Here is a 113,764-nt window from a genome sequence, read left to right as displayed (position 1 = left end):
TAAAGTATATTATTATTGAGATGATCCAAACCAATAACAATGTGTCAGATATAATGATCTAATCTTTATTGAGAGAGAAGTTTAAGTCATATAGAAGACAAACAGGTTTGATGAAGCTTCCTATATGAATCGGGAAGAGAAGAATTGTTAGGTTTAATCCCTTCTTTTTTTAACAGAACCCATATAAACTAAGGAAAAAAAAAAGGGCAAAGGTTTAAAAAGCCTATTAAGTCATATGTGTGACTAAGTATAAAAGGCCAACTTTGATTTTTTTTTTTTTTTATTGTGCGCCAACATATACAAGTGAAAAAGAAGAGGGAGAACTTTTGTCCAGAAAGAGAGAGGACGAAGAAAAAGTGTGTTCTTCATCTTTGTGCCTTAATCGGATAATGATTTGTTACCTGATTAAGACAAGATTTTGAAATGTTATTCCTAGCATCAAGCTCTTCAACTTGGATGGTGTTGATTGTTTAGAAGCTTTAACCTTTAGGTATCTCTATAAGACATAATTGGTGAGATCTAATCATTTTTCTTTGTTATTATTCATATAATCCATTCTTATGATGATGAATTAGATGAATTGATTTATATTCTCTATTTAAGCGAGGATATAACTTTGTAATCTTGTTATTTGAATTGGTGAAAGAGTTAAAGTGAACTACGATTCTGTAATTTTTCCCATACCAAGATTTTCCACTTAAAAATCTCAAGTATTGTGTGTTTATTCAACTTCATATTTTATTTTTGTTTATTGGTTAATACTATTTTAATTGCCGAAAGAGGGAAAAAATTTTGGAACTTGTGACATATGAATTATGAATTCGGTTAGATTGATATCTTTTTCCCAACAAAATTTAATTAACAATAAACTATATGCTATTAGTAAATTGAGATTCTCTCTGTCTCTCTATCTCATAGGTTAATTATTTTTTATTGTATTTTACTTATGATGTTACATAAAATGGTTAAAAAATTAGAGACATAGAAACTTGCTAAATTCTCGCAAAATAATAATAACAAAGCAGTTATAATTATAAGCTGGTATTAAAAAATTATCTTAGTTTAATAATTTAAATTATCAGATAAGATCCTAAAAATAATTTTATATTAATTGAACTCCCATTTGGATTTTATTATATATATGAACAGCTGCAAAAATTATGCTAGTACTGTGCATATATAAATATTTTACTTTGAAGTTATTTTTGCATCAACTTACATATTAATTAAAACAAAATATTTTTCTCAACAATTTTTAAAAACACACCCTTATATTATTATCTTGATATATTAAAAAATAAAATTTCATAAATACCAATAAAGTTTCTATTAATTTTTTTTATAAAAAAAAAGTAACAAAACTTAAACTGACCGTATCACCAACTCCTGGATTTGCTAGTGATATATATTTATCCTTCAATGAAAAACAAAAAACCGATAGGAAGAGAATGTGTTGTTTGCGCTGGGGGAGATAATCATAAATTCACCCCCTCTATCTCATCAATATTTTTATTTGAGTTCATATACTTTAATTTTTTTTATTTAAGTGTTTTTGAACATTTAAAAACAATCAAATGAATCGATTACATATATCACAAAAACAAGGTCATGAAAATGTCTCTATAAGAAGCTCAAATAGAAATTATTAGCCTGTTGACCGTGTTGTCTCGCAGGTTGTAATAAAAAAGATTTAACCGCAAAAAAATATTTATGAATTGATAGCTTGTTTTTATTTAATTAAATTTTAACCATAAATTGAATGGTATTGAGATAGAAAAACACTTGATCTATTTGGGTTAAATTAGGCTACCATGTAAAACTTGTGATGATAATTTTAAAAAAAAATTAGAAAGCTCAATTTTAGATTAATTTAATGTTGTTGGACAAAACCAACATAAAAAAATTAATTAAAAAAACAAAATAAACTCGAGTCAACCAAGCAAACTCGTGGAGAAAGTAATGCATATCATCAAATTCAGTAAATTGTTAATCCAAGAGATTATTTTTCATTTAATTACACAACAATAAGGCGTATGATAATTTTTTTTATATTAAACATATTTTTAAAAGTAAAAAAAATCATGATAATTAAGTTTAACTTAAATAAAAAAAAACTATTGAAAATGCATTCTTTTAGGTTTGAGTTATAAAAAAAAGAAAAAAATATCGATAACTAATAGTGAAATTATATTTTTTTCAAAAATTAAGGGACAAAAAAAGCATAAAATAAAAAGAAAAAAAACAAATAACAATTTAGACATCATGGATTAAACCGTTAAACTCGCGACTCGATTAATGAACTCAATTGGATTCAATAATTTATTTTATCAAATTTTTTAAATCAAATATAAAATAGCAAAAAAAAAAGCCACGTAGGCCTAGGCATTAAAGAAAATAGCCCAGGCATGCAAACCTTTCATCCCAACACGTGCACTTAAACCTTCAAAACACCTAAAAAAAACCTTAAGTACGTTGATAAACTCATTTATAGCCCCTAAAGGTCAAAAAACATATCGGAAAAATAAAATCAACTCGAACCCAAAGTCATTCTCGTGGTCAAATCTACTTTTCTAGAAAAAGAGAAGGAAAAAACACTTAAATGAAACTTCTCTTATTAAATGCAATCTATTAACACCAGAATTGATCATTTTGATGGTTAGCATCGTCGTCAACAACATTTTTCTTTTCCTATACTAGAATCTAACAATTTTCCTTTTCTTTTCTTAAAAAAAAACTAGAAAATAAGGAAAATAAACTTTGATATTAAAATTAAATTTTTGAAAATTAAAAAAACTAGTTACCTAATAGCTAAAAAAAATAAGGGGTAAAATAAATTTTTAACACAAAATTTAAAACCGCCACCTATTTTACTTAATATTTTTTAACTTTAATCATATTTTTTTCATTTCAGCCCTTCCTTATGGAAAAAAACATACAATTGAATACTAATTTGTACATAAAATAGCCCAATCATACAAGAAAAGAGGATCAATTTAGAAATTTAAACCATAAAAAATGCTGCAATATTTAACCTCTATGCTTTAGTTTTTGTTAATTAATTGACGGGGTAGAGATACCAAAATTGTGTGTAGGAAGATATCAAATTTGTTAATTAATATTAAGGACGCATCATCAGACGGAGTGACACTGTCCATAGAAGGACTTTCCAAAGGTGTTAAAATAATCGCATGAAAGAGGAGAGGGAGGGAGGGAGGGAGGGAGCCCCCACAACTGGCTGTCCCCGCTGCTGGACAAAACTGCAACCTCCAATAATGCCATTGGGACCTTTCAAACCAGACAACTGATCTCCATTCCCTTCTTCTCTCTATCTACCTGCTAAACCCTCACCAACTCTCAACTCTTTTCACTCACTACTCTAATTTACATCTTTCAAGCTAACTTGGGTGGGTCTCTCTCTCTCTCTCTCTAACCCTTCGTTTGATTTTTAAGTTTTACCCATCTTGAACAATCCTTCCTGGGCTCCATTTCTAATTACTAATACTACTACTAGCTAGGTTAGTTACTCTCTCTCTCTCTCTATCTCTCTCTCTCTCTCTCTCTTTCTGTAGAGTTAGTTCTTCAAAGCATTTAATGTTATTATTCTATATAAGAGGATCACCAGCTGCAGAACACAAAGGAATATATTAATTTTTGTGGTGGTGTACATGGGGTCTCTTCTGCTTCTTGGGGGTTACATTTATTACTATTGTTTTGCTAGCACCACAACGGAATGTTGGTGAGGAAGTGAGAAAGAGAGAGAAATTAATTTAACGCTCTCGCTCTTGCAACTAGCTGCTACTGCTCATCGATGGAGAGGCTCCAAGGACCTATCACCTCTTGTGTATGTTACTGCTATTCATTTTAGTACTTCCCTCTCTTTCCTTGAGTACCTTAACTAGAATCAAAGAAATGGACTTGCATTTACTTGTCCGAAGGCTTGCATTCAATGCATTGCATTATTTTTCTAGAAATGCTAACGTTTCCTGTACTGTTTCTTCCACTTTAACATTCTATTTTCGTTCTTCTTTTGTTTCACTTTCTCTATTGAAACTGAAACACCTATCAAATCCATGACAGTTAATTTTTCTCTATAATTCCTCAGAAGGTTAGGTGTAAAACCCCAACCAAGAACCTCCCTCGTTACCTTTCTTTTGTTTAAGATTCTTTTTTAATGAGTCTTAGTTTTCCTTTTGCAGTTCTTAGAGGAGCATAGCTTGGATTTGGGGTGCTTAGACCAAGTATTTATCAACACAGAAAGCTTAAGATTTGGAGAAGAAGAACCACACATTTCAAGTCCAAGTTTTGAAGACAAAATGCCTTTTCTTCAAATGCTTCAAACAGTAGAAACCCCGCCATTTTTTCCCTACGAAGAACCCAGCTTTCAGACACTACTAAAACTCCAACACCTCCAAAAACCATGGAATATGAACACTTTTTACATGCCTGAAACAGATACCCAAGTTCAACCACTAGAGCTTGAAAGTTGTGTCACCCATGACATAGTTGATTTACACTCGCCAGTCAAATCTGAAACCAAAGAGCACCCCAACCCACATTCAAATTCCTGCCTCGAAGGTGAAAGTCCTGATGAGCCCGCAGAACCCAATTCAGACTCTTCAATTCCATGGAGGGCTCAACCCCAAACCGTGCCTAATATGACAACCCATTTCTCCGAATCCTCTACATTAATAATCACAAGAGAAAGAAGAAAGAGAAAACGTACAAGGGCAACCAAGAACAAAGAAGAAGTAGAGAGCCAACGCATGAACCACATTGCTGTTGAACGCAACCGCCGTCGCCTAATGAACGACCATCTTAACTCTCTCCGCTCTCTCATGACACCATCTTATATTCAAAAGGTAGTCATATAATTACTATCTAAATTCTCAGCTGCGTTATTTTCTTCTATTTCTTTCAAGAATTCAATTTTAGACTTTCGAATTCAAAACCCCTTAATTATTTCTTTTTCCACTATTTTCCTCGAGAACTCAGTTTTATATATTGTGGGCTAAAACTTCGTGTCTTTCTTTCTTGTATTTTTTTTTTGTTGGATAAAAAAGGGTGATCAAGCATCGATCATAGGAGGTGCAATAGACTTTGTGAAGGAACTAGAGCAGCTTGTTCAATCTCTTGAGGCACAAAAAAAAATTAGAGAAATAGAAACAGCCTCCACCGCGGGCATTTCTCCCAACCAGTACTCTACTTCGCAGCCACAATGTGACCTTCTGTTGGAGGAGGGAGGCACTTGTGAAGAGGAAAGAACAGTGAAGAAGAAATCGGAGGCAACAGAGATAGAGGTGGCTGCAGTACAAAACCATGTAAATTTGAAGATAAAGTGTCAAAGAATTCCTGGGCAATTGTTGAGAGCTATTGTTGCATTGGAGGACCTTGGGCTTACGGTTTTGCACCTTAATATCACTTCTTCTCAAGCAACAGTTCTTTACTCTTTCAATCTTAAGGTACCACTCCTCGTGTTCCCTAAGCTATTTTCATTGTTTCTTTGTTTTGGTCAACTATTCTGACTAGCCAGCTAAGCTAGGTTCTTGCCCGAATCCAAAAGACCAAAACACCATTATCATGCCAGCTCTTTATTTTTATGGGTTTTATTGTGGTGCTGTCGTGACAGTTAGAGGATAACTGTAAGCTGGGATCAACGGATGAGGTAGCAGCAGCAGCTCATCAAATATTCAGCAGTATCAACGGTTAGCTGATGGGTCTATATATGATAGGACTTAGGAGTTCTGCTAGGCAAGGGAGCCATCAAATTTACAGCTGAATTTATAGGATTACTAATATTACTGTACTCTGCCCTTTCTATGGAAAACAAGAAAATGTAATTTTGGCTTTATGGGGATGGTAGACGAGGAGCAGACTATGCAGAAGGGCAACACCATTGTCTCCATTCTGAGCTCTTACTTTTTAGTGAGAGGGTTGCTAGCAGTGCACAGGGGCAGATGATGCTTTGCTTACTGCTTAACTTGCTAAAAGAGATTGCGTTGCTTATTTATTAGCCTTACTGAGTATGACGGTGCTTTTAAAAAACATTTTTTTGATTGAAAATAAATCTTAATAATATTTTTAATCTTTTTTATTTTTTATACTAGAAAATCAAGTCATTAAAAAAGAAAACGAAACGAAATGCCAAATTGGACTGAGACTTTAAAATACGGGTGTGTTTTTGGAGATTGGGGTTTGGGTTCTTTTTTATTTTATTTTTATTTTTATTCTTGGTGTGGGGATTGAGTTAAAAAAAAAAAAAAAAAAAAACCTGCTTGGTTGCAGGGTACAGTCGGTGGTCCAAGCTGGGAGTTGGGGCAAATACCATAGAATAATAATAATAATAATAATAATCTAATATCTCTCTCATTATGACAATTGCAAATGATGTTTCTCTTTTCATATTGACTTTGGGATGTCCGTATGCATGGACTTAGATGTTTCATCATTATACAACATCCTATGCACCTGCTCCTTTTCGTCCTCTCCTTTTCGGCTTGGCTGGCTTTAGGTTTTGTGTCCATATTGGATTTTAATTCGTGGATATTCAAGTTTAACTCGCTAATAACCTATAGTTCTATGTTGGAAAATTGCATTAACATGATATACAGATTATATTGACCAAATTTAAACATTGATTCTCAAATTCATGATCTGGAATATTGCTTAAGAGCCAAAAAAAACAAAAAAAATTGGAACAATAAAGTTGGGACCTGAAGGTTAACAGATTATATTGACTAAATTTAAACATTGATTCCCGTTTATATAGCTAGCCTTTTATTCCATATTTGGAAATGAAACTTGGAACGGCAAGAAAAATGTTGGGACCTGAAGGTTAACACAGTATTTGCAATGAAAACACGTGAATCGATCAACCCAGTACACTCTAAAATTGATGTTGCAAGAAAGGAGTTAGAACATGATGTGTCTTTGCTTCATGAATTTCTGAGTTGAGATTTGAAGGCGTTTTCATAGCTTTTTCTTATAAACAAAAAATTAAATAACAATAAAGCGCCAACAGACAAGCGAAGAAGAAGACAAATTTGCATAAACCCGGGTTTTGAAGAATTGTCAAATAAAAGATAACATCAAGACCAGGGAACCACAGAGCAAAACAAACAACAAAGGATGCAGCTGAGCTCCACGCAACCATATTCTGAACAAAACTCAAGCAGTACTTCTGAGCAACTAACAATAACAGCATCGGTGGCATAAATCAAGACAATAAAGAGAAAGACTGGGATCCATACTGGCAGGGTTTCATGGAGTAAAATAACTAGCAGACCAACCAAGAACAACCCAAGCTATACAGAGAAAGCATAACCCCTAGATCCAGCCACTGTAAAACACTTTCAGGGATATCAACACCAACTGCATCATTAAGATATATAAGAATCCGCCAGAGATATGAGATAAAGACACAAAACCCATGTAATCATAATTTATAGAGACACCTTGTTTGGCATGACCATATATTGCGATTAGCTTCATGCAAGATGTGAGATAAAGACACAAAACCCATATTGTAAGAAGAAAAATGAGTAATTAACTAGGATGAAGAGTTGCCCATGGCCTAATAGATGGTTTATGCATCCGGTTAATCACATTAGAAGAGTCAGATTCTACAATAATTTTCACTTCAGACAGATCCTTCTCTGGAAAGGGATAATTCTAGAGCTTTAACCATAACTAATAGGTTTTTGATCCCTGCAGGGATAGTGAAAAGTCCCAGCACCATTACTTTATGATAACGTAGAACCCCACCTATACCAACAAAACCAGGCTTGCCAAAATAAGATTCATCCATATTCCATTGTAACATAAAGGGCAGACCATACCAACAGTATTTTGTTTAGATGAAACATGGACCTCTCTTACCTTCTTTTTTTTTTAATAGTAACGGCAGCTACGCGAGAGGTTATCTTATTCCTATTAGCTTAAGCTTAACCTCGTGGATTCATTCGTCTTCAAATAAATTAGAAAAAAAATTTGTAATTAGTAAACTTCATACTTGAACCACACCATTTTACGACAGTGGAGTCTATACAGCGAAGCAGATATTAGTGACGTGGTTGAAGGATTGATCGCAAAGGGCAAAGAGTTTTGAAGGATGGAAAAGGGGTAAAGTCAAAGTGTGAGGAAAGGAGAAACCCCATGTTCCAAGTTTCTGCACATTGTCATAGGGGTCAGATAGAGAGATGCACACTGTACAGCAGCTATAATAGCACATATCCCCATGTCCGAAAGCATCCCCGACGTCTGGTCAGAGACATATCTCCATTTTCCAGCCCAGTCCTAGTCAGTTTGGTCTTTCGAGTCTCTTCTTTTAACAGCTTTTTTGCCCCTTTTTTTTTCCCGTCCTCTTTCTCCAAGGTCAGTCTCAGTCTCGAATCATATATTTTAACGAACTTTTTTGTTCTTAAAAAAAGAAGGAAAACCACTGCATTTTACCAGCTTATAATATCCATAATATTACCGTTTGTTACCACTTTACTTGAAGTGGTTTAATAAGATAAAGGAAAAAAATATTTTGAATAATTGTATCTGATTGGACTGTTTAATGCTGAATTTGTGTGTATAATTACACAAACCGAATTAGGTTCATACAAAATCTACATGGATGTGTCAATACATAATAGTCATCAAAATTGCATAACTACACTAAGTGTGTTTTTGATGCAGTGGAAGCTAAAAACAACAATAAATAAATAATACAAAAAAACTTGTAAATATAAATCCTAAATTTACAGGTTTATTTTCTTTAAAAAAATAATAATAACATTTATCTTCTTATAAGATTTACAAAGTCTTAAATAGATGAAAATTCATATCTCAACTAGTAAAACAAAAACTTTAAAATGACAAGGAAACAATCACATAATTTGAAATAAAACATGAAATCTAAAATTAATAAGAAAAATAATAAAATTGTCAAAATCAGGATCTCAGAGCAAGATTTTTGATATCTAAAGATTCAACGGTTTGAGTAAATACTTTTAGGAAAATGATCTCTAGAAATTCCTATAAAAATTGAAGCACGATTCAACAATTAGATTAAAAATTAAGATTCTTTTTAGCTATTATTCTAATTTAATGTGACTAAACCTCCTCTTGTGCCTAGACATGTCACATTAATCCAAAAATATATTTGTTAAGCTATCCATGTAATCTATCCGAGACAAATACTCATCCAATTATAACAGAATTACACTTGATTGTTCAGAATCATATGTTATCACAAGCCCGACTACCTAAATACATTTTTTATTCATGATATTAATGTTTATATAAAGTATTTTTCCAAATCCTCGCTCATTTTTGAAACAGCTGAAGGTTATCTCAGTAGTTCTTAGATTGTAGAGGCCATATGCATGGTTGAGCTTTTTTAATGATGGATTACTAGACATGATTATCAAATGGTATATTGCTCATCCCGATTTATATTTTATTAAAGTTAAGCCAGTCACTAACCTTGGGCAACTTCCACCTTGATAACAATGGATCCAAAAGGAACATTGGTCTCAGATATTGGAATAGGAGACTGTTTTATTTGGAAAGCCGAGCCAGCATATTCAAAAATTAATCTCGTTTTCATGTTATCATTGGCATTATATCATATTAATCTCGAATTTCCATATTATCATTATCTTATTGTTGCTTCTTCGAGTACATTAGCATATATTATTGAAAAGGTTTCTGGTTGCTGTGAGAGAAGTTGAAAGTCTCAAAATGGTAGATTACCAAAGATATCGCCGTCAGGTTTGAAAACAACAATGACGAAAAATTCAAGGGGAAAGGACAAAAATAAAATAAATAAACAAAAAGAAAGGGAGTCATTACAAGTCATATTCTTTCCTTGAAAATCAGCTTTTTCCATTGTTTTTTCTTCTGTTTTCTTCCACAGCATCTTCCCCGACTTTCCTATGCCTAGTAACTTGGTAATAATGTCTTGTGTTTCTTGTGGCTGATGCATGCAATATTCGATTTATGTTCCTCTTCCATTTGCTAGTATGAATACCTTATGTACTAGTGAAAATAATGTAATTATGTCCTAAAAATTTTGCATCATTAATCTAAGTATAATCACTTTAATCAATAAAGAATCAATGGTGACCCAGATTTATTGTGAACATTATTTGACCATTCGAACATGATTTAAATTAATATTTTTATCTTTTATTAATTAATATAATTTAATATGAATATAAATTGGGTTGATTTATCATAGATGTGCTTCTTTTAGCTAAAAAGCTATTCAATTGTAGAAACAACAATTGCTGAAATGTTATTGTGGAATTATTTTTTCCGTGTGCGTGTTTATTAATTTTTTATTTATGTTTTTCATTAATAAAGATTTGATTTGACATGCAAATTATGGGGTATGGCATCATGGGTGTTTTGTTCCTTTCCTTGCTAATTATGGGGTATGGCATCATGGGTGTAGGTTAATAATCCATTCAACATAGGAAAGGAACAAGAAAAAAGCAAGAAAACTAACCCTTCAAATCAATCTTCAAATTCCAAAGAAATGGATGGAAATTCACGTACAAATTGTACAAAAGTGCATCTTATTGCTACCAATACCTGCCTCTTACACTACAAATTCCAAAGACAACCTGTCTCCCATCTGCCTAGTGTATTTTGGCCTCTCTATTAGCACCATTTCCAAATGTTAAACTACACAGCTCATCCTAATTATTACCCAAACAAATAGTCTTCTTTCTCGGTTGAGTATGAACATGGGTAACCTTGTAAAGGCTGACGTCTATTATTTTTCTGGTGATTCTCTAGTACATCACCAGAGATTCCCCATCTTAGCTAGACCATCCCCTATCCTAGCTAACATAGTGAGGCCCCCCCTGTATAGACTCCATGTAATTTTGTTAATCCTGGATTTAATTTTGTTTCTTGTAAATCAATAATTTTATGCGTGAATTGGGTTTCGATATTAAAAAATTTATGTTTTAAATTACGTAAATTATAACTTTTTGGGGCAGAATATTAATGGTAAAAGAAATTATCTCAAGATGGGTCAATATAATATCTATGACTTGAGTGTCTATTTGACATGTATAATTCTTAAGTTACAAATAAAAAATATAATTATTGAGTTATAAATTATATTTGCAACTTTCATGTCACATGTATTATCTGCAATTCAATTAAATATGTTAAATTCCTAAATAATTTTTCATACCTGCTACTTCACTAGAATTTATTTTTTAAAAAAAATTATGCTAAATTCCCAAAATACTCCTCCATGTAATAACAAATATATATAAAAAAAGGAACCATCTAGGTGGTGGCGTAGTGGTAAGAGCTTGGGACTAAGGGGTTTGCTCCCTCTTAGGTCTCAGGTTCAAACCCTATGGCTGCTCATATGATGGCCACTGGAGGCTTACATGGTCGTTAACTTCAAGGCCCGTGAGATTAGTCGAGGTGCGCGCAAGCTGGCTCGGACACCCACGATAATCAAAAAAATATATATATATATATATAAAAGAAAGGTATTTTAACCCAAATTGATTCTTGAAAGTACTCTTCTTGGGCTCTATTTCGCAGTAATTTAATCATGTTTTTAGAGGGAAAAAATAGCTTTTAATTATATTTTTAGATCATTTTAATATAATGGTTTTAAAATTTAATTTTTTAAAAATATTATTTTAAAATAAAAAATAATATACATCACACTCTCTCCCTTGAGCCCCTTTTATCCACCGTGCGGAGAATTAAAATCATTTTTCTGATTATTTTGACCAACGACTCAAAAAGAAATCATATATATCATCACCTGCAGCTGAAGTGCATGATTTTCTGTTTTTTGGTTGGTTACTCCAAGCGCAGGCAGTCTTCTCTTGGATTCTTTCCTTTTCTCTAAAATCCAAGTCAATTAAAAAATGTCAAAGCGTCAAAAGGTTTGATTTTTGGTGTTTGTATGGTCAACCACGCTTTCACCATGCCTAGCGCGCGTGTGGCACGTCTGTCGCCCTTTTTGTTGATGCTGGTGCATGCTTTCGCACTGGTTGCGGTGCTTTTTATTAAAAAAAAAAAAGATAATTTTTATATACTTATATCAAAAATTAATTTTAAATAATAAAAAATATATTATTTTAATATATTTATAAACAAAAAAATATTTTAAAAAATAACCTCAAACACATCTGCAAACACTGTATATATATAAAATCTTGGAAAGGCTTTTGGTTTATGTTAGCTTTCGGCGTGTGATAGTCCTAAGCTACGGCTTTCCCATTTAAATAATAATAATAATGGTTACCTCAAAAGACCAATTTAGAAAGTTGCTTTTGCACTGCAATCAGTCAACCATTATAATGGTTACCTCCAGAGTTACGAAATAATACAACTATAAGAGCATCTCCAGGAGAAGCTAAAGCTAAATGGATAGTCAAAAATTAAAAACTAATATTTTAGCTTTTTTTTTGCTTGTTTTGCACACTTCAAGGGGAGAGCTAAATAAAATGCTAAAATGGTTTTTCTCTTCCACAAAAACTATTCCTACATATCTCTTCAAAGAGCCAAAACCAACAAAGTAGGGCCACTAAAAAAATAAACCAATTAAATGTAGCCATGTGGAAAAAAAATAACATCAAATTTATTAAGAAATAATAAGATACTTGTTTCTTTTACTCTAATATAAATGACTCTTCAAATGGCTTTTTTTCATTGGAATAGATATAGTAAAAAAAGCTATATTTACACTATTCAAAATGCTATTTTATCAATTTAGCTTTTCAAAATAGCTTTTTGCATTGGAGATACTCTAAGACCCATAAACAGTACTGGAAGGGATTTATTAACTACAAAACGCAAGTTAATTCGCGTTCTGAATGGGTAAAAATAGATGGTGAGATTCGTGAAACGTGGATATTAATAAAGATTAACAGAGGTTTGTTGAAAACTACAAATAAGTATATACTCAATTACAATTCCTAAATATGTAGCATATAACTATTATATTAATATCCGCTATCTCTTGAAAAATAAATAAAAGAAAATATTGTTTTTCTTCAAACTCTAAAAAAAAATCGTTTCTTCAAATCTATTTTTGGTTTTGGGGAAACAAAAATTGTCGAGAGTAATTATTCATGGGTTTAAAAAATTATTTCCCCAAACTGTTTTTGGGTTCGAGGGAAACGAAATATATGAACTTTTTTTAGAGGTAGTTAATAATGGGTTTGTGAGGAACCAATTTTTTTTAGATAATTATTTGTGGGTTTAATTATCTAAAAATCTATACTTGGCCAGTTAATAAAAGTTTAAAATCTATAGAGAGGTAAGTTTTTTCTGAGATTGTTTTATTTAAGTAATCTTTCAATTTAGAATTTAGGGATAAGTCATGGCAGATGAAGTTTAGCTTTTCGTGGCTCTTAAAACTGAACGATAACCTTGAGAGATGTCTTCAAAAGGAAAAAACTAGTATACCGTGAATTTTCAATTTTATTTCAGTCTTGTTTATCTGCTAGAAAATATATTTTTTTTAGAAAATGAATTTTAAAAAAGTAAGTTATTTATGTTTGATAATGTAATAAAAAATAAATTAAAAAATATTTTCCGATTATATCATGAAAAATGAGCTGGAAAATAACTTATTAATATTTTATTTTTTTAAGTTTATTAAAATAATGATAAACAAATTTTACAAATTAAAAGGTTGAATGGGAATGAAATTGAAAAAAATATAATTTCATAAATTATCTTTAATAAAATAAATAATAATCAAATTAAAAAAGATCAAATCTAAAAAATAAAAAAATTGAATGATGAATAAATTAAAATAATAATAATTAACATTTCATAAATTATTTCAAATAAAATAAATAACAATCAAAAGAATAAGAACCAAATTTGATATATAAAAAATTTTAATTAAAAAATTATAAGAAAAAAACAAATAACAAGTATACAGATAAGGACCGAAATTAATATAAAAATTAAATTCTAAGGAATGAAATTGAAAAACAAATATTCATATATATATATATATATATATATATATAACAATCAAAAGTTTGAGGACCAAATTTGATATAATCAGCAAATAATATGACATTTCTAATTTTTTCACAATTTCTGGAAAGTATTTTCCGTCCAAAATAAAAAAAAAATATTTTCCTAGAAACTAAACCAATTTATTTTTTTCTAGAAAGTGTTTTTCGTTGACCAGAAAATATTTTTCGTTAATTAATTTTTCTAATAATAAATAAACACAAAAAAAAAATTAAATTTTTTTTTCAGAAACAAGTTTTTAAAAAACAAACACAACAAAATCCTACTAAACACGTCACGAAAAGATCAGTCAACCAAGATTTAGCTTTACTCATTGTTAATAGTTTTTAAAAATGATTTTATATTAATTTAAATAGATTGCATGTGTGGAACAGGCTAGTAAGTCTCATTCAAAAACAACTTTATAAAATCTCTTGTCGTTGTAATTGAACACTTGGATGGGTCGTCTTTAACAGTTCATAATTTTTTTTATTAATATGAATTTTCAAGACTATGAAAGTAACAAGTACAAAACCAAGCAACCGTGAACAAAGACCTTTCTCCTATGACCAGCCATCTTCCTTTTCAGTTAGAATTCAACTTGAAATGATGTCCCATGTCCTTCAATACCATACTCTTTTCTTTTGCCTGGCTATTGGATTTTATCTTTTTACCGTTGTTTGTATTTTTATTTATTTATTAAAATCTCATTGCGAGCTTGGTCAGCACCGGTGTTTTCCCCCCTCGAAAAATGAAAAGTTGTCGCCTATTGAGGGGGGATTGAATAGACAATAGAGAGTTTTTTAAGAGTAAAACTAGATGGATTTGTAAGTGGATAATTTTCCATATTTATGCAGGATTCAAATCTTAAGAAATTATATATATATATATATATATATATATATAAGAAAGTACTGATGCGATAGCATAATTTGTTCAAGTCATGATTAAAATCTTTATATGATAAAGTTGATAGGAAAATACCTATAACGACCACCAGTTTTTTTTTTTTTCCCTCCAAGAGGAGACTCGTGGATGGTGGTAGTGGCGACTTGGTGAACCTCAAGAACCATAATGCTGGGAAAGACTTGGCGACTTGAGGTATGTTTTTTTTTTTTTTCATTTTTAACTACAAACTAAGATTTTATTTTATAAATATAATCTTTAATTTAATGTCAAAATATTCTTTGGCATTCCGTACATTGCAAAGAAAAAAATTTGACATAAAATTATGCTAATATAACTTAAAAAGGTGAGACTGCAAAGAAATAAAGTTGAATAACCAAAATAAAAAAAAAATGTTCTTATAAGTAATGCAGTCCATGGTAAAAACTGTAGTAGTAAAATTACTTGGAGGGTGTTTGTTTTTGTGTTATAACCTAATTTTTAAAGTATTTTTTTTAAGTTAGTGTGATCTATTTTTTAAAAAATTAATTGTTTATTATTATTGTCAATTCCATTCTGTCATCTAATTAAAATAAAAACAATCTATTATTCATGGTGAAGTATATAATTCTACTCATTTGTTTTATTTTTTATTTATTTAAAACATGCGTCTTTTTCTTTGAGAAAAATACAGAACCACAGCATAGCATTGGCCCAAATACAGTGATATCTAAGAATGCACATACAAGGCCCGATGCTTTTTTCTTGTGTTAGAAACACAACATAGCGCCAATTACATAACCATTATTATAAAAAAACAATTCATAACTGATAATTAAACAATGAATATTTAATTATTTGATAGTGTGGTTGCAAGCTGGAAAAACAAAGGGGGACAGGTGTCGAGATGAGTCATCAATGGATTCAGGCTCAAAGAGGCCAGATCAAGCCTCTCTCTGCAAAAGGCACCCTAGAGGGAGTAAATGATGACACCTGTGTATTTTTTTTTCCCACCAGAAATTAAAAATGTTTTGGCCAACAAAAAGGTACGGATTGTCGGCTAATATCAGGGATGATTTTTTTATTTAATTTGGTTTTTATTAAAAAAATAATTAAATTAACTTAAAAAAATGAACCAGAATCAGTTCAAATCAATCAATTTTAATTTATTTTTTATGAAAAAAATTAGTTCAAACTGGTGTGACTTAATTTTTTTATTTTGGCTTTGTTTTTTTGTTTGACTCGGTTTTTTTCCGGGTTTTTTTTGTTTGGGTTTGGTTTGATTTTTTCGGTTTCAAACTTATAAAATCGAATTTTTTAAAAATTTTAATCGGTTTAATCAGTTTTTTTTTCACGGTTTGATTTTTTTAGTTATATTTTTTAAATTTTCTCGATTTAATTAATTTTTCAGTTTTTTTCCTCAGGTCTGGCCCAGATCTTGCATTTCTTGATCTATAATTAATTGGTTTTCACCATACAAGAATTATTATGATTCAAATCTATATAAACACGTGTAATAAGCTAGCAGTTAGAATATCTAATCGTTTTTATTATTATTTTTTTATTATTATTGGGAAGATAATCTAATGTAATAAAATGGTTTACATTTGTAATACAAAATGAACAATTTGAACAACAATTATCTTATAGTTAAGTACATATTTGATCATGTAGACCTTTCAGCTTATAGATATCACAGACGAGGATATTCTCCAAATTCATAAAGAAAAAGAGCCCGGTTATGCACTAGGTAATAATACATAGCGATGCCATGAGACTGTTTTTAAAAACTAATTTTATTTATTTAGTTAAATTAAATCTTCAAAGAAATTCCAATAATTCAAATTCTAAAGGAAAACATATATTTTATTTGTCAAGAAGATCCTTTCCTTATTTATGTATTTCTTTTTTGTTTTGACATAATATATCTTTTTTATCAACAACATGGTTTTTTTCTAACAAAACTCAAGGTACTTAAAATAAATATTTATAAGAATTTTAATAATTTAAATCAAGGAAAAATAATTGTATTTCTTGAGCTAGAAAAACCCATTTCCATTATTCATTTATAAAAATTGCAGATTCGCCCATATACAATAATTTCTAATATTAACATAGAAACCTCAAATATTAAAAATAATAGCATAAATTTATGATTTTTTTAAATATTATTGTACTTATTTTTTAAAAAATTATTTTAAGGTATAAAAAATGATTAAAAAAAAAGAAGAAAAAGATGAAGGGCCAAGTGGATGATGCCCAAGCACACCTGCACTTGCAATGCTAGGCCCACATACTTGGCCTTTAAAAACCAAACTTAGGCGCACTGACAATTTCTCATCTCTCTTAATTACTAAAGAATAAATATAAAAAAAATAAAGTTTTATGTCTAAAATAAAAATATTTAAAACTTCAAAGATCAAAGTGTAGTACGACGCCTCTTTTAAATAATGCAAATGAAAAAACAGTTCTCTATGTTTTTTTTTTTTGTTAATGATGATTTTTTTTTAACTATAGCCTATAATTCTATTTCATAATAATGATATTTAATCTAATTTAAGAATAATCCATATTAAAACACATTTATGAGAGCATCCACATCGAAAGATATCTCGGGTAAAACTATAACAATATAACTTTTAAGTATCGAGATACAAAAAAAAAAAATAAACATAATGATCGAAGCAGATAATTTGAAAAACTTGAGGGATTAAAATGAAGAAAAAACTCCTTAAGTAAATGGATGAATAGTAAACATGAACTGCTATATTTTTTTTTAAAAAAAATTATTTCTTTATCCCAAAATAATGAAATTTTAAAGAAAACAGGTTACAAATACAATGATTTTAGTTTACTTGATTATTATATAATAATGAACGGCAATCATCATGCATTTACTAACGTTATGGATGGAGAATTGCATGCTCCACTATCACTTATATATTATAGAAAATGGCAATAATGGGTTATCTGACAAGTAATTTTTGGGTGAAAAGTTAGGGGGTGATTGTGAGTATGGTTATTATTTTTAAAATGTTTTTTTATTGGAAAATATATTAAATAATATTTTTTTATTTTTTAAAATTATTTTTAATATCAACATATTAAAACGATTTAAAAATATAAAAAAATAATTTTTAAAAAATTGATTACAATTTTTTCTACCTATGCATGTGTCCCCACTTTACTTCAAAATTTAGAATTCGTCTATTTTTTCATTTCAAAAATATTTTTATAAAAAAATAAATATTTTTTGTTTGTAAAATTTTTTTTGGATGTTTTTCAATTTATCAAAAAAAAATTTAATTTTTTTTTTAATATATTCTCAAATAAAAACTATTTGAAAAACTACCTTACAAAACTCTCCACCACCCTTATAAATTAGGCATAGATATTAAAGTAGACATAGATATTTTTGGCCCTATTTATGGGAAGGAAAAAGAAGAAGAGAAGATAACAGAATAAAGTTGTAAGCACAGCAGGGCTCCAACCTGGAGGAAGAAATCCAATCAAACACCATAGACTGGCTATCCAAACAGCCATGTCAGCATCCTATCTAGATGAAAAGAATGTGTGGTGCTCTAGCTTCAAACTTGGAAGAAGATCCATCTCCACATTTCAATCAAGAAAATTATCTAACACATCAACTAAACCCACAAAATAAATAAATAAATAAAAATTAACAAATAAATTAACTTGACCATATTGGAACCATTTCCGCGTTTGCTCTCCCTGGTAGAATTCTCGCGGGACAAACAGTACAGGGACCTCAAGGGATTCGCTACTGCAGTCATGGCTTCAACTTCCTCCACACCCCTATCAATCTCCTCATCATCAAGCCTCATTGATGCCAAAGCTTCTCGCCAATCAGCAGCTGCATCACCACAGTGTGTGAGCCTCCCTACACTCCCCCCTCCTCCTGTCCAGCCCCAAAACCGCCCCTGGAAAGCCACTGCTTACTGTGAGTCTCAAATGACATATACACATATATACATGTAGACACATAGTATTACATACCAGACATACAAGTGTGCTATTTTATTCACAGTGATTCTTGTTTTTAATCTCAGGTCGAAAGATGGCTCGCAATGTTATGACTATGGCCACAGGAGAGGCTCCAGCAGAAGTTGCTTCAACTGAGCTTCCAGAGATTTTCAAGACAGTTCAAGAGGCTGTAAGAATTCTTCCTTTGATGAAATGTGCTTTAATGGGATTGGTGGGAATTCTTAATGAATTTGTTATTGGTGGACAGTGGGATAAAGTTGAAGACAAGTATGCAGTGAGTTCACTTGTGGTAGCTGGTGGAGTTGCCCTCTGGGGTTCGACTGGGTTGATCTCGGTGAGCTGCTTCTCTAAGTGGACCTCTTTTATTTTTTATCTTTTAATGTTATTTCTTTTAGTCCTCTTGTCTTTGGCACTAATTTTACTCCTGTTAAATAAAATTTAAGAGATAGAAGTGTTTCTGTGCCAGGCAATCGACAGGCTTCCTTTGATTCCTGGGGTTCTTGAGCTTGTTGGAATTGGGTACAGTGGAGTAAGTACTATTCACTCAATATTGCTGTTTTGTTTTATATAAAAACATCAAATATATTCAGTAGATTTTAGTTTCCTTGTTAAATCTGAATGCTTTGGTATCATCAACATCGGATTATTAAAGTAAAACTCTACAATGCTCGTGTTTTTTTTTACTGTGCAAGGATCTATTATTCATCCTTTTACACAGTATTGTACATATGCTATGAAATTTTTTTTTTAATTTTATCCTCAAATTTTTTCCGGTGGTTTAATTTTAATTAAAAACTAATTAATTTTGATTTTTTATGAAAATATAAGATTGAAAAAAAAGACTAGAATGAAGAAAATGCTAAACTTGGGTGATGTATTATAAGTTTTGTAAAAGATACGCTTTGGTCCTTAAACTTTAAAAATCACATAAATTATATCTTCCATTATTTTAACATGGAATCCAATGAGAGGATTATTGTTTGTGCGTATTTTTAGTTTTTTTTTTATTAATGTTTAAAATTGATGTATTCTAATTAAGGATACGAATTATCAAGGGTCTAATAAGAATATTTAATGACAGAAATGTCGGAAAATCAGATGATATGTCATCAGTTCTATTTTTTAAATTTATGTTTAAATTAGTACCTTTCCTTTATTTCATTTTGTTTGGAGAGTATTTTTTAAATGAAAATTATTTTTTTAGTTATGCATTTAAATTTGAAGAGCTTTGCTGATTTTGTATATTTTTTTAATCTTTTATATGGATGAACTTTATTTTTGAAAATAAAAAAATATTTTCAGATAATATTTCTAATATGTACAGCCTTGCATGATGTTATTTTTTCTTTTATTTTATTTGATTAATTTAATTTGTTTTTATTTATATCATCGTTTGCTTGAATAAAAAAATTATTTTAATAAATAAATATATTAAATACAACCGAGTAAATATCTTGTTTTTTAAGATTAAATATCTTGATCTATACTTATATCTTGATTTTTAAGTTTTATTTTTATGTATTATTAATAACTTTTTATTTATTTATTCGCACATATAATTTTTAATTTATTTAATTATATATATGCATAAATTTTTTATTTAATCTTAAATTTTTTAAACTATAAAAATACATAAAAATATCTGACTCGCACTAGTCATAACCGGTGAAATACTGTACGATATAGAGGAGCTTGTTGGAATTTCAACACATTATCTTAATAATCGAGAAATTTATTTTATTTTATTTTTTTCCGTCACATGTGAAAATTTAAAACTTGTTTTTTATATAGTGTGGCGGACAACACAAGAATGTTTTTTTTTTTGGGGTTCTAATGAGCTATCATGCGGTTCTTGTTTTTCCTTGCAGTGGTTTGCATACAAGAACCTGGTTTTCAAACCTGACAGGTAACTTACATACTTGCTACACATCCTCGTAGAGATTGGTGCAAAAACGCATCATGTTTGGCCCACTAATATCATGTTTATACACATGGGGCAAATTGCAGGGAAGCTTTGATCGCGAAAATAAAAGACACATACAAGGAAGTAATCGGCAGCAGCTAAAGAAAGCCAATTGAAAGACTGCTGCAATGAGGTGAACTTTCTGTTTTCACAAAAACAAAAAAACAAAAAAAACCATGCAGCATTGTGCATGAACATGTTGCCTTGCTTCATTTTCTTTTCTAAGTTTCTAACCAGAGTAAATCCGTGTAATGTACCTTTATCTTAAAGATACATGTAATTAAATATTTTGCTTCCTCGCCCTTAGAACTATATATGCCCGTAATCACCTTCTTCATGGAAGGTCTAGAGCAGCTAAATTTAGAAGATTACCTTGCACCACCTATGTTTTGGCGACTAGCAAGTTCAGGAAATCATGGTTTTCATAAATCCGAGGCCCGAATTAGATAAGCAATGACATAAGCTAGTTACCCTAGAAATTCAGTGCATCAAAGATCCCCGTAGTAATGTCAAGTGTGTTGAAAACCAGAGAAGATACATTTGGAATCTGTGATGCTATTAAAACAAGCTAGAACGGTTCTGTCAAACAGCATCTTCCAATTATGCTAGTTTGTAGTTTCACAACATCCATGCACCACCAAGTCTTTTCGTACCATGTTCAAACAAATTCACCCAGTTTATCATGACACTACTATTAAACACCATTTTCCAGCTCTGCTAGGAAACCTTACATCAAACAACTTCGTTTCTCATCTAGGACGAGTAACTAACAAGGGCTCATATGAGCTTACTACTTTTAAACTGGGATAGCTGCAATCCTAAAAAGGCAAGGATATCATCTACTTCAAGAACTCCATAACCGAATAGTGATAAACATATGATACATGACTGATACCTTTAAATCCAGCACTGATTGCCAAATTGAAAAGGTGACCTTGCATCCGTTCCTTTTTCCTGGGGTTTGAGTCAGTGAAACCATATCAAGTTGAGATTTGTCTTTGGAAACAGCAGTAATCTCTGCAAAAGTTGGAAGAATTTGCTCCACGACGATTATCTTTCCATCAACTGGAACAGACATGTAGCAGTTCTTTAACAATTTCAAGCAGTGTTCATCATCCCAGTCACGGAGTATCCACTGCAAGATATCCATAATCTCCTTAGATTTCATCAAAAGCATTATCGATTGAGAACAATCCAAACCAGAGAGCATGTATCAAGATGACAACTTAAAAAACAATATAGTCGGAAACATAATGATTATGTATCGCTTATTACTGATAATAATAACAGAGCAACCTCAGTTGAATGGAAAGTTAAGAAGAATAGTCATTATCCATGACATATATCAGTGTTTCTAGTATTTTGCTAGGCTGCAGTAAAACATAACTACCTTGATTGAACGGGGCCTTGTCAATTAGGGAAAACAGTCAGCAAAATTTTAACTCACCTTCAGTATAATAGCATCTTCCTTTGGAACACTTTTGAACATATCTCCCTCCACATGCTTTACACCTGCACCATAGATGTTCTCTTTCAGTTGCTACTTTGTTAACATTTCACGATAGGGCCACCTTGGTTCCTTCTATTCAATTTCAGATCAAGAATTTATAGATAGTATATGAGTTGAGTTGATGGGACCTCTATTGTCTGTCATAGCTAATAACAATTCTAACTCAGTAGAATTGATTCAGCTGCGGATAAAGGCATTGAATGGATAAATAGCACTAGCTTCTTGGCATGCAATAGTGCATTACATTTTAAAGGATCACGAATCACAAAACCTCAACTTAAACAACTTAAATAAAGACAATGGGTGCAGAGTATTTCGAACCAATATATCATCAATTTCTATCACAAATGACTGATAGTGATATAGTTATTTGGCAAACTTAGACATAAGGATTAAACAACAAGAATAGAGATGAGACTAACAGCTCAATTATGTTATGACAACATGCTTTTGTATAAACCATGGTATGCAGGGCACCTTGGGCCAATCATTAATCATATGAGTTTTATATCCCCGTAAAATAATTCATCTCCTTACATATGTATGCCCGAATAAAGGAGACGATAAATTTGCAATATCACAAGGAAAAAGAAAGGTTTGTATGGGAAGAGATATCATACCAGGAAATGGAGGGGCGTGCTGGATAACATGAGGTAAGTCAAAGTTAATAGCATTGATAAAAGGGTATTTGAAAGTGATCAAGCTAAGGGCTACTCCGATTCCACCACCAACATCAACCACCTGCTTGAGGTTCTCAAAACCACTGTAGGACTCCAGTATCTTCTTAAAGACTAGAGTGGTGTGGTTGAACATTGCTGTGTTGTAAACTTGACTAAACCTGGCATCTCTAGCAGAGTACTCAAACAAATGTGTCCCGTGGGCCCTGTTAAATGGAGTTCCTCCCTCAAGAATTGCATCCTTCAGATGTGACCTGTAAGCCGAGAGATAGCTGCATATTCTAGTTATGGGAAAAACTAGATGGGTCAAGGTCACTGTGCCTACTATAAGTCCTCGCGAAGTAGAAACAGAATCACATAAAACAGAAATATAGAATATAAGGCATATACATGAAGTTCAGAATATTCGAAGACAGAAACAAAATAGTTCTTCCCAGTTGGCTTTAATATCATTTTTGAACACCATGGGCTCACAACAAACGGTTTAAATTAGCTGAAGCTGTTTTCGGAGTCGCTAGGTTTGTAATTCAATACTAAGAAAAAAAAGTTCCCATTTGATAAATTTAAAAAACACTAGATTAATAAAACAAACAACGAAAGGCAAACCAGGTTTCCAAGTAGACTTTGTCGTGAGCCAGGGTCATCAAAGGGGCCAAAGAAACCCCATTTTCATCACGCACAAAGTATTTACCCACACGACCCAAGCGGTACTTCATTGGGGCCTCGTAAAAAAGTTCAGAACTGCAATAAACAACACCCTCGTTCATCAGCAGCCTGAGGATTCGCTCCAGCATTCCAGGGGCCTCCGGATTCCGGGTAGGAATCCTCTCGGCAATCTCTGCAGCAGTGAGCCCAACATCAGGGTCCGCCATGGATAAAACATCAAGGACACCAAGGACACCAAGATCGACGACGGTTTTTAAAGCCAGGGGAAGGACTGAGGCATTCACGAGTAGCATGGCACAAGTAAAGCTCTCTCGTTCTTCTTCTACGGTTTGGTTTTGGTTGTCATTTTGAGTAGTTTCTTCTTCTGTAACAGAGGCGGCCATTGGCATTGATCGACTCACTCCGTGCTTTTGGTTCTTTTGCTTGTTTTTATTTCTGGCCTTGCTTTGCAGAAAGAGTAAAACCAAGCAAAAATATAGACACCGCAGAAGGACAATGATGGTAGCACAGTTTTTTTTTTTTTTTTTTTTTCAAAACTACCTTTGTAAATTTTACTTTTTTTTCATATTAAACTGGTTAAAACTTTCAGATTTTTCAAAATTATCTTTATTAATTTTATTTTTTAAAATTAAACTGATTAAAAATTTTGCTTTGTAATTTTTTTCTTTTAAAATATTATAGATTGCAACGATATTTTTTCACATAATTTTTCTATTTTATTTTTTTATTTTTCAAAATTATATTTATCGATTTTATTTTTTTAATATCGAGCTGATTGAGAATTTAGTTTTTATTATTCACACACACTCAATATACTATGGATTATAACAGTAATTCATGGTGCATTCTTTTTTTTTCACTAATTCCTTTTTTTCCTTTTTTTTCACTGTTTTGTTTTTTTACCTTTTCTTTTGCACTTTTTCTTTCTTTTCTCTTTTTTTGTTTCTTTTCTAAAATTATCTTTGTCAATTTTACTTTTTTAGATAAATATTATAATTACAATAAAACTAAATCATATTGGAAAAACGTTGTTGTTTTCCTCATAAAACACTGTAAATTGCTACAATATTTATCTAAAATGTTTTTTTTTATGATTCTTTGTAAAATTATCTTTGTCGATTGTATTGGGAAAAACACTATAGTTTTCCTCACAAAACATTGTCAATTGCTACAACGTTTTTTCTCGTGAGTTTTTTTCCTTCCAAAATTATCTTTGTCGATTTTTTTTTAATATTAAATTGGTAGAGAATTTAGCTTTATAATTTTTTTTGTTTTTTATTAACAGAAAAGTTAAATCATGTGGCGAAAGCACTGTATTTTTCATCATAAAACACTGTGGATTGCTACAAATAATTTTGTTCAGTCTCTAAGTTTTTTATCACTAACACAACTTTTTTTTTCCATCATGAAATAGTGATTGCATCATATATTTAGTTTTTATTACTTATCTAGTGCTGATTCACAATTATAACACCATCAAGTATATTTGTTTTATAAGCTCGCAGCATCGCGCGGGAATGCCATCACGTAATTATTATAAAATGTAAATATACTCGGATCAAAATTTAGAATCAACATTTTTTTTAAATGCATGAGGTCAAGCGAAGTGATGTGTTTTTAAAATCATATAAAAACATTTAATCTCATTTAATATATAGACTCATTTAAAAAGATTTTTAGGAATTAAATAAAAAACTTTAATATAGCTATTATAATCAATGTCAAACAAAAACTTTTGAATGGACTAACTTTTGGTAATCAATGTATAATATATTAGTTGTTGTTTACGTTTCACTACAGGCTGAATAATTTTTTTCAATGCAAATTAAAAAGAATGTGTGAGTGTACAATGTTTTAAAAAAAAATTATCATTTTTTATTCTTTTTAATTTATTTTTATTTGTTTGAACAGTAATTCATGGTGCATTCTTTTTTTTTCACTAATTCCTTTTTTTCCTTTTTTTTCACTTTTTTGTTTTTTTACCTTTTCTTTTACACTTTTTCTTTCTTTTCCCTTTTTTTGTTTCTTTTCTAAAATTATCTTTGTCAATTTTACTTTTTTAGATAAATATTATAATTACAATAAAACTAAATCATATTGGAAAAACGTTGTTGTTTTCCTCATAAAACACTGTAAATTGCTACAATATTTATCTAAAATGTTTTTTTTATGATTCTTTGTAAAATTATCTTTGTCGATTGTATTGGGAAAAACACTATAGTTTTCCTCACAAAACATTGTCAATTGCTACAACGTTTTTTCTCGTGAGTTTTTTTCCTTCCAAAATTATCTTTGTCGATTTTTTTTTAATATTAAATTGGTAGAGAATTTAGCTTTATAATTTTTTTTGTTTTTTATTAACAGAAAAGTTAAATCATGTGGCGAAAGCACTGTATTTTTCATCATAAAACACTGTGGATTGCTACAAATAATTTTGTTCAGTCTCTAAGTTTTTTATCACTAACACAACTTTTTTTTTCCATCATGAAATAGTAATTGCATCATATATTTAGTTTTTATTACTTATCTAGTGCTGATTCACAATTATAACACCATCAAGTATATTTGTTTTATAAGCTCGCAGCATCGCGCGGGCATGCCATCACGTAATTATTATAAAATGTAAATATACTCGGATCAAAATTTAGAATCAACATTTTTTTTAAATGCATGAGGTCAAGCGAAGTGATGTGTTTTTAAAATCATATAAAAACATTTAATCTCATTTAATATATAGACTCATTTAAAAAGATTTTTAGGAATTAAATAAAAAACTTTAATATAGCTATTATAATCAATGTCAAACAAAAACTTTTGAATGGACTAACTTTTGGTAATCAATGTATAATATATTAGTTGTTGTTTACGTTTCACTACAGGCTGAAAATAACAATCATCAATTTTAATTATCAAAAGAATTTCACTAGAGGTCCAAAAACTTCATCTTTTTCACGGGAGTTTAACTTTCTTTAAATTGCTTCTTTCCGCATTTTTCAATCATTTCAACATTTTTCGACTGAACTTTTTCTTTTTTTCTCCTCTCTTTCTCTTTTTTCTCCTTTAAAGGCCCAACAACTTGTTTGATTTGCCCGAAGCTGTGCTGTAAGGTTAGGCCGAATCCCAGCCAGCTGACAAGCCCAACTAGGCAGCTTCGGCCTAATAAAAAAGTGGTTGGGCCCATACGAGAAAAGAAACAAAGTGAGAAAGAGCTAGATTAGAGCTCAAAATATGACTAGATTAGCATACAAGTCGCTCTGTTTTACTACAGTGTCACCCACTATGGATATTCATGTAAATTCAGTGGAGCCAAAAAAAAAAAAGTCGGAATGCAATCCATTGATATATTCTAATGATTTTATTTGCACCACACAGTCAATGGTTAGCTTAGATGTAATGGGGCTGGAGATATGCGCAGGGATGGAACAACAACATGCCTGCGGGGGGTTTAAGCTTCTTTTGGTCTTGAAATTTTTAGCTTTTTGGAATATGCTCTTGAATTGTGCCGAGTGTGTCTAGTAGCTCTTATCAAAATTTTCAAAAAAATGATTTCCATTGTTTACATTTGCCACTTCCCTTGAGCTTGATCATTTGTCTTCTGTTTGTGTTTCAGTTCTTTGAACACGAAAAGGCAACGGATTGTATCCCGAGTCCAGCTTACCAAACCATCCAAGGTTCCTTTTTCAAAACTCACAGCAACAAATCAGCATATGGCTTTGCTGTTGCACCCGATTCATTTTAAATTGTGCATAGAAATGGCATAAATGGTCCTGGATTGAACCTTTTTTAACTTGATCTTCCTCTAGCCAAATGTAATCTTCATTTTAGATGCTACTTGAAAAACCAGACTGTTATTTTAAACAGCATTCCATTCATCAGTAGGCTAGCTGTTCTCCAATACTTCTTTTCCCCCCACATCTCTTGCACACCTTATTTTCAGTTGCCGATAAAAAGAACAGCGCTTTTTATCTGCCTGCTGCGGGGAGCAGGGACATTTATCCCTTTTACAGGGAAAGAAAAACAAGGACATCTATCCCAGTCATAATCGCACATCATACATTCGATCTTTCAATCTGACCACGACGGATGGTTTGTTGTTTTTGAACAGGAGATTCACTGAATAGGATCCTTGCCTACACAACAAAGGTTCCGTTTGGACTGTAGTGGATGATGATCAACCAGTAGTACTGGTGTTTTTTTTTTTTTTTTTTTTTCATACGTTAATTTACTTTTGTGCATTAAGGTAACTAGATTTACGATTTATTAGTTTTCGCCCCAAAATGTTAGCTGGTTTGCAGTTACTTTTTAAAAACAAAATCTTGAAACCAATTTATAGAATTTTTTTTTTCTCTTTAGCATCCATAATTTATTTTTACCTTTTTCTTTTTTTTTTGGCAGAAGAAAGGTAATTTGATGACCACTTATTAGTTTTGGTTTCAAGATGTTAGTGCTGTACACCAATCAATAAAAGTTTTTAATCTTTTTAAGACAAAATCTTATAATGAAATTATAGAACATGAAGATCTGTTTAGAAGAGCGATATAAATTATGTTTTAAAGTGTTTAAATATATTAAAATAATATTTATTTTTTATTTTTTAAAATTTATTTTTGATATTGACACAATTCAAAAATATTTAAAAAAAATTAAATAAAGAAAAAAAATTAAATTTTAAGTAAATGATGTTATTATTGTATTGTAATCTTCATTCAGTTTATCATAAAGTTTGAAAAACTTGTAGGCTATACGTACAATGGAGAATCGGAGATAGCTTCCATTATATTACATCACAATAAAGAGAACGTCATTGATAATTGAATTTGAAATAAAGTAATTAACACGCAATTATTTGATTCAGTCTCCACGTGTTTCTTGCTATATGATTTAATGATCAATTATTTTTTTCTATGATTTTGCGTCCTCAAGCACACAAAATAAAACCTTACTTTTCGCAATTTAACTGTAGGTGAAAACCGATTAATCAGAAGAAACTTGTATTTCACCAAACAAGAACAACTTTACCACTACACTGGCAGTGCCATGAATTTTAATGAACATGACTTTTAGTAACACTACTCTAATCTATGGTAAAACAAGTCTTGATGAACATGAATTTTTATAGTGTCTTGAATCTTGATGAACAAGACTTTTACTAACACTGAATTTACAGTGGAATAAGTTTGGATGAACAGGACTTTTCCAAGATTTAGCTCCATGTATAATATAAGATAGTTATTCAATTTATTTTAAAAAAGATTAATTGAAAAATTAATTGATAAAAGTCACGCCATATAGGAAATTGTGTATCTAAACACCCTATCCTTGCGAAAAGAGAAGAAGGATAAAACTTGTAAAGTTGTTGCCTTCGTTCGTCAAGAGTTTTGTCAGTGCAAGGATAGTTTCAGTTATATGAGGTAAGCCCTTACGCAATTGGTTTGGCAAAGACTTCGTCACCCACTTCCTGAAGTAGCAAATTGCATAAATCTAATTGGTAATTTTGATTTTAAACCTTTATTGGTGATTACGAAAAAAAAATGATATCGTTGAAGGTTTTGCTTCAGATATGGCCTCCCAGATGCACCCCTGATGCTGGACCGTATACTATAGTATCCTCGGTACATTTAACGCAAAAAAATAAAATGTTGGCTCGGCCTCGTACCTGGCAGCATGCCCCATTGCCCCGGTACTTTTCAAGCTACCCACAGTTCTGTACTTTTATAGAACCTTTTTGATTACTTACGTCACTTTTTTAAATTTTAGGATGTTTGTTTTTTTTGTTGTAAAAATATTTTCAAAAAATTAATTTTTAATTTTTTAAAATTATTTTAATATGCTATATCAAAAATAATATTAAAAAAATAAAATAATATTATTTTAATTTAATTTTAACTACAAAAATATTATTTAGTTACATTATAAATATTCGTTTAAATTGGTGGCCTAGTCTCTTCTTCGGTTGTACCTCGGTTATAAATACTCTCACAGGTGGCCACAGTAGGAGGTCCCATTCCAGCTCATTAAAAAGATTTTCCACCCATTTAATTCAATATTTTTCCACTATAAATAACGGGAATGGTGGGAGTCCAATATGCGTCCAGTTTCTATCTAAAAATCAACCAACCTCCTCCAAGAACAAACATGGGATCTTTTATAGAAAGTCACATTGGCCAAGTTGATGAAGCAAAAGATGAAAACTTTGGATATGCCATGCAACTAGCGTTGAGCTCAGTGCTACCCATGACCATGTATTCTGCAATTCAGCTTGGCATTTTTGAGATAATAGCCAAAGCAGGTCCAGATGCCAAACTCTCTGCTTCAGATGTTGCTGCCCAGTTGCCCACAAAGAACCCAGATGCACCCATGATGCTGGACCGTATACTAAGGCTCTTGGCTAGCCACGATGTGCTTGTTTGCTCTGTCGATGGCTCGGAGAGGCTCTACAGTCTGGCTCCTGTGTCCAAGCACTACGTGCGTAACAAAGATGGTGTTTCTTTGGGCCCCTTCATGGCCTTGATTCAAGACAACGTTTTCTTGCAGAGTTGGTTTGTCACTCAATTCCTATGGTCGCATTTTTTTATATCCAGTTTTTTTAACTTCAATTTGTTATAATGGTATATCGTAAATATATATTGTACCTCTACTTTCCTTTTGTTTCCAAGGGCAGCTAGCTAATTTCAATGTATAACGATTCACTGTTAGGTCTCAACTAAAAGACGCAGTTCTTGAAGGAGGAGTTGCATTTGACAGGGTCCATGGAGCACACGCCTTTGAGTACCCTGGCTTGGACCCTAGGTTCAACCAGGTTTTCAACACAGCAATGTACAACCAAACTACTGTAGTCCTAGAAAATATGGTTGAGGCATACACTGGTTTTAAGAACCTGAAACAGCTGGTTGAAATTGGCGGTGGCATGGGACACACTATAAAGGCAATAATCTCTAAGTATCCCCAAATTAAGGGTATCAATTTCGACTTGCCACATGTTATAGAGCATGCGCCATCCTGTCCTGGTATGTCTTGTTCTTCCTCCCTTGAATGTAATTTATGGTGGTTGTTAAATTTTAAGCTCTGCTTAAACTAATACTTGGAACTAATTAAATTGAAAAATTGGGACAATTTAGGCGAGCCTGATAAGATGCTCCGTACGTGTTCATTAATCTGCCTGAAACTTCAAACCTCATTTCACCAAAATCTAAAAGTTGAGCTGCCACGGTCGAAAACTCGAGAAGCCATAAAAAGAAGTTTGCGTATATAAACCCCCGGAAAAACAAGGAAATAAATTAGATAAGAAGTTTGCAAAGCATCACGGGCATTACAGAACAGGGAAAAAAACAAGACATTGAAATTAAAGCCCTACTAAATCTTAATAGAAGTGGTTGGTTTCTGATTCAGGTGTGGAACACGTGGGCGGAGATATGTTTGAAAGTGTTCCAAAAGGAGATGCTATTTTTTTGAAGGTATCAGAATTTGATCGGCTTCTAATCTTTTTTTGCTCATTTTTAGACCCCAAATTAAATCACTAACGACGACTAATATGGACATTTTATAGTGGATACTTCATGACTGGAGTGATGATCATTGCCTGAAGTTGTTGAAGAACTGCTACAAAGCTATTCCAGATAATGGGAAGGTGATTGTTATGGAATCAGTTCTTTCAATCACAGCCAAGACAAGCCCTGCTGCGAGAGCGATCTCTCAACTTGATGTGCTGATGATGACTCAAAACCCAGGAGGGAAAGAACGGACCGAACATGAATTCATGGCCCTGGCCACTGGGGCTGGATTCCGTGGAATCAAATACGAAGCCTTTGTTTGTAATTTTTGGGTGATGGAGTTCTTCAAGTAGATTATTGCTTATATATTGCATTTGTGGAAATTGATGGATGTATCCTCGCTTTCTAGCTATCAGGCTTGAAGCTCTGTGCCGCCCGTGTGGATCGAAATATATGAACCAAATAAATAGCTGCTGTTCATCAGCCTCTAGCATTTCCAAGGTTGCAGTTTGACGAGCTACATACTTTACAAATAGATATTGTATTTTTGCTGCAACAATGCATTCCTAACCCTGTATGAAATCAAATAGCTCTCCTATTAATTAATTTCTACAACAAGATTAATCAACAAACGAGAAATGCTAGAATTCCATACAAATTAATATGCTGAATAACAAGTGGTGATCCTGTATCCATAAAATGGAGTATACAATATGTAGTTAATTAGGTCATGGGATTGCAGTACCAAAATAAACGCAATCCTCTTGAGCGTTATTATTACATGGGTTTGCCCTAGAGTTGGTAGAATGATGTAAAATGAAGTAACTGTTCATGTTGGTTATATGCTCGTATTTGAGAATGCTATCCTACCTTGTCTACGTACGAGGAACCTGTTCCAACTATTTTGAAAAATTCTAGATTAGCCGTGTGAAGACAAGGGACACTTGTTTTTTTATTTAATTTGTTGAACAATTAAAGTATGCTGACAGGATCAAGGAAGGAGATTTTTCTTGGAGCCCATCATGCAAAAGTTTATATATTGAAGAGATAAAATGATTAGTCAATGGTTAAGAATTTAAAATAATCCCATCCCATAAAATTAACGTGACAGAATAATAGTTCATAATAATAATGCATAATAAAAAAATAACTTTAGGGTAGCCCGCTATTATATAGTAAAATAATAATAGTTTATAATAATAATAATGCTGATGATAATAATAAATAAATAAAAGCTTTAGGATAGCCCAATATAATATAGCAAAATCAGATCTCTGTTCATTATCTGTGTTTATCAGACCTTTTCTTCTCTTTATATATATAAAGAGAATTTATGCACATGTTTAGAGTGTTATAACATTTAATTGTCATGCACATGTTTAGAGTGTTATTTTAATTTAAAATAATTCTCCTCGGCAGTCGACACAAATCTGAACTCAACTCGTCACTCTGTCACGTTAATTTTTCGGTTTAATACGTTAATACGTTAAATATATCTTTGAAAAATACATTAATAAACATTAAAAGTAAAACTTCAAATAAAGACACACATTTTTCGGTTTTACAAATTTCACAAGATGGTAATAGGGCTTGAAGCCCAATATATTGAAACAATAAAAAATCTCAAATAAAGCCCATCTAAGCTAGATTTGATAAGATCAAAGCCTCAGGACTTTGTACAGAAACACGAAAGCCTGCAATTCATGATAATTATAATTTTTTTAAAATTTTATCCTTATTTTTTCCCCAATTTAATGATTATTATTTTTTAAAAAATTTATTATAGAAAGATAAAATTCAATAAAAGAGGACTAATATGTAAAACAAAGAGAAATCATATGTTCGATCACAAATTCACACAAAAAATTCATACTTAACAGCTATGGTAAATGCATTTAATTTGCTCCGCATTACCTATCCAAACTCCAAGGTAGATGACAAACATGCATAAGCATGGATGAAGTTACATTGGAAAGGAAAATTCAGTTCTTAAACATGCCCAGACAGGTCTCAGTTGCAAGCCCATGGTTCCAGAACTTCTGGCAGTACTCACTGTAAGCAAAGTTCCTATACAGAGCAGGGTGATCATCATCAATTAGCGATGGGGCTGGTCCAAAAACTGCATCATGTGATGGGCAGTAGAATGTAGGGATAGAGATCCTCTCCCTGTCGCGGTCCACCACAGCCCGATGGAGCACACTCCTGTAACGATCATTGCTAATGACCTTCGAAGACAGAAACTTGGATGGATCATAAGCAACAGTTTACTGGTTAGCAAGGCAAAACAAGATAACTATCTAACAAATATTTTCTAAGTTTCTAGATTAACAAATACTCTATGATTTGAAATGGCAGCCTAACTCGCCCGCAAATGGTTTACCTTAACAGTTGACTGGGTTTGAATCAATGGCGGTCCAACTTTTTTTTGTTCCTGTCCTTTACAAACACAGATATTTTTATATCAATTTACAAAGTAAATTTCTTTTTTGGATCATCCAAATTAATACACATTCTACGCACTTCGACTTGATGGTGTTGTCTTCGTTGTCTTATTGTACAAAGATGCCATTACCTAGTCCGTCGTCCCTTGAAACCATGGAGTTGTTTTCATTTTTGGATGATGTGTCCTCCACCGATTTCTTCTACTGTATCATCCTCCTTGGGTCAAAACGCATCCTCTAGGGACCCGTGTGAGGCTTGCCTTTGTTTCATTTTTTTCTCCAATACTTTTCTCTGTTTTATTTTTTCCATCTGATTCAATTTATATATTTTTCTTCATTTTATTTTCTAAGAATTTGTTATAGATATATATATATATATATGTTTCTCTTTCTTTTTCCAAGCGCTTTAAATCTTTCCCTTCCCTCTTGCATTTCTTAAAAGACAGCAATGTCAAAATAGTTAGCGAGTATATTGTTTTTTATTTGAAAATACCTCTTCCCTTACTTGCCTTTTTTATATTTTATATTTTATATTTTTTAAGAATGCACTTAATTAGAAAAATAATTTAATATGTTTTCCTTTTATGAATTAATCAAACACACGCACGATTTCTTGAAAAATTTAACAAACATATACCATAATATATATATATATATATATATATTACAAATCAATCCATTATAATATCCAACAACCATTTTTTTTATATTTATGTGAAATATTGTACCATTTTTTTCAAGTTGAGTTGGACGTGGGTATGTATATTAGACACACATCTTTTGTATTAATTAGATCCTGAGTATCATTCTGTTTAAAAGTGTAGTTGCAGTTGTTTTTTAAATTACTTTTCACTTAAAAATATATTAAAATAATATATTTTTTTATTTTTTAAAAATTATTTTTAATATTAGTGCATCAAAATAATATAAAAACATCAAAAACATATTAATTTAAAGTAAATAAAAAAATAAAAAAAATTAAAATTTTTTAAAACATAAAAATAAATAAGATGATGTTCAAATAATAATAGAGATGGACGGGGGTTTGGGAAATGGCTCGTGGGGTCGCCCAAACCTAGAGAAAAAAAAGTTCATACGACCAAAAGGTAATTGAACCATTACTACTGCAGCACTGCAGGTATGGATCATGGGCTGATCATCTAGAGTTGTGTGTGGAACAAGGAAAAGAAAAAATCCTATTTATGGGAGAAAGGCAAATCAGGCACTCCTAATCCTTTCCTTACCTGTATCTGATCCCCAATGTTGACAATAAACGTATATGGAATCCGGTTTATAGCAACCCATTTGTCATTTTGGAGCACCTGCAAGCCCGGCACATCATCCTGCAGAAGTATGGTGATGGCATTAGGATCAGCATGGGCAGGCAATCCATACGTGAGCTCTGGTTGTGGACAGGGAGGATAGTAATTAACAGCCATATGTTGCCCATGCTTGCTCAATGCCTTACTGATGTAATCTGTTTCAAGACATAAGCTTTCTGATATTGCTTCAAGCAGTCTGAGTGATAATTCTCTAGCATTCCTGCAATACTCGGCAACATCCTCTCTGCACACCACAAAGTTCTGTTAACCATGAAAGCAAAGACAGGAAAATCTCAAAATACATACAAAAATGCAATCAATTAGAGAGAATTTCGTTCTCCATATAGGTATGGGGTACGTGCCTGAAAGATGGAGGGTTGCTCGGCCATTCATGAATGTAGTCTTCCAGTGGGTAGCAGTGAAGTCTTAGGAAATCCCTCCAGCTGGATACAGTTTCAGTTTTCACATTGAAGCTAGTGGAGAGCCTTGTTGTCTTCGTTGGATCATCAGAGTAATTCTTCAGCCTCTCTCTCTCAGTTAGATGGAAAAATTCCTTGGAAACGCTTAACGTGCCATCAATCACCTTGTTCGGAATTCCATGGTTTTTAACCTTCAGAAAATAAAAAATTTAAATGAAATGATCACCATAATATAATTTACAATGTCTCATCAAATCTAAACTAAATTTTCGAATGAAGCAAAAAGGCAAATATATGTGCCTGAAAGAAACCATGGGTTTGGCAAGCTTGGCCTATCTCTCCGACAATGCTAGAGCGGTTAGGACCTTCAAGGCCTTGGAGATCAATTAGAGGAATAGAACCATCCGAGGACAGAACTTCACTAAGTTTTGGTCGGGCAGATACAGGTCTGATGTAATTTGAGGGAACATAGCTTGCAATAGACACAAGATCAGATAAGAGTACTGGCTTTCCAGTAGCCATTGCATGCAGTCACCTAATTGATCCTGCCTTCTGAAGATTTTCAGGCTGTGTGCTGGTACGTGAGGGGGGTGAGCTAGGTCATATATGTATATAGACCGGGGCCTTTTTATTTTATTAATTTTTTTTTGTAACAGGCCTGTAAACGTCAGTGTAACGTACAGTTCGTAGGAATCTCATCACCCCCTTGAATTCACGTGGGCCTCCTTTGTACTATGCATAGGATTTACTGATAGGCATAGGCATGAGAGAAGGAATCCGCCAGTTTTCTGCAAAAGTTAAAACTGCAAATTTGGTAGCGCTCAGGATTATCGATTATCCACGAAAGAGACTAAGACCTGCTTCTTATAATTAAAAAATACGCTTCCGAGATCTAATAATTTTCATGTTTCAAATATTCACATTCTTTAAAAAAAAATGTAAATATTTGAAACATAAAAACTATTATTTTTAAAGTATTAATTATTTTTATTATGTTTATTGCGAGGTTAAAGCAATTTACTTTCATGATATAGCAAATTTTAAAACTTATAAACAATAATTTTTATATGTTTTTTAAAAATTTCATTTTTTTATTTTAATAAACATAAATAAAGAGTTTGTAGAGAAAAAAAATAGAAAGAGAAAAAGATTGTTTTGTAATTGATTTTTGTCAATATCAAACTAATATTTATAAGAAAAATAATATCCTTTAAAATCAATATATATGTAGAAATTTAAAAGCACACCTTTACAGAATATCTATAAAACTTAGTGTGTGTTTGGGTGGGAGATGTGATGACTTTTCTCTAATGAAAAACATGTTTTTTTTTGCTTTTATAAGGTGTGATTTGTGCTTTTAAAATAATTATATCTTTGAAAAAAAAAAGTCATCACACTCCTACCAAAATAGACCAATATATCTATAGAATTCAAAATATAAATTTTCATTCAAATTAAAAAAATAACTTGATAATATTTATCAAGCATAATTAATTAATTAATTAAATTAAATTAAATCCAAGAGTAAAAATTATTTATTTTTTATAATGACAAGTGCATATGCATTATGAAAAATAATTTTCTTCCAAATTTTTTTATTCAATATCAAAATCTATTGATTTGATATCTTTCACTTTATAAAGTAAAATAAAAACATTTTTTTATTTTCAATACGGGATAGAATTATTTTTATTTCCTTATATTCAAACTATTATAACATTTTTTGTGTGGAAGAATAACATATCACAATCGTCATTACTCATCGTTGAATGTTTTGGAAAAATAAATTAAAAGATTAAGCCGTCTTGGGACGCTAGCCATCTTTCAGAGGAGGCAGTAAAATTGTTAGGCTATTGGCTTTGGACTTCACCTTTCTAACAAAAAAGGAGTCTACTTCAGTTGTTGGCAACACAACATACAGGCAGGAAAGTTGGTCTACTGAGCTCAGTTGCGAGTTTGGGTTTTAATTGTTCTCCTCAGAAGTTGCATGCACGTAGCTAGGAACTCCTTTTTCTTTCTTCATCTTGAATTACGCAAATACGTTATATAACAAAACTCGAGATCTGTCGTCGATGCATGTATTTTTATGGACTTAAAAAGACACCACGAGCATGGTTTGATTAATTAATTTCATCAATTAGTGTTGGGTTTTAGCTTTCATGTATGCCAAATTGATATTTTCTTATTCATTCATCTTCACATCGATCCTCGACTATCTACATCTATATTTTGGTTGGATCTGCAGAAGTTGGACAGAGCTACTAATCCAAAGATGGAGTGTGTCTAACTGGTTGGAAGATGCATGCCTAATATATATTGGTTCTGTCAAACTTAATACAAATGGTGCGATCGATGAGATTTTCCATAGAAAGAGCAACTACAGGTGGGCTTCTCAGGGACTGCACAAGATATTTCTCTTACAATATAGGTATTTGTTCAATTCCTAGAGCTGAATTATGAGGCATACTTATTGGTTCACACCTCACATGGGAGAAAGACTTCAGGACTGTTATGGTGGATTCAGATTCTGCAGTTGCAGGACTACATCTCATTCAAGGTACTCAAACCAGTAATAATTCTAATATCCAAATCATCAACTCTATCCAAGAACTCCTTACACGACCATGACAGGTTTAAATTCATGATGTTTATAGGGAGGCTAGTCGCCGTACGAATTGGATGGAAAATCATGCTCTCTCTCTTGAGTTAGGTATTCACTCTTTTGCTTCTTGCTTTTCTAGGTGTTTTATTGCTCTTCTGAAACACATGTATGGGACTGTGTTTCTTAAAATTATGTTCCTTGTAATTCTTTTATTTTAGGCTTTAAGCCATCCTTTCAATCCAAAAATAAAATCAAGAACAAAGAAAATTCAAGTGGTTCATATTTTAAACTTTGCAGACTTGATCTGGTGCACAGAAAAGCAACCATCTCCCAATTGTTTTCGAAAAAAGAAACCCGAATTCATCTGTCTAGTTACACCATCGGCCCAGTTATTGGCCCAGCTCACAAAAGCAGGGCTGCCCTATTGCCTCCACCTTCTAGATTTTTTACCAAACACGCTACTTCCAGATTCACCAAGAAATAAGAAACGTTTAACGGGCAAGATGGTCACGAACTTCCATCCCCTTGATCACGCCGTCCATTACCAAACAACCCCATAGTCAAAGATAACGGCACTGGACGAACCTCACGAGCATTCACTGGAGTAGAAAACATGTGCCCTTCTCCGCTTTTTCTTCATAAACCGCCACGTAGCGGTATTATTCTCCACGCTGGCATAAAACTGTCCACTATTTCCAGTTTACCCTTGCGTACATAAACGCTACCGTATAGAACCGATCCTTCGCAAAGAGCCACGTCACCAAAGGACCCCACACGCGATATTGGCTTTTACGGACTTAACCTTGGGAGCTAGGAGTTTGTGGTGGAGATTTGAAGATGGAGTGAGGAGAGCCAAAATGGGGAAAAAGTGCAGGGGTGTGCTATAGACTAATCCGCCACTAAATAATTGCCACATGGCATTATCTCTCCCATCTCTCCCTCATATCAACTTCAATAGCAGCCTCAAATAATAAAAATTAATAAAAACAAAAATAAACCCACAAAAAATTATAGTGGCTGAGATTGTTCCTTGGTGTAGTTTCTGGTGTTAAAGGTCTCACCGAAACTTGGTGTTCGCTTCTCTCTGCTTTTACTTCTGCTTCTTCTTCTTCTTCTTCTCTTCAGTTCTCTCTCGACACAGAGTTTGCCTTTTTCTTTCCCCCCCTAATTTCCGATCCACCATTGCCTGAAACAGCGAGTTCTCCATTGAGCTGCCTGAAACAGCGAGTTCTCCATTGAGCTCAGTGCGTGCATGATCGCGAACTCTATCAGTACTTCTACAGCTTTACTTCACCATGGCTTTCTCTCAAGGTACCTTCTCTCATATCTAGGTATTATTTCCTTTCACTTTCCGTTTGGTTGCCGAGAAAATTCAACCAGATTTTTTTCCCTCAAAATTCACCCAGATTGTTAAATCAGTGAAAATTTTCGATTTTTTACTTAAATTTTCCTCGGATATAATGTACTGTTGAATTTATCGGAAGCTGTTTTTAGTTACTGATTTGGATTTCACTGTTTTTTTTTTCTCTTGGGAAGGAATTGGAGTCTATGCGGTCGTTTTGGTGAGGATTCTGAATAAAGGAATTTTCTTTTAAGTTGTAGCGGAGAAGCGTGTCTCTCTCTATCTGTTCTGGTGGATTCTTTTATGTTCTTGAATGATTTATCATACATGCATTCTACGTTTATACTATTATTAATATTATAAGTATATGTATACATATACGTAGAAGTATAACTACATACATACGGATTAAACAGAGAGACGGATCTCTATCGATTGTTGTTTTTGTGTCTGTGTGTTTGCAGTAGTATTGAATAATCTGATTTTGTGGAGTTGAAATAAAACGACGGCTTTATTTGTAGTATTGAGTGTTGCAAGAAATGAAGGGAGGTTTCTTTTTTATCCGTTGCTCGTTAGAGAGGATTTGAAGCAGCGTTGGCTGCCTAAGGTCCACTAATGGAAATATTATCTTCTGGGGAAGACTTGGTTATTAAGGTAAAAAAAAAATCTATAGATTTTTATTAATCTTTAACATATTTCTTTCAAGTTGAAATAGTATTAGTTTTAAGTGCTAATTTAATTTTATCTGAATTATTAAGTTGTGTTAATGATAGACAAGGAAACCATATACAATTACCAAGCAACGAGAAAGATGGACAGAGGAGGAGCATAGCAGGTTCCTAGAGGCCTTGAAGCTCTATGGACGAGCTTGGCAGCGAATTGAAGGTCTAATTTTCATATATCTTTTAATTTTCTTTTTAATTTTTATTGAAGTGGGCTGATTTATTGTAATTTATGGAGTGTTTGTAAAATTAAACTAGGGGAATGATATGGATATTCCTTATAGGAATGCATGAAATACTGTTCTTGTGTATTTTACTCTTAATTGGAGATCGGTCTCTTATCTCTGTGTTTTAATCGTGGTGGTGTGCAGAACATATTGGTACAAAGACTGTCGTTCAGATCAGAAGTCATGCACAGAAGTTCTTTTCAAAGGTCAGTATCCATCTGCCTCTATATCAATTGTATATTTTTCTGCTTCTATATTTTTTGATTTGGTGTATCATTGTTAATCCTTCAGTTGCATGCCTTTTTAATTGTAGAATATTTTCTATTTTAATATCATTTGCCTCAAGGTTATTTTGTCATCATATATGTAATTTGAATTTCTGGTCATTTATCTAGAAGCAAACTGTTTCTTGTGCTTGGGAGTGATTAGAGTGTATATGTTGCTCTCACACATGCTCATTGCACAACACCCTCACAGCTTATCGATTTTTTTGTGAGATTGACTGCAGGAGACTATTTGCTTGGGACTTATTTGAACTTATAATTGACTACATCCATGCATAAGAGTTAATAATTTTTAACTTGCCTTTTTTGAGGAAGAGGAGAGATGGATATTGAGGTTTGTTTGCTACTCCCGCCTTCTATCCTTCATCTTTCAGAACATCCTCCCATAAATTATTTCTCTCTATAGATGCTTGGTCATTAAGTAGTCAGGGAAAGTTAGAGAAAAGAATAGGGTGTTTGAAACAGTTTTTTTTCCCTGAAATAGAACTAGTAGTTACACAATGTGCTTAGAAGCCCAAGGAAAATTGCCACTTAAGGTTTTTAAGTAGTTTACACACCACCAGTCAATATCTTTGATTAAGAATCCATTAGTGAGATAACTACTGGGGAAATTTTGCTTTTTGTATATTGTTTTCCCTTTTACTGTCTCTGCAGTCATGTAGGTGGTACCTTTGTCTGTTACAATAGGCAAACTTCATATTGACCTTTCTAGGTAAGCTGAGAATTGGGAAACTTAATTTGACATATGCTGTGGAGAATATAGGCTCATGTCAGCCAACATTTTCTACTTTGGACAAATTCGGTACTATTCCAAAATCAAACCCATGATCGTTATAGGTTTGAAATGGGCATGGAGATTTTTGTGCTGACAAAATCTGCTTCCAATAATACATGAGGGTTGGAAGTTTCATTTTGGGCTGTTTAGTATACCTGGACTGGAGTATCTGAAATTCCCTGATGCTTTCTTTCTATTATGACCAAATTCCACTTTTGAATGTCATCCAGATCACTGTACTAGCTTGTCGATGTAGCTACTTGGATTTGATCTTATATCATCAGGTGGAAGTTCATCGTAATCCACGATGCTGTTAATTTTTTTGTGCTGACATATGGTGGTGCTGATGACTAATTAGTTTTCTTTTCTTACCACTTTTTAATAGGAATCTGTGTACTTTGTGCTGTTATGAAGATTATATCTGAACCATGTGTTGTTCTATACCAAGCCATTAAAACTTCAGTCAACACCTTTGTTTGATAACATACACTACATCGAAAGTCACTAACTTCTAAGAAAGGGTCCTACTGGAGTTCAGAAGGATCTAGCATACTTTCATGTGGTTATACTGTGTTTAGTCAGTTCCATAGAATAATGAACAACACATTGGAGATTGATGATCATTTTGGCAGTGGCACTTGGGAAATCTGGATCTTTGATTATTGACAACAGTGAACTTGCTAATCAATTATGTTAACATTCATTCATGAAATAAAGTTATATGACTTCGTTCAAATAGCCACTTCAGTAGATCTTGGCTGTTTTTTGTAGCCCTTTTGTGGATTATGGCAGTAGAACCTGGGCTAGGAATATTTGAGAAAGTTAATGGGAGAGGGGCATGCTTGCTCTAGTAATCAACAGGCTTGTCCGGTCTTATTTGGACGGGTAACCCCAATTTTTGTTCAAAAAATTGCTTCTTCCCGTTTTCTGACTGTCATATCCACCCTTCTTCCTTGAAGAGCAGAGTACCATGATGGTGTGAATGAAGTCCAGGATTTTTTTGTTATCAACCTTGGGTTGTTTTCCACAGGTAGATTTCCCTTCTTTTAAAAGACTAAAGGTAGCATTGATTTTTGCTAAAAAGAGTAAAATAACTAATTTCAAGATTTTAGTCAATATATTAGTTTCAAATGAAGTCGCCATGTGAACAGAGATGGGTATCCCAAGCTAGTAATGTGTGAAGATATACAGTCTCCTTGATATTACTTATTGTTCAGTAAGAAATTGGAACAAACATGCTCTTATCGTTTATTTTCCTACATAATCTGTCAAGATTCTGAATTTGTTCAGTCAGAATTACACAAAAATGTGCCTATGAAAAATCTCATGGTCCATTTCTGTCTGTCCCAACTTGATCACCATGTGTATTTTTCTGTCCTGACAATAAGTGGGGATGATTTGGCCAATTAGTCAAGGTGACTGCTTGGCCAAACCAGTCCCCTTTTTTTTTAAACATGAACAGTAGTGAGTGTATGCACAAATGTACTCTTTATAAATGTTCAATCAAACTAACTTTACAGCATATTCAACTGATTAGGAGAGACTAGGGAACTAAACTACTTTAGCTTCTGATTTGAAAGAGTGCCACACGAGTGAAGGTGGACACTTTTGTGAGGACTGCAAGTTTCGGAGTTCAAGGAGTTAAGTGGGAAGGCTTTATTTTTTAAAAATGAAAGGAACGAGTATCGCTAAGAAACCCCATATTCCAGACGAAACTTTTCATAAATGTTACAAGTAAATGTCTACTTAGGATGAGGTGGGGGGGGTCACTAGGCCATTGCAGAGAATCTGCATGAGAGTGCCAAATGAGCAAGCGAAGGAGGATACTATCTGAGTAGCATATTTCCTTTTCCTTTGGTGCATGAGTGCATTTTTTTTTAGAGGACCTTATGGAAACTCTTGAAAGTTGGGTGTTTTAATTTCTCATATTGAGGAGGTTGATGCATCGGATTATTCCTTTTTTGTGTGTGCGCGCGTGCCAATTAGTACAGCAGGCATTGGATGTTTAGCATGAAGATTTGGACCTAGGAACAACACTGAATGCTGTATACACACTGAATGCTGTATACAGGGGCATGGAGGTAATGTCATCTCATAAAATTCTCATCTTGTCCAGCAACATTTTAGGCGATGGGTTCTGGGATAGAGTGGCATGATTGGATTATTGAGGTAGCAAAAATTTCTGCTCAGGCTTAATGCATCTGATCTGACAATATATATCAACCTAAATTTATTCTCCTTTTTGTGTTCCTGTTTTGATACTGGAAAGTTTTTTGATATGTTACTATATTTGGTTTATGGCCTATTCTTCTCAATCAAAATAACATGCTTTGTCAGAGTTCATAGAATAGAGTTTCACACTATATATTAGAAGTTTTAGAGAAACATTTGTCCCATAATAGAATATTTTCCCGCCAAGGTGTTACCCATGATTGTGGACTTCTGCCAAATTGCGGAGCAGATCTTTTTCTTGTATTTTTCTTCTTTGTTGAGGATGCTAACAAATATTTCCCTTGCAGTTGGAGAAGGAGGCTATTGTTAAAGGTGTTCCAATAGGACAAGCACTTGACATTGACATTCCACCACCACGTCCCAAAAGGAAACCAAGCAATCCTTATCCTCGAAAGATAGGCGTGGGTCCTCCCGCATCACAGGTGGGAGCAAAGGATGGAAAGCTTTTAACTTCAGCTTCTTTTCCGTGTTGTAAGCAAGTTTTAGGCTTGGAGAAAGAACCACTTCCTGAGGTGAACTGTCACTGTCATTTTCTTTTGTCCCTCTTCATTCATTTAGCTGTTCCTTCCCCTTTAATACCTTCTTTATATTGTACATTCTTCAGAAACTTAATGGAAATGAGAGGCCAACCGATGCTAAGGAAAATCAGGATGACAATTGCTCAGAAGTATTTTCCCTTCTCCAAGAACCTCACTGTTCTTCTGTACCTTCAGTCAACAAGAATTCTGTACCAACACTAGATATTCTCAAAAAGGCTAGCCCTTTCAGGGAGTTCGTATCCTCACCGAAGGAGGGAAATCATGATGCAAGTAATCAATCCTCTGTCACCATTGATCTTGGAGCAAATCAAAAGTTGGACAACTCTGATGTCAAACAGGATAACAGCACTAGTGAGTTTTCAAAATCAGAAAACTTTTGCTCTTTTTCTGAGAAATTGTTTCAGCAAAAGAAATCAGATGATTTTATTGGAGCATTGCGAACAGATGGGATGCAAGCCATGCAGAACTATCCAAGGCATGTCCCTGTGCATGTTCTAGATGGGAGCCTGGGAACATGTATGCAAACTCCTCCCTCAGATTTTTCGTTTCAGGAATCCATATTTCATCCAATAGGAGAAATTCCAGCATGCCCTAATTTATATTCACATCCTGCTGCATCCAAAACCACTGATCATCCAAATATTTCACCGAGATCCTCTATGCATCAATCATTTCCAAGTTTTCCTCCTCCCTTTACCCCAACTCATCATAATCAAGATGACTACAGATCTTTCCTCCACATGTCCTCCACATTTTCAAGCCTCGTTGTATCTTCTCTGCTACAAAACCCGGCAGCCCATGCTGCAGCAAGCTTTGCATCTACCTTTTGGCCCTATGGAAATGTGGAGAGTTCTGCGGATTCTCCAGCATGTGCCCAAGGAGGTTTCCAATCCAGGCAATTGAACTCTGCTCCTAGTATGGCAGCTATTGTTGCTGCTACAGTGGCAGCAGCAACCGCATGGTGGACAGCACATGGACTACTTCCCATGTGTGCCCCTCTTCATACCTCGTTTGCCTGCCCTCCTGCATCTGCAACTGCAATTCAGTCTGTGGATACTGGTCAAGTTTCTGCAACCAAGACAGAAAGGAAGGAAACAGCTGAAAATCCTTCTTTGCAGGGACAAATACAGGACCAAGAGCACACTGAAGCATTGCACGCTCAAAACTCAGCATCTAAATCACCAAAGATAACATCGTCAGACTCTGAAGAGAGCGGAGGCCCACAGCTAAATACTGGACCAGAAGTTATTGATCATGAGTTGACTACAAAACCTCACGAGGTCCAGGATTCAAGCAAAACAAAGAGCAGAAAACTGATTGACCGTTCTTCATGTGGTTCAAACACACCTTCTAGCAGTGAAATAGAGACAGATGCATTAGAGAAGGCTGAGAAAGGCACGGAAGAGCCAAAAGAAGATGACGCAAATCATCCAGCTTCCGAGTCTAGCTCTCGCCACAGCAGAAGCAGTAGCAGTATGAATGATTCATGGAAAGAGGTCTCCGAAGAGGTGAGTACATAGATATATTTCTCTGTTGATAAAATATATAATGGCATTCCTGTGACCCAGAAGAGTCGCTTATGATTGTATTTTTTATTTTGCATTTATCTCCACTCTTCTTATGTTACAACTTTTATCAGGGGCGGCTGGCATTTCAAGCACTCTTCGCTAGAGAGGTATTGCCCCAGAGCTTCTCACCTCCACATGATCTGAAGAGTAAGATGCACCAGAATGAAGATGCTGGAGAAAAGAAAGATGCAGATGAGAAAGATGGAGATGCATCACTGATAAATCTCAACACTAAAACGTGGGAGTGCTGCTCTGGTCATCAAGAAGGGGAGAAAAATGCTTTGTCTAGATGTGAAAACTATGGGGAGGAGGGGCTGCTGACGATTGGGCTTGGACATGGAAAGCTTAAGGTTCGTCGAACCGGATTTAAACCTTACAAAAGGTGTTCACTGGAGGCCAAAGAAAGCAGGACCGGAACCGGCAGCGGCCAGGGCGAGGAGAAAGGCCCCAAGAGGTTACGTTTGGAAGGAGAAGCTTCAGTTTGATACTTGATATTGCTTGCTTGAACAAGGGAAAACCTTTGTTTTTGCATGTAATTTATAATATCCTCGCTTGTCTATCATTCCTTTCATGTTTAAATTAGAGTATCTGCAACCCACAAGACTTGTCGTGTAAGTGTGTGTACTATATGTCGACATTGGCTTATTTACTTTCTTGAACCCATTACAGCAGTTAAGAACTCCGTTAAATAGACGTAGATAAGAACTTAAGAACCATTAGAACCATTAAGTATTGAATTGGCCTTCCACGGCCCTTTTCCTCCAAAGTTCATAATTATTTTCTAACATCTATATCTACTGTTCTATTCTTCCTCGTCACATTATGGCTGTGAGAAGAAAGGATGTGCTTCTGCTGGCGAGTTGCCCCTTGCCACGGAAGTGAGAAAGAAAATGGAACTTGCGTTGAGAAATCTTCTGGCACATGGTTGCCAAATGGGCAACAATTCTGTAACCTTTGTGCTATCGTGGCTCTTCTAGGATGTCTAGGTGTTGGACATTTTAGAGAAGGGTACTTCGGCTTTTCTATTGGGTAGTCCATACCTTCAGTTTATTATGATTTGAAATGTTGTTTTCAGGGAGGTTCTCTGTTGACTAAACATGGAAGATTTTTAAAAAGTTCAGGCCCGCAAATTCTATACACCATTTTCTTTGATTCTCAGAATTCATCCATGGACTCATTTATTCTCTAGCTTGCTTGTATGAGTCATCTTCACATCATGGACATGCTACATCCTTTCTAGATCATTTCCTGTATATATTTTTTGTAGGTTACATGTTGAGATATATAATCACTTATTTTTTTTATTTTTTTATAATTTGAAATGCTATCATGAGCAAGATTTTTATGGGTTGACCTATTATAACATAATGACCTTTGCTATTATGGGCATACATTCATCTGAAATTTTTGCATCTACTTGTTCTATTAGTTCTTTTAACTACAGTTTATTTTATTAGGTAGAAGAAGAATAATTCAGTTTTTCATTAGAGTTATTTTTATTTTTTATTTTATTTTAACTTTTGTTTTTCTAGTTATTTTTGGTCAGTTTGACGTTAGAACATGCCTTTATACTTCTTGAGATATGTCACCTTTACTTTCATGAGTATGTTTGGGAACGCGGTTCAATGCGTGTTCTCAAAAAATTTAAATTTTTTTTGTTAAAATTTAATATGATTTGTATGTTTTGAATTGTTTTGATGTGCTGATGTCAAAAATGATTTTTAAAAAATAAAAAAACATCATTAGCATGTATTTTGGCATGAAAAATTATTTGAAAAACATCCGCAACCACACTATTAAACAAGCTCTATATAGTTTTTTTTATATATACAATTACTCTTGTAAAAAAACAAAATTTCTTCTGGCACAGGTTGGATTTGCCTTTTCCATTTAAATTGCATCATGTATCAACGATGACGGATAAAGAACTAACATTTGTCAACAGTCCATGTCCGCGGACTGTAGATGATAAACCCCACAGTTTGGGCAGGCTTCCGAATAAAACCGACGACATGGCAAGCAAGCTTGCTTCTCCCCTGGGGAGGTCAGGGGTTCGTGTCTGAGGCTTTGCGTCCAACAAGACCATTAGATGGCTGATCGAACAATCGAATAACGTATGGGTTAGGCTCGTAATTTTGCCTCCAAATACTAGCATGTTCTATTTGTCATCCTTGTTCTTGAAAGTGGGAATCTGCTATTCACCTCATCATATTAGACCTTGAATACAACTGATTTGAGGTAACAACGATGAACTTAAAACTTGAAGTAAGCAAGCACTCATATTCACAATTCTTTCCAGGAAAAAAAATATGAAGAATCTGTCTTATTTACACAACTCAAACACAGGCTATTGCTTTTCCAGGATGACGAGTCTGCTGTATGTTCTGTACATCATACATGCATCAAAGTGCTTCTTAAGTCATGTTAGCATATTACTGTGCGCATCCATTTTACAAAACATGCAAACTTAAAATTGCATGCCACATCTGACCTTAATTTCCAGGTGATGTGTTGGTGATCTGCAGCATAGGAAAGTTTCTAAAAGTAGCTGTACACGAGTTGCATTTTACTTGGTAAGAGAATCCGAGGATTGTTCAGGAAATGGCTGCAACATTGAAAAGCGAGACCTACGACACTGCAAGTTCAAAATGTAGCTTTTGATTCGCTTCCTACTAGCAGGAGTTAATGAAAATGGAGGGTTCAATGGGAGAGATGTTGCTTCTTCCATTATAAAATGTAGCAGAAGCATTGCTTTGGAATATGAGTTATCAGCACCACCCTTGTTCTCCATATACTCATCTACCTGAAGGAAGACAAGAACTGCCCAGCATTAATGTATTTGTAAAAGGAACAGGAAAATTGACGCATGCAGCACAGATGTTGGTCACTTACAGCACCACTTGTCCCAACAGCAAGTGCTTTTTGGAATATCAGCTCCATGGCATCAGGCATCTCAGCAGCAGCTACAGCATATTTGACAGATGAGGAAATTGCAAATGCAGTAACACGGGGGGAAAAAAATACATGCATAAGGACAGCACATTGATATAAGCCATACCATCCATGTCTCGGAGGCTATTTGACAACTTCTCTGCATGATCAAATGCAAGAATGAACCCTTTTTCTGCCCACTTGCAGGCTGATGAAGGCTCAATAAAATCCAATTTACCAATTGCAGGTGGAGTTAAATTTGTGCCTCCATAAACAAGGGCAGATTCATTGGCTGAACTGCTTTCATGTAATTTGCTCCCTCCAGTAGAGGCCACCCAGTGTTTGCAAATTTCGAGAGCTCTCTTCCATATAGCCAAAACAACAAGCTCAACTGAAAATGATTCTAGAAACATTCCTGCATCATACTGCAAGCAACAGTAAAACTTTACATCAAAAACAGAAAGGGACCATTTCTCCAGGAAATTAAACAGTAACTAATATACAAGATCTGTTCAAGAGCAATTGGGCATGTGCAAGTATGTTTAGCAGTGGTATTATATATGTGTATCCTTTCTACTCTTCAGCTGCTTGGTGATAGCACATGAAATTTTCTGCATACATCATTGTGGTTTAGCTCAAGAATTCATGTGAAATACTAAAAGTGGTTCTTGTAAGAAATAAGGTTTGTGATAATGATGCCTGGTGCCTTGATGATCAATGATGTAGGAAACAGGAATCATGTAAACACCTTAAGAACTCAAACATCACAACAAATAAAATACTATGAAAAACAATGAGCATATAACATCTGCCATCTGCTGCAAGCTCCTTGCTTTGGGGGAAAAAATGCCAGCTCCCTTGAGTTAGTGTTTTGAACATGCTGCTCATGAAGAACATAAGAGCAAAGCAAAAAAAAAACCTCTGTTCATGTAATTTTGCAACTGTATAGTACATCTGCCTAAACAGGCATCATCTGGATTTATAATTCATTTCGTCTTTGTGCGAACCAAAGAATATGCCTGATGAGTGATGACTCTGAATTTTAACTTCCATTACATGACCCATCCAAAATTGACGGATTAATCAACAAAAGTTAGACAAGAGCTCAGCATAACATACCTAAAAACTCACCTTTTCTTGGGCTAGTTCTGCAATTTCCTGTGCATACTGATTTAAGAATTGAAGCTTAATCGAGGGATGTAGTATGGGTAGTCGTTGTGCTTCCCTTAAGATAGTTGGCACACATGACACACTTAATGGTTCTGATCCATGAACCTCAGGATTGTTTGCACTGCCAACAGAACTATCAGTAAACTCCTTTGTTTGTGTAGCAACTGCTGTATCCTGGTTTTTCTTCTGAGGTAGGTATACGGAAGCTTTGCTGGTGGAGCTATCATGCAGGGATGTCTCAAGGTAATAAGAGAAATTTTCCATTGACGCAAAATGATGATTTACAATAACGTAATCCTTCTCTATGGACTCCATTAAATCAGCAACTGAATAGAAAAGAGACAATCATTGCTTGCCAAAAAAAAAAACACACGAGCTTAAACTGTAACATCTAAGAAAACAAACAGGATAAAATATAATAAAAACAGACCTCGAAGCTGATCCGACAAAGATTGGCTGCCGTCAGCAGATTTCCCCATCCTATCATGGACACTATTTGGCAAAGACCCATGAACACTTTCATTTCTGTCACAGACCTTTTCCAGCACTGTTAAGTTGTCATGCTCCAGTTGAGACCTTGTATCAGAAGCAGACGCATCAAACTGCCCAGCCACTGATTTCACTTGTGGAAGTGGAGAAGATTTGGCACTCACCAATAGCCTACAAAATTTTGTGCTAGTAAACATATGTAAGTAGCTTCGATATGCCAAACTGCTAATGAGCCAAAGCAGAAAGTGTCAGCATACATGAAATGCACCAATAAGAATGCATAATAAAAATGGAGGTTCAGAATTCAGAACATTACCTTGGCTCCCCAAGGAACTTGTGATTGAAGAACTCTTTGAATGTTAACCTCTCAACTGCAAATGAAAGTTTTGAAACATTTACATGAAAATTTTGTGGGTAAGTTATAGCACTGACTATGCAGTGACCCTTGTATATTTTTAACTTGGCTTGTATAGTTCCACCACTAAACCACCCGACCAACACGCAAAGGCATGCACCTAGTATGTGCACATATACAAGCACAAAAATCCACCATAGTAATCAGTACCTGGGTTTCGGCGTAAAAGGCCTCTGCATAGATCAACACAATCTGGATGCAGCTCCTCCAATGCACCTTCTGGAAACCTCAGCTCTGGAGATGTCAAAATATTCTGGAAAAGCTGTGTACAGAAATAGCAGTGAGAATTAGCCTTGAGCTGCATAATGTATGGAAAAACCTAATGTTTCTCATTATGTTTGGTTTGCATATAATTCTTTTGAAACCTGATATTGGCTATTGCCATCAAATGGTGGCTTCCCAGTTACCAGCTGGAATAAAATTGCGCCAACACTCCATAAGTCAGCCTGCATATATGAGAAATTATGTTAATGGTAATACTTGAAAATTAGCTTCGACTGCTCTCAATTTCATGTACACTCAATGTTACATCACCTTTGCATCATACTTTTTATTCTGAATAATCTCTGGAGCCATGTATAATGGTGAGCCGCATAGTGTATCAGCCAACTCTGATGATGCCAAGGACCTGGAATATTAGAAATTCAGAGAGATGACTGAGTGTAAGAGAGTATCTCATGAACATTACGTGGCAACTTAGTATTTTAGGTTTTTTCTGTTTAGATCAATAACAGAATTTTGTCACGTTTAGCTGCTGAATGAAGTTGCTTTCACAATTTTCCCAGTGAACTAGACTTTTCTACATACTAGTTATTATGTATAGTTAACAAATACATTAGCAAAGCTACTAAAAAATTATGTTTGCACAGAGGTCTGACAATAGAAACCAGCAATAGCCCTTCCATGACCACTCCCTAGACCAAGAGCTGAACATAAATCTGCACTCAGCAGCATGTGTTGTTATTGAAATGATTTAAGAGGTCTCATATGGAATTGGAACACATTATTGAAATTGTCTCTTTGAAGGACAAAAACAAAATTAGGATGTGGCTTATGAAATATATAGGGGCTAGATACACCACGATGAAACTTCGAAGGCAAGCCAGATAAATGGAAATTGGGCAGCTTCAACTTGGTTGAGTATGCTAAAAACAAATGACATTTCTATTCTTGGGGGAAATTACCAGGATTGAAAAGTAGTAGCACTTCCCGGGGAAAAAATCATAAACATCAAAGCATGCTTACCTTGCAAAGCCAAAATCACCTATCTTCAATTGCGGAGTTAAATCATTTGATGACAAAAGTAGGTTCTGCAAGTACGATTACTTCTCAGTTTAAAATCACATTAGGAAGAGAGAAGCTAAATTAGCTGCTAATAACCAGGGCAAACAAACTGGAAAGGAACATAAGAGTACTGTGTGAGTAGATGAGAAATAATACGTGCAGATGCACAGGCCCTAACAAAAAGGATGCTGTTTCCAGAATAAGATTATTCACAGCAACTGCAGCAATAAGATAATCTCACTAAATGTTGCCAGAATAGAACTACGAAAATAATCAAGTACCTGTGGTTTCAAGTCCCTATGAATAAGATGTTTTTCTTGAAGCACTTGCAACCCCACAGCTGTATCCAAAAAAAGAAAATAGAGTATGTTTGTTTAGTTCCCTCGTGAACAGCAGTAAAAGGAGGGATAAATATACTCCCAACAAATTGTTTTGTGAAAAACCTCCCAGCTTTCCGATTATGAAAAAACCTTGAATTAAATATCCTCTTTCCCCATTCAATTTATATTTATCATCCTTAAAACAAACTGCAAGCCATCTTAAACTTAAACAGACACCCAAATAGGTCACTATAATCAATATAACACTAATTAAACAGCCAGGAAAAAAAGAATTGTTACATTGGCAAGTACCCAGTTGCAGAAAACACTAAAAGCGTGAGTTGAACACCCAAAACAGTATCTTTCCATGTTCAAACGTTAAGAAATTATTTTAAAAATTCATAAAACAGAACCACCGGAAAATTTTATAAAAGCAAGATTGATAGTATAAAATTGATCGTGCACAATACCCAATTGCCTCATAAAGTGCCTTGCAACAGCCTCAGTCACTTTCCCATGGCGTTGAATATAAAAAGCAAGATCACCTCCCTCACAGTATTCCAGTACAAGAAATATCCTGTCCTCAGTCTAGAAAAAACGATATCGTTACAAAAAAAAATCAAATAACTGCAAGAACATAAGATCGTAGTAAAAAAAGGAGGGGGGGGGGGAGCATAGTTACCTCGATAGACTCAAAAAAGCGAATAATGTTGGGGTGATTTATAGTGCTAAGAATAGAAATTTCTTTAAGCAAATTCTCACTAACTTTTGGAGTAAGCAGTTTTTTGTCAATTTCTTTAACCGCAACTTGAAAACCGGAAAAACGGTGTATAGACCTCCAAACAACGGCAAAAGAACCCCGCCCGATTCTGGAGCCAAGTATATAATCACCGACCAAACGAGTCTGATTAGGTTCCATCGCAAAATAAGAAACAAGTGAAGTAAGGAAAAAAAAAAGTAGTAGTAAAAAAACTGGGTGTTGGTGTTGGTGGAGGTGTGATTAAAGAGTGACAAAATATTTATAATGTTGCTGCTGCTGCAGCAGTTTCATGTAGTTCTGTCTTGTCTTGGTGTTGCTGATCTTTATGCGTGTGGTGCGGTGTTGTGTAATGCGGGGAAAAGACGCCGTTAGCCTATAGATGGATGGAATGAATTAATGCCAGGACAGAGGGGATCGGAGAACGCAAAGGCGACTGACAAATTATGCTCCTTTTCTTCTATTATTTGTTTTATTTATTGGTTTTCGGTGTTTCTGTTTGCACTGTATAAATTCTTTTTTGGGATATATATATATAACGTGGGATTAAATTTTGGGTTCCTTTTGGTTATGGATTATAATTCCTTGTGCGTGTATACATCTTAATTTAGGTGAGCATTCCCAGTAAAATTCTTATTATTATTATTATTATTATTATTATTATTTGTTTCGGTTTGATGGCTCTTTTATTTTATATGTGATAATTACGGCTGGAAAAGAGGAACATTAATTAAGTACATGCTAATCACTTAGGTAGCTTTTCATTACATTGGTGGAATACAAGGCACAGAAACAGTGACGATACAAATGTACGTGGTGGTTAAAGATATATATAAAAATAAATTTCTTTTTTGGATCATTTTTAAGAGAATTTATATATTTTTAAAATAAAAGTTGCAAGGAGAACATGTCACCAAATACAATATTTATTTTTATTTTTATAATATATCTGTAAAAATCTTTCAATTTTTTAAAAAATATATAATAATAAAAATAATTATTATCATAGTTTTAACACTCAATTCGGAAATTAATATGAGGTAAAGCCCATGTTATTGGTCGAGAGTCAGGTCATAAGCTTGGTTGATCTAAGTCAATGTAAAAATAAAAATGATTATTATTATATTTTTAAAAGTTAACTCAGGGCTTGACTCGAGACAAGGTTCAAGTCACATGTCAAAATGATCAATCCAAAAACAAATTTAAAATATAATTGAGGCAACCTTGTTATGAAAAAAAAAGAGTCAACTAGTTTTTTACTTGTGTTTCATTCTAGGTTTTTAATCGGGTTGGGTCGAGTTAATCATTCCTCTATTTTTTTAAACTCGAACTATTACAAGCCCTGGGCTGGCCCAACTCCAAGTCATGTTGCTAGGTTAGTTCTAGTTTTATAATTGAATTTATTATAATATTATTAATTTTAATATTTAATATAAACTAAAATAAAAAAAAAATCTAATTATTTTTAAAAACATATAAGTTTTATAGTAATACATGTTAATGATAAAATAGATTTTTTTGTTTTATATTGTCCATTATAACCAAACGAAGATTAAAAAACAATTATTTTATCTTATATATCACTAACAAACACAAATATATATTCTTATTTTCTTTTTATCTTATCTCTCCTATTTTCATCTCTCATATCTTAGAATATAACAAAATATTGATGGATGACTTATGATTGTTTGAGAGTGTGATAATAATTATTTTTTAAAATATTTTTTGTTTTAAAAATATACAACAACAATAAAATTTTATTTTTAAAATCAACACATAAAAAATTTAAAAATACAATAAAATATTTTTAAAAAAAAAATAAAAAAAATCAATTCTTATACAACTCTGTTTGAACTACAGTAACAAACGGGGGCTAATATAGGCAGTTGTCGGTTTCGGGGGATGGGGAAAAAGTGATATTCGGATTTTGAGATTTGACTTGAATATTTTAAAACTTTGCCCTCGAGATGAAGATGGGCCCCCAGATAACCTATCTAATAAGCCTTAATAGACAGGAGGCATCAGCCCAAAAAAGGGGACGGGCCTTGTGTCTTGGACAATGTTGAGTCCATCAAGCTAAGAGGACAGAATCACCATCGTATACATGTTCATTTAGGACGGTTAGCGGCCACTGTACCGCGCTCCGGATCAAACTAAAACTTTTATTTTAATATAAAAAAAATCTGACGATAATAAAAAATCCAACCATGTGGATTGATTATATAAAATTTTAAGATGTTTTTTTTTATATATATATAATATTAATATATTAGACCAACCTAAATCAATATCAATTAATTATTATCTATATGCTTATAATCCAACTATCATTTTAATGACTGGAAAATCAGGGAAATAACTATTTTCCAACCTATTTTTATTTATAAAAATATTAAAGAAACATAGTCAAACCCTTTTTAAACCATCTAATAACTCTAAAAATCTAAAAATGAGTTAAAAAATCAAAATTCAACCCAAATTAAATTTTTTTTTTCAAGCTTAGATATACTATCTCATAAAAATTTGAAGACAAAAATCTTCACATCAAATTCCTATAGGTTTTTTTAATTTTTTTTTAAATTGATTTTTTTAATCATATTATTCAATTAATCAAGATTATTAAAGGTATTCATTCAAGTCAATGATGTAACTCTCAGATCCCATATTTCTTTTTCTCCTTTAAAATCATTATAAACTCCTAAATATTTTTTTAAAATATAAAAAAAATATCTAAGAGATTATAACGGTTTTATATTAAAATAAAAATTAACCCGACCAGGATATAGTAAAACATGCCACTTATCTACTATTTAACTAACTAGTAACAGCCTTAACTAGCAGTTCCACGTGTCAAATTGATGGTACCCCGCGACAAATTCTTGCTAACCACCCTAACTGTTATGTTGCTTCCAATCTGCTATTACTTCTTCTGCTTCTGCAACACATTTCTTTCCATTAAAGGCTTCTTCTGCATTCAAGGTTTATTCTTCTAGTTTCTCGTTCGTAACATCACTCTTTCCTGTTGAATGTTTATTGTCACGCTGTAAAATAGCATTGATCTTCCGTAAATTTAACATAAAATGGCAGCACAACAAGCGCGTCAAAGAGGGAGGGAGGGAGGGAGGCTTCTAGCCGATAAGAAAGCATCTCAAAATGACTGATTTTTTGAAGAGGGAATAAGGCACAGATGCGGATGTCCCCTCTTTTACACTTCCTATCAGGAAAATGCACAAAACTCAGCCTCAAATCGAGGAATAAACTAAGGCCTCGCTGAGTGACACTCACAGCCCACTAAGACCCTACTATGGACAGAAGGGGGGTTTTCACTTTTCACTCGATGAGACGTGCAGCCAGCTGGAAATGTGTTGGAGAAATTGGACCAGCAGGTAGGAAGGCAGGTCAAGACTTTCCTAGCTGTTTTTTTTTTTGAAGCCTTGAACACGAAGGAGGAATATGTTCTTAGAGCCTAACACTACATGTTGTTTGTAAATGTGATGTAAATTATATTTTGTTTTTATTTTTTATATATATTTTTAGATATTTTAATATGTTATATTAAAAATAATTTTTTTAAAATAAAAAATATTATTTTAATAAATTTTTAAGTTAAAAATATTTTGAATCACAACCGCTATCACAATTCTAAATAAGCTATATGTCGCCAATAAAAAACCAGCCGATATTTCAGGACATTCTTTTAGGTTCTCATAATCTTCATAGTAACATCAACAATAATAATAAAATAGCTAAAATCTAACCTTGATGGGTATAGCTTAAATGGTTACATTCTAGGTTTGTTTCATAAAGATTACTAGTTCGAGTCCCGCAAGCTTTAAAACCACTGAAAATTTACATGATCATTAATTTTAGAGCTCGTGAAATTAATTAAGATATATACAAACTGATCCGAATATTCATATTAATTAAAAAACTAAATTATGCTAGATGAATCTAAATCAAAATCTTGCATGTAACTATGGCCAAGGAGTTACATTATTCGATGCATGATATATGACACTTATGATTCAAAATCTCTAATATAAAGAACAGCAACCCATAATATATATAAAAGTATATATATTTTTTTAATATTTATCTATTAAATAGATAGTCTAATGATAAAAACTTATAATTAAAAATTTGTTTTTCATATGATTTCATGTTCGATTCCTGTGGCTGCTAATATTGATAGCCATTAAAAGATTACCTGGTTGTTAACTTCAGAAGTCGTGGGGTTAGTCGAGATACGTGTAAACTGATTCGAATACCCCCACATAAATTAAAAATAATATATATATATATATATATATATATATATATATATATATATATATATATATATATATATATATATATATTTGCCCTGAACGCGCAAACAATCCCTAATGAAACAAAATAAAGCGACTTAATATTTGTTAAATTCTAAAATCGGGGCCCCAAACTTTAATCCCTCTAAACTAATAAAACTGATTTTTTATTCAAAGCTAGGTATGAAATAAAATATTTATTTGACCCATTGATATCAACGAATTAAATAAGGACAAAAATATTTTTGTAAAAAAACAAAATTATCATGGAATACTCCACAGTGATTTTCTCTCCAAGTGTACAGCGATTTTCCTACAAGGTTTTTTTTTTTTTTTGTAATTTGTAATGTGTAATTTATAGTATTTTTCTTTTCTGTGAGCTCCCAGGTCTCAAATTTCAAAAGAATTTAATTGGAGATGAGTGATTGGAATCGAAAAAAAAAAAAAAAAACAGTACAAGTTCTCACCTACCGATTGCAATTGTCAATCTCCTGTGGTGGTTGGATTGGATCGACAAGGTCTTCTCCCCACCTTTTTTGTTTGTTTTTTTTTTTTTTGAAATGGCCATGGACAAGGTCAATTTTAACCAGCATCAAAATAATACCAGACGATGAGTACTTTGCGTTTCTTTATCAGTCCTTTGACATTAAAACTCATTTTTCATCGCACACGATGACAACACAAACAATCTTTTAAGGATTTTGAGCTCAAAATAGCTGTAGGAGGTTTCAAGCTACCTTCTCTCCTCTTCAGACACGACGATTTGACCAACCCTTGTTTCTCTCCCTCTTCCTTCCATAAATACCATAGAATACAACATATATCTCGCTTATATACTGCACACCCTTCTCGCAAGGTTAGGATCATTTCCCTGCCCCTACTCTCTTTTCAATATTTCTGTGCCTTCTTCATCGACCAAGGTATGTTCTTTTTTCTTCCTTCCTCACAAAGAAGGTTTCTTTTCTTTATTTTTTCATTTCCCTTTTTCTGATTCTTTGCAAATACTCACCGATCAAACTTTTTGATACTCTTTGTTTTTGTAGATATCACCGTGCATTTCATAATGTTATGTCTTTTCCTGGGTTCTTGTGCACAGGCACAAATCCCAATTCTTTTTTTCTTCTTTTCTGGGTGGGAGAAACTTCGGTTCTAACTTTTGCTTAGATACTAAGAATTTTGAGCTAAGGTCAAGATCAGATATATATTCATCTTGAGCTCCACTGAAGAGAAAAGTTGTTTAATTAAATTTGTGGTCCTGAATTCCTGAGAATGATACAATAATTGGAGATCCATTTAAATGCAAACACAAACTAATCTTCACGATAAATCACCTCCGCGCCATTGAAGTTGATGATATTGATTCATTGTATTAGGTCTTAGTAACTTGGCACTGCAAGAACTGGTTTGGATTGTCAATCTCCTGTGTGGATGTTATTGACAAGTCTTTGATGGCACTAGATCAGTGTCTAGTCATTTAGCTATTTATACCAACGAAATGTAAATGAATCCTAAATTGTATGAATAATATTGATCCATGGTCTGCATTCTCTTGGTCCCTCCTGGGCTGTATGTTTATACCATATTTAGACTTGCCTTGAATTGAGCTTTATCTAGCTGAGAATAATTTCCTGCAAGTTCAACAATCATCATCAGACATTGAAATAACTTCTTCTTCTGGTTACAGATGAGTGATGAAACGAAAACACAAGAAAATGAAGTTGTTGAAGCTAAGCGCCAAGCACCCCGTCTGAACGAGAGAATCCTTTCATCTTTGTCAAGGAGAACTGTTGCTGCACATCCTTGGCATGATCTTGAAATTGGTATTTATGCAGAAGATGATCGTATTTGATGTTTGTATTTGATTTACATTCAAGAAGAGTTGTGAAATTAATTATGCTCCCAAAAAATGTTGTCTGCAGGGCCTGGAGCTCCCCACATTTTCAATGTTGTAAGTCTTTCTTCTAACTTTATCTATCAAATAAGATTAAACTGCATAGACCCAACAAAAAAGCTGAAATAAATGACATATTTATGATCATATGAAAACTATTGCGTCAAATCATTTGTTTCTTTGCTTAAGTTTTCACTAACGTTCCTTTGCCCAAGAAACAATTGTGACTTGTAACTAGAGTGCACATTTGAGTGGTGATTTCCAAGCTCGGAGTTTTCATGGTGAAGTATTTTCTTGATTTTTTTCCCTTGAATTAAACAGGTGGTTGAGATAACAAAAGGAAGTAAGGTCAAATACGAACTGGACAAGAAGACAGGACTAATCAAGGTATGAATAATTCTGCATCCATCAAAATTGAAAAAAAATAGTCCTAGACTTTGGACTATGGAGGGAGTTCTTTACACTTTCTTTTCATATCAGTCATAGCCTTTTGTTTGTTTTTTCTGTCAAAATGAATGCTTAGGTTGATCGGATTTTATATTCCTCGGTGGTCTATCCTCACAACTATGGTTTCATCCCTCGCACATTATGCGAAGACAATGATCCCTTGGATGTTTTGGTACTCATGCAGGTGACTTGATTTCTATTTGATATTTAATTTCAAATTCAAGATTCTGCTTAATGTTTTTCCACCTAATGGTACCGTTTTTTAATTTCTCACCTTGTGATCCAATTGAATTTCTGATCTTAGTAGGAGCCTGTCCTTCCTGGCTGTTTTCTGCGAGCCAGGGCTATTGGACTTATGCCCATGATTGACCAGGTAATCTTCTGGAATTCTAAAGCTAATTGAATCACTGATACTTAAAAGTTTACGTTTCTACCATTGATAATTCTTTCCTTTATATTGCAATTAAATTACCTTGTCATTTTGATGCAGGGAGAGAAAGACGACAAGATTATTGCGGTTTGTGCTGATGATCCAGAGTACAAGCACTACACTGACATCAGGGAGCTGGCCCCTCATCGTCTTTCTGAGATCCGCCGTTTCTTTGAAGATTGTATCCTCTCTCTTGCATTAACTAGTGTTAATTTTAGCAAGTATTGTTTGATGTTTGTTTACAATGTGACGAGTACTGATTTCTTAACACGCTTGCACAGACAAGAAAAATGAGAACAAGGAGGTTGCAGTTAATGACTTTTTACCTTCAAATTCTGCTGTTGAAGCTATCCAGTACTCAATGTAAGTTTCTCTGAACAAAAAAAAGGATTTGTGCTCTGTATCTCCTTCCAATGCCAGTTATCGAATTCGATGCAGTACCATTTTTTATGAACTTTTATACATTGTTTGGTGCAGGGACCTTTATGCTGAGTACATTCTGCACACCCTGCGGCGGTAGACGCCTGACATGGCCGTGTTCCATGTTTTTCCATCGAGGGAATTCCTTTGATTGTAATAAGGGGATTATCAACCATCATTTAAGATTATGTTCAAACTTCAATTTGGACTTTATGTGATTTGAATTGTTTATGGCGCTTGTTTGTTTTAAACAATGCTGCAAGATCATTTATGTCAGTCTTGATCAAGGAGATTGGATACGATGAAGTAATCGTCAATAAAACTTTTGCTCTCCTTAGTTAGCCGAGGCTCTCCCTCGTTGCAAATAACAATCCAGTACAGAATGTTTCTGATACGGAAAGACTATGCAGCATTCTCTGCCCGAAAGAGCAATGCAAGGTCGTTTCATTTTGTGGGACTACCACCAAAATCTCAACGAATCATCGACATTCTCCACCAGGCCTTTTCTTTCATAACTGTCCTTGTCACCACCATTTGAAAATAAAAATGAGGTGTCTTCTCTTGAAAATAGACAGTTTTATCATTGTAATAACCACGACAACAACAACACTTTTGCAAAAACTGCAATATTTGTTGATGTTTCATAAAGAAGAAATAAATAAAAAAGCTCCTGAATTAGTTTAAAATATATTTTAAGTCAGGCAATCTTGAAAGAAAAGCTAAAACAACTTGCTCAAGAGGTTGATTAAGTGTAGATGTATCATTCAAACTAAGTATAAGGCTTAGTTGTTAGAGAAAACAAAACATGTAAATTGAAGTTTCCATCTTTTTTAAAAAAGAAATAGTTTTATGTGATCTTGATTTGTTAGGTCTCGATAAATTTTGTATAGATTTTAAGATTTTATATGAATATATCTTTACTAAAATTTGATTTAATATATTTATAGTCAAGTTGAAATTCTAACAATTAACTAGAGAGCGAGTTTTTCACATGTAGAGGAGACTGAGATGAGACACTTTCTTTATTATTTTTGTATTATTTTTTTAATTATTAAGATATAAGTTTTGAGGAGTTTTAGAAAAGTAAATCTAGTAAAACAATATAACTTTTAATTTTAAATCAAACAAATATTTTGAAGATTTTAAAAACCATGTTTTTCATGAGATTAAAATCTCATTGTCATCAAAAGTGGAGGCTTTAAAATAATAACTAGAAGTTGCTATTTAAAATATATAATATATTCCGATATTTCTTTCTATTTAGATTATAATTTTTAATTTAATTAGAATTAAAAAAAGGTAGTTCGGGGTTTATCTGTCGAGAGCACACCAGATAGTATGAGTTGACTGACAATGAGCAATGGATTTTAATTTATTTTTTTTCACGCGAGCAAAAATGTGGAATGCTAGAGAAAGAGAAAGGTTAGTTGCAACAGAGTAATTGAAAGACTGAAGATTCCAAGCTAGCTTTTGAAGCATGCATGGTTGACCATAATCAGAGCCAGTTTAAGCTTACGATGACACTTGAGTAATGATTAAGAACTTCAATTAATTAATTAATTATGTTTTATAAAATAAAAATTATCTCTGTTAAATATTTTTTATTTTAAAATCTCGTTTATAATTTTATCTTCTATGCCGATACAAGTTAGTTTCTTGGTACGTGGGAAAAGTTTAGTGTGGTGCGGAGAAGGTCACGACATGCCCGTGCTTCATTACTTTTTATTTTTATGTTTTTTACAGCTAGCAATTAGTAGCTGCGTTTCCCATACACAGCCATGCTGGGAGGTCTCTTATCGAGAAAAACAAAAATTAGGATTCTTGATGGGCCTCCTTTTCAGTTTTAGCAGCCCAATAACATCGATGGTTACCATAGCTCGGCCCATGTTTATTTTCAAGAACCCGGCTACTTATGTTATAGGCTAAATAAGAAAATATAGAACAGAACAGTGGGCCGATATCCGGGGTTCCAGCATGTTTATATGGGAAGCTCCGAATTCGCGGGCGTAAAAAAGCTAGACTTCAACCAGTTTTCATATGTAATCTTTCCTCTTTTTATAGCATGAGACCTAGATCATTCTTCCACGCCAAGTTACAAGTAAGATTAGTTTTTTAAAAAAAAAATATAAAAGAATATCTAAGTTATTGCTACCATGCTTTTTCGTAGAAAAATAATTTAAATTACATAGGAGCTGACCTGACATGATCCGATCAACTTGACATATCCAAAAATAACTTATATAGCCCTTTAAAAACATAGATTAACTATAGAAATTTTAAAATGATTTTTTTTAATATTAAGATAGAAACTGATGCAAACATAAGTTAAAGACAACAACAAAGAAAGAACATAGAAATTTCATGAGTGAAGAGGACTGAAAATATGAAATCCAAATTCCAAGGTTTATTCTCTCTAAAATAATAACAATAAAGTATACTTTTTAGAAGGTTCACAAAACCTTAAATAGGTTAGGAACTCTATTTCAATTAAATAACAAAAACAAAAACATGAAAAGATCCAAAATAAAGTAGGAAATTCAAAAACACATGGGAAATAACAAAACTATCAAAACCGGGGGCCTAAGTGGGATTTTTTTTTTATATCTCAAGATCTAACAATTCGCGTAGCGATGTAGTGATTATTATAGAGAAAACAGTCTCTGAAAACTCTTGTAAATATTTCAAACCGATTCAAAGGCTAGATCAAAATTTATGGCTCTTTTGACTCATCATTCTAGTCTAACGCGACCAAACTTTCTTTTGGTTCTAGACTTATCTTATTGATTTATAAATATATTTATTAGGCCATCCACGTAATATGTCCAGAGCAAATCCTCATCTAGTTATGATAGATCTATATATAAGAATCAGAATCACTCGTTATTTAAGCCTGGCTATTTTTAATAGATGTTTGAGAGTGTGATTGCGGTTGTTTTTAAAGTGTTTTTCGTTCGAAAAAGTATCAAAATAATATTTTTTTTAAAAAAATATTTTTGACATCAGTACATCAAAATGATCTGAAAACACCAAAAAATATTAATTTGAAGCAAAAAAAATATTTTTTCTTTAAATTTTTTTTTAAAATCTTTTAAAACACAAAAACAAATAAAATTTTAATCCAATATTTTATATTCATGACGCTGCGGTTGTTTAACTATTAATTAATAAGATCAGTATAAACGTTTTCTCTGAGTTTTTTGTGCTATGGAAAGAGTGGAAGTAAAAACACTGGCTCTTTGAAGATTTAGAGGTTGTTCATAAATATTATAATACTTTAATATTTTGAAAAATTAGAGTCATCAAAAAATAATAATTAGAGTTTCCTATTCAAATATAATATTTCACCAGCCAAAAAACTATATATTTGTAAATATTTAGTTTACAAAACACAGTCTTGATGTTATTCATATATAATCACAACTTTTTTATTATCTTTCAAATGAAGAAAATATTTGAAGAATATATATTTTTTTCTTTTATAAACAAGCATTTTTTAACAATATAAGATTAAAATAAGTATTCTTATATTTAGTTAGTTTCATAAATTTAATTTTTATTGTAAATATAAAATAAAGATTTTCTTTTTCCTTTTTTGAGTTAATAAAATATTTTTTTATGGTAATTTCTAATTTGAATAAAACAATATTAATATTCTGCAAAATATTAAGATCACTATTATAAATTATGATTTTGACTTTTTTTATGAAAAATAGTTGTAATCTTGATGAATATCTTATTTTTTATGTAAAACTTTCTTCATTATCAATAAATAAACATGTTTTCCAAATTTTTAATTGAAAAAAAATAGAAAATAAAAAATAGAAAAGGAAAATAGTTTTCAATCAGGGAACAAACCCTTGGAGAATGTTTAGAATTTAAAGTATTACTCCAATTATCTACAAAAATAAATTTAGAAAGAAAAAAAACTGAAACTTCTTGGTAGAATGTAAGTGTGTTTGGTGGAAAAAAAAACTATTTTTCTTTTTTCTTTTTTTTTCTTTTCTAATTTCTTTTACAATGAAAAATTAAAAAAAAACTGTTAAGTGTTAATTTATTGAAAACAAAGATGATTTTTTCACTGAAAATTACCCTTTTGAATTCAACTTAAAATTACAATACGAAATCTAGATCCAATCATCAAAAGTTGCTAGCTGATTTTCTATTTTAATGACAAGAAAAAATTTCCGCCCCCCTGTCTTTACATTTGTTTCTTTGGTATGCCTGCCTGCCGCGGTATAATTTGGTAGATGGAAGAGTAAAACCTAGTTATACTTTTCGTATTAGGGTTTTACTGCGATACAGAATTACTTTTAATCCTTTGGATTTCACTCATTTATTACAAAAACACTGGATCAAATTAACTATAAGCCACTAACCGCCAGTTGTTTAACTTAGCAGTAGCCATTCCACTTCTTCCTCTTTCCTTCAAAGATCCAAACGAACATCATTTCTAATTACATGTGAAATCTCCTCACGAAAAGAATTAATTAATTAATTAATTTATGAAACAAGCAAGAAACTCAAATACCTCTCTCTTAAAATCAATGGTTGGTAACATCCAACTCCCTAATTTTCCTTTGAAATTAATCCCATATCTCTTGAAAGATCAGTTTGCTTTGCATCTTAATAATTTTACCAATATGATGTCTGCTAAATTTCAAAACAAAACGGCTTTACTCTGCTGCTCTAGGGTCAAATTAGAAATTAAGAATTCATGGGCATTGATATACAGCTGAATGGGTGTTGTCAAGTAAACATAGTAAACAATAACAATTAGTCAATCACAAATCAATTCTTGATTTATGATTTATTGAGAGAAGAAGAGAATGAAATTCGCTCTCTTTCCCTGATCTACTGTACAAGTACGCAAGTTAACAAGAAAGTAGAAACTAAATTACACTGTCTATGAAAGACTTTCTATATCGAAGAGATATATGTTACAAGGTAATGATTTAATCTATTTATTTTATAAAAAGAAGAGTGGAACTATGAAATATATTTTATATTGTATTATGATATAGTTTGAAAGTTATGGTCCTTGGTTGGTAGATTGGTCATGACATCAATGAATCTTGCCTTAATCTCTAGATGGTTTTTTTTTCTTATTATGGAATGGCATTATAGTTGTATCTATGCAAAATAAATAAAAAAATTGTGTTTATAGTTTGGTCTGTTTTGAAATGCTCAAAATGATCTGATTTTTAATAAGAAAAAAAAAACTAAGATCCATGTGTATTATTTCTTTTTTCATCAATTTACAATTTGAGCAAAATATAATGATAAAAGTTTCTGCTATATTGGGTCAGATTTGCTACCTTTGATACCTCCTTCAACATGTATGTTGAAATAGAATGTTGATGCATCTGCAAATGACAATCTAGAACCTTCAAGAATTGATGAATTCTAAGAGATCATGAAGAAAAATCTATTTATGCTGTCTCTTATTCTACATGTAATATGAACTCCAATAAAACTGAGATCTTGACAATTCAAAAGGCACTACTTTTGAGTATTGATTATAGCTATGCCTTTTCAAATCAATGGGTTCTGGAGTTTAACTCTTATATAGACTAATATAACATAAAAATGAGAAGTGATTTATCTTGGATACCTCCTATTACACGAATGCTAAAATAGAATGTTGACGTGTCTGCATATAACAATCCAAGACCTTCTAGAATTGGTAGAGTTCTAAGAGATCATGAAGATAAATTCCTCTGTATTTTCTCTTGTTCTATAGTTAATATGGACTCCAATGAAGATAAGGTCTTTGCCAATTCAAAAGATACTATTTTTGAGTATTGATTGCAACTATGTTTTTCTAAATCAATGGGTCATGGAATTTGATTTTTATAATGCTATTACTTGGGTTAAAAGAAAAAACATCATGCGGACATGACATTTAAGGTGAACTCAATGATATTTTCATTGCATGCAATTTGATTTTTATGTGTTTTTTAAGCATGTTCATGGAGAGAAGTGCATGGTTACAACTTTTTCATGGAGAGTCTTGTTAAATATGATTATGATAGATAATTTTGTGAGTAAATTTTCTAACTTTTCAAGGGTGTTATTTTCTCTTCTCTGGCCATGTTGTTATTGACTATTAACAGCTAATTTATAAAACTCGTGTTTTATTTTATTCTTATAACTAGTGGGGAGAGGGGAATATTGTTAATGTAGGAGGTGACGTCTAGATATTCACTTTCCAAATTCCCTTTTCAATTGCTCGACGAATCCAAAAGGAATTTGAAGTCTTTTAGTCGTAGGGAGACTAGACATGGAAATCCATTGGGTTATATGCAGGCTTCATATCATGTGAACCGAATCGATCACATGCATTGTTGACAGGATAGTAAACCTCTCAAAAGTGTCATCATCGTGCATGCTCTGCCGTATCTCCAGCCAAGACCCCACCCAGTTTTCAAAGTGCATGTGGATCATGCTTCGATCACATATATAATCGGACTCTAGCTCAATTATCAGGTGGTCGGGACCGTCCATTCAGTGCCCTAGCTAGTTCTTAAACCTCACTTTCATTACCTGGCTTATGCCCTACAGTACCACCCCACCAACTCAATATCTTAATTTCCTCTCAGAGAGAAAATAAATAAACCCCCCTTTAAATCCTTTTCAAGTTACCATGACGCAGAAAAACAAAATAAATAATGTTTTTCTAACAAAAAAAATTAAAATTTTTTCAAAAATATTTTTAAAATGTAAAAACAAACCGTTCTTGCTATTTCTTAGGTTGCTTTGCTTAGCTGTTGAGCCCTTCTTGTTTTACCCTGCATTTCGCCTTTTCTAAGAAGCTAATGGTAGTGGTATTCCACGTAATTTCGCTGCACAAAGGCAAGCTTTAATAAACAATTAACAGTATAACTAAAAAAGTTAAGGTGAAAATATTGTTAATATTAACAGTGAACCACTTTAATCTTCTTCTTTTTTTCATTCGTATCCTTACCTTTTTTTTTGTGGATTAGATTCTTTTGCTTTCTATTTAATGGATGATAGATAGAATTTGTAAAAGAAAAACAAAAATCAATGAGAGGATGAAAATGTAAAAGGCAAAGAAGCCACGTGACTAATAAGAAATTTACATGGAAAATTATTTTGGTTCAAAAACTTATTATTTTTTTATTTTTTGGTGTGAGATAGAAAAAAGAAACTTATAAAAAAAAAAAAAACAGTTATTAGATAACCATATTCTAATACCAAAACATAAGATTTTTATATCAATAGGTTCTTTTTCTTGAGAGCAATTCAATGAAGGTGTTAATTTTTTAATCTTTAATTTGCCAAAAAAAATAGACCCGAGAAAGATTTTTTTTTTGTTTTAATTGTGTGTTTTGAACAAATCTCAAGGTGTTTTGAGTTGCTAAATTAATTTATAAACATTATAAGGATGTTTGGTTGGTGTTTTTAGCTAGATAAAAATAGTCTGAAAATAGATTTTTGAACATTATAAGATATTATTATTATTATTATTATTATTATTATTATTAAAAGAAGTGTATCATTCACCCCTTTATTTAAAAAAAAGGCTTGAGTATATGTGCTTGACTTTGCGAGTCCGCACAAGGCTCTTATCTTTTAATGGGCTAGGTACTGACCAACTAAAGCTTAGATGCGTAACTTCTTTTCTTTAACCTATTTCTACTTTTTTTAATTTTTTTTTCAAGGATTTGAAATACAATTTGAAATATATCTTAAAAATATTTGTTTTAATATTAACATGATATTTGTTTCTAGCCTTTCATGATTTGTTTTTGTTTTCAAGTTTGTTTATTGTTTTGGCTTTCTATGCAAATCCTTTATAATAACATTGAAAACAGGTTCCAAAAAATTATAATGTATTATTTTTATATATCTAATACATCTACGGTATAATGATAAAAATGTTATTATATTTTTTTATGATTCTCATAATTTTTTGGTCCAACAAACAAATATTTTGATAAATAAATTGCTAATAAAAAAATAAATCTTAAATAGCACCCTCTCTTCTATTATTTCTAATGGAAATAATACGGGAATCATTCAAGACACTTGGAGATCGATAAGGAGTAGGATGATTTGATATTTATATATGTTTGGTTAAAACTGTGATGGAAATTGAAGTCGAATAAAAAGTAGTTTAATGTGTATGGTTAAAAGAATGCTTTTCAAATTGAGGTTATATATATATATATATTGATTATTTTTAATTTAAATATTGTAGATTTAACTACTGCTACTACATCATGAAATAAATAATACTTATATCAAATTTTTTTATTATTCCATTAAACTATCTACAATTTCATCACGTACGAAATCTATCCGACAAGTACTACAATTTCTTTGGTTTCTTAAGCGTGCAACAACATTAGATAAAATATCAATAGGAACAAAATTGAGATTGTGATTAAATTCTACAAATGCTACGTCATCAAGCGATCTCTTTCTAATTTTTCGAATAAAAAAAATTAAAAATTAAAATAAAAATTAAAATTTTTTATTAGGTTAGATCCGATTCAATACATTTAACTTTGAACCGGACCCGGTCCGGCCGGAACAATGAAGTTCACTCTCCACTATTCACTTAAATGAACAGTGGATAATGAATTATAATTTACTCTCCATTGTGTCCACCGTTCACTTAAGTAATTCACTCTCTATCATGTCTCCAGGTTTACGAAAAGCAGTTAAGAGATATTTTCTACAAATTTACATTTTTAACAAAATTTAAATGGATCTCACGTGAATAGTAAATTGTGTTTTATCATTACCAAACATTTAACATTTACGACTTACCTTAAAAATTGCCGCAATCACGTAAACAAATAGATTCCAAAGATATGTGAATCCCGCATTCTCCCTCTTTTCTATTCGGAGATGTACAGTATTACATGTCGCATGTTCCTTTCAATCGAACACCATCATTTGTCATTATATTTTCAATAACAATTATATATATATATATATATATATATATATAGAGAGAGAGAGAGAGAGAGAGAGAGAGAGAGAGAGAGAGAGAGAGAGAGAGAGAGAGAGAGAGAGTCTTAGGGTCACCTTTCATTCTATTGTGATTAAGTTTTTTTTTTCCATCAAGTTTTGAGTATACCACCACCTATATGATAAAATTAGTTAATGATAAGTGTTGCAAATAAATCTCCTGCTATCAAGGAGAAGATTGCATTTTCTGTTTCCTGACTTAGTCTACTCCACGATACTAGGACATGTAAATCGTGGGTTGTTATTTCCCTTTATCTTCTTCATTTGTAAGGCTATTTAAGAGCCACATCAGCTACGGAATAATACAGCATTCAAGTCCAGTTTTCTTGTGTGATCAGCCTTGAAACACTTGTGAGATTCTGTGATTGGAACATTTGGTATCAGAGCCTCTTCACACAACCTAAACACAGCCCCACCAAAACACAGCCCCACCATAACCTGCACAAAGAAAACTGAAAACACAAAAACCATGTCATCTGAAAACAGCTTTGTTCAACCTGCCATTCCAAGGTTTGATGGTCACTATGATCACTGGAGTATGCTGATGGAGAATTTTCTACGTTCCAAGGAGTACTGGAACCTAGTGGAGACAGGGATCACTACAGCAGCAGAAGGAGTTGATCCTAGTGAGGCACAGAAGAAGTTGCTCGATGAACAGAAGTTGAAAGACCTGAAATGTAAGAACTATTTATTTCAGTCTCTTGATCGTTCAATTTTAGAGACTATCTTGAAGAAAAACATAGCAAAAGACATATGGGACTCCTTGAAACAAAAATATCAAGGATCCACACGTGTCAAGAGAGCTCAATTACAGGCTCTACGAAAGGAATTTGAGATATTGCACATGAAGGCTGGAGAATCAGTTAATGATTACTTTGCAAGAACTCTCATTATTGCCAATAAAATGAGAATTCATGGAGAACACATGAAGGATATGATGATAATTGAAAAGATCCTGAGGTCAATGACTCCTAAATATGACTATGTTGTATGTTCAATTGAGGAGTCTAATGATCTGGACATCCTATCCATCGATGAACTACAAAGTAGTTTGTTAGTTCATGAACAAAGAGTCCATCGCCATGTTGTAGTGGAAGAACAAGCACTGTAAATTTCATATGGCGTTCAACAAGGAGGAAGAGATGGTGGGCGGAGCACCTACCGAGGCTGAGGAAGAGGACGGGGAAGAGGCCGATTTGTTTTTGACAAATCAAACATTGAATGTTACAACTGTGGAGAATTAGGACATTACCAATGGGAATGTTCAAAGCGAGCAAGGGATCAGAAGGCAAACTATGCAGAAACCAAAGAAGAAATGTTATTGATAGCACATACCAATTCACTAAATGTTGATGCTGAACATATCTGGTACCTTGATTCTGGGTGCAGCAACCACATGTATGGCAAGAGGGAGTTTTTTTTTGAATTTGACAACAGCTTCAAAGACAATGTGAAGATGGGAAATAATTCATGTCTCAGTGTACATGGTCGAGGGAGAATTCGTATAGAAATGAATGGGATCATTCATGTCATCACAGATGTGTTCTTCGTACCAGAACTGAAGAACAATTTGCTCAGTCTCGGTCAATTGATGGAAAAAGGTCTTGCTGTGATGATTAAGCAAGGCAAATGCAAAATTTTCCATCCGGAGAGGGGTTTGATTATGGAAACCTAGATGACCCATAATCGATTATTTGTGGTAATTGTGACAGTTGGGAATTCTAGTGTGGCTGCTGGGATCAGGCCAATTCATCAACAATGTTTCTCATCCGCAATCACTGATCAGGCCACTCTATGACACCATCGCTACGGTCATCTCAGCTGGAATGGGATCAACACACTTCAACATAAAAAGATGGTAGCTGGATTACCACACTTTAAATCCATACAACAGATATGTGAAGTATGTCTGGCAGGGAGACAACACCGGGATTCTTTTCCAAGGGAAAGCATGTGGAGGGCATCCCGAATTCTTCAATTGGTGCATGCGGATATATGTGGTCCAATTAGTCCAAGTTCACACAGCAACAAGAGGTATTTAATTACATTTATTGACGATTTCAGCAGGAAAATCTGGGTTTATTTCTTGACAGAAAAATCAGAGGCCTTCACCACATTCAAACTGTACAAAGCCAAGGTAGAAAAGGGAACTGGTGCCTTCATTCAAAATTTGTGAACTGATCGGGGAGGTGAATTCACGTCAACAGAATTCACAAACTGCAATGAAAATGGGATACACAAGCAATTGACAGCCCCGTACACTCCCCAACAAAACGGCGTCGCGGAGAGGAAGAACAGGACCATTATGAATATGGTGAGGAGCCTGTTGACAGAGAAGCAAATTCCTAGGAATTTTTGGCCTGAAGCTGTCAATTGGGCAGTGCATATTCTCAATCGTAGTCCCACCCTTGCTGTACGCAACAAGACACCCGAAGAGGCTTGGGATGGTGTTAAACCATCTGTGTCCCATTTTCGAATTTTCGGCTGTATTGGGCATGTTCACGTCCCGGATCACAAGAGAACCAAGCTTGATGCCAAAAGTATTAAATGCATCTTTCTGGGGGTGAGTGATTCCTCAAAAGCCTATCGCATGTTTGACCTAATTTTGCAGAAGATTATTGTCAGCAGGGACGTGATTTTTGAAGAAAATCAACAGTGGGTATGGGGTGATAACAATGAGGACAACCCAGTGGCTGATTTGGCATGGGAACACGCTGACAATCCCACAGAAGCAGAGACAGAGCAGGAGACCGATCTAGAGACAGATGGATCACCCACCACCAATCTTGGGTTGCCTAACACATCTCTTGATCACGATGAGGATGGTCAAGAAATTGATGAAGATGAGGTTGCAGAACAGCCGGCCCACGGGTCACCCATAGATTGTGCGACTGGAGAGCAGGAGGCACACGGGTCACCCAATCGTCCATTACCTTTAATTCCAGAGGCAAGGATACGGAGACGACCTGCATGGCTCAAAGATTATGAGTTGGGTGCTGATTTATTTGATGCAGGAGGGATGAATTTTGCTGATGCAGGGAGAATGAATTTGGCAGGAGAAGGAGGGATGGATTTTGATAATATGGCTGGTGACAAAGGGATGACTTTTGATGGTGTGAATTTTGCTAAATTAGCTTTATTCAACACAAATGACCCATCGACTTTTGAGGAAGCCGTGCAATTTGACAACTGGAGAGCAGCCATGAATCAAGAAATCGAAGCCATTGAACGGAATAATATATGGGAGCTGATTGATCTGCCACTTGGAGGGAAAACTGTTGGGGTTAAGTGGATATTTAAGACAAAACTCAATGAGTTTGGGGAGGTAGATAAATATAAAGCACGCCTAGTTGCTAAGGGGTATAGTCAACAATACGGAGTGGACTACGGAGAAGTTTTTGCTCCGGTTGCTCGTCTAGATACAATCCGCATGGTTATCTCTCTTGCAACACAAAGAGGATGGTTGATTTTTCAGCTTGATGTCAAATCCGCTTTCCTGCATGGTGAAATTGATGAAGAAGTATTTGTTGATCAACCCGCGGGATTTGAGAAGAAAGGGGAAGAATCAAAAGTTTATCGACTCAAGAAGGCATTGTATGGACTCAAACAAGCTCCCCAGGCATGTTATAGTCGTATTGAGTTATACTTTGCTAAAGAAGGCTTCAACAAATGTCCGCATGAACATACATTGTTCATCAAAACAGCAGATGGAGGTAAAATCTTGATCAGTTGTCTTTATGTTGATGACCTCATATTTACCGGAAACGACGAAAGTATGTTTGAAAAATTCAAGAAGTCCATGATGGCTGAATTTGATATGACTGATCTCGGAAAAATGAGATATTTTCTGGGCATCGAAGTATTGCAAACGAATGATGGCATATTTATTAGCCAACGAAAATATGCTCATGAAATTCTGGAAAGATTTCATATGGGTGAATGCAACTCAGTGAAAAATCCAATTGTTCCTGGATTTAAACTGACAAGAGATAAAGGTGGGATACAAGTTGATAGTACCATTTATAAGCAAATGATGGGGAGCCTCATGTATCTAACTGCCACACGTCCTGACTTGATGTTTGCTGTAAGTCTAATTAGCAGGTACATGGAGCATCCTACAGAAAATCATTTGATGGCAGCAAAAAGAATTCTACGGTATATAAAGGGCACAACCAGCTTTGGAATATTCTACAAGAAGAGAGGAGATGGTGAACTATTTGGCTACACAGATAGTGATTATACGGGAGATCAAAATGATAGAAAGAGCACTTCAGGCTATGTCTTTATGGTGAATTCAAGCACAATATCCCGGTCTTCAAAGAAACAACCTGTGGTTACTCTTTCCACTACAGAAGCCGAGTTCATTGCTGCAGCATCAAGTGCCTGTCAAGTTGTTTGGTTGAGGAGAATTTTAAAGAGTCTAAATCATGTGCAGTCCGGACCTACAGTGGTATATTGTGATAATATCTCGGCAATCAAACTTTCAAAAAATCCGATTATGCATGGTCGTAGCAAGCATATAGACATTCAGTTTCATTTTCTTCGTGATCTAGTCAAAGATGGAGTGATAGAACTAACACAATGTTCTACTCATGAACAAATCGCGAATATCATGACTAAACCATTGAAGATCGAAGTTTTCTCAAAATTACGAGAATCAATGAGTGTTTGTGAGTATTCTGAATAAACTGTTATGAATATACAGTTTAAGGGAGGATGATAAAATTAGTTAATGATAAGTGTTGCAAATAAATCTCCTGCTATCAAGGAGAAGATTGCATTTTCTGTTTCCTGACTTAGTCTACTCCACGATACTAGGACATGTAAATCGTGGGTTGTTATTTCCCTTTCTCTTCTTCATTTGTAAGGCTATTTAAGAGCCACATCAGCTACGGAATAATACAGCATTCAAGTCCAGTTTTCTTGTGTGATCAGCCTTGAAACACTAGTGAGATTCTGTGATTGGAACACTATATTATAATTTTTTTCTTGGTGATCTTTTATAATTTAAATCTCTAACTAATTAATAAAATTAAAAATAAACTCATTTTTCAACTAAACTAAACTAAACCATTATTAATCTTATAAAGTATATGTTTGCAATAACTTTGGTACGAAAGAAACATGATGGCGAGAGGTAGGCTAGCAAGAGGGCATCTTGTGCGAGTTCCATTGCTAATTAATTAATTACGTACTTGTGGATATCGAGTAACACAAGGCGTCAAATGTTTCATTTGTCTGGTGGACAGTTTTAGGAGGAAATTCTAAAATATATAAATGAGCATGTACGTACGTAGTTGTAAAGGATTAACTGAGTGTTAATTAATTCGCATTTAAATCTGCCTAATTTGTTGGAATTGATTAAAATATGGGATTGTATTTCGTCATGAGCTCTCAAATTAAATGGTAGTTCAAACTAATTGATACCCAATTCATATACATGTATGATGAAAAATTAAAACGACGAATGATAATCTAATTTGTCATTTTTTGGTCAAAAGATTAGGCTTAAATTTATGTGAAGAAATTTCATTAATTTGGTTTAATTGCTGAACATTTAATTTTAATTAATGAACTATATAAATCCAATTGATTGTTTTATAAATCTTATTATTTACATGTATTCTTCTCTACATAAGAGACATCTTATTGATGAATTATAGAAAGGCGACAAGAATTGCAATTCTCATTCTTTTCTCTCTCTCTCTCTTCTCCTGTTCCTTTCCTCATTCTTCCCACCTCCTTTCTTTTCTTTTCTTTTCTTTTCCTCCTCTTCTTTCTTCCATTCTATCTCTTGTCCCGCATCAGTAACGTACCTTTAGTTCCTGTTTGAAGGTGTGATATAATCTCAGACACCTTTCTAATCTCCGAGATAGTGCAATGAATAGTACCCCATACATATGAGAAAGTGAAGAAATCTTGTTCTCAAGTTTGAAGATGTAAATAGTGCTAGGCACATCTTTTGGTAAAATTGTCAGCGATCTATAATAAAAATCCCATTCGCCACACTTGGAACTCAACAGAATCGGATGGGGGTAAAACCTATGCTAGAAACCCAAAACTGGGGGTGGATCGATGAGTGTGGTAGCTAGCTAACTAGGCTTAGCTAGGCTGCTTTTGAGGTGTAAAACAAAAGGGCAAAACAAAGGAACTAATTAAAGGAAATCCTATATATAGTGCTAATACCTACTACTCCTTTTTTTTTCTTGGTTACCAGCATTTATTAATTTGCTTACTGAAAAGGTGATGAAAAAAGAAGACGAGAGCTATATTAAGTCAGTAGAAGAAAGAAAATTTATTAAAATGATAGCTGCCTAGCTAGCTAGTGGCCAATAGGATGAAGAAAAAAGAAGAAGAGAGCAATATTAACACACGTTTTAAAAATATTTTTTATTTTTTTTTGCTTTAAATTAATATATTTTTAATATTTTCAGATTATTTTAATGTGTTGATGTTAAAAATAATTTTTTTTAAATAAAAAAAATATTATTTTTATATATTTTCAAATAAAAAACACTTTAAAAAATAACCGTAATCACATTTTAAATAAATAAAAAAAAGAAAATTTATTAAAATGATAGCTGCCTAGCTAGTGGCTAATAGGATGAAGAAAAAAGAAAAAAAGAGCAATATTAAGGCCAATTTATTTTTTATTTTAAATGTATTTTTAAAATATTATTATTTTTTTAAATTAATATTTTTTTAGTATTTTCAAATATTTTAATATACTGATATTAAAAATAATTTTTTAAAAATAAAAAAAATATTTTTAATATATTTTTAAATAAAAAATATTTTAAAAAGAAACGAAATCACTTCTCTAAACATTTCAAAGTCAGTAGAAAAATAAAATTTATTAAAATGATAGCTGCCTAGCTAGTGGCTAGTAGGATGAAGAAAAAAGAGGAGAAGGGAATCGGCAACTCATTTGCCATCATTTTTAGGCTGTTGAATTATGAGACTTTTTCGTGAGTATATATTATGGATTTCTGTTCGTATTCTTATCTGTCTGGCGGCTCCCATCACAAAAGCAGCTGGGGAAGGTTTCATTCATGGAATAAAAGAATGAAAAGAACCTGCAACTTTACCAACAAACGCAAACAGACGAGCAAGTTTATAAACATTTATTAAGCATTGATGTCTTTTTTTAAGTGGAAGAAGTTCGAATTTGAAACCTCTTACAAAAAAATAATGTTTAATATATATATATATATATATATATATATATATATATATATTGTGCTCATCTAACTATAATTAAAATCTTATATTCATTTAATTTGTTAATTTGGGTCTCGTTACTTAGTTTCAGCAAGTTTCAGCTATATTTTTTATTCTTTACTTAGTTTCAGCAAGTTTGGAACCAATATTTTTTTTTTAAAGCGATGGCACTTGAACCAGCTAAAGGAAGGCATGCAATTCTGTGGTTACCTGTAGGCGGATCGATAAGATTAGAGTCTGCGAGTATATACACGTATGGTGGAAAAGGGGGAGAAAACTAAAAAGAGACACCACAAACATGAATAAATGAAAGGCTAGCTAATCTAGCCATGGGCTCTGTGTCATCTAATGAAGAGGGAAAGCGATTTAACAACCAGAGAGGCTCAACGGTTTCTTACAGGGGCAGAGGTGGGACAGTAGAGTACTGCTAGTGTGGGGTTGTAGAAGAAGAAGAGGCTAGCGGTGGCTAAGTTCTGGCTCTGGACTGTAACACACACACACACACACACACACACACACACGTATATATGCAGCTGCTGCTGTTGCTGCTAATCCTATTAGTTCTTGTAGCCCCCACTTGTTTCGTGCCCATAATATTTTTCAAAAGGAATTATTTGGGTATCGTCGCCCCCATTCAAGTTCCTTTCCGAGCTACCTGGTTGATCTGCGTGTGTCCCCCTCCCCTTACACATGGGTCCACTTAATAGTCTCTCCCAATTGCTATACCATTATTTAACCCTCAAGTAGCATAGCCCTTATGAAATTTGTCTATCACCCTATGCTACTTAGTCCTAGACTCTGGGGCATGCCAGTTGTTACCATTATCATCCTCACGAAAGGGATGCCACTACTTGATGGAGACCCATCCTTGTGTTTCTATATGCTATGGTTACTGATATAATATTGTCTTTTCTTCTTTTTTAAAAAAACAAAACAAAATGAACACCATCGATCCCATTGTCTCGAGGAGTTTTGGTGAAGAAATATCAAAATTTAGTTTGCTATCTGGTTAGCTAACTCCCGGCCCTCTTCTTCAGCTATGCATATATTTCTCTCAAAACTGGACTAGCTAGATGCCATAATTTAAGCATCTCAAGTGTTCCTTGCACCATGCTCTTGATTGTATCTCACCAGGTTGAATGTAGCTAGTCTCTATGTGGTATTTTACACGGCAACTAGCTAGCTCATGGTCAAAAATCAGAGCACAGAACCAAGGGGCGGTACTTGCATTCTTGATCAGTGGAAGAGTTAAGAGAGAAGGGGACAAAAAGCCAGCGCAAGAATTATGAAACAAGATAACCGCCAACTGGATCATAGTGCAAGGGTGTGTGTTTTAATTTGTGGCTGGATCTCCAGCTAGTTAGGAGTGGTCCAACCCTAGCTAGATATTTTTTTTGAACAGCTACCGGCCTATTCTGTACACGTATATAACAGTTGCAAATTGAAAATCTGCAATTAATTGCAGCCCCTAAACACTATTAGCATATATTAGAGTGAGCAAAATCACACTAGCATTCAGCTTAATAATCAACCATGTCTAAATGGGCAAGCATGAGGAGCTTTCATCTGAATAAATGATGAAAGAGAGGGCAAGGAGGTCCCCAGTAGGGTTTTTTCATAGGCTTTATCTTTAGCTCTAAAAAGGGCTCCCCCCACCTCCCACCCTTCTCCCCATGGACTTTGATGTTAACTCATGATATATCCTCGAAAGTCTTTGTAACTATTCCTTACGATCTGTTTGTGTATAACCATGTATAATTACAATATTTATGAACTGAGCTGCATGTGTACTCCACGTATAATACACACACAACCGCATGTGAAACGAAGTGTAATTAACTAGGTGCATAACTGGTTAAGGTACTCAAGAAACACACTACTTTTGTTCATTCTAGTGCTTCGGTAATGGCCTCCTTACCCTTGGAACAAAATAGTATAAAAATAATTAAGTGCTACAATAATACGTACGGATTTAAATATTTCATATATACTATAAAAATAATTTTAAAAATAAATAACAATAACACTAAAAGTTAGTATAATTAATCAACAGTAATGTATATTTAGTTGAATGCATGAATATATGAAGTTTTGAAAGAGAACGATAAGTATCATGTTATTTATATTTGCTTAACAATGAAATATATTTAGACATCTAAAAACCAAATTCTCTTGATAATTATTGTGATGATCATATGAAAGGATTGGTGATAATTTCCTTTTTCTCTTTAATTTAATTCTTACTATGTATCTCCCTTTAATTAATTTTTTATTTGTGATAAAATTAAGAAATACTACTATCATATTTTTGTAATCAAAAATAAAAAAAGAATTATTATATTCTTATTTTGATTTAAAATATTTTTTATATAAAATATGATCATTTATTTTTATTGAAAAAAATATTAAATTAAAGTTCTAATTAGTTAAATACTAAATTATTTTAACTTGTATTTTTTTTTAATAATATTTGAACCACGTTTTTTCTTTAAACACAAATTATTCCTTAACAAATCCTAATCGTGTCTGCAGCATATCATGGCTGTGCCTTCCGCATATTCGTTACATCTAACCCTCCTTAAACTTTTTTCCCTTTATCATGTCCTTCCAAACCATTGAAAACCTTTGTCAGAAATATATCAAGAAGAAGAAAAGGAAAAAAGCCCTTGAAAACCAAAGTTTTCTGCTCTATGACGACAACCTTTTGTTTGTTTGTGATTAACAAGGAAAAAATGAGGGAGGTGTTATTGGCAATCCTCAATCATCTATCCCTACACACCCCTATATTTTTATAATTTTATAATTTTATAATTTTATTGATCACTTAGATGTCTTTTTTTATTATTATTAATATGCTACCAGTTAATTGTTTCTATTTTTTATATATCAGTAGCCCAACCTAGTATTTGAAAAATTCCAGCGTAAGGCTTGGTCTATGCTCTCTTGTTGCGTTAGCTGGAGTATATGGCTTATGAGAAACAAAGTAATCTTCAATGATGGAGCTGCGACCTTCGAAGACAGTTTTTCCTTAATTCTTTATCGCCTTTCAAATTAACTCAAGTCTATTGATAAGTTCTTCATGGCTACTGACACTACTTTAATTATGGAACCTGAAGGTATTATAGATTGGTCAAACACCAAATCAAGGCTTTAAGTATGGTGTATCAGCTTCTCCAATCTTGATGTTCTTTTTCGGTTTGTATTTGTTGACTCTCTATTCCTTTCCTTTTGTATTCGTTTTTTTGTTTTTGTGACTCTTTTTTTTTTCTTTTTCTTTCGTGTATCTTGTTTTTGGCTATCTTCTGGTTAGCCCTTGCAATATATCGACTTATTCTAAAAAGAAACTTATTAAAAAACAAAAAAGGTAACAACCTTATAAAATCAAACAGAATATAAGAATTTTAGACCTCAAATATTGAGAAAAGATTATTTATTCTATAACAACACTACACAAAGAAAAGAATAGGTTTACGAAGAAGGAGAGAAAGAGATTACATGAATTAAAGTGCAGAAAAAAAAAACTAGTAAAGAAAGCTGTAAAAACTAGAAGAAAGATAAAATTGTATTGAAATTACATATCCGAGGTATGTTGATCACCATTCACATTGACTGCATGAACCTTTATGTATTGGTATAAATTTTGAATTATATTAATTAAATATGTAAATTCTAATCCTATACAAATATTAGTATTGGGTAAAGATACTTTATTGAATTATAATACAAGCTAAACTTCTTTTCTATTGATATCACATGAATTATAAGTTAATCTTGTGATTTTTTATTAGTTATTTTGTTGATAGCTCCCACTCTGAATAGAATTAGTTCTTCTGCTTCTCCATGCATGTTTAGACTTTTATAATCTATTGTTTTTTCTTGATCGATCATAATCCTACTCCTTTTCTTTATATCTCTTAGTTAATCAGGATTATATTAGTATATTTTGTTGTATTCTAGTTTTGACCTTATTTACTTTTGACTTAATTCTCTTTAAGGGTTTAAAATTAAAAATTAAAAGGTTAGGGACTCATTTTGATCAAAGATGCGATTCGTCAATTGTTGGAAGAATCAATGACTAAAGTGTATGATTGGTTTTCCTAAGATCCAGAAAAAATAGATCTTTAGGATAATTTTTTTTAGATTTTTTTTTCAATTTCACTATCTAACAACCCGATCTTCTTTTATTCATTTACTTTTTTTTAAAAAAATTATTCTTCAATATTAGGTTATTTGGGAATTAAATCTCATGATTTTTTTCAATTTATTTTTTTATAAAGTTACTCTGGTCTCATGAATTTAGTTGTTTCTCGATTTCTATTTTCAACATTTGATCTGTTAGAAATGAAGATTTGTAATTTTTTTTTATTTTTTTATGAAGTTATATTAGTCTCATGATCCAGATCGTGGGTTTAATAGTTTAGCCCAGGTTGATTTGGGTTGTTTTTTTTTTCATCTTTCAACTTTGGATTGGCTGGAAATTGTGCTTTATATTTTTTTATTTACTTTTCATGAAGTTATCTCGATCTCATGACTTGAGTTGCTGGTTTACAGGTTGACCCGGGTAGTTTTTTTATCCTTTTTTAATTTAATATATATATATATATATATATATTTTAAATTTCATCATTCAACATTAAGTTGATGAGAAATTAACATTCATAATTTATTTTGATTTTTTTTATAATGTTATATTGGTTTCATGATCAAGATCAAAGATTTGATATGTTAGACTAAGTTGATTCAATACATCGTTGTGTTAATATTTTTTAAAAAATATCATCCAATATGTTTTCATATTAATATTTTAAAAATATTTAGTTCAATATATATTGAGTTTATAATTAATTCTTTATTATTATAGATTATATTAGTAATGCTTTAATATATTTTTATCTTAAAAATATTGATCTGATCTGCAACGCATCGTATATCAATAATCTAGTAGAATTAAGGAGTAGCTAAACTGTATCAGTGTCCTTTTTTCCTTAAATAAGCTTCGAGTTCAATAAAAGAAAAAAAATTGAAATATAAGTGGTCGCATCTCCACATTCCAGAGAACTTCACAGTCGTAGTGTTTGATATTTGCCCATGGATTTGTAGTTCTTGTTGATTAGTTGCAATGATGAGTTATAATTTAATTAGCCGCGGAATGAAGGGAGTGAATTCTATATAATTAATTACTAGCATGGAAGTGAGCGAAAATGGCTAAAAGAGGGGAATTAAATTATTCCATTTCACGTTGCCCACTCGCAGGGGATAGAATTAAAAAATAAAATTAAGCTGGGTCTAAATTTAAAAAATTATTCTAAAGATATCAAATTTTAATTTGTTTTATGTTTTGAGCTAAAACTATAAACATTGTTAGGGAGCTAATAATAATACTATTTATTATTAGTATTATTATTTCCAAATCAAATGCATAATAATTGAGCAAAAAATATTAAAATAAAAACAAAAACTTATAATAGTATTTACGAATTATATAAAAAATAAGAGTAAGTGAATTTAGTAAATGTGTTATGAAGTGTAAAAAAAAACAAAATCCAAAGAAAAAAAAAATAAGAAAAAGCAATCAAAGGGATATACCCAACATCTAGCCCAAATGCGAGTGCGTTGTCCACCGCTTACTGTTTTGAAAAAATATGATAAATGACATGTCATCTATCATAACTTGAAAAATAAGCATACCTCCCAGCTTTCACACTCGTGATGTCTTGTTTGTCATGCACCGACTAAGCTGAGAGTTGGATTTGTTCTAAAACAATTAAAAATATAAATTACGATACATCACTATTTATATAAACAGGAAACATAAGAAACCGAGTTCCTTAGTGTTATGGGTTAAAATATACATAACCTTGTACATTTAGTATTGAAGATTTAATTCCTCGTAAAATAAGTTCATAGAAAAAAAAAATACTAGAGCATGAAAACATGTTTATTTATTTATTATTATTATAAAAAAATATTAGAACATGAAAACATGTTCATAAAAGATATTTGACATTCTTTAATCATACAAAACTAATCTAATTTTTTAATAAAAGTATACATAGTTGATTTAATTTCTTGATTATTAAGTGATTGATCAATGTGTTTTTATATATGTTATTTTTGTCCGAATCCATGTTTTAAAAGGGCAAAAGTTAAGTGATAACCCAACGTTTTAGAGCTCAACTTCACGTTGAGTTCAAGTACAAGCAAGTTTGGTGAGCTGTTAAACCCATTATCTTCATATATATATGGATTTGATATGTGGGTCTAACAAGATGCTAGATCCAATATCCTTGGACTCAGCTACGCGCCGAGCCTCAAGTATATGTGAGTTTGACAAGCTACCAGACCCAATATTCTTGGGTTTAGTTATGCGTTGAACCTAAGTACACGTGAGCCTGAGAGTTTCTCAACGTAACATCCTTGAGCTTCGTTATGCACCAAGCCTAAGTACATGTGGTTTTGACGAGCTGTCAAAACCCAACATCTTTGAACTTAACTATGTACTGAGTCCAATTACATATTGATTTAACGAGTTACCAAACCCAACATCTATGGACTCGACATCATGCCAAACTCAAATGGATATAAAACTAATGATCTTTTCAGGCCCTATATTCAGCCACGAGATTTTGTTTGTTTATTCTTGTGACCCTTAACATAAAATGTTAAGTTAAAAATATTCATCTCTTAACATCCTTATATGTATAAAAATCTTCTAAACCTACTACTTTTCCATCAATATTAATAATGTATAAAAGATATTTATCTCTCATTGATACTAAAAAAAAAACTACTTTCTAGTTCCTTCTCTTCATAAAAAGACAAGACTTATGGGCTATAAATACCTCATGAATCCTTTAAACTCTAGGTTCACAAATCTCTATTCTTTATTGCATTCATATTTTCTAAGCATCTCTCTCTCTATAATAGCATTTCAATCTCTTTCTAAAAAGATACTTATTTAAACATCTGAGAATTTATAATTATATCAAAAGAGATATTTTGCATATATCGGTCACCGACCATCTTGGCTTACTAGGCACCGGCCACCTGGTTAGAAAGAATGAATCAAATTGCTAGGACCAAGAGATCAACCGATTATTTAACACATAAATCTTACTCTTAAACTTCTTGGATTTTTTTGAGACATTATCATTAAGCATTCAAAATGCCCCATGTACATTTTTATATTTTAAAAATATATGGATAAAATTTAATTTCAAGTATCTTCAATATCACTGGCTTAAATATAAGATGTGGATAGATGTTTTTCTATGAGAGATGTGCATAGATTTTATACGATTTTTGGTTCTTTTATCATCTTCTACGTGCAAAAAATAGAACAAAAATGACGATAGCCATCAATTCTTGAATAAAATAAATAAGGAATAATATAAAGTATACTAACATCATACAAGGTACAAACAAAACATGATCCTTACATTTTAAAGTGAAGAATCTGAAAAATAAATTTCAGTAAGTTCTAGTTTTTTAGAAATTTAAAAACACGTGTTTTTAAGTTAGGAAGATTTACTTTCAATTAAACATATACAGCACATGATTTATTTTATATTTCAAAAAATGGAAAACCCTTAACTAAGTAAACACATCAAAGAAATTTACACTATTTGAGATTCTTGAGAATAATGATTAAACTATAAACTTGAAATGATTTTGAAAAGGAAGATAAAAATACTTGAAATGATTTTGAGAAGTACTAATTAATATATCTTTACTCATTCATATCTTTTAGATATAAATTCAAAATAAAATTGATGCAGTCCTTCTATGTATTAACCAGTCTTCTTTTTTTCTTTCTTTTTATCTCTACAACTTGGTGGAGTAACTATCAAAGCAATATCAGGTCGTTAGAATTTCTGACCGGCATCTATAATCTATAAATAAATAAATAAATAAAACATATGGTGCCTGCTGCAGGAGGCTCCGTCAAAACCCATAAAGTGGAAGATCGAACAGGACCACATATATAGGCACATCACTTGATTAGTGATCATGTACCTTACAAAGCAACTTTAGATGATGCAGTTGGATTAACCATGATCAGATCAACAGGAAAATTCACCAACGATCCACGCGTAAAACACAAAAACTGGACCTTGTGAATTCACCAACGATCCATGCGTAATTAATGACACAAAAAATTAGATAGAGAGACGATGAGCTTTTCAAGAGTGAGATGATTGATGAATTAGAGACAGCCCTCTTGCCAGTCCATCTAAAATCGATCTAGGATATGTTATCATAATACACATGCTGATAGAACTTGCTTCTGTCGATACAATTGTATATCAATACAAAAATAAAACATGAGCTGGCTGTTATTACGTAGATATTTTGTACTAGAACATCAAATTTGGGATAAATTTGTACGTAATAATAGACTAACGAGGAAACGTGTGACATGTTCAACCACAGGTTCCGTCCATTTCAGAGTTCTTCCATTGCCAAACCAGTAGTTCCTCTCTTCTCCCTCGTATAACTACCTATAGCATTGAAAGTTGAATCGAGCCAACCATGAAGACTGATCAAACTCCAAGCAACTCCTTGTACTTAGTAGACGTTTTCTTCTATGCCCTTTGCATGTTGAGTGATTCCTACATTTGAAATGTTGCGAAATATATGTGCTTTGATATCTTCTCCTTCTTCTCCTTTCTGATCTTAAGCTCTTAGCCCTTCTCTCTTTTATTAATCTTTTAGCATGTTTTACTATTAGCTTAGGCCTGCCCCTTTCTTACCCTGCGCTCCTTGGCAGATTCTTTCTTACCCCTCTCTTGCACATGTCTAAGAATAAAAACTCCAGGACTTGAACACACACACACACACTTAATAATATGTTTTTCAGTTTTTGTTTTTGAGTAATTAGGTCAAATAAATAATCTCCATGAATGAAGATTGTTAATCCCAAAACTTGTTTCATGTTTCTCGCTGTATAGGAGAAGTTTGAACTTGAAAACCTTTCTAAAGAAGATCGATGAAACAGTGATGTCAATATTTGGGTTCTGAGAAAATTAACTAACATAACTTGAGCCCTAGCTCAATGAGAGATTTGTTTCATATATATCGTGATGTATAGTATGTAGATTGTGTTTATATTCATTCTCAAATTCCTAATTAATACAATTTGGAGTTCTGATATGCAATTAATGATAATTTAGAGGGGGTAATCAATATTAATTAATGGGTATATAATTCCAATTAGTGCAAGATATATAGGTCTTCTAGCTAATTTTCAAAAGTAGAAAATATAACCCTAAATGAGAGTTTGGTTTTTTGTATAATCATGTATGAGATAAAATAGAGGAATCTATGATATCTATCTCGTCAGGATGAGGATGAGAATAAGAGGGCGCCAGGCCTGTCTGTTTCCCCTCGCAACCTTTTTCTCTCTCACTCCCTGCAGGACCAGCACACATTAATCAATGGCACCAAAGTCAAAACTTAAAACCTAACTTGAACGTGCCCTTCTCTAGAAAAATAGAACACCCACCCCAAAAATAACCATCCAGGGAGAAAAAAAAAATAAAGAAGCAATTCTTATCGTGATTGCTGTTTGAACTAAAAAATTCAACCGAGTTGATTGATTTTTCTTGAAAAAAATTAAATGGAACTAAACCGAATAAAAAAAACTGAACCGGTACTGGATATTGTTTGATTTTACAACTTCAAGAATCAAATAAATCCCATTTAGTCATTTATTAGCTTTTAGTTTATAATGAATTTTTTTGGTTTGGTTTTATTTATTTTCAAGAAAAAAAATTCTAAAACCAAAACCGAATTCTTTTAAAATTTTCTAGCAAAAATATCTATAAAATTCAAAAAACCATTAGGTTTAATTATGGATGAATTTTTACAAATATTCTAGATAATTTGATTGATTCACTCGCCTCCGAATAAAACCAACCGGCCAATTCTCTCGGTCTTGGGTCATGGTGCAGACGATATACAGAGAAAACACAAAAATGATGAAAAAGACAAGCTCACATGAGCCGAACCAGATCATTCATGGGCCCCTACGCATTACTCTTCTCTTTCAATTCTCAATCCTCATGGGTCTTTCTTTAATAAGAGCAGAAAAAAGCAAGAAAATACTTCTGCTGCATCTCTTGTAGAGAGAGAAGCTTCTTGGAAACTATAACCGGGAAGCAAAAAAAAAACCTCTCTCTCTCTTTCCCTCTGTGGTAGCTAGGTCAACCACATGATGAACAACTGGCTTTCTTTCATTCCAATACCGAATTACCAACTGGCTTGTCTTGTTTAGGGTTTTGAGAGCTCCTTTTTGGTCAAAGAAGAAGGCACCGACTCTTTGGTTAGTTTGTACTGAGCTAGATTGCTCCCCTTTAGCTTCTCTTGTTTGTGGCCTCACAGTTTTGAAAGAGAAAATCTTCTGAACGAGAGACCAAATCTTCTTTTCCAGGTGAGGTGAGGCCTTGTTTTGTTCATTTCGCTATAAAGTCCTAACCCCACCTTTTTTTTTTTCCATCTTAACTTTCTTTCTTTTCAATCATTATTTTTATTGTGGTTGTTTGATTTCTGTTATTCAAGATCTAGTGCGATCATAAGAAGCTCAAGAATTTCTTTGGTGGATCATCATGAACTTTGTTGGAGGAGAAAGAGGGTATTTTGATAAAGAAGAACAAGAAGAAGAGGAAGCCATGTCAAGTAAGCTTCCCTTTGCTTCTCCTTGTACATCATCTTCTTCTAGCAAATACAAAAATTTTCTTCCTGAGCACCAGAATCTGTGGCCTCGTTTATTTGATCAGCCACGGCAAGATAGCGAAACCCAAGAACCATCTCTCAAATTTGTCAAGAAGCTAGAGTTCATGGAATTATCTTTGGGAAATAACAACGAAAGTGAGAGCTCTAGTACTGATGCTGGTGGCGGTGCTAGTGAGTCTATTGAGAGAGAGCACATGTTTGACAAAGTAGTGACCCCAAGTGATGTAGGCAAACTAAATCGTCTTGTTATACCAAAGCAACACGCAGAGAGGTACTTCCCTCTTGATTCTTCATCGAATGAAAAAGGCCTCCTCTTGAACTTTGAAGACCGGAACGGCAAGCCATGGCGGTTCAGATACTCGTATTGGAATAGTAGTCAAAGCTATGTAATGACCAAAGGCTGGAGCAGGTTTGTCAAAGAGAAAAGGCTTTATGCAGGTGATATTGTGTCGTTCCAACGCGGTGTTGGTGAGACAGGCAAGCACCGTCTTTTCATAGACTGGCGACGCAGGCCTAATGCACCAGATCCAACATCATTCTCACATTTAGAGCTCCAAAATCAGCTACACTATCCACAATCCTTGCGGTGGGGCAGGCTGTACTCCATGCCCCAATCTAATTTACCCATGCAGCAACCTCAATTGCAACATTTGAATTACAGCATTCATCCTTATCAACAACATCAACACCATAATCATCAGTATCATTATCATCAACCGTCCAACATTAGTTATGGCAATGCAGCGCAGTATTACTTAAGGCCGCCGGCGAGTACGCTTCCAATTGGGGCAGTGCATGAACAAGGGGGAAGTCATGTGCCAGTGGTGATAGACTCAGTGCCAGTTGTTCATGGTAAGACTGTGGGGAAGCGGCTCAGGCTGTTTGGTGTAAACATGGAGTGTCCTACACAAAATGACCCGTCATCTTCGGTTACAATGATCAGACATGGCACATTGGATTCACTCTCCCCTCGTTTGGCTTCCTCTTCTCTCCCTCCTCCTTTCCAAGTAAGGGAACCCACTGGTGCTCCAATGCAAGCTGAGTTTTCAAAGAAAGGAAAGGCTTCCTTATCTTTTGATTTGGATCTTTGATCACACCTGCACATCAAGTGATGAAGATCCCATTTCTTTCGTTTCTAGCAATTTATAAGTTTTAGCCTTCTTTGAGTTTCTTTTTGTCGATTGTTTAAATATTGTCGGTAGATTAATAGACGCGGTTTTGGGTATATTGTGAAGAGCAAGAGATGGAAGAGAGGTGCAAGAAATGTGGAGTTCGACAAATCCTTCAACTGTGTATAATACATATATACAGATAAATATCAGGAATATTTCCATCATTGTTTTTCCTTTAGTAGTGACTTAACTTATTGCTATATAATATATTAATTGTCTACATGCAATGGTGTCTGCCCAGTTTGTTTGGGTTAATATTGTTCCCTCTTTAGCTATCAACTATTTCAAGCTTACTTGCTATCTCTCTCTCTCTCTCTCTCTCGATGACGCATTTTATGGCACATTGCTTGAGAGTGGATATATATATATATATATATATATATATATATATATATATATATATATATATATATATATATATATATATATAGTCGAAAGTTCTTCCTACAGCTCTCTCTCTCTCTCTCTGTTTTTATCTTCTTCTTTTTTTTTTAATACCATATTGGGTTAAATTCCTGCTGCTGCTTAGTTAAGTTGGATTGCAGGTTTTGGGCAGAAAGTTTTCAGCAGCTGTAAAAGGTAGCTTCTGTATTCTTACTCTTTTAACTTTATTTCTTTTTAATCAATTTTTCTACATCTTAAAAACTAGTATCGCATTGTTACATATCTTTCTCGGTAATAGATATATGTTTTCTTTCTTTTACAGCCATCTTATTGTCTGGATTGCAGCAAACACAATCAAAAACTGCTTTTCTGCTGAAAGAGATTTATCACGTAAGGAGTCATGACACCACTGAATCTTTTTAAGCGATTAAGTGCTTTGTTTAATGTCTTTTGAAGCCCATTTTATGTATGGAAATCTGAGGTCAAAGAAAGCACTATATCCTGTGTGATTCTGTTTTTATATGATGGTTAAATTGTATATCTTATGGTTCTAAGTTTAGAATCTAGCTCTAACATTGTTTACATTGGTTATCCTTCCTAACTTAACCAGTTGGACATTTAATGGGCTCTTTGGTGACTTTATGTTTTCGTTATTGCAAAGCCTACAAGCATTAATTCTTTGTCAGGTCGTTCTTTAATGTAGTGATTGTTTGCACACACACAAATTTTCAATCATGAAGAAGAGAAACTAATGAAGAGTACTTATAGCTGCAGGTTCTCCTTAAAACTGTATTTTTCTTTTTAATTTTTCCAAGTACAATCTATCTACTAATTACTATATATTTAACGATCATAGCCTTCTTGAATTAATTATTTACCACTTTGTTTAGTTTGTTGATTTGGAAATGAAGCATATTGTTCTTTGTGTGTGTGTGCAGATGATGAATGTGGGATTCAAGATACACCTGTCTTTACATGATCAGCATCTTCACAGCCCATAAACATTTTGAAGTGACCTTCGGTTCTGTCTGTATTCAATGCTGTCATTTTGAAGTTGGAATTACTGCCTTCTCGGATAGTTCCTGAAAGTTACTTTCATGGTATGTGTACTGCCAACAAATCTTCTCCCAGTTTGTTTTTTTTTTTTTTGCTTTTAATTCATACTTCAAGACCTAAAAATTCATGTTTTTAACTTAGAGAGAATATCATCGGAAGCTGCTTGAGTATTATGTTTCTAATTAAATTGCAGAAAAGAGCATTAACTTGGGCATTAAGCTTAAAAAAGGACCACATGAAGACCATAAATCCACAAAAACATTATTATAAAATCCTTGGACTCTTCATTTATGGAAGTTTGTTGAATAGCTTTTCTGTTAGAAACTCTGCATTTTTTTTAACACCGTATGGTCGCTAGAAATACCTGCTGAATAAAATTAGAAACCAAAACGTCTTTAGATTCATCATCAATAAGAAATTACCATTTGCAAAAAAAATCACTCTTAATTAGGGAACTTAATGACCATAATCTGTGGGGGGGGGGGGGTGATAGTATTAAGTACAAATTGAAAAAATTAGATCAATTGATGCACATGCTGAATATTGGAAGACATACAACATGTTTTGGTTGGAATATACATGTACGTGTGTTTAATTCCTATATATGTTCTATTAGTTAATTGGGAAGTATGACCCGTCCGTCTGGTGAAGTAGATATATGGTTGTGCCAAAAATATTGTTTGGAGCCTCAAAACTCATCCGTTATTTTGGACTCTTGATCAGTTGTGACTTCAAAGTACGTAGTTGGAGCAGTGATCATAATTAAGATAATAAAACGGCATGTGGTGGAAATGCATTTATCAAGATTTCAGAGTAAGCGAGGAAGCATGTGTCGTCTGCGTCCATTGACCATGGATTGTTTTATGGAAGCATGCTGTTTTCTCAATTAAAAAATAAAACAAGAACAGAGAAGACATTGATTGCATTAGACTTAAATAGTTATGAAGCCAATTAGCCACAATATATAATAATGATTATTATGTATGCAATGCAAAATTGCTCTATGAATCTATATAATTACATAATTCTTGTTTTTTTTTTAAGACCAACGCTGTTACATATATATTCGAGAGTCCACTTGCTTTCCATCGCAAAATACCATTGAAAATTGCTCATGTAATTACTTAATTAGTTGAATAACTTATTATTATTGTTATAATTATTTTTATAGAATAATATAAATTATATTTTGAAGTTTAGAACATTAATGATTAAATGGTCATGCATTTGAATTTCATCATCTTCATTCTTTTTTTTAATTAAAATTAATTAATAATATAAGTAATGTGGAACTATATAATTTTTAAGTCTAAAAATTTTTGAGTTGAAATGATTAGTTTTACTTGCATTATAAATTAATGTAACAAAAGAAGAACCTAATTACAGATAATTAAGTCTAGAAAAAGATTAAATAGCTTGCCTTATTTCATATATATATATATATATATATTTCTTATGGATAACTTTCATGGCTGACCGAGTCAGAAGGAAGGAGCTAACAGTTTATCTAGATTCATGTGAACAAATCTAGTTCTCTTTATCTTCATTTTTTTTTTTAGTAATGCATAATCATGATAATATTCTCCCAGTCGTGTTAATTTCCATAAGAAACTTTCTTCTTATGTCCAATTTCCTTATATTCGAACCTACAAGAGGGGAGTAAATCCAGTAATCACCCACGGTGTCCTTCCAAAGCACCTGGCTAATTATTATGATTTGCAGCGAAATTGTTTTTTTCATTCATTTATTTATTTAAATAAAACTATATATGGGCTATATATAGTGTCATCATCTTTGAGTTTTCATTGAACAATTATGAAGTTCATATCAATTGCTTGCGCAATAGGATACTGACTATAGTCTTCTGCATTATGTTATTAAATAAGCCTTTCAATCTATCATTCTTCTTAGCTATGATCGTTTTGTCTCCGTAGTTGAAAATGGTTCGGCGGTAAGGGTTGTCTTTACATGCATGTATAGTTCTTGTAAGAACTACAGTGATTGGCGCAGCCTTAAATTGAAATATTACACTATACACTGGCCATCCCCGTTATGAAAATGCAGAGTTGATCTATTATTCATTTTACATCAGTAACAATATCAAGATGATGTATTTTAATCGGAATTTGCATTTTCCCCGCCAGCTAACCTACTGTAGAAAAATGTATCTGTCCTTGCTGAGCATTTCCTTACAATATCTTTCCGTTTGCAGCTGTACATGCAGTGTTTTTGAAATATTATTAATTTAAGACTCTTCCACTGTTGGATTATAAGAATGCGCTATCACCAATAATTGAATGGCAAGCACTAGCTTTGATGTCTCTGCATTAGGAGTTCCGACCGATCATGAGTCTTTGCCATATGAGCCAAGAGCAACTCAAGCTTTCTGATTTACCAGCTGACGAGTACTGCTGCCTGTAATAGCACATTTATAAGAGTTATTTTTGAAGAAAAGGAGCCAGATATATTGTTGGTTATTCACTTAAATTTTGCCTCCGAGCTCAAACCTGTACAGTTCTTTCTTTCTGCTATTCATCCGTTTTCCTGACAAGGCCGTAGCAATTTCAAATAAAAAACGCAATCTCAAATCAATGCAAAAGATTGTTATCTCATGCGAATCATGCCTCTACCTAAATAGTTTTTATGTTCAAGCTTCGAGATAGTCAAGTTCCGTACTGTTGATGAGTACCAGAAGAACAGCAAAAGAAGAACTCTATGTATATATGGTGTTAACATGCACATATATAGAGGTACACTAATAGTTTCCCTTAATTCGTGTATGTTCCCGGCCTGGTCTTGTAGATATGCTTCAAAGATGCTGGGCTAGAGTCTACAGTACCATGCATTAATTGAGAGAAAATTCAGAAAAGCCTGCGTGCTTGCCCCTCTTACCATTGATGCACAATTTCTACGACTGTATAAATAGCTACGTAGCTTGACCTTGAGAACGGGGCAATGGGATACTGCACACACAACATAGATTAAATTGTCTTTCTGGCTTAATATATATGTCTTGGTGGTGCAGGACATGAACAAACCCTTGTCGTATTATTGACTTAATTAATATTACTCCTCACAAATACGCTCAATATATATATATATATATATATATATATATATATATATATAAAGAAACAAAGCTACTGCATACAATTCAGTAATGGCAGGTTGCATGATGATATATTAAAAGCTAATCACAGTACATCTGATAAAGGTAATTAATAGAGGATGTTGGGAGATTTATTGGAGCAATAAACATATAGTAATACGAGAGCACCATGGCCACCATTATTAATTGTCATAAAGATTCATTAGCAACTTGGTCCAATTATTGTCGTAAAAGATTCATTAATTTCTCTAACGAGATTCCCATACTCTAAGTCTTGAAATTGAAGTCCCATTCCATTCCCCTCCCCTCCCCGGCCTATAAAGACAGTATTTATAGGTTAGGTTTAATAGGCACAATTGATGATGATAAAGAAGCCACATGTGTGAGCTGGTACAAAAGAAAGGAAAAGAGATTAAAGCTCCTTTCACTGTTTGGTCCTCCTTTTTTTCCCCACTCTCAGAATTAGGAACGGGGGTGATGTACAGCACTACTCCCTGTACATGTAGTTGAATCTGCATGGACCACGTTCTTGTTTCTGTGCATTTATTGTAGCAAGTACCGCATGCCCTCCTAGCTATTGCTTTCTCTCTCTGGCGGTATACGGCTACATCTATCCATGACTCCGCTTTAGTTTCTTACGATGAAAATAACTCGGGGCAATTACAGACCATCGTTCTATAGCGAGTTGATCATGGGGGTATTACCTATCAATTTACTAAAATTAACTACTCATTTGAAGCTTAATTTGCACGCAGTCGTTGCAGTTTGGTTTGTATACATTAGCTACCTGAAAGATCATGGCAGCAATTCTTCTTCATTTTTTACGAAGAAAGGTTGCTAAGACTGATGATCTGTGCCGCAGCCCATTGTTCTGCGCTGTTGGCTGCCAATTCTCCCTCTATCAGGGGAAGGAATGCGTACTTCATAGATACTTGGTAACAACTTAAAGTAATTATTTTCTTCTTCTTCCTCTATCAGTGGAAATCTATAGAGATGTACTGTTGTTCACTATATAACTGTTGGAGCTCAAACGATCCATCGAGTTGGGTTTACTAACTGGGGAGTTCACTACAGTTGGTTACTTGTGTATATTGCCGTCTAATAAAGAAAAGTTGTTAAGTGAACTTGTTTCTCTCTTGAGACTATGATCATGAGAGGATATATATAAATCATTCTATTGCATATTAGGAAACAAAATCAATTCTCTCCCATGTTGAAAAAAAAAAAACTTTATTACTCAACATTTCAATACCAAGTTTCCAACCTTATTTAGTACCCCCAACGTATCTTATTTACTAACATACATTTAATTAATCTCAAATTGCATTCGCAGTTATCAATCCTAAAACATTTAAAATAATTCCATATACATTTTATATAATTAAGAACTCGCACAACTTTAATTTTCCTTCTATATATCATTTACTTCCCTATTTTAGATTTGATTTTCACAATATCCTTCTCTTTTACTTTGTTACAAGTTCGTTATTTTTATATTTCAATAATTTATATTTTAACACTTTAATTTGTTCTCTATAAGAGATGAAAAACAAATTAACACATTTTTTTTTGTTAGTATGGATATTCCAACACATTATAAAACTCAATTGTATCCACAAATATTATCAGATTTTACTTATCGATTTTCTTTTCTTAAACGACATCCATTACACCTTTCATATCCTTTTAAAACGAACTACTCAAGAAATTTTATCTAATTTCATAAAATTTCAGTAAAATCTCTCTTATATAAGACCCTTCAAAATTTCATATGTTATTTTCTGCATAAAACCACATCACAATTAAATTTTCATATAATAGCTTCAGGTATACCATAAATTCATTTATTCATCCATTAAGTCCTTTCACATCTCATAACAATTCCATAACATTTCAATGTATTGTGAACTTGTAATTATACACACATCATACATGCATGCATACATGTGTAATAAAAAATGTTATTTATTTCTTTATTTCTTATATTATTTAAACCTTTATATTCATTATTACTCCTTTATATTTCAATATCAAGTTTCCAAACTTATTTAGTGCTTCCCAACCCATCTCGTTGTACTAACATACATTTAATCTCAAACTACATTCTCACTCATCAATCCTAAAATATTTACAATGATTCCATATATATTTTATATAACAACTCACACAACCTTTCCTTTTTGTATACCATTTAATTCAACATTTAAGGTTTGATCTTCATCACATTACATTCAATAAGATATATTTTTTTATAATGATAAACATAATACCCTTCACTTTTACTTTGTTACAAGTTGGTTGTTTTTTAATTTTAATAATTTATCTTTCAACACTTTAATGCATGCTCTGTATGGGATAGACAAATTGATATATATATATATAAAAGGATGTTCATAACATTTTCATCATTAATAAATACTCTATGTATATTATTGTTAAACAGGATAATGGAGATAACTAAAGCATATTCATAGGGAAATGTCTTTCATTTCCCATTCTTATAAGTAAACATAATGGGCTTATTCTAAAGGTTCTAGATATCCATGATACAAGCACTTGCTTTTTATAAGCCTTTTTACTTTTATTATAATTTCCATCCGGCCGCCAATATTCCTTTTTAAATCACATTAGTTTCTAGCAGACTTATGAGGAGCATCAAATTCTTCTTCTTTTTTATTTTTTAAGCCTTTTTTCATAAATTATTGAAGATGACCTTTAGATATGAGCCTTCTTTTTTAGAGCATAACACTCTTATGTGTCGTGTCTTTTATTCTTGTGGAATAAACAATACTTTTTAGGTTTTTCTTTCTTGTGTCTCCCTTCATTGGTGGTAGATATTGTATATAATCTTTTCCCTTAATTACTACTAACACCTTTGCCTTGATCGTATTCAATGGAGTCATCATCAACTCTGGATACACTAATTTATTATGTATAAGACCCCTAGAATTACTTCTAAATGCATGTGCATCATAAGAGGGATGTTTATCATGTTTTAGAGACTCATCTTTTTTTCTATAAAAGTGTGGATACCCTTATATAGCCATGCTCACTTCCTACATGCAAACGTGATTCTTTATAGTTTGCTACATGTTAAAGAGATTCATATTGGGTAGAGCATAGAGTTATTCCCATAAAGAGTAATTATGTACCCCTCTAATGAGAGTCTCTTTCACTATAAGTTCTAGCAAGTTTTCCACTTTAATCACATTTTAATTGAATATTTTTAAATATACCCTGGTGCTTTTATTTTCTAATTAGGTGATGGGAAAAAAATCATAGAGCTCTTTTTCATATGTATGCCGGTGCTAAAACATGCAATTAACTTATGGCACAAGTTAGCAAAGCTAAGTATAAAACTTGGTTCTAGATTGTAGTACCATGCTCGAGCACACCTATAAAAAGTGGCAGGGAGAATTTTACATATGGTGTTTGTGTCTTGCCAATTCAAGACTGTTTCGAACATTTTGAATGTGTTTCCTAGAATTAGATAGGTCATTGTAGTTGTCTATATTCATCTTCATTACTATAAAATCTTTAGGGATACATGTATTTAACACACTTTGATATAATAGAGAATATCCTACCTAACGTGTAAATTTTTTATCATTTTTTTCCTCATCCCTGTATGGCTTTTTTAGCTCTGTATGGCTTTTTTAGCTCTAGACTACTGAAATGAGACTCTAATGAAGAATAATGTCATTGATAAAGGTTATGGCTTATGACCTTGTCTTTTGATCTATGTAGATCTTGTCTAGATGACCCCGCATAGGAATGTTCCTCGTGATAACGAGACCATATCATTAAAATTATGAGGGTGTAGCATTTGCTTTTTTCCACTTTGTTTAGTTTCATTCAGAAAATTAAGTTGCCTATACTTAGGAGAAATGGGAGGAGAAGGCTATTGAAAAGTTGGTTGTATATTTTATGGATAAATAGGAAGAGCCTTAAGTTGTTATTAGAAAGTTAAAACAGCTTTTGTGAGTGCTCTCATCTGTTGAGCATAATGTTAGAGGTTAATTGTAGTTGATGAAGATTATGGAAGGTTTGTAACTCTTTTGCTTGGTGTTTCCATGTTATCATCTATGAAATATCTCAAATCAAGTTCGGGATGAGAAAATTTTGGATAGGAAATGAATTAAGGATTTTTTTCTAGAGATTCCCACAAATAATGTCAATGATGAAGTTAAAGAAAAACTTCACTGGATCTCTGGGCTTTTCCATGACTGATGGATTGGTGTTGCCTGTAAAAAAAAAAAAAACTCTTTGATGTTTAAATGAATTTTTGAGTTTGGTTATTAAAGTGATAAACGTGTAAAAAGATTAAAAAGTGAAAAATATATTTTTTTGTATGTGTCATAGAGAAATCGATGTTTTGACTTGGTATTACGCTGATGAATAGTTCAAGATTCTCACCTTATAAAATAAGAGAGTGAGCTTCTTTGGCTATGAAAAAAGTCACATAATTGATGATGTTGTTGTCTAATAAAAATGTTGGTTTGAGAATATATTTATTGCACTATAAATATTTTTTTATAAAAAAATATAGGATTGTATAAAAAGTAAAGGGAAAGAAAAGACAGGGAGAAAGAGAAAGGTCGGGTTGGGCTTGGGTGACTTGGATTGGTTAGCCTATAAAAATTGCTTATCCTAGGCCTAGCCTAGAACGAGCTAGCGCCCAGCTCGCCTTAGGCTTTCTAGGGTGAGCTGGCACCTTTAACCAGAGGTCAAGCATGTATTGTTTTAAAAAAAAATTTGAAAAAAAATTCTATTTTAAGCAAATTTTAAAAAGAAATCCTAGACAAAAAATCTTTAGCCTTGTTTTAGGATTGAAGTAAAAACCCAGCAAAATTTTTGATGTGACTCATGAACATATAAGACTTCTAGTTTGAGAGATATTGAAAGAAAGATTTATAATCACATGAAGTTTATTCATACAAAAAGGATTATGAGACCTTGAGAATCGTTAAAACAATGTTAAATTTTTTTTATGGGAATTAATTACTTCCCTTTTCAACTTTGAATTAAAGGTGTTAGATACTCTTATAAAATAATTATGCCTTTTTTTTTCTTTCAATTTAGAAATGTTTGTCCAAAGAGATTTAACAAAAACACTCCAATTTTTCATTAAAAATAGAAAGAAAGAAAAATTGCTCCTCCAAAAGAGCACTTTTTTTGGTTTTTTATTCTAAAGAATAAAATAAAAAGGAGATGAGAAAAGAGACAAACCATTTTGAAAACAATACTGCACAAAGCAAACATAATACTTGTTTATTTTCTTCAAGCAAAGAATTTTGAAAATCAAATTGATTTCAGCAATCGATTCTCTAGAAACTAGAAACGAAGGTGTTATGCAACGGGATTATGATCATGAACGGCGAAGATTCTTCAATTTTTCTTTTTCAATGGCAGAAAAAAAGAAGAAGAAAATGCAATCATCCAAAAGAAAAATAAAAAAGATATTCCTAGAATGGTTGCTTTCAGCAAACTTTGAAAGTCCATATTATAGCCCATACGCTTTGGGCTTATGCCCGAAAGAGACTACAAAAAATAAATAAATAAAAATAAATAAATAAAACCAGTAACAGTAGAAACGTTGTAGAATGCAGACTGAGAGAGCGAGAGTGTCACAAAAGATGGAGCCTAGATGTGTAGAGTGTGGATTTCCGATCAAAACTCTTTTCGTCCAATACTCACCTGGCAATATTCGGCTCATGAGATGTGTAAATCTCTCTCTTTCATTTATATATCCCAACTTTACCTCTTTTTTTTTGTTCTTTTTTTTTTTTTTAACTTTGTTCTTGTTGTAGGAGAATTGCAAAGCAGTTGCAGACGAGTACATCGAATGTGAATTCATGGTGAGTTTATTATACCCTTTTGATTCTTGACTTGCTATGGATTGCTTTTTTATCCTTTCTTTTTTCGGGTTCACTTGGTGAAGATTTAGAGGTCTCTTTTTTCTTTTTTGGGTTAATGGGTGTAGATTATTTTGATTGATCTGATTCTGCACAAGACAAAAGCGTATAGACATCTTCTCTTCAATGTAATTAATCAGCATACCGTCAATTTTGAGGTACAAGCTGCTGCCTTTTGTTATGTTGGCTTCTTACGGTTTATAAGCTTTGCGTTCTTAATTTGGACACTCTCTTATGGTGTATTCTTCCAGAATGCTTCGAGGATATTAATGCTTCTAATCAGAGTTTTTTGGCGGGGGCAAACTTATATCTAATTATGCACTTTCTGTTTCAGTATTTGTAATTATTGCTATGGTGAATATGGGTTATTAACTCTAACATAGGGCTACTTTGCAGGGTTCGTTATGGAAGACAATCTTTGCGTTTCTCCTTCTGGATGCTTGTATCCGTTCTCATATTGGTTATTTTCTTGTTGAATACTTAATTACCCCTTTAAACTTTTATGATGTATTTTGTCTGCCTTGATGATCAAAGATAGAAGTCTGCTTTTGAAAAGAAATGAGGGAGAGTGGGGTTCTTCCATGAATTTTTCTTCAATTGTTTGGACATTCCAAGAGGTTAGCAATGCCGGTGGGAATTGGAGATAAATTTCAGCTTTAAAGTTGGAGTTGGATTCTCTGTGGTTCTTGAAAAGTGGGTTTGCTACTGTCTTATGTAGATTATCGTGGATGTCTTTGTCGGAAACTTTGTGTTTTTCTGTATTTTTCTTCTTTCAATGAGGCTGATGCTAAATACATCGATTGAAATCTCCAGGTAAATGTTTATTTCGGTATCATGCTGTTTCTTCATTTCATTTATTTCTTGGACTTGCAATATTAGGAGTGTGAAGCACTAATATCAACTGCCATGTGTGCCACTCATTGTTTTTTAGGACAAACTCATGATGGAGATTATCTTGAGGGGGGATTTTTTTAATCCAAATTAGTATAATTATCTATAAATCTGTTTTTATGCGTGCATAACAATGGACTGGGATAGATGTTGTGTATGATCATTGGCTACTTGTGGTCTGACACCTCTGTCTATGTGAAACAGATGTCTAAGATCATTAAAGAGATATGGCCAAAATAAGGCAAAATAGAGAAAAGTAGTTTTTGTTACCGAACTTTTAGAATTATGTACGCTTCTGTTGACAATTATACTGGTGATATTTGATCTAGATTATCTGCATCAACCATAGAAAATAAAAGAATAGTGTAATTTGACTTGGTCTTCCTTTAACTTCACAGGTGCAAAGACATTTTGCTTGCCGTCCTAGTTTCAAGTTACTTCAAGATTTTTCTTATTGCCACAATGGTATGGCTTACTAAAAAGCATATTGACAACACTTTTACTCTTTCAGCTTCTGTAATCTTCTTGGAGTTGGTTCTTGTTTAATGCTTGAGCTTGAAGTTTGGTTTAATCTAACTTTTCTAAACATGCATTTTCGCAGGTTTGGGAATTTCCGTCTTCTGTAATCTTCATCATTGATTTATTTGTTTTATCATCCAACGCCGTGGCATTAAAAGGTTAGGTAAAAGCATTCATTGCCCTAATACAATTATGCTTAACATTTATTCACCAGTTTTCATGGTAGTACCATACTAGTAATTATTATTACTGCAGCAAGTCATCAATATGTGGACTGGCACGAATCTGTTGTCTATGGTTGAGTGTGAAACCAAAATTTTAGACTATTAGAGCATCTCCACATCTCCAAGGGGAGATGCGATACTATTTAGAAGAGCCAAATTAATAATATGGTTTTTTGAATAGTGTAAATATGTATTTTAATATATTTGATATTAATAAAACTATTTATTAAGTGTAACTAACTAATACAAGTCCAATCAAAACCCTTCTTTTGCATAAAAATATATTAAACAAACTTTTAGCACTTTTGTCCAATATGTAGGAATGACTCTCCAACACAGAAATGTTATTTTGGCTCTCCGGTATAGCTCTTTCCTTCGAGCAGTAAAAATAAGAGATGAAGGCCAAAATTTTGTTTTTTCCTTTTGGCTTTTCATTTATCACATCCCTTGGACATGCCCTTATGTAGCAATCTATCCCACATGTGGACTGTTAATACTTCAAATATAGTATATGTTTTCTATAGCAGCTTTTAAGTATTTATATACTTTTTTAGGTCCTGGCTATATAATTGAAAATATGTTTAGCAGAAAGCTGAATATTTGGGTCCACGTGTATTTGTATGCACAATTAGCAGAAAGAGCAAATATTCCCATTAACTTGTAGGAGGTCTAGAAATGCACTTCAATAAAAATTTTACTCACTGTCTGTTTTCAGTTCTTATTCTTAATATTGAAGTTCCCAAACATTTGCTTAGCGGTGTTCAGAATATTTCCCTATGAACACTGTCCTGCTTTCATGAAGTACTTTTATCTTGCTGGATTTGTTCTGTCAAATATTGGAATATTGCTAACTGATTTTTTTTTTCCGAGTGGATTGTTGGAGGATTATTGATCGAAGTTGAAATGAACTTCGTAGTTTTACACACCTTTGCTCTTTTTTATGAAGCAGTGATCACTGATTCAGCCATGAATAGATGCATTGCAGCCTGCTTCTGTGCACAGGCTCTTAAGTTGCTTGTCACTCAGGGGCCCGCTCGGAGATCGTTGAGATTTTAAAGCATTGATTGTTCATTTTCATTGTATTTTAAGCACATCATGCTATGCTTAGTCATTTCAGTTAAAATACTATTTTTGTCTTATTTTTAAACATATGCAGATTTTAAACCCAGAATCGCAAATATTGAAGTTCGAGAAATGTAATTGTGTCTTGGAGCCCCGTCAAAGCCGATGGATTCTTTTATAAGCATTTCGAAATTGAGCTAGTATATTTTATAAGCCTGGTTTTTTTAGTAGGTTAACTACCCGTAACTAATTAAAATTGCTATTCATGATTTTTATATTTTTATTTGTGTTGATATTTTCTTGTTTGTTTTTGTGTTTTGAAAGTGTTTTTGAAAAAATTTATAATTTTTTTTATTTTTTTTACTTCAAATTAATATTTTTTTTGATGTTTTTAAATTATTTTGATGCACTGATATAAAAAATAATTTATAAAAAATAAAAATAATATATTATTTTGATTTTTTTTTTGAATGAAAACATTTTAAAAAATAAATATACTAGTACTCCTAGACTTTACATGTCGATCACCACTAATTATATATAATGGAAAAAGTTTTATTCAAAACCAAACTTGAAGAAGGTAGTCTATTGTCACTATCAACAACATTTACGTCGATTTCTTCTTTTGTTAGTGAATGTATAGGCCAATTAAATAAATGTCTATACTAATTTGTTAGTTTGTTAGTGATTTTATATTTTTTTATGTGATACTTAATATTAATTAATTATATTTAACAATATTAATTAGTATGAGACGTATTGTAATAATAAAAAGAGTACCGAAGACACGGATAAAGAAGACAACACAAATCAATCCAACAACATTCACTAATGGGGGATTTTTGTCTGTGGCTTAATGGACACTTTTCCAAGTGAATGAAAGAAGACATCCAGTAGTTTTCAGATGAACCAATTGTTCTCAACTTCAAACTTGTTTCTGCATGAGCCATTTCCAAGTCATTTTCCGATTCCATAATGAAGGTTTCTTTCGGAGGCATAATTAACAGAGTTTTCCATCCGAGGCAGATCAAAGGCAGTAACCAAGCTTTGTAGCTTTTAGGGCCTGCAGCATAAATCAAAGGCAGATCAGAACCTAGAGACAGGCAGCCTAAGTGCCTTGCCTCGTAGCATTGTGGTCCGCAAGTTGTTACATAATCAGGAACTTCTTCATGGACTGGTTCAAGGGAAGAGATATAGCTCTCTGATTCTAAGCCACGACTGAGGAAGCCTCCATTACATCGGTGTCATCATGATCAGACTCCGTAACTAATGTTTCCTTCTGATGAAAATCTTTGGAATTGAAGTGCTTTCTAGCATTTCGAGCCTGCAAGCAGAAATCAAATGAAGTTTGAATTCAGCACCAAAGATAAGTTATTCTTCGAGTTTTATACATGCAACTTAATTTCCTCACCTTATGTCATTTAGTTGTTACCCAATCAGGAACTTCAGGGACTGAAGTGATGCAACAGATATATTTCTTTGTATCTGATCCCGATGAGGAAGCCTCTGTTACTAGGATCTCATCACGATAAGAACCGATCTCTTCAGATGGCAGGGTTTCAGTAAGTGCTTGAATGGTTTGCATCAGCCAGTATTCATTTCATCTGGCATTTCCACCAGAAAAGTTTGAAGTTCCCAGAGGCTGGGAAGACTGCAATAAGAGTATGAAGATATAAATTTTGCTACATTCCTCAAGAAGTCTAAATAGTAAGAAACCCAAAATGACCAAAATAAAAGGAATGCGGCGAAGTTAGAGTATTTGACCTGTGTAAGATGTCAATGCAACCCTGCTTTGTTCATTTTGCTTGGACATATATAAGATCTATAGACTATTGATGAATCTTGTTTATTCTTTTCATAAGATCTATGAATTTTTTGTTCTATTTGGAGATTCTATAAAAGAATCATGGACTATTTTGGGATTCATACGATTATAATTTGTGTACTACTTTGAAGGCATCTATGATCTCTAGACTATTCCTTAACATATATGAGATCTATATTCCACAGGAGAACATCATTGAAAACACTGAAATAACATGAGCATGCAATGCTTCCCAATGATATTCTCCTGTTCTATTTATTGAGTTTACATGTCTTCGGAGAAACTTTCTCCAATAGCCATTGGAGAACATTTGTTTACCTCAAGATGGTCAACTTCAATGTCATTGTCACCAATACCTTCAGGATTTACTCTACTCAATGGCGATTTACTCTACTCAATGACTTTGGTGGACTGGAATCATTGAGAGGAGTGTTTGAAGTTTGTAGTAATTAGATTCATGCGGACAAACACATTTCTGGAGCTAAAACCGGCTGGTTCATCAAGAAATGAATCTGCCAACTTTATGGTTTCCTCCACATCTTCATATCATCAGCATCAAACTGAAATGTCAACTCATTGGTGAATGGTGTATTCTCTAAAGAGAGGCCCTGCTCCATGTGGATCTGCTGCTGAGTTGGATGGGGATACTGGAAACCCAGTCCATTTCCAGTAAATATAGATTGCACTTGCATCCCTTGGTCTACGGATAACAACATAAAAGTAAGCGTTAGTTCTTGATGTTCGAGATAACTAAGTAGTTATGAACTAAGGGAATAGTTCAGTAATTAATACTAGCTAGACTTGTCATTTTCAAAGAAAAGTCTCAATTTCAAACCTTTATAAGAGTGAAAGTGTATTAGAATGTAAGGATAGTGTTCGATTTCATAACCTAAACCCCACTAGACCAATTAAAACTGAAACTGAACAAAAAAAGTACAAAGGTATTTATGTCTTTGTTGGTTAATAATCCAAGTTTAGTTACTAGTTGGTGGGTCTACAGTCTACTTGCATGAGACGCTACCTGGGAATGAGTGTGAGATTGCTAGAACTTGGATCGGGATTTGAGAATGCGACCTTTTCACCAGTTAAAATGGAGCCCTCCTGCAGTGACGTGCCCTGCCAAACCTCCAGTCCAAATTATCCGTACTGACATGACTGCAACTATCAAGAAGCTCCCAAGTGTGCTTCTTTAAGGAATTAGATTACTAATAGATAGGTTTTTTTTTTAAATAAAAAAAAAAAGTCTTCTACGCTCATACATTGCCATTGCCAGTCCAAGCATTACTTTTTTAAACTTCCTCCACAAGTTTCTCCTTTTCCTTCCTTTTTTCCTTGATTTTTCGATGCTGCCAATCATAATATAATCTTTCTTTCCACCTATGTTTCCTTGATTTTTCTCTTATGTTCCCCACTTTCATGCGCCCTTCGTCTCTTAACATGTGAGATGTATCCGTCAAATTATTAATTGAAATGAACTTATTTGTCCAACTCTTAATGATCAGGTAACACGGAGGCTACAAATTTGATTGCTCAAAAGGGTTCCTTTTAAGATACCATATTGGTTATCATGCCCGGTTTCTACTCTAATCACACCACCGAGTTGATTCAATGATTGCATTAGTCTGTTTGGTATTACGATAATTTTGATGAATATTGTTTAAAAAAAATTATTTTATAAAAATTATTTTTAATTAAGGTTGGTTTGATATTTATATATGTTTGGTTGAGATTTAACAAAAAATAGTTTAATATGTTTGGTTAATAATACTTTTTAAATTGAGATTATAAAATAATTATAATATATATATATATATATATATATATTAATGGTTTTAAATTTAAATATTGTATATTTAACTACTACTATTACATCATGAAATAAATAATATTTTTTATTTTTTATTGTTTTATTAAATTATCTACAATTTCATTACGTACAAAATTCATTCGACAAGAATTACAGTTTCCATGATTTTTTTAGCATGCAATAAAATTTGGTAAAATATTATCAGGAATAAAATTAAGATTACAATGCAAGTAAATTTAATTGACTCTAAACTAGTTTTTTTTTTTAAAAAAAAAAAAGCACTGTTCACCCAAGTGAATTAAAATTCACTCGCGTTGTTTAATTATGAACAGTGCAGAGGAAGAAAAAAAGAGATGAGAGATGCTTTTAATTTAATTGCGTTTTAAACGCAAATTCAATGGGCCCAACCAAAAATAAATTGTGTTTTGGAGCATTATCAAATGTTTGTTTTGTTATGGTTGCTTTTGCATTTCAACTGCGCAAACAAATAAATTTAGATGTTGTTTGGCAATGCGGCTGCGACTGCATTTGATAATAAACACAGGAATTTGATGTTTGGTAATCTCAAACCACACTTTTATTTGGCATGGGCCCCACGCAAAAACTGAGGTTGGACCTCAGCTTGTGAAAAGCAACTTCCTCCTGCTTTTCACTTTGTGCTCTCCTCTCACCTACGCTTTTTTTATTGTAAAAAAAACTTTCCTTGCTCGAGCTAACAACTCTGTTCCCTTCCTCTCTGTTAAACTTGATCTGGACGAAAATTGACGAACAGACACTCTCAAGCACTCAAGGTTTACAATGGTCGTTGGACCAAGTAATCTGGTGTATCGAGGGCCATCATGCTGAAAATCCTTCTATGGTGGGTCCTACACCTTAGTGTCTCTCTTGATCCTTGAGGAACAAGGATCGGTCGGTCATAACAAACACAATAGAAAAGGAGTTCATTGCCTGTTGAGATGATGTTGTTTTTTGTGTAAGCATGGAGGCAGTAATTCTCGAAAGCGCTGTCCTTTCTCTTTCTGCTAGTTGACCAAAACCTACATACACTACCAAACTATTATATAACTTCTGTTTCTGTCCACCTAAAAAATTTCTAATTTTTTTTGAATTAACGTATAATTGCATTTAAACTTTAATTTTGTAAAAACTAGAACATGTTTATAGATTTGTTTTTATTTATTTATTTTATATATAAAAATTTATTGTATAATATTTTTAATCAAATACACATTTTTTAAAATTTATTTTTAAAAAAACCTTAACTAAACTGTAGTTGCATTAATGAGACTACATAACTATATTAGAAGGTAATCACAAGATAATGAGGTTTTTTCTGAGTATAATCGCAATTTCAATTTCATTTCAGATGACTTTTTTTCTGATATTATACCTCGCTTAGCTATTCAAGGATCACAGCGGCCTTTAAATATAGATTTTATACGAGATGAAATTGCAAATAGTTTGACAGGACAATGAAAAACTTTTATTAATATACAAGAATTATTCATTTTGTTATGTAATCATACTTCTAAAACAACAATATTTTGCCAATATATATATATATATATATATATATATATAAAATGTCCTTTTCAGTAGTGTTATAATAAAACAATTACTTTTTCTTAAACCCCAATTTCAACCACAGTTTTAATCAAACATCTATTTTTTCAAACCAACCTCAACTAAAAGTACTTTTTATAAAACAATTTTTTTCAAACTATAACAGCTACCGCAATACCAAACACACTCCTAACTTCATATGAGAATTTTATTTTTTTCAACTCGTATATATTCTGTCATAGTTGCTGGTGTTGGACTGTAGTTACTGTTATCTGTATTAAGTTTGTTGTAAATTGCTGTTTAAATGTATAAAATGCTCGTAACTAACGCTTCCCGTTTCCTTGGGATACAGAAACCGAAAAATCAAAGAATAAATTACTGTGTAAAACTTCCAAACATTGAATATCATGAAACAAGGTACCACAAAACTTGATTCTCAAGTTGCGGGTGAAATTCTTATAGCACAAAAAATCGTAGACAAAAGTAATTAATGAATTGAACTGTAGCGCAAGGATATGAGAATTAGGGGGTTTGGGGTTAAAGGATTTTAAGGCTGCGTTTATTTACAAGGCGCACCTTGTAAACAAACGTTTAATCCTCACTAAGAGTCTCTGTTACTTTTACGTTTGAAATAACTACAGCAAAACAACAAACATTTGGTAAAGTTAAAAATACAATTTGTTTTTGATGGCCCAGTGCAATTCATGTTTAAAACACAAGTTTTACCGAAGCAGTTCTGGGCTACTTTTTTATTTTTTTTAATTGAAAAATACAAGTGAATTTTAATTTACTCGTACGGTTCATGTGAATAGTTTTTTTCTAAAAAAAACAGTGTCATGAATTATAAATTCACTCGCACTGTTCATATAGATATGTTTTTTTCAAGTGAACATTTAAAAAAAATACTAGTTTAGAGTGAATTAAATTCACTTGCATTGTCATGTGAATAGTATGTTTTTTTTCTGAAAAACTAGTGTAGAGTGAATTAAATTCTCTTGCATTATAATCTCAATTTTATTCTTGATAATATTTTATCTAATTTTATTACACGCTCAAAAAATCATGAAAACTATAGTTCTTGTCGGATGAATTTTATACGTAATGGAATTATAGATGGTTTAATGGAATAAAAACAAATATTTTATATAAAATATTATTTATTTTATGATGTAATAATAATAATTAAATCTACAATATTTAAATTTAAAACCATATGTATATATATATATATATATATATAATTTAAAAAGCATTCTTGACCAAACACATTAAATTACTTTTTGTTCAATCTCAATTTTAACTACAGTTTTAACCAAACATATATAAATATCAAACCAACTTCAATTAAAAATACTTTTTATAAAATAATTTTTTTCAAACCATAATCACAAAAGCTACCGCACTAGAACTAACTCTAACTATGTATTATACTGGATAGACAATTCTGTTTGTGACAAAATGCTTGACCGTATACCCTTTTAAGAGCGGCATCTCTCAGTGAACAATCAGCGCTTCTCTAAGCATGATTAGGAATAGAAGCAGACCTAAGACTGCGTTCAAAAGATAAACCCATAGAGGGCTTGATATAGTTGTTTCAAGGTGAATGAAACGACCCTTCCTATCGTTGCCACCTAACTCATTTGATCTCGATTTTGCACGTGGTTTTGCATTGATAACCGGAACTATTTTCCTGTTTGTTTCAGATTCTCTGCCTAAACTTTCCTTCCGAGGCAGATCAATATCAGCACTTTCCTTTCTACCTTCTCCAGCCTGCAAAGATAAATCATAAAGAGTTTAATTTCATTCGCTAGTTAGAGACAAGCTGCTTCCATGTTTTTTGTCCTCCAATGTATACTCCTCACCTTTGAAACTCCGCGCAGCAATTGAACACTTTTACGAGAAACTTCCTTGCGTTCTACAAAGCTGGGCGCTACTGGAGGCGGAGGTTGGCGAGTCCTTGGAATTACTTCACCACCTGATTGCATTAATTTGATATGTTCATGTCGAGTTGCAGTAGTGGAATCCGTGGAAGATGCCCCCATCAAGAGAATATCATCACCGTGAGCCATTTGCAGCTGCCGAGATATTTTCAAATTACCGTGCCCACCATACAAGTTTGCAGACTGTCATAAAGATACGAACAGACAAGTTAAAATTTCTAAGTGTCCTCAAAGAATACACATGAAATACAAAATGATTCCTGGCCAGAAATGCAGCAAATCTAGAATGGTTGACCTGTGCACGAACTCTCAGTAAAACATAGAATTTCATTTCACCTGAAGGTCTTTCACGACTCTAAAGAGAATGTCCTTAGTGGCATTGAAATAATGAGCAAGTCACATATTACTCCAATGCTCCCATTAGCATTCTCTTAAATAATTATAGAGAGAATCAGGCGTTACTAAAAATGGTCATTGGAGATTATTTATTACCTCTCCATACGCATGATAAGTTGTTCTGTCACTGCTATCCTCAGCATAAGCTTTCCTTGATGACCTTGGTGAGCTGTGGTCATTTGGGAGAGAGAGTGCAGCATTTTTAGTGCCATATTCATCTGGATCAACAATTAATGAGTCCGCAAATGCAAACCCTGTCGCATCCTCTTCATCTGAAAGGTAATTCTGTGCATTGATCAGTGGCTGCAGTGGTGAAGGAAAATTGAAATCCTCTTCATCTGAAAGGTAATTCTGTGCATTGATCAGTGGCTGCAGTGGTGAAGGAAAATTGAAATCCTCTTCATCTGAAAGGTAATTCTGTGCATTGATCAGTGATTGCAGTGGCGAAGGAAAATTGAAATCCTCCCTGTGGCTGTTAAAGAGAGATAGCCGTTGCTCTGCATCTACCTGGACTTAGAATCATACAAAAGTAAACACATAGGCTTCTCATGCTCCACATGAAAAACTACATTCTTAAAACTGCAATTGGGAAAGCTCTATCTCACCTCTAGGATATTAGTCTCTGCACCTTCATCATTAGGCGAATTGGCAGCTGAGTCATCTGCCTTGTGCTTTAACTTGCAAAGAACAATAGCCCTCTACAGTAAAAAGAACTCGAAAAATAAGAAATCAAGCAGCAGTCTGTTCCCAAAGTTTCAGGATAGAACAACACATGTGGATATAGCAGACATTCAGCAAATCACATTGAAAACAGTTTGTACAAATAGAACTCAAGAATCAAACAAGCTAGGATAAAGCAGACATTCTTCTAATCACATGGAAGACAGTTTCCCATGGCTTAAAAGTAATGGAGAGTGTGCTGAGCAAGATTAACTAGTCTAAGTTTAAGGCAAGCAATATCCAATAATGGCAAAGAATTTAGTTTATGTTCGGTATGATTTTTACAAATAGGTTTAAGTTGTTTTTAAATTCTTTATCCAAAGAAACGTTATATGTATATTTGGTTAGAAATAACATTTGACTTGAATCAAAAGCTTGTTAGGAAATTGAGTCAAAATTTTGATTTTTTATCTTTCAACTTACACTGCATCTATTCTTTAAGAAAATTGCTTTGAGTCATTTTAACCAAATATATTTTCAACTTCAAATCATTTTCACTCATCTTTTTCACAAGTTATTAATGAAAAATAACTTTTGGATTATGACTAAAAATCCAAAGTCATAATTCAAAAAATCATGTCAAACAATCCCATCGAAGCACGACATTGAACTCCAGCACTCAAATTCTTCCACACAAACACAACGGTCTAACCTTAATCCCTAGATGCAAACAAAAGAAAAGGTGGTAATCTCATGTATATTGTATGATTTAATACCAAAAAAAAAGAGTATTATATAATACCTCATCAGGAGGGGAAGTTTTAGCCTGGAATTCATGGATGACCCACCTAGTTTTTTTAGAATCAGGACATTTGTGTAGGAAAACCAGATTCTTCTTAGTACCAATCACCTCATTTGTGCCTCTACGCTTGATATCACGAACCTTGCCGGTCAATTTCCAGTTTCCATTCTTGGTTGTTCTGTTAACTCGTTTACTGTTTGAGTACTTGTAGTCATGCCGACAAAAGAAATACCACACTCGAACATCTGACTGAATTAGTGCAAAGTCTACAAACACATGATCACATAAAAAAAAAACATTAGGATATATCAAGAAATGTGGATTTAATTATCAAGAATAGCTTAGAATTTTCGTAACAATCATCACTGTTTATGGTACTAACCAGGTAAATCCCATGGATCCCATTGATAAAGGTGATCAATCTCACCAATATAAGCATCAACAAGGGAATCAAGGCCGTTCAATTTGCAACTCAGATAATGATCTATGATTTCTTCTTCAGTTGGATGGAATCTGTATCCCACCGGCTCCATCACACTCAATCACCGGTAAAAGTGCTAGTTTCTTTAAATAGAAGAGAACCTAGAAATCAAGCAAAGTTATTAACGAGAAGACGATTCATCCCTCCTCCTAAAACAGATTGACTAATGTAATGCACCAGAACAGATACCTTAGTTCTTGACAAAAGAGAAGCAACTCGACAGAACAGAGTCAGAGAGTTTCCACTGAAATAAGATAAAAAGAAAAATAGGGTGTTTCTTCTTCTTTGTTGTTGTTATTTTTAAGAAAACATTGACTTGAGAAATCTATTGGGATTGACTCAAAGATTCTATTATTTTTTCATCAAAAGCACCTCTTTACGTGAGAAGCTACTCATAAGTCATGACTGCTGGGTGGAACCACCACTGCAACCACGTCCACATACACACATATACTCTCTCTCTCTCTCTCTCTCTCTCTCTCTCTCTCTCTCTCTCTTCTAATTAAAAATATTATTAAAAAAATTTAAATTTTTTTTAAAGTAATATGTTTTTGATATTTTCAAATTATTTTGATATACTGATGTCAAAAATAATTTTTAAAAAATAAAAAAAATATTATTGACACATTTTTTTAAGTGAAAAACACTTTGAAAAGCAACCACAACCACACTCCCAAACACCCTCGAATCCTTAATATTCACGAGTTCAAGTTTCTTTAGATTATTAGAGATTTACATGATTATTAATTTAGAATCTATAAAATTAGTTAAAATATACACAAACTAACCAAACACTCATATTAATAAAAAATAAAAAATCATCCCTCGTAGAAGTCCAGAAACATATTATTATATTACAATATAAACTAGAAGAGATAGATGTATATTCCTCTACATTTTAATAGAAAAAAATTTAAAAAATATATTAATTTTGTTCACAATTAAGCTTGTTTAAATCTAAAATAATATCCAATTGTATATATATTTTATAGAGAGAGTTAAATTAAAAGATAAAAGACTTAAACGAAAAGGATAAGTAAAACACGCGACGACTTTGAAATTTATTTGAAAGTCTAGTTTAGTCTATTTATTTTTTTTTAGATATAAAGTGATCAGTCCCTTAAATTCTTAAATATTTAATTTTGATACAAACTTTTTTTCTCTTTTTTCCGTCTTTTTTATAGAGAAGAAAGAAGGGGTCAATGAATTCCAGTTTAAAAAGAAAAAGTTTTTGTTAAAGATAGTTTTGCCCACTAAAATAATTAATTTGTATGTAAAAAAAAATTATATGATAAGGAAAGTTAAGATTGTGTTTTCTTTATCTTGAAAGGGTCTAGAAAAATACAGCTAAACTTAAAAAAAAATTGTTTTAGGTTGATTATGAGTTTTATATATATATATTGTGATTTTAGAGTTCAGTATGACAAGGTTTAATGAGTGTTTTCTTGAAAAAAACAAAACATTGGTTGAAAATAAGATTTTGGGTTAAAAAACCACCCTGATTTTAAAATATAAAATCAGAGTTTCCAACCGTTATCATGCAACCACGTCCCCCACACACACACGCCCCCCCTACATCAAGTTTCTTTAGATTATTAAAGATTTATATAATTATTAGTTTAGAATCTATAAAATTGATCGATATATACACAAATTAACCAAACATTTATATTAATAAAAAATAAAAAATCATCCCTCGTAGAAGTCTAGAAACATATTATTATATTATAGTATAAATTAGAAGAGATGGATGTATATTACTCTAGATTTTAATAAAAAAAAATTAAAAAAAATTAATTTTGTTCATAATTGAGCTTGTTTAAATCTAAAATAATATCCAATTATATATATATATATATATATATATATATATATATATATATATATATTAGAGAGAGTTAAATTAAAAAATAGAAGACTTAAACTAAAAGATCAAGTAAAACAGGTGATGACTTTAAAATTTATTTGAAAATTCAATTTAGCTTATTTATTTATTTTTAGATATAAAGTGATCGGTTTTTTTAATTTTTAAATATTTAATTTTAATACAAATTTTTTTTCTTTTTTTTCTGTCTTTTTTATGAAGAAGAAAGAAAGGGTTAATGAATTCCAGTTTAGAAAGAGAGTTTTTGTTAGAGATAATTTCGCTCACTAAAATAATCAATTTTTATGTAAAATAATTTTATATGATAAGGGAAGTTGAAATTGTGTTTTATTTTTTTAATCTTGAAAGGGTCTAGAAAAATCCAGCTAAATTTAAAAACAAATTTATTTTAGGTTGATTATGAGTTTATATATGTGTGTGTGTGTGATTTTAGATTTCACTATTACCAGGTTTAATGAGTGTTTTCTTGAAAAAAAAAAACATTGGTTGAAAATAAGATTTTGGGTTAAAAAACCACCCTGTTTTTTTAACCATCATGTAGACCCTGAGGCATGTGTCGTCACAGGTTTTGAGATGGAAAT

The 113,764-nt window shown here is 32.8% G+C and overlaps 11 protein-coding genes and 1 long non-coding RNA gene across 27 annotated transcripts; 8 read left to right on the top strand and 4 right to left on the bottom strand.

Moving 5' to 3' along the window:
• The first annotated feature begins 3,203 nt into the window (after positions 1-3,203).
• Positions 3,204-6,010, top strand: LOC133682172 (transcription factor bHLH57-like). Of its 2 annotated transcripts, none has more exons than XM_062105447.1 (4): positions 3,204-3,841; positions 4,197-4,859; positions 5,061-5,459; positions 5,627-6,010. In XM_062105447.1, exons 1-4 carry the CDS (start codon positions 3,809-3,811, stop codon positions 5,705-5,707), a joined length of 1,176 nt encoding a protein of 391 aa, XP_061961431.1. In that variant the 5' UTR covers positions 3,204-3,808; the 3' UTR covers positions 5,708-6,010. The 2 variants fall into 2 exon arrangements, with proteins under 2 accessions (XP_061961431.1, XP_061961433.1); XM_062105449.1 differs by having other exon boundaries at positions 3,205-3,515.
• Positions 6,011-18,526: 12,516 nt separating this feature from the next.
• Positions 18,527-21,144, top strand: LOC133682855 (protein CURVATURE THYLAKOID 1B, chloroplastic-like). Its single transcript, XM_062106395.1, has 6 exons — positions 18,527-18,850; positions 18,960-19,063; positions 19,142-19,228; positions 19,361-19,423; positions 20,763-20,800; positions 20,902-21,144. Exons 1-6 carry the CDS (start codon positions 18,682-18,684, stop codon positions 20,957-20,959), a joined length of 519 nt encoding a protein of 172 aa, XP_061962379.1. The 5' UTR covers positions 18,527-18,681; the 3' UTR covers positions 20,960-21,144.
• LOC133682854 (caffeic acid 3-O-methyltransferase-like) lies at positions 20,997-24,145 on the bottom strand. Its single transcript, XM_062106393.1, has 4 exons — positions 23,651-24,145; positions 22,988-23,298; positions 22,305-22,369; positions 20,997-21,992 (listed from the first exon to the last, which is right to left on the bottom strand). Exons 1-4 carry the CDS (start codon positions 24,097-24,099, stop codon positions 21,702-21,704), a joined length of 1,116 nt encoding a protein of 371 aa, XP_061962377.1. The 5' UTR covers positions 24,100-24,145; the 3' UTR covers positions 20,997-21,701.
• Positions 24,146-29,693: 5,548 nt separating this feature from the next.
• Positions 29,694-31,693, top strand: LOC133682250 (cathecol O-methyltransferase 1-like). Its single transcript, XM_062105537.1, has 4 exons — positions 29,694-30,249; positions 30,407-30,717; positions 31,100-31,164; positions 31,257-31,693. The coding sequence occupies exons 1-4, from the start codon at positions 29,780-29,782 to the stop codon at positions 31,551-31,553; spliced, it is 1,143 nt and encodes a 380-aa protein (XP_061961521.1). The 5' UTR covers positions 29,694-29,779; the 3' UTR covers positions 31,554-31,693.
• A 1,489-nt stretch (positions 31,694-33,182) lies between these two features.
• LOC133682987 (protein DMR6-LIKE OXYGENASE 2-like) lies at positions 33,183-35,904 on the bottom strand. The gene is made up of 4 exons (XM_062106511.1): positions 35,683-35,904; positions 35,326-35,573; positions 34,886-35,207; positions 33,183-33,425 (listed from the first exon to the last, which is right to left on the bottom strand). The coding sequence occupies exons 1-4, from the start codon at positions 35,902-35,904 to the stop codon at positions 33,183-33,185; spliced, it is 1,035 nt and encodes a 344-aa protein (XP_061962495.1).
• A 3,127-nt stretch (positions 35,905-39,031) lies between these two features.
• On the top strand, positions 39,032-46,439 carry LOC133683159 (protein LATE ELONGATED HYPOCOTYL-like). Of its 8 annotated transcripts, none has more exons than XM_062106689.1 (8): positions 39,032-39,295; positions 39,521-39,546; positions 39,848-39,980; positions 40,100-40,211; positions 40,420-40,481; positions 43,854-44,078; positions 44,171-45,613; positions 45,745-46,439. In XM_062106689.1, exons 3-8 carry the CDS (start codon positions 39,942-39,944, stop codon positions 46,156-46,158), a joined length of 2,295 nt encoding a protein of 764 aa, XP_061962673.1. In that variant the 5' UTR covers positions 39,032-39,295; positions 39,521-39,546; positions 39,848-39,941; the 3' UTR covers positions 46,159-46,439. The 8 variants fall into 8 exon arrangements, with proteins under 8 accessions (XP_061962673.1, XP_061962672.1, XP_061962674.1 ...); XM_062106688.1 differs by having other exon boundaries at positions 39,521-39,617; XM_062106690.1 differs by having other exon boundaries at positions 39,033-39,295; positions 39,791-39,980.
• Positions 46,440-47,921: 1,482 nt separating this feature from the next.
• LOC133681891 (serine/threonine-protein kinase ATG1a) lies at positions 47,922-53,482 on the bottom strand. The gene is made up of 13 exons (XM_062105077.1): positions 52,965-53,482; positions 52,753-52,870; positions 52,244-52,302; positions 51,924-51,988; positions 51,213-51,306; positions 51,044-51,124; positions 50,829-50,940; positions 50,580-50,634; positions 50,205-50,434; positions 49,736-50,100; positions 48,732-49,029; positions 48,566-48,636; positions 47,922-48,476 (listed from the first exon to the last, which is right to left on the bottom strand). Exons 1-13 carry the CDS (start codon positions 53,199-53,201, stop codon positions 48,240-48,242), a joined length of 2,022 nt encoding a protein of 673 aa, XP_061961061.1. The 5' UTR covers positions 53,202-53,482; the 3' UTR covers positions 47,922-48,239.
• A 4,376-nt stretch (positions 53,483-57,858) lies between these two features.
• On the top strand, positions 57,859-60,878 carry LOC133681417 (soluble inorganic pyrophosphatase 1). Of its 2 annotated transcripts, none has more exons than XM_062104461.1 (9): positions 57,859-58,205; positions 59,034-59,169; positions 59,269-59,297; positions 59,562-59,627; positions 59,764-59,871; positions 59,995-60,060; positions 60,178-60,298; positions 60,399-60,480; positions 60,595-60,878. In XM_062104461.1, the coding sequence occupies exons 2-9, from the start codon at positions 59,034-59,036 to the stop codon at positions 60,635-60,637; spliced, it is 651 nt and encodes a 216-aa protein (XP_061960445.1). In that variant the 5' UTR covers positions 57,859-58,205; the 3' UTR covers positions 60,638-60,878. The 2 variants fall into 2 exon arrangements, with proteins under 2 accessions (XP_061960445.1, XP_061960444.1); XM_062104460.1 differs by having other exon boundaries at positions 57,863-58,269.
• A 25,952-nt stretch (positions 60,879-86,830) lies between these two features.
• On the top strand, positions 86,831-88,884 carry LOC133682074 (B3 domain-containing transcription factor NGA1-like). 4 transcript variants are annotated; one of them, XM_062105327.1, is made up of 3 exons: positions 86,833-87,190; positions 87,319-87,435; positions 87,537-88,884. In XM_062105327.1, exon 3 carries the CDS (start codon positions 87,597-87,599, stop codon positions 88,581-88,583), a length of 987 nt encoding a protein of 328 aa, XP_061961311.1. In that variant the 5' UTR covers positions 86,833-87,190; positions 87,319-87,435; positions 87,537-87,596; the 3' UTR covers positions 88,584-88,884. The 4 variants fall into 4 exon arrangements, with proteins under 4 accessions (XP_061961308.1, XP_061961309.1, XP_061961311.1 ...); XM_062105326.1 differs by having other exon boundaries at positions 86,833-87,195; XM_062105324.1 differs by having other exon boundaries at positions 86,831-87,190; positions 87,319-88,884.
• A 240-nt stretch (positions 88,885-89,124) lies between these two features.
• Positions 89,125-92,703, top strand: LOC133681391 (uncharacterized). Its single transcript, XR_009836512.1, has 4 exons — positions 89,125-89,243; positions 89,371-89,438; positions 89,987-90,148; positions 92,317-92,703. It is a non-coding gene; the product is annotated as an uncharacterized LOC133681391 (long non-coding RNA).
• Positions 92,704-98,777: 6,074 nt separating this feature from the next.
• LOC133681662 (protein ARV 2-like) lies at positions 98,778-102,037 on the top strand. Of its 4 annotated transcripts, none has more exons than XM_062104761.1 (9): positions 98,778-98,936; positions 99,024-99,071; positions 99,197-99,286; positions 99,525-99,570; positions 99,663-99,745; positions 99,847-99,941; positions 100,418-100,484; positions 100,621-100,696; positions 101,712-102,037. In XM_062104761.1, the coding sequence occupies exons 1-9, from the start codon at positions 98,817-98,819 to the stop codon at positions 101,816-101,818; spliced, it is 732 nt and encodes a 243-aa protein (XP_061960745.1). In that variant the 5' UTR covers positions 98,778-98,816; the 3' UTR covers positions 101,819-102,037. The 4 variants fall into 4 exon arrangements, with proteins under 4 accessions (XP_061960745.1, XP_061960744.1, XP_061960747.1 ...); XM_062104760.1 differs by having other exon boundaries at positions 99,512-99,570; positions 99,667-99,745; XM_062104763.1 differs by having other exon boundaries at positions 99,512-99,570; positions 99,667-99,745; positions 100,621-100,701.
• Positions 102,038-108,358: 6,321 nt separating this feature from the next.
• LOC133682235 (protein NTM1-like 9) lies at positions 108,359-111,721 on the bottom strand. The gene is made up of 7 exons (XM_062105524.1): positions 111,488-111,721; positions 111,200-111,399; positions 110,818-111,083; positions 109,961-110,053; positions 109,452-109,862; positions 108,882-109,142; positions 108,359-108,789 (listed from the first exon to the last, which is right to left on the bottom strand). The coding sequence occupies exons 2-7, from the start codon at positions 111,348-111,350 to the stop codon at positions 108,514-108,516; spliced, it is 1,458 nt and encodes a 485-aa protein (XP_061961508.1). The 5' UTR covers positions 111,351-111,399; positions 111,488-111,721; the 3' UTR covers positions 108,359-108,513.
• Positions 111,722-113,764: the final 2,043 nt, after the last annotated feature.

Source organism: Populus nigra, chromosome 2, assembly GCF_951802175.1.
Source record: "Populus nigra chromosome 2, ddPopNigr1.1, whole genome shotgun sequence".
NCBI lineage: Eukaryota > Viridiplantae > Streptophyta > Magnoliopsida > Malpighiales > Salicaceae > Populus > Populus nigra.
This window is presented reverse-complemented; position numbering and strand designations above follow the sequence as displayed.

Coding starts and splice junctions, on each gene's coding strand:
- LOC133681891 (XM_062105077.1), bottom strand. CDS start 53,201: ATGGAACCTAATCAGACTCGTTTGGTCGGTGATTATATACTTGGCTCC. Junction 51,989..52,243: donor ATAGGGACTTGAAACCACAG/GTACTTGATTAT, acceptor TCGTACTTGCAG/AACCTACTTTTGTCATCAAA. Junction 51,307..51,923: donor GGTGATTTTGGCTTTGCAAG/GTAAGCATGCTT, acceptor CTAATATTCCAG/GTCCTTGGCATCATCAGAGT.
- LOC133682854 (XM_062106393.1), bottom strand. CDS start 24,099: ATGCCAATGGCCGCCTCTGTTACAGAAGAAGAAACTACTCAAAATGAC. Junction 23,299..23,650: donor AAAGTCTACTTGGAAACCTG/GTTTGCCTTTCG, acceptor CTCGGCTTACAG/GTCACATCTGAAGGATGCAA. Junction 22,370..22,987: donor GCACGCCCCTCCATTTCCTG/GTATGATATCTC, acceptor TCTATGGTGCAG/GTGTAAAGCATGTGGAGGGA.
- LOC133681662 (XM_062104760.1), top strand. CDS start 98,817: ATGCAGACTGAGAGAGCGAGAGTGTCACAAAAGATGGAGCCTAGATGT. Junction 99,746..99,846: donor TTGTTTGGACATTCCAAGAG/GTTAGCAATGCC, acceptor TGTCTTATGTAG/ATTATCGTGGATGTCTTTGT. Junction 100,485..100,620: donor TTTTTCTTATTGCCACAATG/GTATGGCTTACT, acceptor GCATTTTCGCAG/GTTTGGGAATTTCCGTCTTC.
- LOC133682987 (XM_062106511.1), bottom strand. CDS start 35,904: ATGGCTACTGGAAAGCCAGTACTCTTATCTGATCTTGTGTCTATTGCA. Junction 35,574..35,682: donor AAACCCATGGTTTCTTTCAG/GCACATATATTT, acceptor TATTTTCTGAAG/GTTAAAAACCATGGAATTCC. Junction 35,208..35,325: donor AGCAACCCTCCATCTTTCAG/GCACGTACCCCA, acceptor TGTGGTGTGCAG/AGAGGATGTTGCCGAGTATT.
- LOC133682235 (XM_062105524.1), bottom strand. CDS start 111,350: ATGGAGCCGGTGGGATACAGATTCCATCCAACTGAAGAAGAAATCATA. Junction 110,054..110,817: donor AAACTTCCCCTCCTGATGAG/GTATTATATAAT, acceptor TTTTTACTGTAG/AGGGCTATTGTTCTTTGCAA. Junction 108,790..108,881: donor TGCTGCGCGGAGTTTCAAAG/GTGAGGAGTATA, acceptor TTATCTTTGCAG/GCTGGAGAAGGTAGAAAGGA.
- LOC133682074 (XM_062105324.1), top strand. CDS start 87,366: ATGAACTTTGTTGGAGGAGAAAGAGGGTATTTTGATAAAGAAGAACAA.
- LOC133681417 (XM_062104461.1), top strand. CDS start 59,034: ATGAGTGATGAAACGAAAACACAAGAAAATGAAGTTGTTGAAGCTAAG. Junction 59,170..59,268: donor TTGGCATGATCTTGAAATTG/GTATTTATGCAG, acceptor TGTTGTCTGCAG/GGCCTGGAGCTCCCCACATT. Junction 60,061..60,177: donor TTATGCCCATGATTGACCAG/GTAATCTTCTGG, acceptor ATTTTGATGCAG/GGAGAGAAAGACGACAAGAT.
- LOC133682855 (XM_062106395.1), top strand. CDS start 18,682: ATGGCTTCAACTTCCTCCACACCCCTATCAATCTCCTCATCATCAAGC. Junction 18,851..18,959: donor CTGGAAAGCCACTGCTTACT/GTGAGTCTCAAA, acceptor TTTTAATCTCAG/GTCGAAAGATGGCTCGCAAT. Junction 19,064..19,141: donor TCAAGACAGTTCAAGAGGCT/GTAAGAATTCTT, acceptor ATTGGTGGACAG/TGGGATAAAGTTGAAGACAA.
- LOC133683159 (XM_062106689.1), top strand. CDS start 39,942: ATGGAAATATTATCTTCTGGGGAAGACTTGGTTATTAAG. Junction 40,212..40,419: donor AGCTTGGCAGCGAATTGAAG/GTCTAATTTTCA, acceptor GGTGGTGTGCAG/AACATATTGGTACAAAGACT. Junction 40,482..43,853: donor CACAGAAGTTCTTTTCAAAG/GTCAGTATCCAT, acceptor TTTCCCTTGCAG/TTGGAGAAGGAGGCTATTGT.
- LOC133682250 (XM_062105537.1), top strand. CDS start 29,780: ATGGTGGGAGTCCAATATGCGTCCAGTTTCTATCTAAAAATCAACCAA. Junction 30,718..31,099: donor GCATGCGCCATCCTGTCCTG/GTATGTCTTGTT, acceptor TTTCTGATTCAG/GTGTGGAACACGTGGGCGGA. Junction 31,165..31,256: donor GAGATGCTATTTTTTTGAAG/GTATCAGAATTT, acceptor GACATTTTATAG/TGGATACTTCATGACTGGAG.
- LOC133682172 (XM_062105447.1), top strand. CDS start 3,809: ATGGAGAGGCTCCAAGGACCTATCACCTCTTGT. Junction 4,860..5,060: donor CACCATCTTATATTCAAAAG/GTAGTCATATAA, acceptor TGGATAAAAAAG/GGTGATCAAGCATCGATCAT. Junction 5,460..5,626: donor TTTACTCTTTCAATCTTAAG/GTACCACTCCTC, acceptor CTGTCGTGACAG/TTAGAGGATAACTGTAAGCT.